Source organism: Gymnogyps californianus, chromosome 2 (assembly GCF_018139145.2).
Source record: "Gymnogyps californianus isolate 813 chromosome 2, ASM1813914v2, whole genome shotgun sequence".
In the NCBI taxonomy this organism is placed as follows: Eukaryota; Metazoa; Chordata; class Aves; order Accipitriformes; family Cathartidae; genus Gymnogyps; species Gymnogyps californianus.
In genome coordinates, this window is record NC_059472.1 from 49,729,822 (window position 1) to 49,874,000 (window position 144,179).

At 40.9% G+C, this 144,179-nt stretch overlaps 2 protein-coding genes across 3 annotated transcripts; both read left to right on the forward strand.

Moving 5' to 3' along the window:
• Positions 1-22,042: 22,042 nt before the first annotated feature.
• Positions 22,043-116,681, forward strand: CHST9 (carbohydrate sulfotransferase 9). Its single transcript, XM_050892229.1, has 5 exons — positions 22,043-22,102; positions 26,602-26,661; positions 28,732-28,940; positions 96,591-96,628; positions 115,183-116,681. Exons 3-5 carry the CDS (start codon positions 28,841-28,843, stop codon positions 116,278-116,280), a joined length of 1,236 nt encoding a protein of 411 aa, XP_050748186.1. The 5' UTR covers positions 22,043-22,102; positions 26,602-26,661; positions 28,732-28,840; the 3' UTR covers positions 116,281-116,681.
• Positions 116,682-138,432: 21,751 nt separating this feature from the next.
• AQP4 (aquaporin 4) lies at positions 138,433-143,449 on the forward strand. Of its 2 annotated transcripts, XM_050891683.1 has the most exons (4): positions 138,445-138,840; positions 139,746-139,910; positions 140,298-140,378; positions 142,973-143,449. In XM_050891683.1, the coding sequence occupies exons 1-4, from the start codon at positions 138,460-138,462 to the stop codon at positions 143,249-143,251; spliced, it is 906 nt and encodes a 301-aa protein (XP_050747640.1). In that variant the 5' UTR covers positions 138,445-138,459; the 3' UTR covers positions 143,252-143,449. The 2 variants fall into 2 exon arrangements, with proteins under 2 accessions (XP_050747641.1, XP_050747640.1); XM_050891684.1 differs by lacking the exon at positions 140,298-140,378 and having other exon boundaries at positions 138,433-138,840.
• Positions 143,450-144,179: the final 730 nt, after the last annotated feature.

The following is a 144,179-nucleotide window of genomic DNA, read 5'->3' on the forward strand; positions in this document are numbered from 1 at the left end:
AACGCAACTCCGTGCAAACTCATTTATTTTGTTCTTACTGTGGGATTATGCCCCTGCTTACAGACCACATTCTGTAATGCCGCAGCTGGACACCTAACAGTCCATGAGCAGGGATGGGTTACGCCGAACAGCTGCGTTGGTATTACCCTCAACCGTCCATCCTGGCCTCGGTGAAGAGATAGTTCAGCTGCTCACGAGACAGCTGCTGAATGAATGCAGTTTGCCACCCGGCCCGCTAAAGAAAACGGGCTCCATTAACACGGGCAGGTTGCATGAGCTGAAGTATCAATGGCCGGGCGGGCAGATGGGCAGGAAGGTCAACCAGTCCTGCTTGTGGGTCTGGGCACGCAGCGACCACGCTTGTAGCTAGCTGGAGCACGTCATGCTTCCTGGCAGGGCTTCAACTTGCGGAGTTAACTTTACTCAAGAGAAAACTATGCCAGATTCTGGCCTTTGAAGATTTCGGTAAACTTCTTTTTCAGGGAAAAAGGGTTGCCAACTGGGATTTTTCGTGAGTTGACTGCTTTTCAAAGATGTCTGTGAAAGGGGCTTGGTTAAGGGCATTGCTGGGGGAAACCAATTATAATTTTCAAATATGTTAGACTTAAATAAACATTTAATTAAAACACGACCAGCTCTTTCAGCCATTGCCTGTCTTCTCCTGTTTGTAGAGTTGGGGAGTTCTGGGGAATTCCTGATACTACACTTTTTTTGACAGCGTCAGCAAACTTTTCAAACTAACCTTCAGTACTTCCTTTCCTTTATCTTCCCTCCCTCCCAACTCCATTTCTCAGACATTTTAACCTACTTTTTAGTCTCTTAATTTTCTGTTTTCCCCTTTTTCTTGCAAACTCCAATTTTCTTCTAACCTTTCCCTCCTTGCCCATTACTCCCTGGTCCCTTTTCCATGCTTTTTTCCCCCACTCCCTCTTTCCCTAGCCCAACTGAACCTCACCACAAATCAGGTTGTCTGCACGATAGCCTCTGCCTAATGATGGAGAGGAATACCCTGAAACATCAGCTTTCAGCAGCTGGGAGTCAAGAGGGTATATGTGACATGGCTTTTCATCCCCTCCCTGATTTGCATCGTTCTTCTTCAAATGTCTGCCTGCCTTTGGTGGCACCAAAACGTGTAGCTGGGCTAGCAAGAGGCAGAATGAATCAAGGAGATGATTTTGTCACTTGTTGAGCAGCTCCAAACCACTGCCAGGCAGCCCAGGAAGACCCGCGGGGAGAGGGGGGTGACAGAGGGCCAGAGCCAGGGCTGTGGGAGGGGGGCAAGACCTGAGTGACATGCAGCATACAAAAATCTGTTTCCACTAAGGTATCATAACGCTGTATTTATGGCATTGTCAGCATTATAACCACAACAGAGCATGCAACATTAGATGCTGAGTGTGATTCTTTGCCGTTATTAAAACCTATAAATATCTTCAATAAAAGCAAAGGGAAAATATTGGCCATACGATGTTTTTCTTTCAAAAACATCCAACTGATACTAGTTTGCCCCAGGTTTAAAGTTCCCCCACCCTCCAATATAATTTGATTTCAAATTGTCCTGCTTTTTCTTTCCCTTTTTTTCCCCTCTTCCTCAAGGACTTCCAATGCTTAAGTGTGTTTGCTTGGTAGGACATGATAAGGAGCACGATACTGCATTGAGATAAAGTAAGTGTAAACAGTATTATTATCCCTATTTTGCAGAGGGACACAGAAGGTATTGTGCAGTAGCTGGTGACATTGGCTGCTATTAGACATGCATTAACGCAATAAATTGTGACTATTTTTTACATATCTTCAACAATACACAAAATACAGCTTAGCAAACATGGGCAGCAAATACACATGCTTACCAACTACAAACAAATAAACAAAGCATAGCTTTAGCCATTCCTATAGCTTTGCTAGAGTTATGGCATTATTTGCAAAATAAAAAATAATAATTAAAATAACGCAGTAAAAAATCCAATTCTATTTAAAAGAATGTGACCGAATTCTTATATACAACTCCCATGCAGGTTTCTCCTCAGACTTGTCTTTCACCTGCTCCATGCTAAACACAAAACATGATTTTTCTTTGCTATTTTAAAGTATGCAAAATGTACAACAAAATCCTGTAAACTTTGCCTGTCAACCTTAACTGCTAGGCTTTTCTAACTTTTAAATGTTTGATCACATAAATCTAGTTTACCACTAATCTCAGCATTCTCTGTCTTTTTACTGTAATTAAAGTTTTGGAGGTATTTTGCTTTACATCTGCAGGTATTCTGTGAAGAACTACCACTTTTTCACTTGTCAATTCATTCTCAAAAGCAGATCTTTTTAAATTTTCATAATGTTGAAAAGTTACTCCAGGAAGATTCAGCAGACTGAGGATTCAGTGACAGTCTAAATTAGTCTGGATCAGGTGAGGAGGTGTTTTCAGAGTCACACCATGATAGCCAGCCTGCTTACAAATTCTGTTTCAGCTGTGAGCAGACTTTTCAGACTACAGGCATTTCGAAAGTGAAGAAAATATTTAGAGCCTACTGAAGATAAACAATTTCTAGACATCAAGAAAAAATGTAAAAACACAGTCAAAGTAACAGGTTCCTCTGCCAGTTAAAGTTCTTGAACAGAACTGGAAAGGTAAGCCCAGGTGGAGATCACATTCAATGTCTTTTGTGTCATGGATTTGATAACGGTACTCTGAATTTTGGAAAACAAATAGTTGCTTGATTGGAGGTTTGGCTGCAAGCACCTTTCTCTTTGTTTTCATACAGACACAAAGATTCTGTAAAAACACAATCTGATGACAATCTTTCAGCAGAATATATATTTAGCTGTAATAAAGAAAAACAAAACACAATACTTTTCATTAATCTTGTCCACACCACGAGACAACTGCCAGTTTCTACATAACTCCTGTCCCTCTGATAAGGATTAAATTCTGCCATCTGTTAAAATACAAAATGCAATGTAGTTTAAAATCTCATAAAGAACAAGACATGGAGCGTAACTCCTGTTTTTCAGTTTCAAAGGTAAATTGATCTATAATCAATGTAGGGATTTTAGTCACATTCACAGCTTTTCAATTGAATGAAAGCAATCATTTCAATTTTCTCTGCTTTCTAGACACCATTAAAATACAGATTCAGTGTTCTGTAAATGGAATCAAATTATTTATTATACCTATTAATATACATATGCATTATCTTGAATTGCACATATCGGTTATTACACAGTACAGATGAATCACTAAATACTTAATATATTGTATGACTTTTTCACCTATGGAAAATAATCCAATGCATGACATTTACCGAACTACAGAAATTTGACACACTTAGCATGTCTGAAAGCGCCTGTCCTGTCTGATCAAATCACTAAATTAATGATGCAATCATGTAAAACGTCTTCTAGTTAAAATTTTCATCATATCTTAATAGACATTTTATATGTCATGTCCATCATTTAGAGGGGATAACTTCCATACAGGCCATGAAAAAAAAAAACATTTCTCCCATGTTTAGTGATACAGGTCTTCATCTCACATCATCTACTTCTTGCTACTAGGAATTCATGCACGTGAGTAAAGAATAGCAACCTTACAGTATTTTTAAAACTCTAAATGTCTTCTGCAATGTAAGGAATTAATAGCCGGTGGGATTTGCTATATCTTAAAATATGAATAAAGACACAGAGCTCTATCTGAGGAATTAGACCTTGTAAGCCATGTGTTTCTCTGATTTTTATCTTTCAGTTTTGTCATAAAAGTTCAGAGAATATTATATCCATCTCTGAGGACGTGTTTTGTTTAGCTCTTAAGTGTCTGCATTCATATTTCACTTACAGCACTTTTGAAAAATACTGCCTTCAGCAATCTGAGAGTTGAAGCTGCCTTGCAGCCACAGCAGAGGGGCAGCTCCAACAGCAGCAACGGGAGTTTACTTTAGCTACCCCACGACTGCATTTCAGTCCTCATCAGTCAGGAGATACCCACCCCCCCCCCAGGCCCCGCAACGTTTTTGATGTGTCTTGCAAAGTTGTAAATGACACTACTATTTGGGAGACGGGGCTTTTATATGATGAACACTGTGATAAGAACTACCAAACTGCCTTTATCTATTAACAGCTCCACTGGTTGCCAAACTGCACTAAATTTACATTAAATTCTGACTGCTGGCAGCAAAGCACCTCAGCCAATGCTCATGTGATTCTGGGATTTTGTCCTTAAAAGAAAAGGTGATGTTGGCTAAGGTGAAGTTTTGTCTTAGGCATGTGCGGTAGTGGCAGATGTTCTTGGCAATTGTTAAATGAGCTCCAGATGGTAGCTTAGAAGTTTGACCTTAAACATTTTCTAACCTTCAGCTGTAATTTTTAAATGAAGAGATGTGTAGATGCATGGCTTGTTCAGTTTTTCTCCTGGATTTAGACTAAAGATAAAATGATGAGGTTCATCAAGAAGATGGATGATGATATTATCTTGTCTTGAATTCATCGCAAGTGAAGTTTGACGGAATCATCTGTTCACCATTATCTATAAAAAGATTTTAAGGGGAAAGAAATAGCCCGGTAATTTTGTTCTTTTTAGTCCTCATAGAAACTAAAGAAAACCAATTTTCTGTTTGAATCTTTTATTCATTGTCTGATAAAATTTCATCTATTTATGCAGATTGTTTTCTGCTAGGCTGCTCAGAGCAAACCCTAACTTGATGTGTTTATCCTAACAGAGAACAAACCACTCAGCTCTCAGGTTTAAAGAAGTCTTTTAATTTGCTTTCTTCTTCAAAAGATGATGTACGTATTTTTAGATCATTTACTACTCTTAGCAGAGTAATCACCAGATAGTTTGCCAGAGACTGTAAGAAAGTTCATCTCCATGGGAAGCTTTACAATTTAGAAAATAACACCTAAAATCATCGAACTCTCCTGCCTACTGGAATTATTCTCTACGTGCAGAGTTAAAGGAGGATAACTCATTTTTCATTTCCTCATTAGAAAAGAAAAAAAACTATCATTGCAGTAAAACTTCTGTATGCCACTTCCAGAATGGGTACATGTAGTAAGTGGGTGACGTTGAATGCACGATAGGCATGTGCTGTATCAAATCATTGTCTGATTTTAAATTAATTAGTTTTGTCCATTAATTTCTTTTTGCTTTAACACACCCACAATTCTACAATTTACACTGAAGATTTTACTCTGAAGTCGCATTTCTTCCAGCAGAGAGCAGGTAAAAGTCCATCTCAGAAGGGCAGCAGGCGCAGGGCAGGAGCCGGGTACTTTCGGGGCGTGGGGCAAGGGCAGAGTGGTGGGGGCACACCGCAGCTGGGCTCTGCACACCATGCTTCCCTCCCATGGAAATGATGGTGATGGGAGCGGACGGGGCCATGACCACGTCTCAGCCCAACATGGGCTTGAAATCACAGGGGAGATGCATCCATGAACGGGACTGCAGGGTACTACTGCTTCCGGTAGTTTAGATATAGTCGTAATAATAAAAACATCAGATATGGTCTGGACCTGTAGATATCCTACTGCTTCAACCACATTTGGCACCAGAACTGCTGCACCCAAAATAATGAACTTCAGAAAGAAGAAAGCGAAGCCTAAAGAAAGCCTGCAAGTAGAATCTGGGCCTTCAGTTGTAAAACAGGTCTAGGACATTTTGAATGAAAACGTCTCTGGAAATATTGACTTGGAAATATTTAAAGACTGCCATTGATCATCTCTTTGATCTATAGATAATTCAAGAAAATAAGATCTAATAACATATCTTATTAAAGTTGATGAATGTAATCAGCAGCTTTCAGCCTGACTGAATATTGAATGCTCCTTTATATAGCAATAACTCAAAAGAGTAGGGAGCCATTGCCCAAGGTAAATGGAAATAAAACCGTGAGGCCGAAAAGGATTCCCTGAAGTTAATTATAAAACAGTCGGGCTGTGGTATTGATTTATGCAAATGCCTGTGCCTGTATGTGCATCAGGCAGGCAGGAGGACCGATTATTGAGGGAGTGACCCTGGGAGCAGGCAGAGAGGTTTGGGGACAGACCAAGGTGGCTGAAACAGGCATCTCGCTGCCCGTCACCCATGCCCCGTGGCTTCAGGGCATAAAGGTGGATCCACAATGCCCAAGCGGCACCTGGATGCGTAATCTGTGTCTCTCCCTGACAGACACACACACGCATGGGCTGCGGCCAAGTATTTCCAAAGTGCACAGATCAAAAAGCTATAATTAAACTTTTTGTTGTTAGTCTTTACTATGCTTCGCACATTGCCTGCTTTTTGGTGGGGGACTTTGCCCCATACATGAAGTAAGAGGTCCCTTACACAAGTATATAACCAGCACCAATATGATTTACCTATCTTTAACACGTATTTCTCGTATTTTGGAGAGTGCAGATAGAAGATTTTCTTGACTTTGATGAAATATATGGAAAGTGATTGAATTTTTGTTTAAAAATACTAACTTGTACAATGAATCTAATCACAGTTTGCTATAGACATACTCATCATTGGGTTCAGACAAACAAAACCAACTGTTCTTTTCTGCCTTTTCTCCCCGGAGACGTCATGAAGTGCAGCCTAAGGCCAGCTGACCGCTCCGGCTGAGCGCGGTACAAGCTGAGGGCAAGTTTGGCCTGTGCAGAAGGAAGGAAAAGCAGTTTCTTTTTTAAGTTGCTGTAGAATGGAAGTTTTTATATCGATAGTCATGACGAATTCATTAAGTGTAATTTGAAACCAGCCTGGTACAAAATTGTCCAGAAGTCTGTTAAAATCAATGTAACTATGGAGTGAGTAATTAGAATTCAATCAGCAGGGAAAGCTGCTGATTCTTAAGACAGAGAAATCAATATATAGTTTGACAGAAATCATAAATTGTAATGGCTACATTCAGAAGGCAACCTGTTTTATACTTTTAAGATTACCAATTAGATACATTTTTCACTTGCGTTCCCTCTGTGGGTATACACCCAGTGCACATGGAGCTCTCTCTAGCCATACTTACATTTTTTTCCTTAATCATGGAAATTTGATTCATGATAAGCAATTTTAATGTTCTGATCAACTTAGGAAAAATGTCAGTTTAAAACAAAGAAGCAGATAGAGATGGAGATAGCTTTCTTCATGCAAATGAAAAATTCATTCAGGTAGATAGCTTTAATATTTATGCTAATCATTAAGGTAAATACAAAGATTTAGTCTGAAGATGTCATCTACAAAAATTGTTCTGTTGGTATTTCAGGGATTTGGAGCCCGGTCCATAAGAAAGCTGCCTAAGGTTCTATAATGGGCCCAGAGGTGTGGAGACAGTAGCTAAAATGGTTACCACCTCACAGTAGAAACTTGGGTGCTTTAAGAAAGACATTAGAACTTAAGTACAAAGTGTGCAGCTTCCAAAGCTGTTAAAATAGCCTTCTGAGATTTCGGGGAGAATGTGTTGAGAAGTAGATGTTTGCATCAAAGCTTCACAGTGCAGCTTTGACACAAACTTTGACACAAGCTTCTGTGTTATATTTTTGTTTTTTAATACAAATCCCACTTACAGTAAAAGCACAGAAAAACAATGTGAAATTATATGCAAATATATTTTACTACCTGGCTTGAGCCACCTCATCAGAGATGAGCATTAACGATTATAATAAAGGCATAGGGAAAAAAGTGAAATCACATGCAAATATATTGTGCTAGCTGTCTTAAGCCGTCTCATCAAAGATGAGCATTATTAATTTTAGGAAGCATTCTGAGCAAGGCCCACCAATTTCAGTTGCCGAAGGTCAGCTCTGGAGCACAAGAGAAAAGCAAGCAAACAACTTTCTGGAATAAAATAAGCAGGAAAGAGATGACAGAAGAGAGTAACATGCAGTATGTTGACCTAAAAAAATGCTAAGTATTAGATTTCATTTCTGTGATCTGTAGGCGATCCTCAGTTCATCTGCACACAGTCTTGCTTATAAAACAAAAAATCCGTTTCTCAATCCTGCAAGCTAAGCTTAGCAGCTACTCCATCTGTTGAGCTATAGTAGCAGGCAGAGGTCGTACTCTATCGCTGGGTTATTTGTATCCAGGGTACAGTGTAAGGTTGTAATTGCAAGCGGTGACCTCCTTTTTGGCTGCCTGCATGGGTATTTGTACCGGGGACCTCCAGACCGAGAGAACATTTTGTAGCTGGACACTGCCATCATTCATTTGTTCTCTGGGGACAGGGAAAAAAAGATCAGTGGGTTGCAAGTGGGTCCTGCGTTTCTGTCCTGGCCTGGTCAAGTCTTGCTTTCCTTTAGGCCAGAGTATAAAGCCTCACTTCTTTGCAACTCATCAGTCTCCTATTGAGGTCAACTGCGTGACTAGAGGCTGGTCTGTGCAATCACAGGAGGTTATTGCTGATCCCGGGATGCCCTGGTTTGGCATTAAGAGTAAACCGTCTTAATAATCTAGTGTAAATCTCAGTTTTGTGCGTGTCTTCAGCTCCATCCTGCAGAGAAGCTCTTAAACTCTTTATGAGTCTCTGCCATTTAATATTATGCTAGATAGGCTCAGCTTGCAAAAAGGAAAGTACACTGGCACCAGGCTTTCTTTTTTTATCACTGCTAAATATCAGGCTGACAAGACTGATAATCTTCCCTGATTACTTCCTTCACGTTTTATTAGAACATGTTCCTGCATTCATTCAGATATTTAATTTCACTATTGATGGCTGCTTCCTAAAACATAAACAATTCTGTCTTGGTTTGAAAAAAGGTTTGTATGATATCCAATAATTGCCTTAAGTGACAGCAACCACCATTACTAGCTCAATGCATTCTCCAAGGTTACTGGACTCAAGAGCATTTTCAACTACTAATTGTTTTTCTTCATGCTTCTTTGTTTTTCCCTTGGTCTGATAATTAATTTCTTCATTCCTTCCTCAGGTTTTCATGTTCACACACTAATTTTCTTCCTTAAGCTCCTGAAATGTTTTTGTGTACCTTAACCTTCGGATAGAGCCACTGTCCTCCTGAGCATGCACCCGTTTCTTACGTGGGGCTCTGCTAAACAAGGTAACTCTAGAGCTGCCCCATCAGTCCCACAAGAGTCCCTGCAGATTTACAGAAGTATGGCTAAATGTGGGGTTAGTAATTTACAGAAAAAATACCTTTTCCCTTGCAGTTCCTCCAAGCACGTAGCATTTGATTGCTACGTGCAGTGGGAAGCTCTAGACTTTTTGCACCGGCTTCCTGGCTGGCCCGTCTCGTCGGAGAGAGCCTGAGGAGCTGCTCTTTCGCTGCTTGAGCAAGGGACTGACAACAGCTAAAGGGAATTCCTAAATAATCATAGCATCACCGGGACTTACACTGCCTCTGAGAAACAGTCCTGGAAGAAACAGATAAAGATCTAGATGTGCTCGAAGGGGAAGAAGCAAGGAATTGCAGTCGCTGTCAGACTCTCTGTGGAAATAATGACTCAGCCTCTATGAATACAGAGGAGGGTGCTGGCTTGGGTGATGAGAGTGAGCCACAGCCACCACTACCTTCAGCACTCTCAACCCAAAGTTTTTGGCAGCATTAACATGACAATTACTCATGCTCATGCACGACAGCACGGACATGCCAGAACAAAATGTGTTACCTGTGCCCATTAGAAGCTGTTACTTGGCAACAGGATCTCAATCTCCCAGCACCGTAAACTGCTACTTCTGCTGTGACATGCGTTTCCCCTAGGTTTTGCAATAGCTGTGTGTAAATACTTGCAAATATTTACACTGATTTACAAGATCGCTGTATGCAGTGGAAATCAGAAATGTGAAATTTGTTGACCTGCTCTGATCAGTGATTAATATAATCTCAAATGAAAAAGTGTGCATTCCTGGAATACAGGATATTCCATTATCTCATTTAGAGGAAATTTTTGTGTTATGAAGCATCAGTCTTTGTGGGCCTGTTCGCTAGAAGAAAGCCATTCTGTCTGGATATTCAACCTACCCATACACACAAAGCTACTATACATTAAAAGGATGGAGAACTCATTTTATCTGTACACTTCAAGATATTAAATTGCATGTAGTCAATATTGCAGCTTTTCCTGTCGAATTATCCCATCTTTTGGTGGTGGTGGTGATAGAGGTAATGGTGGCGGTTCTGCCTTTCTAACACTAGGATAGGGGAAAAAAAGACCTTACTGAAGCAGAAAGTGTGGTCATAACAATGAAAAAATGAAAAAGGATCATCAGGGGCAAGTGTAATACCTGAAAGGTGTTGTAACTCATTTATTGAAAATGACCAGGTTTCATGCTACCATCATCTTCTTAAAGGATTGCATTCAGTCCTCTTTGATGGCTTAGAAGTCTCTTTTTCTATTTAATGTAATCTTTACAGGCAGCTGCTAGAGAATGCAGCATAACGAAGGCAGGTTCTGAATACAAGATACATTTATGTCATAAGGTGAATTTCATACATTTTATTTGAAGTTGATCCATCATCAATTGCAAACCATGATCTGATGTAGCTAAATGAGAGGCCCCATTTTGCTGCTAGGGTGGCAGAACAGAAATCATATCTATAGCCTGCAGCCCCAGAATAGTATTATAGCACTATGCACACACTTGCTGGGGACAAGGAGACCTGAGCAAATGCTGCTAACTCATTTGCTCCAACCTTCTATAGAGGTTACCTTATCCTTATATTAAAAAACATACTCTAAAAGCATGTTTGCAAACACTTGGAAAGAAAAGATGATCTGAAGACAAACTGCACCCTATCTCATTTGCTAAATATCATTTAATTCCTTTACTAAAACACCTTTCCTCTCCCCCTCCCTCCCCGCCCCGCCTTGTAAATTGGTAGTTGGTGATAGTAAGACCGGTGATTCAGTGGGAGCCTGAATTTTTCCATCTTGTTAGTCCCTGCTGATGGTTTTGGGGCAGTCCTCTGTAAAATCTGTTATTTCACAGCTGGCAGCTAGCAGCTGGCTAGTTACTCCACCTGGAAGAAAGGATGTGGCAGTAATTTTCTGCAGGTCCTGGGGTGTGAGAAGAGCAATCACACGTGAAAACTCTGGAGTGGCCCAGGCTGCAGACACAATAGGAGTTGAGTTTCATGTTGTGGAGCTCTGGACTTCTAGGTTAAGAACTCCAAAGTGCAGTGAGAGAATGTGTTTGGCTCTGTATGCTGTATGGACCTCTGACAGCAGGGTGCCAATGGGATTCACTAATAATGGTTTCCCTGTGAGCTACCTAACATATGGGATTTTTTTACAGCAGATGATCCTGAAAATCCTGACTATTATTTGCTTTTGAAAACATAGCTTGGCAGTCGGTGTTATTACACTGACACAAGCAGCAACTGTGTACCTAACACCAATTTGATGTCTGTGTAAGAGATTAAGGAAAATAAACAAAAATTCCTGCTACTTTAATTCACTGCTGGAAGTTTTAATTGGTTTCATAAGCTCAACTCTTTTTAGATGACCTGCAAATTTGAAACAAAGGGACATACGGATACATATTTATAAATCAAAAACAACATCATGTATGTGTGTAGACTTAAACATGTGTTGACCTTAACATACATGATCAAAAAATAGTTCAAGACAGCTGTAGTTGGAAAATGTGGTCAATGACAACCCACAAATGTTAGGTTAAGGATGCTAAGTGTGTACAGTGCCCATGTTTCTTTCAGTTTCTTCTCCTGTCTAACATTCAAATAAAAAAACCTTCAATCTCTACCAACCAAGAACTTTGCAGTTTATGAACAACACAATAAATAGTTTTATCTGTGCTTTAGTTCTACAAGTACTGTCAAATATTTGCCATGATGACTGTAAAGCTTTCCTAAACAATATATTTTGTAACTAAGCATTTAGCTTTAAAGGGGTAATTATGAAGTAGAGCATTTATTTGTAAAGCAAACAAAAGAGTAACAGGCTGCTTTGTTTATTCTTTAGCTGTTTTCCCACAGTAATTAACATAATCCCAAAAATTACAGAACAAAAAAAACATTTAAGCTTTTCCATTTCCAAAATTTGATTAAATTCCCAAGCACACATTTTTTAAAAAACACTGAAAAATAAGTATAAACAATCATTCCATTTGTGAAGCCCAGATCAGGTGTGTACTAGGAAAGGCACTTGAGAATATGCTACAGTTCCACTGGTTGTTAGCAAGTGCTTGATTGCGCACATAGATGTTTTTCTACATAAAGATGAACCCTAAAATTACATTAGATTTTCTCATGGATGGGGTGATAGATCATATTCCCCTCTCCAGATGTGGAATAACACTCTCTAGCAATGAAAGCATTGCACAAGTGCATTTGTGGAAGTTCATAATCTGTCCCAAGTTACTTACCAAGTATTCTTAAATTTCTTTCCAAAGCCGGAGAGATGGAAAATTATGATACCATCTGGAAAAGGTGAGTTCAGTAGTCACAAATCTAAAGAAAGTCCTAGCCAGGAGAATGGGTCATTTAAAGCATCCTTGAGAAAACCACCTTTGTTCAGCAGGCTACAATGAGACAGAGACAGAAAGAAGGTGGCTTACACTGAATTCATGAGTGAGATAGATAAACTCATTGCAGAATTCAAACATAGGGTAAAGGATGATTGCTTCCTATTAAGGAAACAATCTGCTCTGGTCATGGTTTCGTTAGTAGGAAGCAATGATTTACCATGTAACATGTTACCACAAAGAAGGTAGTGAGCTATTCTGTGTCCTTTGGGAAAAGAACAAGAAGAAAAGGGCATGAAATCAACACAGGAAAACTAGATTGGTTATGAGGAGAAGTGTCCTAAAAATAAAGAAAAACCCTCCTGGGAAAACTAACTATGAGAGAGAAAGTAAGCCAAATCCTGGAGAGCACAGTTTATATTCAGTTGAGCTGAGCTGAGCCAAGGGAAATTAGCAGGAAACCTGTGAGATGTGTTAGGATTTTATGATCCTGGGGCTCCATCATGGCATTCACTTGCACTTTCTTCTACAGCATTTTGCAGCAGTGGAGCCTGAAGGCAGCAAAAATGGCTGTGGGTATGTGACAGGAGGGAAATCCCCTCGGCTAGAGAACTTTCTGCCGTCAACCTTGTTTCCAGAATAGCTCCAAGCCTAGTTCCCAGCCTGAGCTGAAACAGTTCTTCCAGATCTCCTCCTCTTTGAACAGTCCAACATTAGAGGCATATTTCGTTTTCCCAGGCTACTCTTCCTTTTAGTGTATAAAGTTATGCACTTTAGTGTTTGGAAAGCTTCATTATGCTATTACAAAGATACAGAGTTTAATTGCCCATGCATGCTGCTGACTCCCAAATCCATCTCGTCTCCCAGTCTTAACTAAGAGCTTTTACTATGTGAGGATGTTCCCAGAACCAGGAGCACACATAATTCCAAATGACGATCTGGCTAGGAGGAGGGATATGAGAATGAGATGTGCAGCTTTATTCACCCTGCTAGATCTCATGCAAAACAGCACCACACGATGGTCAACTCCATCAAATACTGTCAACAGATCTAGCTACGTTAGCATAGTAATTAGACTAAAATTTTATAGCTAAAAGAAGATGGCCCACCAGAGCAATCACCGTTGTCTTGGTGTAATATCTTCATCTAAAGCGTGAAAATTTTTGGCAGAAAACAGGCAATAATAGGCCCCTCTTGGTTATGCCCCCTCAAAAGCTATCTTTTGTTTTATATGTATCTCAACTTCTAGCTAAAGGGAAGTGTGTGATGAGCAGTGAAATTGCTTCCAAATCTTAGGCTAGCCAGCATGCATCCTACATCCAGTATAGAATATTTGACCTCATTTTCCTTAGACTGCCCCTGTAATAATACCTTGCAGAGGTGCAAAAGCATAGGACAGTACTGAGACTTGGCCATATGTGAATCATTACACAATGACCAAACATCTGGGACTAATGCCCACACTAGATTTAAAAAAAAAAAATCTGTAGTTCTCTTTCCTACTATATAGTGTCTGGTTGTCAGTCTGCCTAGTCTTTATTCTACTTTCCACCCTCATTTGCCCTAGAATTTCTCACTAACTTTTTTTTTCTGGCACATATGAATACCATAATGTCATAATTTGCTCAATGTTTGAATCCAGGCTGTCAGAATGGGTTCAAAATATATCCATTTGTCCTAATAAGCAATGCAAACATTCAACAGGTAGTACAATGCTGACGCTGGCTAAGAGAACTCTATACTGTTTTATTTCATTCAATCCTCCTTTATCTGTGCTTCAGGGCAGGTGCCAGACTGTCATGTCACAGTATTTCTGCTTTTTATTCCAGGTATTTTAGGATGGAAGAGGAACCAGAACACTGGAATTACATATTTAATGGTATGGTGTCTTGTTTCAACGGATTGTGAATTACTTTGGCGGCACACTCATTTTCATGTATCAGTTCGTTTCTCTGTCGATCTATATAGACAGCTTGTCAACAGATGTTGAATCAGTGCAGAACTTTCTACTATCAAGAGTGCTGTTGGGAGTAAGAGAATTTTGTTTGTCTCATATTTAGAGGATGTGTAGAGACCAAAGTGCAATATTCAGCTCTTACGTTTCTGACATTTAGTAGTCATGTAAAAGATAGTAAAATTGCTCTAAGAGGGGTTATGGTGGGTTTTTTTTCAGTCTGTGTAATGCCTAAGAGTAGTCAGTCATAGCTGAGAAATACAGACTCTACAGTAAGAATGGAGACGATCTGCTAATGTCCCTTCAGTCAAAACTGAAAGACAAGCATGAAGAACATACTCTTCAAGATCTTTATGAATGCCTTTAAAGCATTTAAATCAATCAGTTAAGAAATTCACAATTAATTTTGTGTGAACACCGTGATACCGGTAACTGAAACACCAAAGAAACTGTCTCCCGGCTAGGCACTCTAATACAATAGGCTGTTCTTTTCCAGGAGGTACCATAATCAGGCATTATTTGGCAGAACAAAGATAAATATTTCCCCTTCTCTAGAACTGGGCAAACTAGAAATTACAATGTTACACAGCTTTTACAAACACTGTTCAAAAGGCCTGGAAAAACAGACCTCTTTTGGAATTTTCTCATGAAAGTGATGAAGGCTTTCAGAGGAACTTTCTCCTTGCTTTACAAATCACATTTCAACAGAAAGCCTTCTGATGCTATTTAAGGACCTCGTTCATTCATTTGTGGTCTGTGACTCTGTGGCAGGGTAGTGGTCTTCAAATCTCATTTTTGGAGTAAGATGAGACATTTTTGGTGAAAGTGTGACCTCCTGATTTTTAGATGGGCTGTCCAGGAAGACAACATAGGACAACTCACATAGGATGATGTGGTGGGTTGACCCTGGCTGGATGCCAGGTGCCCACCAAAGCCGCTCTATCACTCCCCCTCCTCAACTGGACAGGGGAGAGAAAATAAAACGAAAGGCTCATGGGTCGAGATAAGGACAGGGAGATCACTCAGCAATTACCATCACGGGCAAAACAGACTCGACTTGGGGAAAAAAATAATTTAATTTATTACCAGTCAAGTCAGAGCAGGATAATGAGAAATAAAACCAAATCTTAAAACACCTTCCCCCCACCCCTCCCTTCTTCCCGGGCTTAACTTTACTCCCAAACTTTCTACCTCCTCCCCCCCGAGCGGTGCAGGGGGATGGGGATGGGGAATGGGGGCTTGGGTCAGTTCATCACACGTTGTTTCTGCTGCTCCTTCCTCCTCAGGGGGAGGACTCCTCACACTCTTCCCCTGCTCCAGCGTGGGGTCCCTCCCACAGGAGACAGTCCTTCACGAACTTCTCCAATGTGAGTCCTTCCCACAGGCTGCAGTTCTTCATGAACTGCTCCAGCGTGGGTCCTTTCCATGGGGTGTGTCGTGGTTTAACCCCAGCTGGCAACTAAGCACCACGCAGCCACTCGCTCACTGCCCCCCCACCCCTGGGATGGGGGAGAGAATCAGGAAAAAAACCTCGTGAGTTGAGATAAAGACAGTTTCATAGGACAGAAAGGAAGGAAAAACAATGATAATGATAATAATAATATGACAATAGTAATACTAAAAGAATTAAACTATACAAAGCAAGTGGTGCACAATGCAATTGCTCACCACTCGCCAACGATGCCCAGTTAGTTCCCGAGCCACGATCCCCCCTCCCAGCCAGCTCCCCCAGTTTATATACTGGGCATGATGTCATATGGTATGGAATAGCTCTTTGGCCAGTTTGGGTCAGCTGTCCTGGCGGTGTCCCCTCCCAGCTTCTTGTGCCCCTCCAGCCTTCTTGCTGGCTGGGCATGAGAAGCTGAAAAATCCTTGACTTAGTGTAAACACTACTTAGCAACAACTGAAAACATCAGTGTGTTATCAACATTATTTTCCTACTAAATCCAAAACACAGCACTATACCAGCTACTACGAAGAAAATTAACTCTGTCCTAGCTGAAACCAGGACAGGGTGCAGTCCTTCAGGAACAGACTGCTCCAGCATGGGTCCCCCGCAGGGTCACAAGTCCTGCCAGCAAACCTGCTCCAGCATGGGCTCCTCTCTCCACAGGTCCACGGGTCCACAGGTCCTGCCAGGAGCCCGCTCCAGCACAGGCTTCCCACAGGGTCACAGCCTCCTTTGGGCATCCACCTGCTCCGGCGTGGGGTCCTCCACGGGCTGCAGGTGGATATCTGCTCCACCATTAACTCCATGGGCTGCAGGGGGACAGCCTGCCTCACCATGGTCTTCACCACGGGCTGCAGGGGAATCTCTGCTCCGGCGCCTGGAGCACCTCCTCCCCCTCCTTCTTGACTGACCTTGGTGTCTGCGGAGTTGTTCCTCTCACATCTTCTCACTCCTCTCTCTGGCTGCAACTGCTACCCCTGTAACTTCTTTTCCCTTTCTTAAATATGTTATCACAGAGGCGCTACCACTGTTGCTGATGGGCTCAGCCTTGGCCAGCGGTGGGTCCGTCTTGGAACCTGCTGGCATTAACTTTATCAGACATAGGGGAAGCTTCTAGCAGCTTCTCACAGAAGCCACCCCTGTAGCCCCCCCGCTACCAAAACCTTGCCACGCAAACCTAATACAGATGGGATCACAGGAAGCCTGTAGTCCAACCTCCAGCACACGACTGGGTCAGCCATGGGGTCAGGCCAGGTTGCTCAGGGCTTTATCCAGTCTTGTCTTGAAAACCTCCATGCATGGAGCCTGCAAAACTGGATATATTTCGATCTAAGATGTAAATGTACCATATAATAGCATAAGAACATACACACCCCCTGCTCACCCAGTGCTAGGGCAGAGGGAGTAAGAGAAGGGGAGCTAATCTTAACCTTCCCATTTACACCTGTGACTGGAAGCCTTCACCAGCCTTTTAAATACAGAATGAATTCACTTTTTCAGAAAATCCATTTTCAGGACATCCTGAAGCATTTCCCAGCCCTGCAGCACTTGACAGACTAGGAGCTGCCATTTGAAGAACATTTTAGAATTGGAGCAAGATAATGCACAAACCTTCAGAAAAAGAGATTGCAGCTACTGTTTTCTTTTGGACATCTTTTGAGACAGGAGTCCATTAGAATAAAATAGCTTCACAGTTAACTCATTGAAGTGTTTAAGTCAAGCTGGGTTTATTTTTAGGGATTTCTTAAAAATGAAACTTTGTAATAGCTGAAGAACAACAGATACTTTGAATTGCCTAATATTTTTGAATGAGCACACAAATTGCTAAGAAAGGCTTTGATAATTACCCCAGCATGCCAGTTACTGAGCAAATGAATTTTATACCAAGTTGCTAGCAGTTTTTTTAAAGAAACAAGCAAATGCCCCATAGCAATCCCTAGTAGAGGCAAATTTTAGCCTCCTAACTGAGAAAAGGAGCATGTTGTAGGTGGTGTATTTCTAGCTAATTAGCTGAAAATTAAAAAAGCTGAAAGAAATAAAATGAAACTACTTGCTGAATGGTTTATGCCCTGGAGCAAAAGACACCTTCATAATGATATAATGCTTTTAATCACCAAAGGTTTGTCTAATCGGCTCTATATTGATATACAACACACAGCACTGAAACTGTGCCAATGTGGCTCATCCCAAAATTCACTGCAGTAAATGATAATGGCACTTGGAATGAATTTGCCTAATCTGAAAAACCCTCTACAGGTCTAATCCTTCCCCTTTGGAAAAGAATCAGGCCAAACCGGCACAGTTTTGTCACAGCTGCTACTCGAGTCATGGTTTTCATATTAAATTTTTCTTTAAACATAAGACTCCTGACTTCTGACTCCTTGAAATGTGTATATCTGTGTAGGTGGCTGAGCTAGCTTTGCCGTTAACTTTGAAAAATGTCAAATGGAAACCTGGGCTGCGTGGAAAGTTCAGCAAGAGCGAGGGGTTTCCTAACAGCTCACAGCAGTGGCGCACGTGGTTTCTGTCCCACCTCACGTGGGGGAACGGTCCGAGCGCCCACGCGGGATTTAGGGGGCTTACACAGTGTGCACTAGCAGTCCACAGAGAAGCAGTTGTGAGCGTGGGTAACTGTGGCCTACCCTCCACACCAAACTTTCCCCCGTGGCTGCCGCTGCTAAGCTGAGACGAAAATCTACACGGATAACGTGCTTAAAGAGCCTAAATTGGTCTTACTGTAGAGTAAAGGTGTTTTTATTTCAGTGAATTGACCTGTAATTTTTGGCAGGTTTAAATTTCAATTCATGACCTGTTATCTTTCTTCTGTAACTGCACTGACTACTCCTGTTACTGCTAGGAGGCATCACCACCCAGCCGCTGTCTCACTGCTTTCAGAAGATGACTCTGCTACTTTAACCATTGAGCTGCTTGTCTACCAGAAGTCATAGGAAACATGCAGAAACCTGCCAAGAATAGGGTTGCTGATGTAGGCGCTGGCTCCACACCAACCCTGCTGACACAGACAGACTGCCGCCTTTCGTAATTCGTTTCTTTTTTGCTACATGCCAGGCTTCAGAAGGTGATGATTACATTTACATAGTTGATGAGCTTCCTAATCCAGTGTCTAATTTCACCTGCATGTTGAATTTTTAATCTTGTGAAGATTCTTAAATCCATAGCTGGAATACGCCTTCTGCACTGGAAGAACCTGTGGTGGAAGAAGTATTATATAAGCTAAATGCATGGGGTTTTTTTTATTAAGTTGTAAAACAAGACTTGGCTTTATCCCAAAGCAATTAATTTATTCCTTTAACTGAAAAAAAAAATCAAGACATCTGATCTTTTCAGTGTTATATATAACTTTAATCAGTTGATGGATACAGCCTGAGTAGATCAATCTGAAGAAATATGTCTGCAGCATGTACTTATTGAGTGAAATTAAATCTACAGCACTCAGAAGGTTAATCTGTATATCCTTATTAGAAGCTTCAGTGACCTTCATTACAATCTTCTGAGTGTATTACCTCAGGAAACTAAAATTCAGTAGGCATGTTGTTTTTTTCTAAAATCTCACTAGCCATCAGGGACTAATAGATCTGTAATCTAAATATGAGGTTGCCTTTTTTTTGCTAGGGCATATGGTTATCATAGTATCACATGCCTGCCAAGTTGTCTAAAAGGGGAAACGTGCTCAACTCTTGTGAAATAGCAAACAACCGGCATATTCTGCTTTTAAACCTATTATTTCCCTCCCTCCTTCCTCCCTTTCTATTTCTACTAGGGAGCCAGACAAGCTACAGGTGTGAGGGATAGTCTTTACTCACGAGAACTTTAAAAGTGGATCCATGGTTGGCTTTAAAGGAAAAGACGGAAAAAAATCTTTGCTCCCTGGGTTTGCTCTGAGCTGCTAGCTTCTATAATGAACTGTGACTAGGGAGATCCTTAAGTGAGATAAAAGAGAGAAAATTTATAGCACCACGGTGAGGCTATATGTACTCACACAACCCAAACTAAGCAGGAGGAGGATGGCTTAGCACTTGGATTGGAAATCCATAGGGAACACCCCTGCACACAGGTCTTGGCTGCCTATGGCTGCTACAGATCCTGGAGCACTTTTCAATGAACATGTGTTATCCCCAATGTCTAAGCTCTGGTTGGGGTAATTACACTCTGCTTAGTTAAATCCCCCTGGAAATCAGAGCAGCACACAGCTCTCTACTATCTGCTCTGAAACACTGTCTTGAGCTGTTTGGCGATGTTCAGCTTCATGCCGAAGGTAGTTGTGCTTTGCTGGTTGGCGAAGTGATCCCTGTGTGCCGGCTGTAACAGTATGTGAGATGATTTGAGACCTGTTAGGGTAAAAGATGTTGTAAAAACGTGAAGCATTACATTACTGTTATTCCAAGAAAGGCCTTACGCCATAAGTGAGCGATGGGGCAGTGAATCAGGGAGTATTTCAGAAGTAAATGCTGGGGTAATTCTAGGGACACAGCACTGCAGCGAAATGCCTGAAGGCGAGAGCCGGACAGAAGTGGTTTGAGTGCAGCTCTGGAAAGTCAGAACTCCTCTGTGCTTACCTCATCTTAGCAAGAGCTAGAGCTATTTTTTCAGGGACTTCCTTGAAGAAACGTAAGCTAAGCAATGTGCCCGTTAAAGAGAGATAATGTCATTTATCTACATGGCAGGTCTATTGTCACAATAAGCTGATGATGTTTGCAAGGCACATATGAAGTGCTAATAAGCACTAATTAGATATTTTTCTCTGCCATCCCGTTTCCCACAGACGACAATAAAGTTTTTACGCTACCTGTTTCAGTAGCTAATTACAGCCATGATTTGCCTCTACCTGGCAGCTTAGATGATACATTTATTTGCCAGCGTAGGGAGAGCCTAGCTCTGGATATGCAACAGCAAACAAAACGTGTTAGCAAAGCGCTTAATCTCAGGGGCGCTCCCAGGCAGGAAGGGAGTGCAGCTCCCCGCGCAATGACGCGGGCTTTGCAGACAGAGCAGCGGCCGGGCAGGCGGGCGAGCAAGCGTTGTGTTTTCCCGCCCCCGCGGGGACCCACCCGCCCAGCACCGGGGTGGGGTGGGGTGGGGTAGGGTGCCCCGTTCAAGGCGGGGGCCCTTCCCCAGCCCGCCCGGCCCCAAAGTTTTGCGGTGAAAGTTTGCGTCTCGGCGCCGCGGCAGAGGCGCCTCCGGCGAGCGGCGGCGAGCGGCCGGCAGGTGAGGGGCTGCCGCGGGGGCTCCCACCCGGGCCGGTGGGTGGGTGGGTTTGCCGCGGGATTTCCTCCCCGGCCCCGCAAGCAGCTGCTCCCCGCCGGCACCGCCCAGCCCCGGGGCGCAGGGAGTTTTCACCGGCGGGAGCGGGAGGAGGCATCGGAGGCAGCGCGGTCGCCCCGGTACGTTTATCGCGGACCGGCCGTCGGAGACGGGGGTGGCCCGGGGTGAGCCCCTGCTTCGTCCGCCCCGGCTCTGCGGCGCGTCCGTGGCAAGGGGCTCCTAGCCCCGGAACCGGCCGCCGAGGGTCGCCTCCGCTCGGAGAGGGGGGGCTGCGGCTCGTCTCGGGCGCCCAGGGCTCCGGAGCGTCCCCAGAAGTTGAGGGGAATGCTGAGCCCCCCGGTGCGGCACCGTGCGAGGCAGCGCTCCGCAGACCGACCAACTTTTCTGCTGAGTCCTCACATCCCCCCCCCCCCCCCCGTCCCCCCATCGTCGCACAAGGGGAATCGGGAATTCAGGGCACGTCTCCAAAATAAAAAATTGGCTAATATTGCCTGTGCGTTTTCAGACAGTAGAGTGAATGATTGGGGCAGACTGTGAGTCTACTTGGCATGCTGGTAACACTTCGGTTCACTGCAGTCAATAAACAAGATCGTGTAATTTCACCAATTTAAAAAAGGGAAGATCTTTGTTTGACACAGTCCTTTTCCTAATCTCCCCTATCCTAAGAGGGGGAAGAAAGTCCACCTCCAATCCTGCTAGAAGATTGAGAGCCATCAAGTTGCTGTTTTGTGAGCCCTGTTTCTGTTTAACTTCCCCAAATCCAGGTGACTTCCATGGGACTGCTCGCTGACTTCAAGCAGTGCTTCAGGCAGGTAAGAGCTCAGCACGCCAAACCTGTCTTTGTCTGCTGAGGTGCAGTAGGGTCCCCCAGTCCTGACTGGGAGCTGTTATGAAGAATAATGCTGCTTTTTCCTTTTTGAAGGAAGATGTCCTGCAACTGTAGAATGAATCCCGTGGTAATGAATATTCTGGTAAACTGGTGAAGTTCCATACCCATCACTTTCAGTACTGGTGCGTCTTCTCTGTTCGCTTTCAGTAAGCAAAACTTTTCATCGTGCTGATGTGTTTACATACTCATGGGTAGGACAGCTCTGCATTTATCTGTTGTTAACACAAGCATAGCTTTTGTTTGTTTCTTTATAAAGAGTAATTATCAGAACTGCAGCGTTAAATTAACCTACAAGTGGCTGAGGGTTGCTGTGTGGATTAAACTGATATGGTCTGAAGTTCAATAGGATTTGTGGTGAAGGAGCAGGACCAGGTAAATGGTTGCATTTGTGCATGTTCTCAGAAGCAGTGCAGGTGCTATAGACTGCTTTCAGTCACCTAGTACCATTCCTATGGAAAGATTTAATGGCATCAGAAATGAATATATGCTTCTTTACTAAAATGAGTCTTGTTTACATCCATTGCTTCATTAAAAGGAGTTTTTTCTTTGGAACTATATTGAAAGGATAATGAGGAACTAGTGACTTTAAGAGATTAAAATGGCCAAATCAAATGCAGACCATATTTTCTTTGCCACGTTATTAATTTTGTATAACATGTTATATGCTATAAAGTGCATTAATAACAAAACATAATTGCTGTAACAACATTGTGGTCTGCTATGTAACAAGGGAGAGTAAAGTAGAAAATGTTAAATATGTGCAACTTGGCTGAGTGGGAAATTACTTGGGTGATGTTGATGTTTGGAATTTCCTGACTGCTCTTGAAATTTTTAAATTTTTAAGCTCTATTTTTTTAAAGGGGCTTTATTGTTTCAGGATTTTCAGTGGGTGAGTGAAAGATGCTCGCTTTGTTTAAACAGCTCTCTCCTTGGAAAAGAAATCCCTACATATTACATACAAAATATTTCATTATTTTTGTCTTATGGAACTCTAATAAAATTCTCTTAACTTGATTTGCAAGGTTGGTAGGTAGTAATCTTCTGTTATTGCCAGTGATAAAAGTTGCGCAGGCCAGATGGTGTCTTCAGTTACACTTCGACACAACCTTCTTACAAGCAGCTCTTCAGGTAAAGAAGTTGCTGAGGTGTCAGCAGGACAGATGTACCAGTGGGCCTGGATGCTGGGTATCTCCCTATTTGGCACCAGGTACTGAAATACTGTCTGTCATGGGGTGAGAGAGAAACTCATCACTGCACTGCCCTGTCTGTACTCAGCCGCTGTAGTGAGGCCTGCCGGATTCTTAACCATTCCTGCCCACCTGCCCCGATCCCCCCAGTAGATTCCTGTAGACAGGAAGGGCTACATTATGGGAATTTTGGTTTGGTTTTTTGTGGTTTGTGGGGTTTTTTTTATTTCTACAAACTTTCTCAGCAGCACTGAGTTTGGTTATATTGATCTGGTTACATATTTAACTCAAATTTCTGTAAGGACTTTGACTTCACCCAACCATAATACTCAGCGTAACTTGCTGGAGAGAGAAAATGGCAAATATTGTATGTTTATTCCTAGCAACCATTGGAATAAACCAGAATGAAGAGCAGCACTGCCTGATATGAGGAACTGTGCAAGCATTGTTAAGAGCTGGAGCTGTGCCTTGCGCTAGTTGTTGTGAAGCCTGAAAGTTGAGATGTGGACAGTGGAAAGGTGATCCTGGAGGATCACCTACGCGTGAAGTAGGACACAAGCTAACAGATGAGAAGTGAGGGAGGAGGGGGAGCGTTGAAGTGAGAAGATATCCTTCCCTCCTTCCCTCCTTCTGCTGACTGAGCTGCAAGTAGCCTGGGCCAGTGTCCAGCAGGACGTTCCTCAGTGCAAAATTTTCTTGCTGTGATACTCCAGTGGAGGCATCAGAAAATGTATTGCTTCTTGAGGGAAGGAAGGAAGGAGGGAAGAAAAAAAAAAAAACCATGTGTGGGGTTGCAGTAGCTTTCTGTGTCCTTTTTCTCATTTTGTTTTCATTAATTCAGTTGTGTCTAAGGAGATGCTGAGTGGGTGGGAATTCGTGGTAACCCACAGTAATATGAATGCTTTGACCATTATAAAGAGCATCTGTTTTTTTCATCAGTGTTCTGCTGGCTAACCACTCATCTTGATCATCTTTTTTTTCAGGTGAAGGAAAAAAGGTGGAGGGGAATTTAAAAGAAAGGTTTCTAAATAGTTCGAGGCAATCTAATGTTTTGCTTTTATATGTTTTTGATTGTGGAGCTCGGTGATGGTGAGGGTAATAGTGGCAAGGAAATCTTAAGTTAGCCAAACATACTGCAACCAGATGCCATTGGTTTTGTGTGGTCTGGAATAGGAAGAAGCCAGGAACGGTACCTGAGTGCTGGAGGTGCCTCTCCTCAGCTGCAGGTGTATTTGCTTGCCAGAAAGAGAAAGGTGGACGATGTACTGAAATGAGGAATCATGCCAAAAGCAGGAGATGCACTCTTCCCCATTTTTGGGTGGCTGTGCTATGTCAATTGCTTGTGTTGGCCCTGTACAGGAATGTGCGTCTTTGAACTGGACCCAAAACACAACAGGAAAAATGCAAGGCTTTTGCATTAGTGGAATGCGGATTCGTGAAACTCTTAAATTTAACAATGATATTAAACAATTTGGCCTCAGAAGTGAATGATTATAAACTTGTAAAGTTTCTAAATTTTTGCTGCAAAGAGGTTTGTGTTGTCATCTAAGGCATGTAGTGTTGTTGTCTGCCAGATTAACTGTTTCTCTATGATGGATAAGAACAATATGTAGTAGTCTCTCCCCAATACTCAAAAGGACTTGAAATTTTGGGGCGCATGGGTCACTATGATATTGTCTGTGAAGGCTTGAGTTGAAACGGATGGGACATTGGGTTCCCTACTTCCAAAAGAGATGGGGGGGAGGTTGGCCTAAAGAAAGAATAGAGTTCAGCATAGGTGAGAGGGACACAGCAGTTTCTTAGGCTACATTAGTTTCCCGATAGCAAGCATCCTATTCAGCCGGATGGTCAAGCTATCACCCAGTGCAGCCATGTTGCCTAGGACTGGGAGCAAAGAAAGATTTACAGCTTAAGTAGGGATGCTGAACCTCTGTCTGGATGCAGCTGATCTCTTTTGAAAATACTTAGGTTGAAAGTAATTGCTTGTTGGCTCTTCCTTCACAGCCACAAGAGAGCATTCATCTTGATTAAAGAATATTTGCAGGTATTTCCTCTTTGCCAGGACACTAGAGAGTGTTATCCATGACCGTTGCTTTTTAATACTAAAGGAGCAAATTTGTCAGTGTTGTGTGGCCATTTTTCAAGTTCTTCTAGAAGACTCATAGACACAGACTTTTTTTAATGTTGCTATCATTTTTTCATATGTGGGTTACAAATCACTATGTTAAATAAATTAAACTGCTTATTCACGCTGAAAAGCCTTTAAAAATCTTAAAAGGTAGCAGAATAGCTTCAGATTTTGGATGAGTTTGATGTATTTAGTCTAACCTGTGCTAAAATAGGTAGTCTTAATTAAAACTAATGTTACTCTTGTTTAAAACTAATCTTAAAACTTAGCCAACACATAAACAAAGAATACAGTTTCATATAAATTTAAATAAACTAATTGCAAGCAGCATGAAAACTTCATACAAAGATAATTGTAGTGACTGTGATGATGGAGTAAATTGGCTTTAGGGTGTGTTCGGTAGTTTAAAAAAAAAAAAAATGCACCTTGAACTTCTGTTTCCTTTTAGGAATTTCTATCCACTCAAAACTGAAACAACCCTAGTAGAAAAACATCTGTTTTCTTATTCGCAGACTAAATTGCTTGGAAGTGCTCCTGATTTTACTGTGCATCTGCAAGGTGATGATGCAGGGCTTGTAGATGGTGCTGCATGCAACCATGATGGTGTTTGGGCAAGGTCAGCTGTATATCCTATGCCATCACGCGTCATGGATGCATGCAATGGCTGGTATTGCTAAAGGAAAAACCATTGGCACTATTCCTTGGGTAAATCCTTTGTGGGCTGCAGTTTGATTAAACCAGTGTTTCCTGACTTCCTTTGGCAGTAAGGTCCCCGCTCCTTTCTGGAGCAGTTTTTAGCTAGATGAGCTTTCTGAATGTTACTGTGCAGGTGTGTAAGCCCTCATGGTGGTGGCAAGAGCTGGCCAGCCAGGGATGATGAGAGCAAGTGGCTGGAGAGAGCAGCAGTGCCAGCCTACACGTCGGAAATGTTCGTGGAGATGTGGTGTGAGATACTTTGCTTTCAGCATCATCCATGTGGCCTGAGAAAACTTTTCTTGCCCACTCAAGGACACTGGTTTTCAGAAAGGAGGGCTGAAAATGCGAGAGTTTTGTGTAGTCAGAGATGGAAACAAGTGACAAAACCACAAAAGCAGGCTTATTTGGAAGCACGCCACTGTTCATTGTGTGTGTCTGGATTGCTTGCTTTTTTGTTATAAGAGAGAAAGTTATGAATCCCCAACAACTTTTCCAAAAGAAACTGATAGCTGCTTTCTAGTACCTGCAATTTAATTTGTTTCTTTCAAAGATACTCATTCAGACCTTCATGTCTTATTTATTTGGCTTTTTTTTTTTTTTTTTAATCCAGATGCTGTCAATGTCCTGTTACATGAACAACACAGCTTTTGTCTGGGGGAAAACAGAAGAGGTTTGTATTCGTTGGTCCTTTGACTAATGGTTCTTGAAGTATTGCTTATGCTGGGAAGCTTCTGTCTCGTCAGCAGAGTGATTTCTGAAGACGTGCAAACAGTGCATTTGCTGCAGGACTCAAGTTAGGTGCAAAGACCTAAGTAAACCTTTTAGCGTAGATGAGGAAGACTGCAAGTCTGAGAATGCTGAGCACACTGTAGGAAAAGGTGCAAGCGATAACAGCTAACAAAGAGCTGGCTGGAAGGAGGCTCCACTACCCACACCCTTGCAAAAGGCATTTCACAGAGAATTCCCCAAGCATTTTCTTTGGTTTTGCCCAATCTTCACTGCTTCCTTCCAATCCTGTGCATCATCACAATAGCTGCAAACAGGTACACGTATGTAATGTGTAGAAAATTCCACCTCTGCAGAATCAAGGCAGAAAGAACTAGATGGAATAAAGCACCTACTCACCTTCCTTCCATGTTCCAGGTTCGAACCAGATACTTTGTGACCCATACAAAAAAGACTTCAGACAGAACATTTACGTTCTGTTAATGTCTAGCTATCTGTCTTCTACAGAACAATTACATATAAAATGATTAATATTTAAACTCTGGTTTACGTTTTCTGCAGGCAAGTTTATGCTTCAGAGAAGTGTATAGTTTTAATGGCACAAATTGGAAAAAAATTCTGTAAAGTTCTGAATACAGTTTTGTTGTTCTTGAAATCTTTTCTTTCTTTCTAACATAGTTATTTTGTTCATTCAACAGCTATTTTTAATGAGAGTTCCTGCTAAGCCTCATGTGTATGTGTATTTTTAGAAACTCAGCAGTTATATCTATAACAGTGCTGAGTTATTTAAAAATACAAACTTGTGGAACACACAGTATGTTTCAGAATAACTGTTAAATGCCTGCATTTTCTTGTTCTGTTTATTTGGATGCACGTGTACTTTAGCTCTGTTCTTTTAACGGATTTCTCTTTCAAATATTTTTCAGTAGGCTGTCTTCCTTTAAAAGCTTGAGTTTTTCCTTGCATTCTTTGCGGTAGTTTACCAGACACTTCCACCAGAAATGCACTCACAAGGGTGTCCATTGTGTTGAATTTTAATACTTTTTCTTTTGCTGTGCGGGCCGGTTTCAACAGCTGCTCTTCAGCTTCTAGTAACACGCTTTCAAAGCGAATACATTCTGATTCAGGTTAAGGAGTTGGCTTTTTTATGATCCACAGTGTCTGCTATGTTCTGTTGTTACAAACAGAATTTTATGGCCCCGTTGTGGCAGGTGCAGGGTATCGGGTAAATTACTTCCTTTTTCTGGGCCCTCTGCTATGCAAGAAAGTAATCTTTTTGGTAAGGTTTTACATTTGATCTCATTTCCATTGAACTTAGTGGCAAGAATTGGGTGGCAAGAATCTCGACAAGTCCTTCCCATGTTGCAAAACAGCTGAGTAAAAAGATGATCCGTTGCTTCCCTTCCTGCTGCGTTACTGACATGCTGACGTTCCCTAACCCTGCAAAATTCAACTTGGATTCATGTTTGAGGGTAAACATCAGAGTATGACTCCCCGAAGTGTAGGCTGAACTGATGCTGCGGCACTGCGAGCGGAGTCGTCGTGTTGTGGGGGTGACTGCAGGCACCCTTCCTCGGGCGCGCAGGGTCGCGCAATCCAGAAGCAGGGGTGCTGGGTTGCCCGTCACAGGGGGCTGGCAGCACTGGGGTGCAACCCGGCCACCTGGGGGGTCCTCCAGCTGCTGCTGTAGCTTCTCAGCTGTGATGGTTGATGGGCAGTGATGTACTGGTGTGACACCCAGCTGTCTCGTCTGGGGCGTCACCTCCCTCCGTTAAGGCAGCGGGCCATGTCCGGCGATGTGGAGGTGGAATGGTCTCTGCAGCTACTTTGAGAAACACTTCCGCTTGAAACTCATCCCAGGGTAGAAAGATTGTTGAGATCGTGAACAGAAATCTAAGCATTGAAAGTAATAGCTTGTAAGAGCTCCAGCTTGCATATAGTATGCTGTTTACACAGTCTCTGTTGAAGAATAAAAATGTAACATGAGAACTAGCTCTATCTCTTGTTATTCCAGGTCGGTGTCTCAGGGGAAGATACTGAAGAAGATGCAGGCACGCTGAAAACTTCAGAAAAGTGAGCCATGTGTCCTTCTGAAAGCTGAAAAGTAGCCCCCTGATAGGGTCATGAACCTAAGACAAGTCTTTGTGTCTGTACTGATGTTTGGAGTAGCTGGTCTACTCCTCTTCATGTATCTGCAAGCTTGGATTGAAGAACAACATACAGGTACAGTAGGTTTTCTCTCTTTTTTTTAACGTAATTGCATCCCTTATTTAAAAGATGACTGTAAAATCTGTTGAATACATGTGGACAGTTGGGGGAAGTCCCCCCATTTGGCAGTAGAATGGCATTGAAAACAGACTTGTTTTAATTGCTACACTTCATATAAGCATTAAGAAATTTCTTGAGTCACATGAAAAGATGTCCCCAGCTACCTAATCGTATTGATCAGCTTCAGTTGCAAAAGCAAGTGTTGCAAAAGCATATTGTGTATGTGTGAAGCCAAACAAGTCCAGTTTAGAAATAATTCTGTATGATGATTTTCTGTGGGTTTTGTACATTATATTTTGTGTGGCAAAGAATTTTTTGGAGAATTACTGCTATGTCTTGTAGACAAAAGTCGTCTTCTAAGCAACAATGCTCATGTGGAATTATCCTGTCCCATTTTTTTTGTTGTGTGTTTGAGACAGAGTTAGATACTGGACTTAGAAGACTTTTTTATATATAGCATCAGAGTCATATTGCAACTTCAGGTAAATCTGTGTTAGCATTGGCTCAGGATTAAACTGAGTTGAATTTCTGTTGTTCCCCATTTACCATATTTTGGTTTGCACCACAGGTTAATCTAGATTCCTTTATGGATGAAACTAAACCAGGCTATTTACCTCAACCTCTACTGGATGCTCAGTTCACAGGATCAGTCTAGAGTTAGTCTGAAGTAAACCCCCCCTGAAATGTGTATAGCGTGGATGTCAGTAAGGTCCTTAACGCGCAGTGTTTTGCTCTGCAGATCCACTTCTGTTGTGCCGTGTTACTTGATGGCATATCCTTGATTTTGGTTGTATACTTGTTTCGTTTTGGTGTTTTGGTTTTGTTTGGTTGGTTGGTTTTTAGGGTTTTTTCCCCATTAACAATACGGAATGTTCCCAACTTGTTAAGAAGTCCTGACTTTTATGTCCTCTTGTCTCTATTGCTCAGCTTCCATTTCCTCTGTAAAACTCTTACTTTATAGTATGCTGATACCATTGTGAAGAAATATATCTGTAAAACCACATTAGTCTTCTGGCGTTATTGATCTGTGCTTTTATTCTGTATGAGCTGCTAGGCTCCAGTATGTTTTAGAGAACAGTGGTGAGGGGAGAATCTAGTGCATCATTCCTGTAGTTGTTTGACAATGACCTTGAGGGTTCTTTTAACTAAGTGCAATGATCACAACATTAATTTTGGCTTGTTAATGTTTCTGGGCTGGTCCAAGGTATTTACAAGCTTGTATTAACAAAACTGTTAGAAGAAGTAGTATAGGCTCCCTTTGGAAAGGCTGCCTTGTAATCAGCTGTTGACACAAGGGTGCTGGCAGAAAGAGCGCGCTGCGGGGGGAGTCTTCCTTGAAAATCTCTACTGTTGTCAGGAATGTTAAGGGCAGATATCCTTGCTTTCAAGGTAGTTCAGGAATGTAGATGATGACTGTAGATTATTGATTTATTTACTTGCTGACATTCTTCACATTCCTTGCATCTTTTCTTGTGCTGTAATTAACCTTTCTTTCCTCACATTGCTCTTTGTTGCTATTTCTCACTGGGTTTTTTTTTTCCACTCCTTTCTTTTGTCTGTATCTATCTACCATTAAAAGAAACAGGAAAAATATAATAACGGGTGAATTAGAAGATACTGTGTTCTTTTGGGCAAGCAGATGCTTTCTTTGGGGTTTTCTTTGATGTATTGCCATAATCATCTTCAGGAGAGAGGCTTCTCCTTGTACACATAAGTCATTTCCATGTGAAAACATTTCCGTAATAAAATGGAAACTATTGGAGAATAACAGAATGGTTAGTGAGCTTAAAGTGTGACTGCAGTTTTGAGTGCCCTTTTATCTCACTGGACTGCTGTTGTGACAGCACTTCAGCAAGATCCAAAAAAATGAATTTTGGCATGCTCTACAGTCGCTAGGTCATGCACGTCAGAAAGAGCATGGAGAAAATAATTCTTTGGTGTCTGCTTTTGCCTCTTCTTCCAATTTAACATGTAGAGAGCCATTCTTTTTTATTTCAAACACCTGTATTTCCTCTAAACCTTCTTCAGTTCAGTTCTCTAATGTTCTCCCCCTGTATGCTGCTTAAGAGTCGATACGAAATAAAACATATTTGCATATTCACAATATGCTTTAGTTATGGGCATTTTGCACTTTTTTTTTTTTCTCTTCTGCTGTGTTTTTCATATTGCCATGTGTTGTGCACTGTGGCTTTTTTGGGGATGAGCTGTGTCTGGAGAATCCCAAACTGACAAGTATCTTTACAAGGATTTTATGTGCTGCTTTAATCGTATCACTAGTTGCACAGCTGTAAGACAGCTAGTTTTAATCTGCAAGTGGCTAAGCATGTGATTTGATGTTCTATTAAGACATGGAAAGTGCACCTCGTGCTTCTCAACTGCCGTGCTGTGAGCCTGTAGAGACAAGTGTTTGTTGTAGGCAGAACTATTTTTATCTTCCACGGTGCCCTGCTCAAGACCTACAACATTCATGTTTGCATTTGGTTGCTGAAGGATGGAAAGTTGGCTGTGTTTGAGTTTAGAAAAGTATGTTTTGCACCAGTGAGGTGCTGCTGCCACCACTCCATTCCTATGAATATCTGACTTGGAGCCTTTATAAATCACAATCACTGGAAGAGATACTATGTTTTACTAGACTGTTGTTTGTAATGTTCATACTTATTTCTCAGGCTCTCCTAGCTGTGGTATGAATGATTCCCAATCAGATGTAGATTTTGTGGGGAATTGGAAAATCGTATGGTAATACCCTGTTCCTTATTAGTATTTGTCTATACTACTATATTAAAGTCAGACTATTTACTTTCATACTCACCATTCTCATTGCCACCTTTTCTCTTTCTCACTGTTCATAACTTTTCACACTAGACCTAATGCCACTTTTCTTTCATAGTTTTACTTCTTTCTCTTTTTTCCTCTTCTTTCTACTTGCTCTTCACATCTCTGGGATCTCAGCTGTGATTTGATTCCCCTGTTTGTCTTATTTTCCTCTAGACCTGATCTTCTCTAAGCATGTTTTTTTCTGATTTACTTTTGCAAACTTACCTCATCACTCAAATTTATCCAGCACAGGAACACCTTCACTAATCTTTCATCCTGTCCGTCTACTTCAGATGCACCCACAGGCTCAGCAGCTGGATGCGCCTCTCAGCGCAGCCATGTCTTCTGCTCCCTCCCACTGTGCTTGGACTCTTCAGATTATTCCTAGTCACGTTCATCATCCCTATACCTTAAAAAAGAGAAAATCTTTAATTTAGAGATGTCTAAGAAACAGCTGCTAGCTGCATGGTGGTCCTCTCTGATGGCTTTTCAGAAACATTAGCAGACTGAGAGAACAGGCGAGTTTCTTGGTTTGGCTCTGTGCGTGGAGCGTATAAAGACAGGATGATATATCCTTACTTAGATGTCGCAGAGCCCTTCTGTTGGGTGTCTTCAGTTCACCTCAGTGGAGTAGCGGGGAACAGACTTGTCAAGAATAGTCCAACATGAGTGTCAACACATACAGACTTCATCTGGCTGAAAACTTCATTGACATCAACACTGATAATGTAATATATATGGAGCACTTCAAGTTCTCCATGTATAAATATATTGACTTATATATAATTCATATACATAAATGAAGCTTGATGTGAATTCAACTAAATCCTACAGCTTTACTTGACAGTTCTCCATACAGTCTTGCATTCTTCAGTGAAAACATCAAATATTGTGGCACTGATTAAAAAGCAATTACTACTTATTACATGGTTAGTAATTTCTAGCACTGTTAATCTTATAAAGGGGAACCAAACTGCTGGGTCTCCCAGAGTTGATGTTGAGTTTTATACCATGAAGCACCTGAATTACGGGGGTGTGGGATGCAAAGGACACTTGCGTTTTAATCCTGCTATGGTATAGGTGTGAATTGGAGTTTTAAGTTAGGAATTCTAATTTTTTACTTTAAAACTCTTCTTTTTTTGAGGGGCTGATATGATTTAGTGTGACTAATTACTACAAAATAATTTGAGAATATCTTTGTGAATAGATCTGTATACTGGGCTACTTGTGTGCAGTTTTGTTGTGTGGGGTTTTTTTTCTCCTTAAAGTTTATGTAATTCTTTTTAGTCAAGTATGCCTAGTAAATTCATGATTATGAAGGACAACTTTGGTGTTTCATGGGGTGCAGTATGACCGCTAATTAATGTTAAGAAAGCTGCACTGCCTCTGTCTTCCCATAGATTTCTGGTTCCTCAGGGTAAGAAAGTCTGCCTCTTCTCTTTCCCAGCAGCTTCTTATCTCACCTTAAGGATACTGGGTTTTTTTCTGCATGCTTTCTCCTTGCTTTGCAGGGTACCAGTTTTGTAGTAGCCTGTGGGTGCTCAGGCATCCTTCTGCAGTCTGTGTGCTTTCCTGCAGTTTTGTGCATCCAGCTCCTGAGTAGCTTCATCACACAGACCTCATCCCCATTCCTCAGGCCACAGCTCTTGTTTTTGTGAAGAATCAGAATAAAAATTCAGATAAAAATCCCATTTTAAGAGAAGTTTGAAATTCCATGAACTGGCATGAGCTTTCTCAATTTAGTCTGCTATTGCTGTAGCCGTCCAGGCTGTATCCATACTACTCGGCGTAAGCAGGTGGGCTTTTTTCCCACTTTGCCAGACTTGGTAATCCAAGGGGATCTTTTGGGTCCTTTGGTAATCTGGTGAGATATTTGGAGTCCATGGAGCGAATGAATGTGTCCATACACACGGTACTATTTAGTTTTTGCTATCTGTGTGGGTTGATTTTTATTTAAACCTTGCCTAAGTGGAGCAACATTGATGTGGCTTAAAGGACAGTTCATATGCAAAGGCAACTGTTTACACAGAAGTAATAGTTTTCCCAGACAGTCTTCAGTAAATACATTAAACTAATATATTTGTAGAAACCAGGTTTGTAAATAAAGGAGAAAAGGACACTGCTCAATAACACTTATTAATCATGAATAATTTAGTTGTTTTAGTAACCTTGAAATATTTCTGTTGTCGAAGTCTTGGGTAGTTTATGGTTATGCTAACTGCTAACTATGCCTCCATGCTAACTGCTGGAGAACACCACTGGTATGGCAAGAAAATCTTCCTGGTTTACAATGCCCGGCTACTAATGAGGCTGTTCTAATGAGGCTGGGTGTGTTTAGGTTTTACCCTTCTGGTCAGAATATGCTGTATTCTCTGTGTAAAGTGTTTTTGTTTCTTTGCTTTTTTTAAAATCTACCTCATTATTGGATTGAAGCACAAAAGAAAGAGGATTCAATAGGATCAGTAAATGCTGCTTGGTGAGCAGTTATAGAGTTGTTGAAGTCCCAGAAATACTCCAAGATTTTATTAGGTGAATTTCACCATATGACATAAAACGGGTTTCCTTCCCCCCTGCCTTTAACTGGATGCAAGCTGTAGGGAGAAAACAATTGTCTTTGCACAAAAAATTCTATTAAGAAACAGGTAGAGATTGATACTTTGTCAAACCATAATGATCTAAAAAAGCAAGTAAAAGCTAAATATAAGAAATTATTGTTTTCAGAGCTAGTGATTGTAGAGTCTCACCCTATCTTCAGCAGTTGCAAAACCCAGAAGATTTAAGAAAAAGAAGTTAAAATTTCATATTGCAGCATATAACATATAAGGCTGTGTTTATTTGTTTGTGAGGATGTTCTTCCTAGGTCTGGCTGTTTAGCAGCCTAGTAGACCTAGACCCCCAATCTTCCATCTCATTCATTTTACTTTTATCATTCATATAGCTAAATTGCATCTAATTTTAGAAATCTTTCTTTCTTAAAAGAAATTCCTACCATGCTGTTTTCTTGAGGGTATTGTGGAAGAGCGTTTCTGAGTTGGTGGTATGTTTTCATCCTTTGGTATTTAGCTTCTGTGTTCCAGTGGTATAAAAGAAACTAAATGGGATGAGTTTTTGGGGCTCCTCTCAGCTATATATTCAATAACATGTTTGAGCAGAAGCTGATGACATTTCAGTTGTTATTGTGTATAAGCTTTTGACAACCCGCCCAACCTTGTTCATACCTAGACCACAGAGGTCTACTTCTAGAAGGATTTAGCACATATTGTAATTGTACTGAGGACACCTGAACATACTCCTTCTTGCCTGTTTTCAAACAGGACTTTCAAAAGAGGCTACTGTAACTTTCTTATATCTATAGGTATGTAACTGAACTCACTTCAGAATTTGTTTTGTAACTACTGCTGGAGGGTTTTTTGGCTTGATATTGGAACGCTTACAAAGTGGGGTGTCCTCTTTCCTGGGAAGGCCGAGTGTCAGTCATGCTGTCTTCAAAATGCTCTTTTGAATTGGATACGAAACATGTATAGGTAGTCTTCACACTGTTTTCCAGTTATTCAGGTCCTTGGAGGAGAACATCTAGATGACATCTGTAAACGTGATTTTATATGGAGCCCTTAGCAATCATTCTTTCTGTTAAGTAGCTATGCCTTTTTTTTTTTTACATGATATATGAGTTATTCAACTTTTGTTTAATTTTCTAACAGATGTGCTGTCATTGAGCGAATTGGTCAGTTTTCAGTTATTGTCCACCATTGCTGTTGCTTTTAATAACTTTCAGTTCATTGCACCTCTTCAGTTCCAGAAAGTCCTTTCCTTAAAAGCTGATGATTCAGGCAATGAAGCCCTGCAGTCTCGTCTCTTCAGTGCACTGATTGTATGATGCAGTACCATTTAAGACATACATGTAGCCTTACAAAGCAAGAAGGCTGGAGAGGTAATTTTTACCTGGCAGGTCATCATTTAGAAGTAATAGTAGAAAAATTTTGAGATAAAAGTTTCTCTCTTCCTAACTTATTCCATTTTCCTTAAGCACGCTGCACGCTTTCAGAATAGCAAGTGGTTGCTGTTGGAGTACATTTCAGGCTGCTTACCTCTGTCTCTGATGTTGAACTGTTTTGATATGTCGCTTGATTACAAACAGTCCTGTTAGAGCATGTGTTGTGGTCTCTGCAAAATTCCAAGGGAAACCTTTGGTTTCTTACTAGAATTAAATTAGAAATTCTGGTATTTGTTTTCAGTGTGTGTATATACATATATGTATGCATGTATATTTACTTTTAGTATCCTCTTTATTTCCCTTCTTTGTATGGGAGTAGGGACTGCTGGCAGGAAAATATTTTAGACAGGAACCTATCTTCTCACCACAGTCAGCTATTTGGATTCATGGGGATCCACTTGTATGGAAGAATTGTTTCGGTGTTCAGTCTCAAGAGCCTTTGTTTCTTTTTGCTTCCATTTTACTCATTTGGTGTTACTGTAAACAGGTTATTGCTATAAATTAGGGATAATTCTTGATCAACTTGCAACATCTGTGAAATAAACATTTAAAGATCAGGAGGCTGACAGGTTACAAGTAATGGGAGCCATTTCAGTGTACAAGGGATTAATGTCCTACAGATGACATGTATGATTTAGCTGGAAAAAACATGATGTATGTCTCAGAACAAAAGGTTCAAGGAAGAAGAAAATTTCCTTTAACTTTTTTTTAAACATGGAAAAACTGGTTTTATTTTTGGTTCTTTTTTATTTTTAAAGGCAACCATCATGGCATGGCAGCATGGAAATTGGCTAGGCTTTCAAGTTTGGTTCCCTGCTGCCTCAGACAACTGTCTCACATGCCTTTTTGTATTTTTTGTTGTATTTATGTTAATGGCATATTCAAAGAAAAAGAATGTTTATACATTTTTACAGTATTTCTGTGGAAAGCATTTCATAACTGTCAGTTTGAAACTGGGAAGATTCATGTTATATCAGCGTATAGTGTCTTCCTTCTCAGCTCCTCCAACCTTGAGCCTTGTGGCTATATCTGTGGGAGTGAATGTTACTGTCTTCAGCCACAAAGGAGAGTTAGTTGGGTACTCTCAAATGCTATGTTTAAACAGACACAAAAAAACCCAAACCAAAAAACCCTCCAAAGTTTGTTCATTTCTATCCAAAGTCAGAGTCAGTGACCAAATCAGCTTAAAGGCTCTTCTTTTTTGTAAAACTGTAAATATTCATTATTCAAGGAAACTGCAAAATATGCTGTATTTTAAGCATTGGCCTGTATATAGATGAAACTGTTCCCAGGCGTGTATGAGCCTCACTTGATGTAAAGTGATGGGGAATAAAATATCACACACATCCATTTGGTTTGGATTTTGATTGGTTTGATCTTGTTGTAGCGAAGATGTGCAGCAGCATCTTGTACTGCAGGGAAAGCCGTAGTTGGCAGCAAGTGGCAACAGTATTTTGCAACCTAGAAAATATTATCCCCTATCGTAGTTCTTTAGGAACTCCCACTCCTTCCAGTCCTACTCATATCCACCAAAAACGATTGTTTCCTTACCACATTGAGAGCCTCCCCATGGTAACAACATCCAAGACTATCATTGACCTCTATTAAACCTGTGTGATAGCTGCTAGCAAATACAATTTGTCCCTCACAGCTTTGTTGTTTCAAATGATTTTGTTTATATTGACCATGCAGCTTTCTATCACACGATCCTGGCAGAAATTCACAGTGCATGGCTCTAGCAAAATCAGGCTGAATAGGCACAGTTTTTGTCTCTTAATCCTCTGGCTTCCTAGGAGCTCCACTTAGTGCCATTTACAAGGGACAAGACATGAGTTATCAAAATATCTGAGGAATAACAGAAATCTTCCTTTTTTTTTTTTTTTTGAGGTGACTAAGGATGTTAAGCAAAGAAGATTCAAGACTTCACCTATATAGTAATAATTTTCCTGTTTACAGTTCTGTAATATTCTAAGAAAAAAAGCAGGGCATGGCCAAAGCTAGCCCTTTCCAAACTAATAATACTTTTTTTTTTTTGGGGGGGGGGGGGGGGCGTGTTGGGGTTTTTTTGTTTTGGTTTTTGTTTGGTATTTTTTTTTTTTTGGCTCAGGGGTGCTGCAGTGCAGAAGCTCCTGGAATGGCAGGGGTGGGATACGGGGTACCTGGTATTGAGGCAGTGGTTGTAAGGAGTTCAGTTCACATGCACAAAACCTGCTGTGAGCCAAGCAGACAACACGGCGCGGGGAAACTCAAATAAAGTCGTTGGCTTTGGAAAATTGAGTTTCTTGTAGCAAGGCAATACTTGTCTCCTGGCAAAGAATTTCATTGCCCTAGAATGTAATGGATGATGGCCTAATAGCCACAAAATTTGACATGCACCTCGGGGGACAGCTTCTGCATGTCGTGGACACTGGGTAACGTCCAGAAAAGTAACTAAAGATCAGCAGCCTAAGGTTAAGAATAATCAGAATCAATATTAAATTTCACTGTGAGCAAATGCCAGGTGAAAGAAGAGGAGGTGTTAATTGATTTTATATTTAATGTGATTGGAATGGAGCAGGTCATTTCAGTACCAATTATAATCTAGCAGTAGAAGAACTTGCCCAGTGTATGTATGTGTGTAAGGGCATAGATGGAGGAAGAAGCTGTTAAACGTTTGTAATACTTTCTGCTACAGATATATTATAATCTAGGCTTAATACAAGCATGCACTTAGAAACAGCTCAAGTGAACTTGGGGTTATTTAGAGTCATGCAGTTGTGCCATAGGTATGTGCATATTGCCTCTTGGTAAATTATTTGTAAGAGAAAAGAGGGTTTGGGGATTTTTGGTTTTGATTATGATCAGCTAGGGAGATACGGTGCGTGAGTTCTGTTGGCTGCAGCTGGAAGCACTCAGTTGTCTTAAATTGAAACTGGAAAATATCAGTGCCTGATGCTTCACCATTCATCCACAAAATAGCTCTGTTAAGGAAAGAAAATATGTCTAATAGGAAATAATAAATGTAGTAAACATTGTGTACAAAGGCAGTTTTCTCTCTGACTTTTGATGATACTTTATATTCTTGCTTAAACTTTTTTTAAAAGAGCAGACAAACCCCAGGAAGAGAAATAAACACAGTTGTTCCTGAATTGTTGCCAAAACCTCATAGTTTTTCTATTGTTCAGAGATGTATGCCATGAGAGGTTACTTTGACTTTGCGTATCCATACTGTGTTTTAAGAGAATGGTAGAGATAGGAGATAACGTTATGTTTAAAAAGAAAAGTACATTCCTGCTCTCATGCAGCTGTTGATGGTTCCCAAACGCGTCTGTGCAAGCCTGAATGTGAACAAGGGTCTTGCTTTCTTGGGTTAGGATGGAGGCCATGGATCTCCAGTGAAGACACCCATTTGCTGTGATGTGCAAATGGTGTTTTCTCTGCATAGCTGTGGGTTGCGGCGTGATTCCCGCCATTCTTGTTTGCCCAGGAAGCTTTCCGCTGTGGCCGCTCTTGGTGGCATTTCAGTGGGAATGAAAATAGAGTGGTATGCACACTATGCAAACTTTGTGGGAGGGTCAGCTACGCCGCTGGAGGGGACACAACGTCAAGTCCATGCTCATGAGAGACACAAACAGTAGAGTGCCAAAAAGCTGTTATTGATGGGGATTGGCAGGGGAAAGGCCACCAGCTTTGTCCTTTGTAGAGGACTTTGGAGACAACAGCGGAGTAAGAAAAACTGTAGCTCTTTCGTTAAAGGATGGCTACTAGTCATGGAAGCTTTTGGTTTCTTCCACCAAATATCGTTGACCCCTGTTACTTTTCACATTTATTCTTCCTGACTTTGGCCTCACAACAGTGGCAGTTGAAGGAGAGGCTTTAGTTAGCAAAAGCTTAATAAAGCTGGGTCAATAGAATTTCACTTTTTGCTCCACTGATCTATGCAAAATTATTTCTTTATTCCTGAAAAAACATTTAGTGGCCAAATAATGCAGTGGAATCTATGTTGCCATAATGTTGTTGTATTAAAAAAAACCATACTACAGTATATTAAAGTATTACAGTACACTTTTCAAGTGAAGCATGGCAAGATAAATGAAGAAAACACATGTAGATGCATTAATTTTATTTTTGTTTTTCTTTGTTTCTGGCTCTTTCTTGCTATCATTAAAGATTCATTAATGCACAGTATGCCTTGTCCACTGCTGAGAACTAATGGGCTACAATCTGTTGACACAGGTCATGACACTTGAATTGTGTGTAAAATGCAGCCTGTTACTTTAAACATGTTATGCACATAATTCATTAAATGTCATTGCTTTAAGATGATTCTGTAATTGCGGTCAAGAATTATGCTACGCTTTCCAGAAAGATCTGCAGCTCTGTTCTTGATGTAGGGCCAAAGAATCAAGACTTTTCATGGACTTTGGCTTGATTTATAAGCTATTTAGAAACAGTCAAGCTGAGTAGCTCCACAGAACTGTTATTAATAAAGGCGACAGAAATTTGTTTTCCTTAGAAACTGAAATTTCCGTAGGTATATAAGATCCTCAAGATGTCTAACCTTTTCTGCCTACTAGCAGTCCTCTAAGAGGCCATTGAATATGTAAAATACTGACACTGGGGAAGAAACAAATCTGTGATGTTCTGTGATGGGAGGGAAAGAAACGGCAGGCAGATTGGTAGAGGGACTGGAATCTACTTGGATGTGTTTTTCTCTTTTTTTACTCTTTTGCTGTGGGAGTTACTGAATTATTAATGCAATAATAAAGTCCATTTGATATGAATAGACTCCTAATCACTAAAAAAATTACTTGTAGGAGCAAAATCATTAGAGTGAGAGTTGGCTGACTGGCCCCTGATTAAATGATATCCAATGAAGCAACAAAATGTAAAACAAATGTATTTTTACAAGAATTATTTGATGATTTTTCTTCTTCCTCTGCATGATCTTATGTCAAAGATTTGCGATTGCAGTCTTGGGACTGGTGGCAGAGAGAAGGAGATGATAAAAGTCTCTCAAAAGAAACTGGGTTTGCCCCTGACTTTCAAATTAGTTTCATTGGATTGGGGGGGCAACACAAAGTATATGTGAAATTGAAGAAATAATATGGACATTATTGTTGTACTTTTTGGATTTTTTTTAATTTGCTTTATCCTCTTACAGATGGCAAAATTAATTTCACCCTACTTCTTTTCTGTTACAATTTTTCACTTCAGTGTCTCTATTTTGAAGATGAACAGGCACATGAGACTGGGCTTATGTAGGCTGAGGTAGTTGCAGTGGGGTATAAATACTTCATGATTTATTTAACCTTTGAGCAGAAATTCCTTTCTGGTAGAATTAATCTGTAAACAGCTGAGGTGTGCTACCTCTTAAGTTATGATTGATCATGCAATATAATGAAACTCTATTGGCATCAGGTGTAGGACTGATGTACATATAAATATAACCCAGATAAAACTGCCAGATGCTGTGACTGACGGGTGGGTTCAAGGTATTCTAGGCAAGTAGAGTCAGCCTCGCCTCTCCAGCTACTAAAATATGCGTATTGTGCAGCTGGCATTAATACGCTGTAAATACAACATAGTTGAACGACAGTTGGGTGTCAATTTAAGCAAAGACTAGTCTGTGATGACCAATGCCACACTACAAATAATCGACTTTCTTGAAAGTTAGAGGTTAATCTTGGTATTTTAAATGGGCTAATCCACATGGACTAGTATCTGCTTAAAGCAATCATACTAATTACTTGGGGGAGTTCATCTGTTTATTTTGCAAATTTTTGCTATCCTTTCAGCATTCATTTGTGCCTGAATACCAGGTATTTCCTCTGGGTCAGAGGACTGCCAGAATACCTAACTCCAGAGATGGTAGCACAGCACCTTTTTGGTTTCATCCTCACTACAAGGGCCAAAGATCCAAGAAAGGATCAAAAAGGCTAGTTCAGTCTGTTCAATAACATGTTTCTTGAAGTTGACACATTCACTAACAAATATGTTTTGTTACTGTTTACCACTTGAGGTAAGCCATAGGAAAAAAAAAGAGAGATTCAAAAAATGGCAGAGAAAAGCGAATGGTTTCTTGATCCTTGGTGACAGGAAAGGAGCGTAAGCCAGATACTACAGTTGTTTAATTCTAACTTCTGTTATGACTTCTGTTATGAGAAATGTACTGAACTTACTTTATACTCTTACATATTTATTGTACATGTTAATGTTTTTCATGATTATTTATTACTTTGGTCCAACTATTTCTTGGCAGTTCCTATCACTAAAATATTTTTGTCCTTTGACTATGCTGTTTCTCACACATCAATCATTAGTTAAATCCTCTATCATTAAATCATATTTCAGTGACACCATTAAAAGAAGACTGTCATCACACAGTTAGCCATTCTGAAGGGTAGGAAATGTAGAATTAATATTGCACGTGCATTATGACTAACCTGGCCAAAACTGTGTTTTTGCCTTAAGAAAACTTCCGATATTTCAGGTTTTTCCAGAACTCCAGTTCCCACTGCTGTTTCTTTTCCTGCCTTCCAAATACCTGGAAGAAGCTAATGCGGCTGCAGTTTGTAAGGGCTTACAATGGGTGAATGTGTAGGCGATCATCTTTTTTTATGGTGAGAAGTAAAAATATCTTCCTCATGTTAAGATCACCCTGTGCCAAAAAGGTCTGTGCTTCAGAGAATGATGATGCTTCTACTGATCATACAAGTGATCAGTAGAATTAGCAAAGAATTTTTTTTGTGCGAGGAACGCTGAAGTTTGACCAATTGAAAGTACTTAAGTGTCTGTTCCTGCTTTCTTTCTAAATACTCTTTTTCTTTGGCTTTTGTTGTTTTCCTCTGGTGTGATAGTGCACTTGTACAACAAGTGTTTGTGGCGTGGAGGTAATGTTTCAGGTAGTTATATTGCTACACACAGTCACATTTTGTTCTTAAATAAATAGCAATAAAACTGAGCAAATAAATATGTTTGCATTTCATGTAATGCCAAATATTCTATTATCAAAAATATTCACTTGAAACTGCACCTATCTAGGAGTGTTTTCCAGCTACTAATAAAACAAAATATTTGTTGTGGGGGAAGGAGGCCTAATCTGATGTCTAAATATCTAATGGAAAGTAACAGTAAGCATTTGTATGTGGAGGCATTGCCTTGTAATGGTGCTGTGAGCTGGGGAGTGAGGAATGGTGGAAAGAAGGGAAGGCAGAGCCTGAAAGGGAGGTAAAATAGGTTTGGTGGTGTGACATTCAGCCCTTGGGGAAAAAAAATGCCTGGGACTGGCAAACTAGGTGGGTCCAAGAAAAGCACAAAGCCCAAATCAGACTCCTATGAGTTTTCTGAACAGGACAGTTTAATCAAGTGGATCATAAATAATCTTTTAAATGAGGAATGTTTATAGGACATAAAGGCTTAGTCTTAGACTGCCGTGAATACCAGTGAGGGGTGTGTCCTGGTTTCGGCTGGGATAGTTAATTTTCTTCTTAGTAGAAAGAAGTAGCTGGTACAGTGCTGTGTTTTGGATTTAGTGTGAGAATAATGTTGATAACACACTATTGTTTTAGTTGTTGCTAAGTAGCACTTATCCGAAGTTAAGGATTTTTCAGTTTCCCATGCTCTGCCAGCAAGCAGGTGCACAAGAAGCCGGGAGGGAGCAGAGCCGGGGCAGCTGACCTGAACTAGCCAAAGGGATATTCCATACCATGGAACGTCATGCTCAGTATATAAACAGGGCAGAATTGGCCGGGAGGGGCGGATCACTGCTTGGGCATCGATAGGTGGGTGGTGAGCAATTGCATTGTGCGTCGCTTGTCGTTTCTTGGGTTTTATTTCTCTTTTTGTTTTGTTATATTCCTTTTCATTACAATTACTATTATTATTATATTTTTATTATTATTATTGTTAGTATTTTATTTTACTTTAGTCATTAAACTGTTCTTATCTCAACCCATGAGTTTTACTTTTTTTTCCCTGATCCTCCTCCCCATCCCACTGGGAGGGGGGAGCAGCTGTCTGGTGCTTCTTTGCTGGCTGGGGTCAAACCACGGCAGGGAGGTATTCAGACTTCTACAAACCTGAAAGCTGTGAGTTTCAAAGAGAAATGCTACTTGAGCTAAGCACAGGATAGTATGGTAGTGAGGTGATCACCCTCTGCCACGTAAGACATAGCAGGTCACCTGTAGCTTCAAGTATCTCAGGCAGAGACTTATGAAGCCAATTTTCTTTGGCAGAGAAGAAGAAAAACTAAACTAGGTCAGGTCCAAAGGTCTCTCAAGCTTAGCATATTGTCTCTGCAACAGTGCCTAGAGTAGACTATGTAAAAATAAGGCAAGTTTGTAATAATAATTCAGAGAATTTTCTTTGCCCTTTGTGATTTAGAGGCTTCCTGGATTGGAGATGTGTTCAGTAGCCCTGGATTATTCCTTCTTCCATCAATTTGTACAGCGTCATCTTGACTGATGCCTTCCCTCTGGGATTCCTCTGTTGAGGAGTGCCCAGCCTGAGTGTACTGGAGAGTCCTAGCAGCATTTTTCCTGTGATGCTGTTTAATTCTATGGAAATATTCACCAGAGCGTGATATCATTGGATCACTAAAACAGATTTTCCACCTTCCGTCCCAGTGAGAATGTCATTTGCTGATCATAAAATAAAAAAGTGACTAATGGGTGATTGGCTCAGCAGAACGTCCTGGCTACTTTTTTACATTCTTGGTAATTTTCTGTGCTTTTCTCTAGCAAAAACTGTAAGTTGGGAATGATTGATTGTCTCACTTCAGCTTTGTACCTATCAAAGAATTGATAGTAACTTGGAGAATGTTGTTTTCCAATTATTTTTTTAAAAGGGGGAAAGATATCTATTTAACTGTACTCATGACTGTTCTGGGATTGACTTCCCACATGTGTAAATAAACTGTCTTTCAAGGAGAGAAATTTTGATAAGAGCAGGTCAGAGATCTGATAGACGTTTGAGGGGAAAGGGGGTTGGGTATAAAGCACTTTCTCCATAAGAGGAAGATTAGCATTTTTAAAAAATGAATAACAGGTAGAACTGCACTTCTCTGCCAATGAGGTCAGTAACATGACTGAAATAATGATTAGTTTTTGATTAGATGGATATTTTTTCCATGCTTTTGACAAAACATGCATCTCTTAGTGCCGAAGATTGAGAAGGAGAGAAATAAGTGAGGATTTCTGTGGTTTTTATGTAAAACATCAAGTGTTCTGAATGCCACATTTGCTTAATGTTGCTTGTACAGTGATTAGAAATGGAGCTGACAGTCTGAGTTGGGCAAAACATTTGCTGGGTATGGATAGCAAATAGAATAGTAGGACAGCTTGGTTTTTTTATCACCATCTAGAATGAAATTTTAGTGTATCAATCAGCTGCAACACCTTTGGGAACAGAATAATGATTAAACGGTGTTTGTGAAGCTATTGCTATCACCCTTTCGACTGCTTAGAGGAACTGACCTGCTGCCATTTCATCTCAGATGAGCTGTCTGTCATTAGTGGGTATAGGTATGCCAATTCACTTCTTCAGCTTAGAGAAACTGAGCATCTGACAGCAACTGAGGGTGTTCTAGCTATGAAACTGCTGCCTAAACTTTAACAGACAAAAGTTTGATTTTGTTATTTTAGCCGACAATTAATGAGGAAGGTGACAGTAGTGTCGAATGGTCACTGTTGAATGAAATTTTTCAGATGTGAGGGATGCATGAATGGAAAAAAGTAACTTTACTGATTTGAAGCAATTTAGCTAACTACCAATAACCACAATTTTTTTGAGGAAAAAAACCCACAAGGCTAGGTGGGTCAAAGAAAGGCTTTAAGAGAAATTATGCTTAACACTAAATAGATGCAAGTAACTACATTAACTTTCATAAAAATTTTTGCTTATTTTCCTGACAAGAGTTTACACTTGGGAAAAAAAAATTTTGGAAAATGAAATTGTAAAGACTTTTTTAGAATTTTGTAAGGATATGTTTTTCGTTGCATCCCAGAATAATAATGATTAAGTAAATTAAGGTTATCTGAAAATCTTTCAGAATGATTTTTACTGGAAAATATAATTTTATCAAAGTAGAAACTAAATACAAATAAAAAATAGAGGCTTTTTCTTGTTTATTTCAAATAAAAATAAAAATTATTTAATCTCTGGGTTTGCTTTCTAAGGAACTGTTTGATTCAAAGCAATATATGACATGTAGCTTAAATTCAGTGTCCTGTTAAAAATGGAAAAAAATTAGAATGTTAGACTTTCCTTTAGAAGAGTAATTGATGTTTTTACTAGCTGTAACAAAGGCCCCTTCAACTCATGCTGATATATTGGAGAAGCGTTATAGATTACTGTATTTGAATTTAAGAGTGAGAAGGCAAATGATAATGTATCGCTTAATTTATTTGACAAATGTACTTTGTTTAATTAGGTACAGTACTTCATAGACTATTAGCAAATATTTTGCGGTCTGTCCTCTAAAGAATGATTTCTCATAAAGAGACCTTGCAACAGCAATCGATTAAGTTTTGATTTGAGATGAAGAGACCTCAGAATTTTGTGAGCAAAGTCTGCCTGTGCAGTTTATTGAAGCGTGAGTTTGAGAGTCTGATAGAGAAATCAGTTTTGTCCATCCTTCATTGAACTTGTGGAGGTTTTATTTTAATTCTACTAAGTTATGTTTTCTGGTAGAAACTGTACTGTCTTTTGTTGGAACTGTTAGATAAAGGTTACATTCCTTTTTAATTCAATTCCTGAAAGTAAGAAAAAGGCAACATTCAGTCACAGATCAAATAATCTCTAAAATGTTTCATCAGATCTGCTTTGAAGCTTTCAGAAAGTAATATAAGCCCTCTCACTCATTATTCCTTTCTTTTATGTATTTGTTGTTTGGAGAAACCTTGTCTTTGTAACAACATATATCCTTCGTCAAGAGTAAATTTTCTTGGAGAAGTAGTCCTCAAGAAGTCTATTTTTAGTAACTCTCCAGTTAAGAGATGCAAGAATATATATTTCAGAGTGCTGAATCTCTGCTGAAGAAGTTCGAACACTTTGTTCAGTTAAAAAAAAAGTGTAGCTGCTGCCTAAGCACATGGCGACTGTTTTGAGGACGACTTCTAACTTGATAGTTTCTATCAAACAGTCTGTCCTAGTGGGTGCTATACTGAGACAGTGAAGGCTCACTGTTGAATATAAAACAGCATTTGAGAAGACACAGAGCATCATGCCTTCTATATGTGTAATGCAAATGAATAGGAGAAAGTGACATATGCACTTGCTTTTCATTGATACAGTGACAAGCGGTAGATGGGACTGCAAGTTTATGGATGCTTCATACTTTTTTGCCCGACAGTAGGAATGCCAGTATAAATTTGACTCCTCTCTTGCTTAAATTGCAAAATGTCAGTCAGTAGTTGCAGCGGTTTATGGAAATGAGGATAATGTCAGCTTGCTTCAGTGTTACGCTTTTCATGCTTTAAGCAAATAAGAACACTTTCATAGCTCACTTTTAGTCTGAAAAGTTTGAGGTATTTTGGATTTGAGCAATAACATATTGTAACACGTTTCCCATATGGTACTGAACATGACGTGGCTGTTGCCACCAAGACACCTGAATGCTTTCAGCCCTTGATTATAGAATCCCAAAATGAGCGTCTCTGGATGCCCTTGGGTGTAAATAGTCCTGTAGTGGATGGCACTGCTCTCCTGCCCCTGTTCGGGTACGTGCTATTGCTCTTACAGGTCCTAAGTTAAAAAAATAAAAATGGAGATTTGCTGTAGTATTTTAGCCTGGGACATTAGTAGATTATGGTTGTGGAGTTATTTGACCCCCAATTTAGTTGCAGGAGATCAAGATGTTCCGTGCTCTGTTAAACCATGGTGGTGACACAGGAATAAGGGAGAAGTTTTGTATTGGTCTAAGGGGACTTATGGAAGGCTTTGTAAATTGTGTATGGAGATTCATCAAGGAAGATGTAAAGAGATTTCAAATCATGATTTGCATCTTAAGCCTAGGCACGAGTCATGAAATATAGGAGAAAGAAGGAGACAAGATGTGTAGGAGGGAGTTTAGAAAAGAAACGTTAGGGTCAGTAGGCTAATCTTCCTGACCACTGCGGTCAGTGGAGAGGGGGACGCTTCCTTTTGCCCTCGAAGATAACCAGCTCTCAGTCTCTCCTGTGGTGTGCTGTCGGTGAGGTTGGTGTCACAGACTGGTCTGGACTAAGGTTGGGCCAGAGAGTTGGTAATATTTGTTGTTTGGAGCATGGGAAGACTGGAGGGAACAGGAACATTTGTCTGGGTGAAGCTGAAAATGCGTTGAGAGCAGGCAGGTCCAGATGCAGGTGAGTTACTGGTTTGAAGTTTCAGAATAACAATGGGGTTTTTTCTTGTTTTTTGCTGGTTGCAATTGCAAATCCAGTTTAATTATCATTTTCCGAACATCTCCTGTGGAGCCGCTGTCTTTCCAGGGGCTTAAGAGAGAGTCTAGAAACAGGCTGGTTTCCTCTGCCTAAAATTAGCCTTGTGAATACCCCTTAGAGGTACTACAGTTTGTATTCTCTCTATGTAAACATTTTAAAGAGGGTGTGCAAAGGAAATCTAGCCAAGAATAGAAAGGGGTTTCATGTTGCTAGGCTATATAAAACTGCAAAGGTTTGCCAGGTTCTTCCGTGGTTATTCAGCTTAGTTAACCCTTTGTGTGTTGTATAGTTCAAGTTAACGTTTTTAAGATCCTTTTGAAAGACCAGTTCAGGTGCTAATCAACGAAGCGCAGATGCTCCTCTGTGAATACAGGAGGGGAAAAATAATGCAAAATAGATCTGCAACATAAAGTGCTGCGAGGAGAAGGGTTATATAGTGTGCTGCACCCTCTTTCAGCCATTATACATTCAGGAAACTTCTTTCTGTTTTGTGAAGGTAGATGGCTTTTGCTTGACAGGTGATGTGCTTATCAGGTAAACAGCAAATTCGATTTATGGCATCAAACTCTTTTGCCTCCCTTTCCTGTGGGAGGAAGGGTGACCTCTTAATCGAGGTCCTAGATAAGGTGGAAGGTAACGCATTCTGTCTGAGCTTGCCATAGATTTCTTAAGAAACCTTCAACAATACAGAAAACTCTTATGTGCTTATTCCCTGTCTACAAAGCAGGGTTGATGCAAGGTCCTAATTCACAGGTTTCCTCTGGTATTTGGATCCCATACTAGCAGGGACATATCAACTTAGGTTCAACTGAGGTTTTTTTCATGTCTGGTGTGCTTTGAGACCCTTCCTTACAAAGGCAAGAGAACATTCCTCACAGAAAGATGAAATTCTGTTTATTCCATTTCTTCTTAGTAACTCTGAAAACCTGGGTCATTATGAATTTACTCCTGAGATAGAATTTTGCCATTCCTCAAGATTTATGCTCTGCTTTCATTGCATACAAAGTTCTTATAACCAATTCATTTATCTTATAAAAATGTATTGTTTAGTCAGATAAAATGATTTCTTGTAAATGATAATTGCCATTGTATACAGGCTCAGAAGCTGTGGTTGCAAAGTGGACAGGTGGTACATAAAATCAGAACTGTATAAATACTTCCTTATTTATCCTAGTTTAAGAACTCTCAGTAACTGGTATGTCAGTATGAATATTTAGTTTACTGCATTTAGAAGCCAGTTCTGTTCACTGTCTCAAATTTTCTAGTTTTGTATGTCCTTTTATATTTGGCCCAATAAAGCAAAATAAAAAACAAAACCCACCTTCAACAAATATGTTGTGTATTGCCTGGTTTAAAATATTAAATAATATTAAATATTTAATTAAAATAATAAATAAACCATTAAATTAAAAAACTTAAGTCTAATAAATTCACAGTTAGACTGTCAATAAATATCATGTCAGTAACTGTAGGGCAGTTGTGTGTAACTTGAGTATTCACATATTTAAGAGCCAAAAGAAGAGGAAATTTATAGTTCACTAACCATTTAAACTAGGAACACATATAAAGGTTACAGTCTTGTATTTCAGAATCCACTCCCTTCAAAGGAGTGGTGGTAGAAGATGTTTCAGTGCTGTTGATATTAAAGGTATTAATATTGATCACAGTGGTCTAACCAAGAGTTGTTTCATAAGCCTGACATAGTCTTGTTTACATATCATAGATCTGTATTGTATGTTTACTTTGAGGGAGGGGGTGGGTTAATGTTAATATTTAAACATGCATCAGGTAGATTAAGTCCAAATAGAGTCTGAATATTTCTATATATAATAAGTTTTTACCATGTTCTATTTCCCTTTTTGTTGCCCGTCATTATCAAAAGCAAAGTAGATGTATTTTTGATGGGGTTTTTTTGAGCCTAATGTAGAAAAATGTATGGATTTGTTCATGTTTTCTACATACTTGAGATGTAAACTGTTCACTTGAGTGAAGGATTGTTCCAAAGGGGCAAAGAGTGGAGCAAAGATGGTGGAAAATGTACCTTGCAGTGGTAGAGATGGTAATTTGTGGTGTTTAACACCTCAACTGGACATGGCTACAGATGCTTGTTATTATCAAGGATATACCTTCTCAAGACAAAGTTGTTAAATTTTCTGTAAAATATCCAAACTATCACCCATAATTCTCTGAGTATGCTTTTTATGTGAGCTTGACAGATTCACTGTTTCTTTTTGTTCTCCCATTTCTCTTGCAATCCTCCAGGCAGAATATTCTTTTCTTGTAACTTTAATTCCAACAGCTATATATAATAAGATATATTAAAGTAGGAGAAGAAAAATATTTAGAACCAATAAATAAAGAAGAGCAAGTTAGCTTAAGTGCATTAACTTCCTTTACTTTTTTTATCTGCACCTAAGAGCCTCAAACTACCTCCTCCTTTTACATAAATGTTGTAATGTTTTATTGCTAGCATGTTCTTTTGTACCAAAAATACTTAAAAGAAAATGTTTACAATATAAGCTAAAGTGAAAAAGGAGTCCGGTTATACCAATAATCAGAGTGGGGGAAAACTATGTTCTTACTACTGGTCAAAAATACGAAGCATGGCTATTTGTATGCATCCTCTTGTGCTGTCCAAAGTACTGTCATCATAAAGACCTTATTTGTTGCAACAGCAATTTTGTTTGAACAGGACAACTAATTCTGTCCTTAAATTGAAAATAAATGGTACTTGACCTCTGAGGCTGGTTTCCTATTATTTATTGCTTTGGATGCTGGTTAGCTTGGTGATACAAAGGTGGAAGTCCTTCAAGGCTTTTGGTTTCCTGCTAGCTGAAACTATGGATTTTAATGCCCACTATCCATGGGTACTGAAGTTCCAGAGAAATCTGTACCTAGAAACCATTACCAGGATAAATTTACTCATTAAGTTACGGAGCATGCAATGATACCAAGGATTTACATACACAGACCTTATTTAGAAGTAGAGCAGGCTTTTGCTTTTGAGTGTTGTTCTACCTTTTTCTAATACCAGCCATTTGATGCCTGGCTTGAGGTCTCTGAGATGTACAGCTGTTTTATAATTTTGAAGGTGTCTCTTGTCCTCACAAACGAGCAGCAGTACAGAAGGGCACTAGGAGCCTAGCAAATGGCTCCATCTGATGTGGACAAAGTGGAGATGTCATTCCTACAAAACCAGCTTTTTTGCTTGTTCAGGGAGACCTCAATAGCTCAGCATTTTCTGCAGGTAATCCCTGCACTTCTCATTTTGGAAAGAAACGTGGTGAGACACGGGCAGGGTCACTAAATGGAACAACACATCAAAAGTCTTGCACATGTTGAGCCCACAGTGGGAAATAGAAGGAAAACTAATTGTCCTAATTCAGAAAATGGGCAAAGAGCAAGAGCATTTAATTCTGGGTAAGAGAAGAATTCCATTCGCTGTTTGAAACATAAGAAAGTAAAAATCTCTGGGCTGTATTTTTCTTTTGCATTTGGTACCAGGATTTTTTAATATATATACACTGTTATTTTATACACTATTTCTTGTCCCTTTAACCTGTATGTGCAGTAGGATCTTGGGGTATTGGGAAGAGAGTATCTTTTTGTAAGTAGATGAGATATGGATAACTTTTTTTCCTTTTCCAGCTTTTTTGAACTTTTCTTTCCACATCAGCATGGGTTTAGCGCAAAATGTTTGTGGTTTATTTTCTCTGCTGTGGTGCATCCATAACTCAAAGCTGTTCAGTGATTTATTTTATTGTTACTATTTTGTATACAAGTGGATATAGTTCATTATCTTGTCATGCTTACTCAAGGAAAGTGTTTATTCCTTATCAAGAGTTAGATAGCTTCAGCCATGCTTTTAACTTTTTATAAGAAACAGAACTTATGAAGTATTGCAAGTGATATAAGAGTTAGAGTTTGGCAGACAGAAGTATGCTTTGTTCTTTCTGGCTAGTAATTGCAGGGTCTGTTCTCCCACACCCTTGCTTTATATATGGAGCAGCAGGAATGAATGTAAGAAGACACTTTGAATATTAAAAGACTAAACTTCTGGTAGTTTAGTGGTTGGTTGGCTGACATAAACAGAGTACACTTTGCTCATATAATGAAGTGTAAAGTATTTTTGTGACTCCTTATAAAACCAAACAGCAAAAAAAAAGGGGGACGGTGTTATTCACAGATGCTTTTTTATATTATATTGCATTCTTCATGGGTTACTGAGCTTCTCTGCAACTTCACAGGAGCGTGAGTGTGAGGGTATATAGGAACAAAGCAATTAAAGTGCTATTGTTACTCTCTTTGTGTCGCCAAACATAAATAGTTTATGCATTCAATATTTTGGCATCTTAAAAATATATAATTTGGGTAAAACATCTTAGTAGTGATTCAAGCTTTCCATGACATTTGAGATCTAAATCATTAAAATTATCCCTGTGTCTAAAAGAAACCTGAGAGGCAAAATACAGCAAAGTTCATGTTTTCCTATACATGGAACATGAAGTTGGTAGATTGCTAAATTCCTCGCTGGATGTTGAAACCTCAGAACACAAATGGGATTTTAAGGCTCCCCCTTTCTTTCCTTTAGAAGATGGTGGCACACCCCTTTCCCTTTCTGGGGAACAGCTAAGCTGTAGTATAAAAGGTGGCTTTCTTGATGTTCAGTTAGTTGCTTTTCTTGTTTTGTTCCCGCCTGCCCCGCGCCCCCCCCCCCCCACCCCCCCAAATGTTACTGATTGGCACAGCTTTGATAGTTTATAGGGGTCTACCTATATTGGAAAGTTTGCTTCTGATTTATATATACCATTTTTTATAGTTGTCTTTTTGGAATACTTTGTTTTTCGGAGTTGTTTTTTCTTCTAGTTTTTTGGTTTTTTTCTATAGCAGTAGTAAAAACTCTTGGTTTGGAAGAATCTGCAGGACACTATAGGAGTTTGATGGTAACGTCTACCTACAACTGACATAATTGATTTTCAGCAGAGTTTCAAACATTACCTTAAGGCAGGTATTAACCACATAGACATTGATTCTTGAAATTTGCTTTAAAAGGTACTTTTAATCAGACTGAGTCCTATTTTGATGTTTTTCACTTAATAGGTGCACTAATGGTTGGATGTTATTATAGCCCAGTACTTCCTAGAAAAATTGAAACCCTTTGCTCTTTCTGCTTTGTCTTTTCTCTTAATGAATTATAGAATTGCTACAGAGGAATACTGAAAAAAATGTGCTGTGAATCTGAAAAGCTATGGAGAGAAGGAAGGTAGCGGGAGAAAAACAGCACTGCAGATATGACTAATTAAGTTAGTGATCAGTGCTACTTTAATGAACATTTTGAAGATGTGTAGTCTATACCATGACCTTCATGTTTTGCAATTAACAATAATTGAATCGAAAGCGTGTTTCAAAGCATGCCCTAAAACTTGAATGCTTGTAGAGTACTCAGGAGATAAAAATCTTTTTGCATTTATTTTACTATGTGGAAGAGATCTGTTACAATCCTCTGCCTCTTAATAACAAATATTTGTGGCTTAAATTATAATTGTCAGTTCAGACTGCAATTATTCTGGTAAGAACAGTAGTACATGGCCCTCAGAGCTCAAATGCAGTATCTCGAGGGCAGATCTCTGGAGCCAGTGGAACAGGGGTTTTTGGACAGAAAGTACAGAGGGATGCTGCCAGGTGGAACCAGAGTGGAGTTCAAGTGGAATGAGTTTTCCAGATGAGGAGACATATTTGATGAGGGATGAAGAAAACAAAGGTTGAGAAGGACAAACTGTGTTTGAGAGATCTCCTTTTCAATTAAGGTAGAAGAAAAGAACCACTTCTCAAACTTGGAGCATGCCAAGACATCTGGATGTTGCTGTAAGATGAGCATAGACACTGGAAAATACACTTGTGGTATTAGCTGAAATTTTACTCCTGTTGCAGGAACCTGGAACTTTTTGAGATGTTGAGCTGCATGCACAGAGCTAGCAAGACAGGAGACGTTGAGACTCTTTTGTGTATCTGAGGAAACAGTGAAGGGAATAGACCTGAAGTGTACTATAGGAGAAAGGAGAATCTTTTAGACAAAGCCTACACACAAAGAAAGGACTTCACTGAATGCATTGTGACAGGAAGCAGATTTTGTTTGATTGGTTAAATGAGGAGTATAAAAAGCAATGAAGTCGGAAAGATGTCTTGGTGACGTCTGTGAAACAAAAGCTGTTCTTGGCCCTTAGAAAAGGGCAGGTCAGCATTTTTAGCTGAACAGCAAAAATTTGAATCTAAGTTGTAAGATGGGAAGTGTATCATGAAAATAATGCATCATTACTTACATACACCTCAATGCACTAGGTGTTACCACAACATTGAGTACTTGCAGGTAGGACATTAAATTGTAGAAGTGAGCAGTAAACCTGCATGATGAGCATGGTAGCATAAGAAGGTTCATACCACGTAGCTGAGTCTCAAGTCTGGTCATTCAAAATACCAGCAGTAGGGGGATTACTCATTAGTCACATTAGTGAGTCATCTCGTTAGGTGAAATAGTAGGTGTGGTGTGTTTAGGTTCTTGAAGGACTAGCTGCTCATTAGGAGAGGAAGTCATTTCAGTTAGCTTTAAATCACTCTCACAGACACCTGATTGAGGGATATTTTTTTGAGGAGCCGCTGGCCAGAAATTGAGCAGTTCTGGAGGGCTGTACAAGTTACTGTAATGTTCCCTGGCTACAGAATACTCCCTGCGACACTGCCTACGGCAGCGCTTCACTGGTGTGGTCCCCATGTTGGCGGCTGCGGGATGAGAGGAAGTTATCTTCTGGCTGGGGAGGAAACTATCCACTGCTTTCTCTCTGTTGTAGTTGTGGATGCTGAGGCTGCAGCAAATGTATCCTTTACTGAATTTGCCCTGCATGCTTTAGTTAGGGTTCCTTACAACAGGATGCTGCCTGTTTAAAATACTGCCCCAGTTCCAAATACTGTCATACAAATAATAGAAGGGACAGGTGACAATTGGATTTTATTTTTTCCAAGCACTTAAAGCAGAGCAGCTATTAAACAGAACAGGATCGAGGTCTCTTGTCCACTCTGATCCCTTGCCCCTTTACAGTGCTGCCTCTTGACAAACTGATGCTTCTTGGGAAAACATCTTGGGTGTCACTGCACCTACTCTTTGAAGTGCTCATGTCATCCCTGTCTCTGCCATCCTAGTGTCTTATTGCTGAGACGGCTACTAACAGCTATAGGAGTATGGTAGCAGGAAACCTAAATTTAGTGAACGAGAGAAAAATCTGCGTGCAAAATCTTAGGGTTCCTTTCTCCAAACCAGTAAATCCTTTCCAATAAAAGCCATGTTTAGCTCTTCCCACCCATTAAGCACAGTGCTACTGAAATGTGGGAGAGCAGCCACTAACTTAGCATTGTAAAACTTTACAAAGTTTTAGCCTGGATCCAGGCTAGTTGCCCATTGTACTGGCAAGAAGACCAAACTGTTCTTTGGCTTTTTAAAGCTCAGCTGACCTATCCAGTACAGTCTGGTGGGAAAAATGGACAAGGCAGTTCAGGAAAGGAAGGACAGGCCAAAAAAGAGGGGTAAGCTATCAAGTAGTTTTCTCTAAAGACAAAGTGAGAGTGGAAACGCAGGAAGAGAGTGTGAAATTAAACAGTATATTTGTTATCTGTACTGTAAGGGTTTGCCTGTGCTGTACAGAGGCATGCAGTACTTGTTCCTGTTACATGCTACCAGACCAGATGTGGGATAATATCTTAGTTCTCATATTTCTTAGGGGTAGTCTCATGAAACCTTCTTTTTTTCTTTTTCCTGCATAATGTCAGACAATGTTAGTACATTACTCTATCATTACTTTCTTGCCCTGGAACCTTAATGCTGCTTTTGCCATGCTGTAGCATAATGTTTATTTATGCTCTTGATTGAGGCATCAGGACATGTGGAGAGGTATGTTTCACATGATGAGTGTGGCAGCTGTGGTTATCAGACCACCAGGCACAGCAAGATTTTTAAAATTTTTTTAATTTTTTTTTTCCTTCTGGTAAGATGTAATTACCAGAATGTATTTGTTGCCAGCTTCAAAACTAAAACTAGATTATACATACACAGCTATCCTTTTTAACTCTTACAAGTGGGATGTTTTGGTATACTTTTCCTGTATTAAAACTGACTGTGATAAGTTAAAAATGAAGGCTTTTACCTAATTGTATCTCATATCAAGAAAGGATGTTTTGTTGGGTTTGTTTTTTTTTTTTTTCTCCCCCACTCACCTGAAAACTGAAGTACAAGGGAAAAATAACTTGGGTAGCACTGTGGAGTTAGTACTGCTACAAAGCATTATTAAAGCAGAACTACCAAACCAGAAAGCATAGTCCTGTAACCTTAAAGCAGTGCCACATTTGTTCTAGGTGTTTTTCTCTCTGAAGAAATGCTTGATCTTCTAAGTGAAACGGAACCTCTTCTTCCTTGAATGAATTTAAAAAAAATGCTGAGGTGTCAGAACAATTTATTTGCAAGATTTTAAACCGAATAGATCTTCATTGATGAAATAGCTATCTGGTACACTTACGATAAAAACCAATGCCAGAGGTACAGGTCTTCATCAATACGACTTTTAGTACAATGTCAGCAATGATGTATATAAAAGTGTTTGATCAATAAAGCATTTTGAGGTTGGCATGTTCCACTTTTAAAACCAAATCTACCTTATTTTTTTTAAAATCTAACTAGTGATACCTTTATATATTTGTATGTAAAATAGTTTTTATATGGGGCAAGTTACTTACATGATTTGTATACATTTGTTACTTCAGGCTGCAAAACTTATTTAAATACATATGAAGGTGCAAAGCAACAACCACGTTGTTTGGAACTAGATACTTGGCAACTACTCTGTGCTCTAAATTGCATCCACAAATAGTGACTTCACTGAGTTGGCGACACCTTGGGCTAGCTTCAAGCTAGGTAGTTTGTGTGTAAGTAGCAGTCTTGCTGCAGCATGAAATAATTTAGGGCTCATGACTTACCCTACTTCCCTAAGTATGTGGTAGGCATAATTCAACTTTAGTGTTATCTTTCAGTCTTGTGAAATTGCTGCTCCATCTCTGTGTATACCAAACAGAAGGATTTTTGAGCTGCCAGAACTTTTTCTCCTGTTCAAGACAACCAACGTGTAAGTTATCGAGCCTGTATTGCATTCTCTTCATCTTTTCCTAAAAAACTTAACAGGACATCATTTGGTCTCCTTCCTTAAACTGACATGGCTTCTGTCCTTCTGGCCACTTCTGCAGTGTGGAAGAGAAGCAGTTCCTCAGTATTTGTGTCAGGCAGCCAGGCTTAGCTTTATGCAAAAGTTGCATGTTTTCACTCAACATTTTTGAATGTCAGTATCCAAAGTAAAACGTATTACCTCTTTCTATGTTTTTCATGCTATTTGCATCTGAGAACTTGACCATGGAATTATATGAATACCGCTCTAACGTTAGGCACTAAACATAGCCTAAGACAACAGATGAGGTCCTGTGAACAAGACACCAGCCTCATGCTTTTGATGCTCAATTTGCGTGTCTGTAAACTGGCCAAGGTTTCTAAAGCTCTCTTCCCCTTTGACTAGCGAACTTACACTGTCACGTCCAGGACATTCTCTTCCTAGCTTTGTTCACTATGGTTCTGCTTATTCTGCAAGAACAGCTGCAGTCGTGTTTTGGACCTCTCCAAACACAAGTGGGAGAAGGCTTCTATTGTGACAAGTTCTCAGCTGACTTTTGTCCTCATATTTGCTGCTCTTAAAGGCATGAAGTAATTTGTCCTTGATCAAACAATCAGAATTCTTATGATGACATCACCAGCACTAGCTTAGTCCCCAGCATTGCCTGTTTGGCTACATCTCAGCCTTCTCAAAGGCAAACATGACTGCAATTAGGAATCTTAGACCAGAACTGGTGCCAGAAACATGCCTGCACGCTTTTAGGTTTGTTTTCTTGTCTTTTTCCATGAAGAATAAATAGAATTGAATATTGATTGAAACAAATTCTTTTTAAACTAACCAGTAGACACTTCAAAACCCAAATGACATAAACCCAACTTTAAAAAACAATCTCTACTTAGGCACTTAAGAATCCAGTGCTTAGTACTTCTGAAAATGCTGAATGCAAACTTCTCTACACCTATAATGTTAGGGCAGAAATGAAAGTTAATTGGAAATAATTTAATTAAAAAGGAAGCTCTGAAAAATCACTTACTCTTCCATACTACAGACATTTTTGTACTGTTTTTTGGCAAGACATGAATACACTGCAGTAATGTCTTCCAGAAGTACTTTGCATCCATTTTTCACATGAAGAATCAGGAAGAGAACTGTTTGCAGTTGTTATTTGGAAGGCACCACAACATTAGGTAGTAGGAGTTAAAAAAAAGAGTCCAGTGTCACTGCTGGTGTCTAAAGGTCGTTTCTGGTTTCTTAATTCTGTAAAGAGTGAAGACTACTTTCATTATGGTGTTGATGGTACTGATTGCACCCATGTGTGTTTCCTGTGATAACCCGTATCCAAGCTAGGAATCTGTATTGAAAACTCTGTAGCACTGCTTAGAGTCACTTTGTCAAAAGTTGTGTTCGCTTTCAGGGCAAAACTTCAGAAAAAGGTTTACTTTCCCCAGAAACAGAGAAGATTTGCCAGTCTACGCTGACATTCAGAATTTTTGCATTTCAGCAGAATGGAATGTCAGTCTACACTGACGTTCAGAATTTTTACATTTCAGCAGAATGGATGAGTTAGGATGAGTGCCCACTGTGTTGAGTGGGTGCTGCTGCTTATATGTTTTTAAGGGCTACAACCCAAATTTCCAGATGAGCGTATATACCAGATATTGATATTCTCAAAGCTGATGCTTTCTGTCTTCAGTGATGGAAAGGGATCCCACAGAGATGGAATTTATTCTCATCCACTTGAATTACAATGCATATCAGTGCTCCAGAATTCTTGGAAAGTCATTCAAGTAGGTCCTTTTTTTTTTTTTTTTTTTAGCCAGTCCTCTGAGTAAGAGTGATGTGTTTCAGCTATGTACACCAGCTTCATGGTGTAAGTTAATTTGCCTTTAATTCTGCGTAGACAAGCTCAGGCATAGTGGAAGGGAAACAATTTGGTCTGTCTTGCTTCAGTTCACTAATGTGATTTAATCTGTAACATAGAAAAGGCCTTTTGCAGATTTTTAAATGAGGGAGCAGGTTGTATTAAAGACCTTGAGAGAGTCGGAGAACTTCATCCTGCTATCTTGGAGTAAAATTATGCATGGCCTTGTCTGTGCTAGGATTTTGCGTCATGTTTTCCAATTCAGCTGAACGACTACTCACTAGGTGAAAAGAGCCATTTAAGTCACATCCCACTCTTGAGCTCCTTAACCTCTTGTTACACAGAACTTTGTAACATGTAACTTAAACCCGTGTCAAGTCATGGGTAACTCTTCATAGATGTGGCAGATATGTGGGTAGGATGTCTGCAGGAATGAGTGGCTATGTTTACATGGTACCCCTCAGTGGTCAATGTGGATGGTGGTATGGCTGGTGGGATTTCAAGTTGTTTTACTTGACGAAATGTGTTTGTGAAACGAGTATCTTGTGTTACAATGTAGTAAAGGCATAGAATGAATACGAATTTATATGCAGAGGTATAAGTCTTCACAGAAGCTTATACCAATAAACTTATAAACAGTATGCTAATTTACTTAGGCATATATGGTATTTTTCTTCAAATTATATGTAGTAAATATATTTCTGTTCATTTTACTGAATATTAGATAATGCTCTCATTGCTGAATTATTTCTAATAAAGACATTGTAGTGTCTTTAAAGCTCTTGCAGCAGCTATGAGGCTGAACATTGAACCTCGATTTTAATTCTTATTGTGCATCTCAGTTATCCAAAAGGTCCATGTTCCAAATGAAGCTGTACTAGGCAAACTGTAGACTATGCTGGGTTTTTTAAAATTATTTTTCTTGTTAATGCATATTCTGTTATGAGAGTCTTGATTTTTTTTTTTTTTTTTGAAGGCAGCTTCTGCAAGGTAGTTTTCTTGTCTCAAATCTGTGTGTTCCTCATGGCACTTTTTAACAAAGAGAAACATTAAGCTTAAATGAACATCTCCAAGTAGCCTAGCAACAGGATATGATTAATAATACCTTTCACTTAACTGTATGCAGATAAATGTCTGAAAGTGAAAGCAAATTCAGAATTGGTTGGCCAGAGCCTGGCAGTGCAGTGAGAGAGAAAAGGTAATATGATAATATCTTGTGATCTTTGTTAAAAAAAGGAGAGAAAATAAAAGATATATTTAATGGGTTGGATCTGCCTTACGGAATAAAATACAGAGCATAATGGATTTTTTAATAACAATTAAATGGTGTACTAAGAGAAAGTATAAATGCGCTTGCTTCTCATTATTGGTTATCATTACTAATTTACCAGCCATGCTTTTTCATATGTGAGAGATCAGAAACAATCAGTAGTAATTACTGTGCCATCACAGCTAAAATGAAATGTAGTATAAATGAAATGTAGTATAATTTAATATACAGTTAATGGCTTTATAGTACCATACCAGTGTTTTTAGGCCTGAAATGGACTTTTCTACTGAGTGCTGTACTTAAAAAGTATACAAAACATTGGGTATGGCATTAACTGCAATTATAGAGTTTTCTAGCAGAGAAGAGGAAGAGGAAGTTGCTATGGACATTCTTTCTTAAATGACACTGCATTATTTAGCTTTTCCTTAAAACTTTGTGTCTATATATTGTCGTGGTTTAACCCCAGCTGGCAACTAAGCACCACGCAGCCACTCGCTCACTTCCCCACCCACCCCTGGGATGGGGGAGAGAATCAGGAAAAAAACCTCGTGAGTTGAGACAGACAGTTTAATAGGACAGAAAGGAAGGAAAAACAATGATAATGATAATAATAATATGACAATAGTAATACTAAAAGAATTAAACTATACAAAGCAAGTGGTGCACAATGCAATTGCTCACCACTCGCTGACCGAATGCCCAGTTAGTTCCCGAGCTGCGATTCGCGCCTCCCAGCCAACTCCCCCAGTTTATATACTGGGCATGATGTCATATGGTATGGAATATCCCTTTGGCCAGTTTGGGTCAGCTGTCCTGGCGGTGTCCCCTCCCACCTTCTTGTGCCCCTCCAGCCTTCTTGCTGGCTGGGCATGAGAAGCTGAAAAATCCTTGACTTAGTGTAAACACTACTTAGCAACAACTAAAACCATCAGTGTGTTATCAACATTATTTTCCTACTAAATCCAAAACACAGCACTATACCAGCTACTAGGAAGAAAATTAACTCTGTCCTAGCTGAATCCAGGACGTACATACATATATATAAAAAAATAAAAATAATCTGAATTTTATCTGGATATATTTTAATTTTATATATTTATGAAAGATTGGAGATATTTACTTTTCAAGCACTCAAAAGGTGTTAGAATAGGAGTTGGCCACAAGCTTAATTCTTTCCTATTTTGTATTCATTCTGTATAAAGAAGAGGCACTGTGGGAGTAGGGTGAATATGAGTTTCATTGTATGCTCATTTTGTAATAGTGGGAAATTGCTGTTTGTATAGGAATAAAATGGAGTAATGTATTTGTGTGCTGAATGTAGAAGATCTAGTTATCTTGAGACAATCCCATGGACTGGCATAAAATCATAAACATTTGCCTTTAGAGAAGAAATAACCTATTACAATGCAGAAGCACAGATTTCTGTCCTGTGCTTCAAAACCTGCAGAACCTGCTTTTTTCTATTTTCAAATTACTTAATTATACTGATCGTGCACTATCTTTTGTGTGAAATCAGTAGAGATGTTTTTTCCAGTTCATCGGATGGTATATATTTGTATTTGCTGCTCAATGACAAAGTGAACCTTTCAGTGTATTACAGAAGTTGTAGGGGAAATACTGTGAAAGGTTAACTGTTGATTGTGCTCCTTGTAACTGTCTTGATGCATTTTCATGGGCTGACATCCACTAGCAATCATTTCAGTCTTCACTTATTTTTCCTTTACACAGTTTAATTCTGTAGTGCCTGGTGGTATTCCAGGTTTTGTTGCTGAAACAAAGATTTCCTGCATTTAATAGGCAGTTTCCTTTTTTGTTCATATTTGGTAGCCTACTGTCAAAGTATGGTGGTTGTTCTGAATTAGCAAGTAGGTCTATTTGTGTCCTGACTCTTTTCAAAGGGAAATTGCTGCTTTTTTCCGCAATAGCTGCCACCCCCAGTTACTGTGCAAAGATGTTGGCATAGGTGTGTTATGGTGTTTTAGGGGTGTAGCGGGGGATCTCTGCCTCATACCTCAGAGGGTTGCCCCTCATTAGCTGAAATGCCCTCCTGCAACATGTTGGGCCCCAGTGTTTGGCCGCTGTTAGAGCTGATAGTGTTCTCTGCTGGAAAACTTTCCTTCTGCAAGATTTCCCTCCAAAAATTGGCTATGGTCTTGTCTTGTACTCCTTCCTTGGTTAACTGATGTTCCCTCTTTCGCCTTTTAGTCTTCACCTGAATCCATTTGGGACTTGGCTGAGACCAACAGCAGTACCCTCCCTGTGCCGCCTGCTACATCTCCTCTTACCCCCTTGTGAACATGTCACTTAGTGGCTCTGCAGCTCCTCAGCCATCATGGCTGGAGTGGGCAGCAGGAGGCGTGACAGGACCATCGTGGAAGAGTAGGTCTCTCTGCCTTTGGTTTGTCAGGCTTGCAGCTGATAAATGTCAATTTACATCACAGGACTAAATGATGGGGCAAAACACTATTAAATGCTGCCTAGTGTTAGGCTGCTCCTTGTGCCTTCTTCAATATGGAACTGGAAACCATTGATCCTTTTAATGAGTCACCTACAGCTACATGTTGCATGGAAGGCATTAATTTTGTTGCCCGGTATTCAGCGTATTGTACGTAAGGATGTGGGCTGACTGCATGGTGATGATACAGGCATAAAGGCATGTCTTCAGTTTTTCTTTCTTTGTTTAAACAAACACCAAACCCATCATTTTTGAGGGGTTTCTGTAACATGTCTCTCTAGTATTCATAGAGAGAAGAATTCCTGGTTAGGAAACAAATACCATCCTTACTCTTGAGGTCTGAGACTCCTCTTTTTTGAAATTACCGTAAGTTGTGCCACTAATTTACCTGAGACAAGATGGTGCCCTTATTTCTCTAGTTCTGTTGAATGAAATCTCTTTAGATCTCTGCTTGTAACCTATCCTAACTAACTCGTTATGCAAACAACTTTTGATGCTTTTACTTCTTTAAAACATCATTCAGCAAAGATTGTTCACAGAACTAGTTTGACTTGTTTCTCAGGTAATTATTTATTTTCCAAGAATTACAGCTTCTAGTCAGTGCAAGATATTCATTCAGCTGTTTCCCAGCTTTACTGACCTTCTAGTTGGAGTCAGCTGTGTTTGCTTGGGTCTTCTGCCCTTAAATACATTTGTAGGTTTTTGGTTGAAAACCACCAAACAAGAAAAAAATGAAACTGAAATCCCCCTTTCTTTCTGGATTGCAGTTTCAGGGTAGCATTTATTTTGCTGGTGAATCATATTTTCAGCTCAAAGAAGACAGACTTTCATAGGGGGTTCTGTAAACTTAAATGAGATCAGAAGTGATTGTTTTCAGACAAACTTCATTTTCCAACCAGTCAATTTTAAGATGGAGTATAAGTAACAAAACAGCTGTGTACTGCAATTTTGCAAATGCGTAGGATTTTGTTGTATAATGCAGTTCTGAAATATAGTATGTCTAAACAAGCAAAACAGTTCTGAAATTAAAAATGACTAATGTTTAAAAAAAGATGTATAGCTTCACATTGACTAAAGCCAGATATGAAAATGTTTCTGTGCAGTTCTTCTCCACAACCCATTGTATTTGAATAGGTGGATGCAATAATCGTCAATGAAATACACTGTAATTAAGTTCTATGCCCCCTGAGTAATTACTGATGAAAGAGTAATTACATGTTTATTACACCTTACCTAGTCTAAATTTTCAGAAGTCATGTGTAACCTGGAATGTCTCTGTCTTTTTTGTAACTCAACTGAGACACTTCATAGGAACCTCTTTTTGAAAGTGCTGTAAATCTTACCTGAATTTTGAGGCAAAGTGGTAAGTGTGTGAAGCTGCATCCTTTCTGCCTTTTTGTGTGAATCATAGTTGTGGGTCTTTTTTCTTACAGAACTGAAAAGGGTGAGGAGACTCGTTTGGCTGAGAAATGCAGAGGGAATGATGAGTGGGATTTTTTGCATTCTCAGAGTGCGTGCATGTATGTGTTTTGCCCCTCTCTGCCCTCTGCCTCAGCTGCCAAAACACGTTAGCATGTGTTTCTCTGACTAGCACTGAAGTGCTCTGTACTTCCATCAGTGAAACAGGTGGCCCTGTGCTTCGATTGGCAACTGCTGTGTTGCAAAATGCCCTCAAGATCCCTATGCTGTTGAGAAGGTATTGCACCAGCCAGGAGATCCACTTCCTAAATTGCTTGTTACCGGTTAGCATGACCCCACACTCCATATGTCTTAAGTAGCAGGAGACAGCATTAGAGCTGCTCATCTCTTTAATACCTGTTCAAGGGTCCACTGGATCTATTTGATGGTGTAACACTTACGATGCAATCATTAATCTTAATATTTTCATTCTCGTGGAGGTCAATGACATTCACAGAAGTCTGAGCAAATCCATTTTGTTCACTGAGTCCTGTTCAACATGTCCACAGTGTTCCTGGATGGCCTTGCAGAGTTTTCAGTTTCACAGATGTCTGAAAGGTTGAATGTTTGTTTCTTTTTCCTTGGAGTAAGCAGAAGTGGTTTATTTAATAAGAGAAAAAGAAAAAAAACAAAAAAGAGAGAGAAAGTAAATACAGTGGTTCGCATTGCTTCTGCATCCAATTCAGGCTGAACACTGCTGTTCCTCTTTTGTCACTGCTTGTTCATCAGCATTTGCTTTAGTAGACCTTGATTTCAGCTGTTCCTGCACTGTATTCCCTTTTATTTGGGTGTATTTTCTTCTAGATCAGTCTCTATCATGATGATTTTTAATATCATGATATTTTTAATGTCTTAATATTGAGAGTCACGTCTCTTTTGACTTCATCTCTTCAGTCTTCTTTCTCCTCTTCCCTCCCCAACTGTGTTCACACATTTCTTTTGCTGAACACTTCCAATCATTTGCTCTTGTTGCTGAAAATCCAGCTCTTGGTCAGAGATTCTCTAACTGGCTTATGATGACATCATCCTTCCACTGCCAAGAGGAGAAGCTATTTTTTCATGTGAAACTGAATTGGCAGATGTTGTTACCCTTTCAGCTTATAACGATTTATTTTATTTATTTTTCCTTGGCCATTTGAGAAGCGGCATCGTATTACTATAGCGTGGTAGTGGTAGGTTGGTGTTGTCTTGGACTATTGGGCTGGGTTTGAGGGTTTTAGCAGGGGTTTTTTTTGGAGGTGGCTTTGTTTTTTGCTGGGAAGACTTATTTTGGCTCAGGGAAAATATACTTAAGGAAAATGTTATAGGTGTACCCAGTAAATCTCAATGTCTAACGAGACTTGCAAAATTACATATAAAAAATGCAGTTCTTAACTATCAGCCCCATTTGATTGAGTAAAGGTTCTGTGGACAAAGTTGACATGCCTGTTTAAAAGAGGCCCCCAATTCCTTTACTTTTGATCTTTTTTTGGTGACTGAAGAACCTCTACTTGTTCTGCAGTGTACAGGATAACATCGCAAACCACTTCTGCCATTTGCAGGTGCAGAGTGGGATTTTGTGCGTGTCAGCTTAGTAGCAAGGGAGAGTATAACAGGGAGGTCATACAACAAGTCCTCCCAGGGAATGGCAAAAACAAAGCTCAAGAACCCAACAGCAAATTATAAAGAAAATGAGGAATATGAATGAACGCTGGTCAAGAGGCGTAACAGAAAAAGGCACGAGAAGAACTGGCTTGTGCAGCGCCAGGTGTGGACCTCAGAGCTCCTCAGCGGCACTAACATCCATGCTTGGTATGCTTGCTTCCTCCATCCGCTGGAGGTAGGCCCTCACAGCTAATAAATGAGGGTTGTGATTTACTGTAGTTGATTTTTTCCTTCTGTGAAGCTTGTGCTTAGCTTGTGACACTTGAGTAGACCCTGAAGTCAAGAGGGACTTTTCATGTGGTTAAAGCTAAGGGAGTGCTGAAATGCTCTGGCTGGTTGATTTGTGCTCCTTGCTGCAGAACTGAGTTTTAGCACACACAGTTTATTAAGGTCAGAGGAGGCAGATTTAGGAACAAAATTTGCTATACCTTGTGTTCTATTTCTGGGCTTCTTTCCACAAACCTTATCCCCATTGTGCAGATGCTTCTTTTCCCATGGCAGGGTCCATTTTTGAGAAAGTTTTGTGACTATAACTGGAAGAGCTAGTGAAATTAGAACCATAAAAAGCAGGCAAATGATAAATGCATTGAGAGGTGGAGTAAAGAAGATTATTTTCCTCAGCTTTAATAATGGAACCATAAGCAATAAGACAAATAGGCTTAGAAAGGATAAATCTAGCCAGATTGCTTTTTTACCTTTCTGATAAGATTACAAAATAAGCAGATGAAAGGCAAGTGATATAATATGTGCGTTTTAGTAAACCTTTTGATACCATCTCACCAAAGTGTACACGAATGACTAATACATGTTGGCTTTGATAGAAACATGGTCATACAGACTGTAGATGAGTTGGAGGACTGTAAATAATGAGCAGTGATGAATGGTGATGAATTGAGACAGGGTAAATTGTACTAACAAGGCTTTGCAGGGGTCAGGATTTAAGCTCAAGTTTTTATTCTTTAACGTCTTCATTACAGCATCTTTTCAGCATGCTATTGATTTCCCCCCTTGTCAAAAATGCCGGTGAGGCAGGTAAGTAAAATATTGGCACCTACTGGGATTAGCCCTGGACAGAAGACAAAATCAAGTATTTATTAGAAATGCTCAGACCTTGGAAGTAACGAAGCTAAAGAACACCTTTTTTTAAAAAAATATTTATTTATTTATTTATTTCAAGAGGAGGGACTGAACTTGCTACTAATGCTGATAGCTATAGAACGGTGTAGTGAATAGTGGATTAAACAATTGGGTGACTGAGGAGTAGCAGCAGTGTTCAGCTGGGTTCCAGGAATCCTTAAATTAAAGGGAGTTTAGTTGTCTGTCAGGGATGTGTTGCAAGTTATTGATCAGCTTCCTAAAGAAAGTTACTTAAAGCTTTGCTGCTTGAGACATCCCATTCTGGACTGGAAAAAAGCAATAAAATGTGCTGAGTGAAGGAAGGTGGTGTTAATAACTTCTGTCTCTATGGTCTTTGTCTATAGGTCTAACCCCCAGGTAGCTGGCCAACAGTGTCCTGTATAGCAAGTGCTGCTCCCACCCCAAAACTATCCTGTCCTCCATATCCACTCTAATGCCACTGGGTGTGACACCCTATAGCCGAGTCAGGTATTTGGTGGTCTTCCCCTGGTGTTTACACCTTCTTTCTTGAAGACATGGAATGAAACTGAAAATGTCAGCATGTAGTTAGCATTTCATGCACGCTCTCTGAAGCACAGCAAAAGCGTTCAGCTGTGTTAGGAAGAATGACCAGGAAATAGCTTAGGCTGAATAACCAGTTTTGGAGTGCTGTTGCTCAAAGATGTTAACAACAATAATACAGCAGAATGTCTAAAAAATGATCCCGTACTAAATACCATCAAAGCAGGCAGGAATGAATTAGGCCTGCTGTGAATTCTTCTGTCAGGTTATTTTCAGTGAAAAGTGCTGTTCTTGTTAAAATAAGCACTGCTGGAAAAACTTTTTTTTTTTTTTTTTTGACAGATTGCCACCGAGTGTTGAAATAATGATTTCAATTTTTCTGGTACTTGTTTGTATCTTCAAAATATTATTAGGCAATAGGTAATAATTCCCTTATAAATCACATAATGCGTAACATAAGGTGAACACATAATGGTGTGTTACAAGTGGTCTAGATAAAAGCCTGTGTGAATCTGTCAATGATACAATAATCAACACAGTAGTGGCTTTTTTCACCTAAATCTGCCCTTCTGGGTTGTAATGAAAGGTTATCACTTGCACCTAAATAAATGTGTACAACTGAAATTGATGTGTCATGAAATAATGGAAAATTGAAATTGGCAGTAAAAATTTTCTTTAAATTGTTGTATGGAATACTGTGGAATTTTTTTTTTTTTTTTTTTTTTTTTTTTTTTTTTAATTTCTCCTCAGTTTCCGTGCCCAGAAACCAGCTTGTTTAAAGTTTCCTCTGTGGATGAAATTGTGTATTTCAACTAGTTCTGAAATGACTGTTTTACTTAAGTTGTCATATAGAATATCTTGTCTATGCATTGGGAATTAAACAAGTATATCAAAGGATGTAACGATAGCAATATTTCATCCTGAGTTTAAGAAGAAAAAAGGGCAAACCAGTTGCTGCAGAAATCTGAACTTGTAAATGCAGGCTTTCAATTCCCTAAGCAGCTTGAGGAAATTCTAGGTTTATTGTTACAAAATTCATCAAACTATTTTTGCTATCCATTTCTTGTGGCAGTTGTGATATGTATATCAGCCTGAATAGCAAATATGAATCCTATATGCATGCAGTAAGCAATTAATAGCACTTCCATACTAAAAGTTTGGGAAACATGGTTGATAACTTTTCTCTAGCGATGAAATGTTGCAGGTTCTTTCTGCCACTTCTTGTAATTAAGCCTGTATGAGATGTAATTAAGCCCTATTATATGTGTCTCATGCTGCTGCTGCTTGTCTTCTTAAATCTAAATCTAAGCTAAAAGAAAAACAAAACTGTTTTCCTCCACATCTTTTAGGTTGAGTTGGAGCAGACTTAACACAAATGATTATGAAATTAATCAGATGTGAAAATATAGCTTTAGTTGTGTGTATAGCTTGAATTTAGAAAAAGGAAGAAAATACAATTAGAATAGTAAAAGATGTGAATTGCATCTAGATTATGCATCACTATAATGCCACAAGGAAACTAAATAATTAGTTTGAAAGACTGGCAGACAGTGACAACTGTTTTGTATTCAAAGTATATCTGGTAGTACCGTACACTTCTGCAATTTCAGTTGTGAAACAAATGATTTGTTTTGTGATAATTTACGTTGGCACCATTAGAAGCAGTTGTTCAATGACTTTGTAATGCAAACAACTTGGTGTCTAATCCAATAAATTAGCATGAACGTTTTGCTTTATTTTTCATGGATATTAAGCCAATTATCGTCCACTGTCATACCAACGGCAGAGTGTAACTGATGTGGTCCTGTTGTATGTCTAACCCTTGCATCCTTTTGAACTCAGGAAAATGACTACTGTCTCTTACAAATTTGGTACTGCAGTGTGTTTTCTAGGATGCTGTTCAGCAAATGAAGTCCTGTATTTTTAGTTTCTGAAGACACTGAAGTATACATTAATGCATAGGCTAGTTCTTTATCTCTTTAAGGCTAGAGAGGCTTGTGAATGAGATGCTATTTGAGATCAGCTGGACTTGTGGCATACAACGGCTAGTGGTCAATGTGAACTGCCTGTTTTCTTGAAAGAGCTTTGGAAAAAGTCCTCCCAGTTCAGAGTTAAGTAAAAGGAACTGGCTGTGTTCATTTTGGTCTTGGCTATTAAATGAGGGGTCAGAACATCCAACAGAAGAACAATCCTATTTCTTGAACTAAAGCTATGAGTGCAAATGGAATAATTTTTTATGTTAGTGCAGAGCCAAGCCCAGCGTGGGGCCACAGCCCTGATGACTGTCATGGCTCCGGTATACACCTTTCACCTGATCTGCTTTTGGTCATCTGGAAGGTACCTTATTCCCTGGACATCCTTGAAGTATCTCCTTCCTTGCAGAACATGCTGCAGAGCACTGGCCAGAAACAGTATCTCCCATTCAGCCCCACAAACTGTGCTCTCCCAGCTAAATCTAGATGTCTCGTGACCTGGATCGTGTGGTGGTAATCGACCTATTTGCCTGTCCTGCCCCATCTTCCCTTATATTAAACCAGGCTTGGAAATGACAGGTTTACATGGTGACCAGTAGGCTTTCCTAAAGCAAAAAAGACTTTATTCAGAGAAGAGAAAACCTGTTATAAATAAGCTACGTGTATACTTAGTCAAGAGCAGGTAACCTGTCTTCTACAGTGGGAGACTTAATTAATACATATTAAATAACGCATGTCCTTGTTGCAGACTACTCTGGGTATGGTGTAGAACCTGCCTTTTCTGGTATCAGTATCTTCAACCTCCACTGATCACTTCTTCCTGTGGTAACTTGTCTCCTAACCACTTAGGCAGTAATACAATCACTAACAAGCCCATGTGGATACGTATGACACTTCTTATAAAATTAATGCAGTAATCTTCAAATGTTTGGTGATTCCATAGCATCTGTCACGTAGTGCCCCTAGCCACACTGTATTGTAAGTGCTTAAAAATAATATTGGAAAATGTGTTTTATCAGGAAGCCGCTAGATGTACAGATTTACCATAATTCATTCCAAGCTATGAAATGAGGATATAGGATAAATAATGCAGTAAAATGGGAGTAATCAGGTAAGATTAGACCCTTGATACATAGAAGCATGAAGCTAAAAAATTAAGTACGATACCGAAAGATTATTTGAGGGTAATACTAAATACTGTTTTATACATTCATACCTAGTGAATATCTGCTTTAGCAATAGGAAATGAGTTAAAATTATACAGATGAGCTAATACTTTAAATTATAATTGAGCTTTCACTACAGTCAGTTTAGTTGTCTATTTTGTGCATTTTCTTTTTAAATACTCATTAGTTCAGGAAATTAGAGAACAGAAAGAAGCAGGTAAGATGCTGTGTTTTTCTTCCACTCCCCTAAGTACTTTATACCTTTTCATGTCAGTGTTTTCCTCTTGAATCCCGTAGCAGCATCCATCCTCAGCTCAGTAACCGTACCTCTGTCTGCAGTTTTGCCATTCTTACCTCGCACGGCTCTAGCCCGCGTGCTTTCTCACATCCCTGCCTCGCAACTTCGCGGTTTTCTCAGAAATCTGAGCCAAGGTAGCAAGAGCTGTGCCGTACCGGCCTTGGGCCTGGGATCACAGGCAGCTGGACCCCAAGGAGGAGGGTTACAGTACTTACTGTAGAAAAACATCTTTTCAGGCCTTGATTCTCCTGTTGCTAAAATACAAGTAAGCACAGAGCCCTAGAGCAAGTCAGGGATCTTTCTGACAGAATATTCTCCTTCAGAAAGAAATGCTGATCCAGTGCAACTGTGAAACAGTGTGTGGGAAAGAAAGTTTCAAATGAATTTTCTATTTAAATTCGTTTCTTTGGAGAACTGTGTTGACATTATTGTTTTGACATCTTCTGAATAAAAGGATCCTTTCTTAGTTATTCTGAATTTGTCAGAGTCTGCAGCCTAAGAAAAAGGACAAAATGAAAATGTTTTGAAATTATTTGGAAGTTTCAGCTAGTCAAAAGTGCCTTTTTTTTGTTATAAAATCATTGTAATCTTAGACCCTTCTTCCTGATTTGGAGCAGAAAAGTTTTTGAAAAAACCCAAATATTTTCCCAGGATAGGAAAAGTGTTTCTTAGCTGTCAAGGTAACTGATAATTAGGAACTTTCTTGATAATAATACATTTTTTTTTTTTTTAAATAAATGAAGACGTTGAATCTGGATTTTTGTCTAGCAGATGAGAAGATTAGAGATAAAATTTTCTGCTACCTTAAAGAGGAATGAGGAAGATAAGGCACGTATATGCAAACTCCAGAGGTAGGAGGCTCAGAAAGAGAGGGGTCTGTTGGCTTATGATGATGGAAAGACAAAAAGCCAGCCATGGCTGTGCTCATTTTCATATTATAGCTTCATCCCAGAGCATTTCTGTCCAGCATCCTGTCTTTTTTATGGGTTTGAGTATTTGTTCTCTTTTTGCAAATTAAATTATGCTTTCAGGCTTACTGACATAAGGAAGAAGAAGAATAACATAGGGAAAACTGGGATACTATGAGTTTGTTTGTGATAGAGACTGAAAATCGGAAAGATAGAAATGGGCACAAAGAAGGATTAGCAGATTTCGATCTAGAGTCATGCCTGGCATTTCCCATCCGAGGGTGTGGGATTGCCTGGGCTTGTCTGCGCTGGGTTGACCCAGCAAAGCCCATGGCCAGAGGGGTCCAAATTGGTATTTGCAGAAGGAAGTTGATTGTCTATGATGGTGCTGTTGATGTGCAGGTAAAAACACTTAGTGCAATGTCTAAAGCCACCATCCTTTCAGGGAAAAAGCAAACCTTTTGTGGTTACATGAATGTTATGGGATCTATTTTAGATTATGAATGAAGTCTATAGAGACTGCAGGTGAGATCTTAGGCAGGCCTGTGGTGTATATTATGCCTGCATAGAGAACTTTGCATTTACATGTACTTGTTTCTTGAAAAGATATCCTGTTACTACCTTTTCCAAATAAACCAAAATGGATTATTTTTCCAGAGGTCTTCAAAATCAATGAATTAAATTTTTAGTTTTCAAAAGCTGAAAAGATGTACCCATTCAGTGGAAAAATACACCCATTTTACTACTTTTAGAAGAGTTACTAACCCAGCTGCAATCTAGGCAAGTTTGGAAACTGGTCTTTAAAGCCATCCTCGTATTTTTGCAATCTATGTGCATTGAAAGCTACCTGTCAAGGAGTCTGCCTCTTAAGATGGAGATGCGTTTATGCTAATGCAATTTACTTGTCTTATTTAAAATAAATCTAAAGGAATTTTGATTGTGATTTAATCAGAGTATTTTCTTGGAAAAGTATGCGTTAAAGGTCAAGTGTTAGAGTTTGTTTGGAAGAAACCAGGACCATTTGCATTAGCATCAAGACAGTTTCTTACAATAGCTTCTGTGCTCTCTGCACCCTTTTTGAGCTTGGTTACTTGGAAAAGGCACTTATTCCTGATATTAGGACATCAATTTTCTCATATTTCTACTTGTGGCCCAAAAATTACGCCCCAAGGAGCGATATCCTCAGGATAGTGTCAGAGAACATCAGTTAGGCTGCTTGGACCCATGCAGTGGGGCAAGCTCTTCTCGGTGGAGGGCACTTCATGCTGAAGAAGGTTCATTGATGAAGGTTTCCTTCCCATCTCTGTCACGCAAGTCCTGAGGTTGGACACCAGCTCGTTTTTCTCTGCTGGCTTTCTGCCAGGTAAAGGGATTAGATGTAATTGTGTTTTGGGTTGGTGCTAAGGAAGGGAAGGGTGCAAAAGGAGGGCAAAGTCTACATTTGAGTGCTGCGGGAGGAGGCCCATGACTCTTGTTCATGGCTGGTGCTCTGTTAACAGAGTTCAGGAGGACACAGGCTGACCTGACAGGGGTGGGCAGACCTTCAGACTCCTCTGCCCCCACGTCCCTTCGTCTGGTCTTGGTAATTCATACACAGTCTTGCTTAGTAAACAGCCGCTTGGCTAGAAGACACTCTGTGTCTGAGTAGCTGAAAAGCCGTGCTGGGAGGCTCTGGGTAGGTCATGTAGCCTCTCCCGCCTCAGTTGCAGTGTATCAAGGACAGATGCCACCCTGTCCCCCACATCTTTTCCCGCAGAGGAGAACAAGAAACTGTCCAAGCCAGGCCTGGAGTTGACCCCATCAACATCCACTTACAAACTCAAAATTAGGAAATTTGCTGAGACCGTTGTTCAGAAACGTTAGGAACTCATTAGGAAATTGCTGAGACCATCTGGGGATTTTTATTTAATACTTCCATTCCTTCTTATCAGAAGGAAGGAAAACTTTATATTGCTTTATTATAACAGCTGTGCTCTGGGATTATAACATACAGGTCTCTGTCTGCCTCTAATGGTTGAAACAGCAGTTTATAAGTACTTTAAGGTTAACAGCGGTGGATTTCTTTTGTTAAAAACGTGGCTCTGGAACACCAGTTCTTCTATCAGATGCCCCCTTGTTGATGGCTTGTCCGCCTGTCATCACATTGGAGAAGAAACATCCTAAAATTCTTACACTGGGTGAAGAATTTATTAGACTAGTAAAAATGACAGCATTTTTTCCCCCTCATCAAATTGACCTCTTTCTTCTGTATCCAAATATAACTTCTCTTGCTTTTCTGAGTTAAATTATGCACAGTTACAGCAAAACACTATTCTGAGTTTTGTCATGCATAGTAATTTCATGATTAGTACTTAGGATGTCTTCACACTTGGGTATTTACAAGTTGATTAAATGCCTTGGTTACCTACTTGGATAGCAGTTGTTACAAAGTTCCAGCATTTTGGAGGGAGAGGGGTTCCTGTTTCTTTCTAAAAATCTCACAGTGCCATAGAAAGGTATGAATGTGGGAACCTCAGCTGCAGTGATGAACCATGTGCAGGCAGCAGCTTTTCTTGTCAGCTTTGCTTCTCTAGTACAGCATTTCCCTGCCTGGGACCTGAGATTCTCTGCTCCGCAGTGGCTGGGCTGTAGCTGTGTTGGGCAATGCCACTGCTCAGAGCTAGCTATCTATAGCTTATGGTAGTACAGGAGTGAAAGGGAGGAGTGGGCATAATGCAGCGAAGAGGCAGTGTCAGTGCTCCCTCTCCTTCTCCCGCTGTGGTGGGAGCTCAGGGATGTCCAGCTTTTCCTTTCGTACCACCGCATGGGCAGGTCTGTGTCAGTGCTGCGGGCACAAGCATTTAAAAGATCAGTCTGCCAGCGGTTATGAAATGTACTCTTCTATGAAAGTGCCAGTTCAGTTATCTGTCCCTAATAAAGCCAGAAGTGAAAGCCTGCTTTAAGAAATTTCACCTGCTTTCCTTAGCAGGGGTTGCAATTCAGGCTGGAGAATACCTCAGCCCTCCTACCTACCAGCACCAGCTTATTTTCTTAGGAAGCCAGAAAGTGTCTCTCCTTCCCAGAGAAATACGTAGTCATTGCTGTTTAAAAGGAGATAATATATTAGAAATAACAGTCTCAGATTTGAGAGGATTTTATCTAGCTGCCCTGGATTTTACGTTGGGTGGCATATTGGGCTGATCTGAGACTGTTTATGTGTGCTTCCACCTTCTTTTCAAAAACAAATAGCCCTGCAAGACTCTGGTTTATTCTGTTGTTTTTTTTTTTTAATTTCTCAGTCTTTCAGTAGAATAAATGTCCCTTCCACTGTCTGTACAGGCCGGCATCAATATTCTATACATTATTACATTTATGTATAGTTTACTATTGCTGCAGACAGTAGTTCTCAAAGTGTTACTACTCCCCTTGCTGGTGTGTTGTAGTCATGGCACTTAGATACTTACCCGGCTTTCCAGTGGTAAACTGCTTGCTATTTGAATTCATGAGGACGATTTTATGGAGAGACAGAGCAAAATTTAAGAGTATAGGGTTTGTCTCCTTTCTTATATCGTGTGACTATTAAATGAATAGAATGACTTTCACCTTTTTGATTTACACAGGCATGGACCTTGGACATGTGCAGACTTGCCAGCATATTTTTATTTGTGGTGGGAGCTATTTAAACAATGGCATGATAACTATTTTAGCTGTTTCATTTTTCAGAACGATTTATTGTCCCGAATGAAAAATCAAAAAAGCTTGTAGACATTTTGGTAAAGACTTACTCATATTGCTGTATTAAGGGATAATAATAATAATTAATTTTCCAAAACTTAAAAGCTGGAATTGTTTAACATGGTAACTGTGGGTTTTTTCCTGGCCCCATGTGACTGATGAGATCAAGTGTTACTACAACCCCACTTTCAGGTAAAATCAATTCTTCATCATGCAAATAGAAAAGTGTGTACAGCTCTTTTGCCTCACTGTACAAATCATGAAAATATTAATTTACAGAGAAGAGATGATAAAGAAGCTCAACCAGGTTTTTAGGGAAATTGGGATCTTCACAAGGAACTTGCTGGATTTTTTTCCTTTTTTTTATACCTTGACAAAAGGTAACAGAGCTACGTTTCAGGATTTCATCAGCTGCAGCCCAGAATAATGGTCTCCTCCTGCGTCTGGTGTTGCGCTGGAGTAGCTTTCACATGATTTTATATAAGCAGGACATAATTTGGTTGCTTGTTTGCCCAACGATAACGGGCCGCATGGGGCCAGACAGAAAATCTGTTGAGTACATTTATCTGGTCTCCAGCAGGTAACCAAAAGCGGATTGCGAGGGAAGAATGCAGAAAGAAAGCAAAAAAATTGTGGTCCCTTCCCCCAGGGCTCTCCCAGTTCCACTTAGGTAATACTCTAATGAGATTTCACAGTAACTTTTAAAAAATAAGATTTTTGTCCTTGTTTTTTGCAGGGCCCAGCATAGAGGAAAGTTGGTGTTGTTTCTGGGAATGGCACTGAAATGTAGCAGGGCTTTAGGAAAGGTGCAGGCAGCTCTGACTACGAAGTGCTGGTGCCCTGGGCAGTGGTAGAACATATACAGTGAGACGAGACTTAGGGGCATTATAGAGTCTAGTCTCGCAGGGTGTGCCTGTGTTTCACATGGGGTCTTCTATATCTTGGTGTGATTTTTTTTTTTTCATTTCAGAGGGTGGGTCTGTGTCTGAGGACAGCAGCGTGAAGCCCCGGTAAGCCACTAAAACACACCAAGAACAGAGAAATGTGCTTTGTCCACGCTCATCTCTCTGAACAAAATCAAATCAAATCAAATGTCGAGTAACAGTAGACCCCGGTCAGAGCTTGTGACGTGCGCGCCTCTGGCTTGTGAATATTGAGTCTGAGATGTAAAATCTAAATGTCAGCCATTAATTTCTGTTGTAATAAACCAATCCATTTCATTCAGGGTGCTTTGTCTCGTACCTTTTGTATAGGCTGCCCAGATGAGATGTCCTGGCCACGTAGGGGCTGTGGAGGTGCTTGGCAGGGAGCTTTTGTGGTTAAAGCAGGTGAACAAATGGGGGGACACTGTCACCCCCATCCTGTCATCTGTCACCTCAGTACTATATCCTGCAGGATACACTGCTCTTACTCTGCTTTTTGCTACAAGCAGTGGATTTTCCTGTGTGAGGACCTGACCCGAAGCCCATCTGTGGGAGAGTCTGTTCCTTATCCCTATTTAAGAGCATTCCTATTTAACGAATGACATTTTCAAGGTATATAGTTAAAATGTAAGTTGAGCCTTTTTTTTTGTTTGTTTTTCTGCCTGGCTTTGTATGGCATACTGGAAAAAATATTTAAGAGATCTGTGTCTGCAGAGGCTTCTGTTTGAGTGGGCTACACTGCCTCTTTTTAAAAAAAAAAAAAAAAAACACAAAACCAACTTTTTTTAATTAAACCCCCTGAGGCTCAATGTGGCTAGTTGAAGGCACTATGGGATTGTAATCCAGAAACACAGAACTAATTTCCTTGTTTTACTTTTAAATTAGGGGTTTTTTTCTGTTAACTAAAATTGAAATGTTTCAATTATGAATAATGCCAGGAAGAACTAGCACACTTGAGTGGGTTTAATGAATTGCATGTGTTCTTGCTGCTTTGTGAACGTGTGCGTGGTGGTGGAGTTTCTGAGACCTGTCACTTAATATGTACTGAAATGCATGTTTTATTTATGATGTATTAATTTTAACTATCCTAGCTTTTTGGTTTTATGAGCAGGGTTTCTGTAGAGCCCCAAGATCATTTTAATATGTTCAGAAGAAATTTCCACAGACACTGAACTGCAGAGCTTTATGTCTAATGAAAGTGTAAGAGTAGCATGTTTCTTGTCTACATGTATTAGCCTTAAGAAGGCACTGGATTTTTCTGTTATGATTGAGAAAATACTAAAGGGTGGTTTATTCCTTCCCCTGGGAGATGGTTAGTCTGCGTTTACAGTCCTTGGTATTACATGTCGATTCTAACCAATATTAGCCAATGTTGAATATGAACAAAGAGACAGGAATGTAAATACTCTGCTAAAACTTGAGAACGTGTACTAACAATAAAACTGTACCTTTTTTTGACAGTAATTTGAAAGGTCAAATTGCAATTTAAAGCATCTTAGTATTGTTGTTTGTTGTTTTTAAGGAAGCAAAATTTCCTTAGGAGATTTGAACTTCAGTGCATTTTTATGTTGTCTGCATTTGAACAATTTGTCTCTTTTGCCATGTCTTTTTTGTTTTATGAGCTGTTCTTTATCTTCTGTAAAAAATTGCTTACTGAAAAGCTGTATTTTAAGCCTTCAATTTAATGTTCCAGAGGAATATAGGAGTACTTCTGACTAAAACCCCAGTTTTACAGTAACTTGCAAGCACACAGACAAACTGCTTTTCTAGCTAACATCATTGATTATAATAGTGCAAAGACAGTGAGTTCAGCAAAGAAAATTAATGTGGTAAGGCTATTACTTCATTAGAAAAACTGGAAAATATAATTCATGCTCATTAAGTGTGGAGACAAAAAAATATGTTTTCACTGAAGTGACATCCTCTTTAAAAAAAAAAAAAGCGCATAGCAGACAACAGTATTACTTAAATTAGTCGTTGTTGGTCTTTTAAAAAATGACCCAGAGTTGTTTTACAAACTGAAGTGTAATTGTCAGTGTGAGATTCTCCACATTAAAAAGGCAAAGACAACATTTGAAAAAAATGTGAGAACTCCTGTTTACAGAAGAGCAATGAATAGTTTTGAAGTGGCATCCACAGATCTGATCACGGATCTGCAGTGTGTGTGTGTGTGTACACACACACACACACAGAGAATTTTCTTCTGTATTAAGAATAGTTTGTGAATCTTCAGCTTTCGCCTTAATGAGTAGCAGTACAAAGTAAAGATGTTGGTATCTTTTCTGGGATTTCTCTAATTTCAGAAATTTAAAATGTTTGAGGGGAAAAAAAAAATAGGATTTTTGCTTTTGGAGGTGTTTTTGTTTTCTAAGAGCTCATTTGTAAGCCAAGCTTCCCTAAGTACCTATTTTCCGCTTACATCTTTGGAGAAGATAACTGAGCAGATGAAGCTACATGCGCGCCCCTTAGACATGTTTGCTCCACCACATGGGTGGGCTGTTCTGGGGCAGGAATGACTGATTTGAGGTGGGTTTCAGTGTGGGGTGAGGGATTTGTAGCAAGAGGCAAGGGTTGCAGGACTGGCCCAGAGTTAACTCTCTCTTCTACTTCTGCAGCATCACCACTCAGTGGCCGACAGCTCTTAGAAGCAACAGAAGTGTATCAGTTCATTGGATGTTGTGTAATGTAACCAACCCACCACGAAGCTGACTATGCATCTCTCTTAAGTTATGGGAATATTAACATTGACTTTGATGCTACCTATGCAGGAAAAGACTGAAGCATTTGGAGTCATGTTTCAATAAATAAGGCTGGTTTTAGGCTAACGCAGTGAGGGTTTGGTTTTTTGGGGTTTTTTTGATGGTAGAGTTTGGTTGGCTGTTTTGCTTCGTTTTCTTTAAACAAACAAACAAAAAAAAGATGTCTGAGATACTGAGAACCAAAACTGAGTAAGGCTTGGAAGTGACTACGAAAGTTATTTGGAGTTGGACTTTGTCACTAGAGGGCACTTAGTCACACAAAATTAGCCGTGTTTGGGTTGGTGTTTTTTTGTAAAAGCTTCTTTCTTTAAAATATCTTCTAAAAATATCTATTGATTTTTTTTATTATTATTATTATTGATTCAAGAGTATGCATGTATAGCCATAAATATCTGCAAACACAGAAGAGTTTCAGGGCAATGATCTGCAGTGAAACATTTCCTCTGGGACAGGGGATAAAGGGAGAAGGCTAAGGGGAGGCTACAGTGTACGGGATTTAGCGCAAAAACCACTCAGGCTAAAAATATACCAAAAGGCTGCTCAATTAGTATTAATTTAATTAATAAAACCTGAAGTGGAACAAATGATCATATTTAGCAACGGGGGGGAATAATCACAAACACAGATACATTTCTTGAGTATCAAAATCTCTCTGCTATAATTTTACAAATGCAGAAACTCCTGTTATTAAAAACAAACAAAAACAGAGCCCTCTTTACACATACCAATCATGAAGCACCTAAGATACCAAGTGGAGTGCACTTATATAAAAGGGCTTAAAATACTTGACTCTTCATTGCATACCATCTAGATTCATTACGCTCTGGTGGTTTGTTTTGCCGGACCCCACTGTACCCCAGTGATCTTCTGATGGGATGCTTAAGGTTCTGTGGCAGCCTGGCCACACACAGGCACACTGGCAGCTCCAGGTACACCTGTAAAGCTGTCTTTGTGTTGAGAAATAATGCGTTTTACCTACCGGCTGCATGGCTGTGAGAATTTGCCAGGGGACCTCTTTTCTCCGTATCCCTCTGATGGATAAACAGTCACAGTAGGCTGGAGAGTGAACCAAGGGGTGTCCCAAGCAGGTGGGGGTCGCTGTATTTTTTTTTCTGGCTGTTACTGCCAATCACAGAGACTAAAGAAGGCACTTGGGGACCACGTCTGCCAGGCCAGTTTAATGCTGAGGCATGCAGAATGCAAGTATTAGTTTACACACACTTTCAGCAAGCATAGCATGCAGTTGTAGTGTGTCTGTTTGTCAGCATCGTCCTTAGCTTCTGACCAAAGCTTGCCATAGAAGGCCTCAGCCCAGTGTTACTTGGGGTTTTTTTAGCTGTCTGGGCAGTCTGACAGGTTAGTTATCAAATCAATCAGCTGTAATGAGAGGGTGGAGCCAGGGGTGAATATTCCAGATGTGAACCTGAATGAGCCTGGGAATGGGAAGGGATGGTAACTACCAGACCACTGGTGACAGAGCTTGAGAAGAAGAAGCAGTGACAAGGACCTAACATGCTGGAAGCATATGTTTGCGGGGTTTTTTAAACTGAATTGCCTCAGATTAAGTCTTTGTTGGAAGCATATTGAAGCTTGGAAATTGAAACAGTTTCAAAAACAGAGGTTCAAGTAGGTACATATCTAAGTGGGCATTTATGTTTCCCTGTATCTCCTGCCTCACATGGAGGGAATGCTACTGTGGTGCATTTTCGAAGACCTGCAGGTGGGATAATAAAATTGTAACAGCTTGCCATGATTTCCTGTATCTATTCTGTTTTAGAACCGTTGCTCGTGATTAATGGACATGTATACCCACAGCTACTGCATTGCCTTTGCATTCATGGACTTGAGGCCAGGTCTGGCTCTCTGAGTGCCCCCTGCATGGCTTTTGTCCCTCCACAAATGGGCGCAGCAGTATTTTCTATTCTGTAGGTCAGAGGGAAGCAGCATTAAAGTCCAGCGGTTACTGCATATGTGTACCCTCTAACAAAAACCAAGAGAATAGATTTCCTGTCGATTGTCTATAGCTAAGGAATTTCAACCAATTCTCTTGGGCAGAACTGAGAATTTAAAATGGAAGTCAGACATGGTAACTGTGGTTTACAGTGGCATCGCTTAGGCTGGATGGCAGGTCAAGACTATCGAGACAAACTTTTTATGGGTCCCCATTCACGGTGCTGGCTATCTGCTATGGCTTATAGGAACTTTGTCCTTTATGGTGCACTCTCATCTGTGCAGGCATCAAGGTCTGCCCTTCTGTAGTATGTGCCAGGTGCTCAGATAGCCTGTATCAGTGTTTCACTGCACGGATTGTATTGCAGGACAAAGATTTATGAGCTGAAATTCTTTTTTCTCTGTCTGTCATGATTAACTTCACTGCAGTGCGGCTCCCACCACATTTCCTGGAAAGATAAGGTGGACATGTGAATTCACAGTCCCACTGAATGTTGTTAAGGGAAATTTAAAATTAGGTTTTATGAAAACAGGATAAAATTATGCAAGAAATAAATATCTGCACATTTCGTAATGGCATTCCCTCATGTAGCTTGCAACCTAGAGGGGAGTAACACTTCTTACTCTTGTAATCGAAAGAAATAGATTAGAAATCAGTTGTAATCAGAGTGGTTTTGACCAGCTTAATTATAAGACTGAGAATTTAAAGAAATTGGAAAGTGAAGTTTTCTCTGGTTTTGCTGCTTAGACGTTTTAAGTGAAGCAGGTAGAGGGCAGTAGGTGCTAACATTCAGGATATCTTCTCCATTGTACTGGTGCTGGGCAAATCACTTGACTGGTCTTCAGCCGTGATTGTAGGTAACCTGATTTTACATCGAAATAGACTGGGAGCACTCACACAATCTGTTAAAACAGCTCGGCAGTTGGAGTTGTAACATCTGAGACTGCTAAAAGTGGGCCTTCTGGTAGGACTTAAGAATCAGCAATGAAAATAGTGCAGGCATTGACTTGGGGGTTCTCCATGCAGGTGAACTTCAAAGCTGACAGCTGATTTTGCCTAACACAACTGAGATATTTAGTGTCTTGTGCAGATTTTGGTTTTCACTTTTAAAATAAATGAAGCGATAAGCATTATTTGCCATGAAAGTAATCTCTAGAAGAAGAGATTCATTTCCTCCTCTAGAAGGAGAAAAACCATAGGAGGACTACTATATGAACAAAGCTTAATTAAAATATAATTGTATTTAATCAGTACAGTATAATTAGAAATCATGCTTAAGAGTTCATTTTAATGGCTGTTGGGCTATTTGTATTCTTTAAATGAATATCTGCTTTATGAACAAAAATCCAACACAGCTCAGTTCTCAAAAAGGCTCATTTGTTTATCTCTAGTGATTTTTGTGCAGTTCCAAGGAGCAAAAACAGTAACCCACCAAATTGACAGGTGGTAAAAAATTCCTGAAATACCTCCTAAACACTTGGCGTTTCCAGCCTGTGGCATGGAAGAATGGTCTGGTGTTAGCGTGTGGCTTAGGATACTGCAGGTCAATCCCTTGCTCTCAGTACACTTTCTAGGTAACTTTGGAAGTCACTGAGGTCATTGTGTTTATTTATTTTTAGTTGCACACAGAGCCTAATACTTTTAATATTCAGTAAGTCTGTTCTTCCTTTTCCTTGGAAATTTATCTGAGCACTGGTCAGTCTCCTGTGGTTGGAGGTGTGTGTATCAGCTCAACAGAAAAGGTCAACAGCATCCTGTATGACATCTGGTAGGTAGGGCATCCCCCCAGAGCAAGAGGACATCACTGTGCCCCTTCGGCAAAGGAGGGAAACGTGCCCTCCCATGTTTAAGGTCTCCCACATGCGCGCGAACAACGAAACCGTAGGATCAAAAAAGAGCATTGCTCTGAGACCTCCCTTAGCGTGGTCCCTGAAAGCACAACAAGCAAAGGGGAAACATTTCATTTGTGACACCTGGAGGAGCTTAGGTATGAACAGGCTGCTTCACTGCTCAGCACTGCCAGGGTTTAGGGGTCCTTGGCATGACCAGAAGACAGCTTTTATGTGTGCAAAGAATCTGAGTGGTGGAAAACAGCATAGTAAACACTTTGTGTGCCCGGGGGTCAAGGACTGAGAATGATTTCAATGGTTGTCTGATGCACCCCCGCTGTTCAGAGCAGCGCAAGATAAAGAACACAGCTTTATTCTTCCCTTGCCTGCCTGCCACCAGCGGGCCATGGCAGTAAGCTGTGGTGAATGTACTTATTGAGGGTGTCCAGACTCTGAAGTATTTTAAACTGGGGCCTTTTTTTTTAGCGTCTTGTGTTGTTGCACATAACAGCAGCAATAGTGGATGGGGCCAGAGCTCTGTCTTGCTCAATATCCTAGCAGCAAAGTGAAACCTCCTCACGTGACTTTCCCAAACTCCAGCAGTTTGTGTGTCAGGGACTTCCTCCGCCAGAGGTGGTTTCTGTGGGCCTATCAACCCCCCAAAAGGATCTCCCGTTTCTCAGCCTGTTTCGTTGTCCCCTGAATCCATGTAAAGTTTTAGCAGCCATAACATCCCCTGTTGAAGCGTTCCCAAGTTTCCTTTCCCAGTTGCATGGAGAGCTGCTTCCTCATGTTTGTTTTGAACCTGCCATCTGCCTGCTTCATCTGATGCCCCCAGCCTTGTGTTAGAAGAGGCAGCAAACAGTCAGTTCTGATTCACGCCTTCCATGTCACATATGATTTTACAGATCTCTATCATATCTCCTCTGGATCATTGCTTTGCCAGGTTTCGTAGCTGTTGCTCCTTGTAAGCCAGTCTATGCTTTCAGTCCACCACCTTACCCTCTTTTGTTCTTCTCCAGTTCTGTACGTGAGTGGAGGGATCAGAATTGCGTATAATATTTAAGATGCAAGTGTGTGTATATACAGAAACACAATGGTTTCTTTTTGTTTTTCCTCTAGTCTTCAGTTTGCTCTCTCTAACTTGTAAGCATGATGGTGTTTACACAGAAGTTTTACCACCCCAAGATCTCATTTCCGAGTAGCAATGTGCTCCGAACTCAGTTCTGAGTCCACCACTTTTGAGTTTAAATTAAAAGTTTTCCCCTAAAAGTTTCCTAGCATCACTTTGCATAAATTGCACTTCGTATGTCATTTTATTACCAACATACTCTTGTAAAAAGTTCTTTAGCCTCCATCATTTCTACCCCAAATAACTTAATAACATCAGCAAACATTCTCATCTCCCTGTTTGGTCGCTTTCTCGGGTGATTTTAAGAACATGTTGAAGATCATGCGTGTTCTCAACATGAGGCAGCAGGACTCCACCGGTGACTTTCTTCCATGGTGAGAATTGACTGTTCTCTTTCATATTCTTATGCTCTGTTTCCTATCTTTTAAACATTTGCTTTTCTAAATCCGTGCAAAGATATTCCCCCTCTGATTCTGTTCCTGTTAAGTTTCCTTAAGAAATCTTGTGAGAGAGATGTTATCAAATACCTTTTGGAAAGCCAAACAGACAATGTATCTGAGTATTAAAAAAATGGAGTCCCATACAATGCAAGCCCTGAAAGAAGATAGCAGGCAGTCAAGAGACTTGGTGCTCATCTGAACTATTCAGTCACTTGTGACAAATCTTGGTATTCTGGTGCTGATGGTTCAGTAGTGGCTGGGCAGATGAGGGCTCCGAGGATGTGGATTTACAGCAGGTTTACGCTGATCCACATGTGAGCTTCCCCAGAAGGGGACTTCTCCTTGCCCCCTCTGTTGTTCCCAGCCACGCGTCTCCACCTGCCCAGCTAATGTGGCTGATCTGAGCTGATATGGTTGAAAATCAGCCTGTTAAGCAAGATGAGAATTTTAGCTGAATCAGGACTGTGATGTGTCTTGACCCCGCGATGCAGCTGCACGAGTGCTGGCGCAAGGGAGGAGGAAGAGCATGTCACTACAGCTGCAGCAAGAGCTGGGCTGCCTGTTTTTGCCAGGCGTTGGGCAGCTTAAGCCAATCATGAAACCAAACCCTAAGAAAAGTTGTGTCTTTGTAGCTTGTCTAAATTGGTATGTTTAGCCAAGATTATTTGGCTGTTGAGTGTGAGTAGGTGGTTGCATGATGCCATTTGTTTTCCAGCAAAGAAACAGGAGCCCACGTTGTGTTAATAGAATTGGTCTATTTTCTTCTCAGAAAGGAAAATTAAAAATTGAGGGATTTCTTCATGACTTACTTTCTTTGTGTCTGCGTGGCTTTCTCCTGTGATCAATAAGCCTAGCTGCCATTATTCCAGTGGGTTTGTTACTATGTTTAACTTAAATTTGGTGCTATATGGTAGCAACCAGCGGTGTCTCCATTTTTTTCTGTGATCCTGGGAGCTAGTTTTCTGTAATCCAAGGGACAAAAAGTATTGTTGAAAGTAAGGACATTACTGATATGTTTGTATGAACAGAAGAAATCTGAAACTCTAAGCTGTTTGCAGCTCTGCTATTCCAGAGTCTCTGGCTGTGCATCTAATTAACCATCCATTTAAAAATGCTGGCCACTTCTTTCACTCCCTGCCAGCAACATCAAGATGTAAAATTAGTTTTTCTGAAGATTTGCTTCTCATATACTTGCAATAATTGGACCTAGCCTTTATATTGTAAACAATCCAAAGTACACAAATCACTTTAATTAGAGCAATAGGTCAATATGTTAGTGATGCCCAGAAGTTGGGGGGGTGAATGCTCAGTTGTCACATTTTCTTTTTTAGATCCCTCAGAAGGCAGGAAATTCAATCCTGTCAAATTGGACTTTTTACTCTTCACTAGTTATTTAAGTAATAGCAATTGGTGTGGCTTTAGTCCAAAATACTTTCTAATCTGAAGAGAATTTTTCCACATTTCCTTTGAGTTTCTTTTCACATTCTTTAATTAGATTTCATATAAAGAATTGTGTCCATTATAAATAAATACTAATATTAAGCTAAATAAAAGTAAGCCTTTTCCCCTTAATCTGTGGAAATATGTGAAGACCTTGCCCCTGCAGTTAGCAAGAAGCCAATAACAAGTTTTGTTGATAATCAGATACAATATTGACTGTGTTCTCCTGTCAGAAGAAAAGAGAAATGTCTCATCCGGAGTGCTCAATTCAGTAGAAATTACTAATTTACATGTGAATAAAGGCACCATGTTATGGCTATGTCACTTAGTACTTGCTGAAACTAACTTGGTCAGTAATTCACATGCTGATTCGTCAGGCACGCAGGATTATTTTTTTAATGCCTGAAAAAGAATACAGTTCACTGGGGAAGAATAAACAAGGTGGTTTTTTTCAGTCATAAAAAAATATTTTGAATAGCTTGGTGCTAAGGACTCTCTCTGAATTCCTTTTTCACCTTTGCAGAAGACACATTAATCTTACCCTCGGTTTGGGGTATCGTCATCGCTACCAGCATTAGTACACACCCGTGGTTTGCAAACCGGGACTGGGAAGGCTTGTCTCTTAAATCAGTCTGCCAGTCATGAACGTGGCTGTAATTTTAGTTGTAAATTACCTCCCCTTGCTGTGCCTGGCATGGCACATCCTACAGAAAGATTTCTTAGCTTGTTGTCTGAAGGCTGCTATGTAAATAGTAGTTGTGTGCTATATGGTCATGTTCTTCTTGTAGGTCTCCATAAAACTGCACCTGCACATTTTATGGATGCAAATTTTACCTAGGTACCAGCTTTTGGTACATACATATGGTCCTTTGCAGACAGCAGCAGTATATTTTGTGGGCAGAAAATGCTTGTGTGTACAAAACCTGCAGGTGTGGTTTTAAAGCCCATTTGACAATTTACCCTCTGTGCATGAAAAAGGTGTGCTCTACCTAAGAACATCTACTTAGACTCTATCCAAGTGATCAAATTGATACAGTACATCATTTATGCTTTTGGCATTGGGGTACTTTGCAGTTTCTGGGTACTGGATACCGCCTTACTGCTGTTATTTTCAGTCTCTGTTTAATTAAAAGGAAACATTTAACCATGTTTTCAGTGACATATGTGAGTTTGGTTCTCATAATGATTTCTCCAGCTGAACTTGCTTCATCACCCCTGCCGCTTTCCACTTTTGAGCGCTGCCAATATCCAAGTTGGCGTAGCAAGGATGGCACGCAGAGGGAGGCACAACGGGCATTTCTAAAGTAAGCAAAAGGCTCCTGTGAAAGCAGAGTATGGTGCTGTTTGTGAGGCTTGGAGCATCAGACTGTTTCACCTGTGGCAAAGGAGGCGGTTGCAATTACCCACAATATGTGCAATATACACTCAGTTGCTACTCGGCTAGCCAAAGTTAGTGGTAGGGCAGATTACAAGCTTGAGCTGCAGGTTTGGCTTTAAAGACATTAAGCATACAAGATTTCTTTTTTTTTTTTTTTTTTTTCCAAAAGCTTAAATGTGCTGTTATATAGTGGTGGTGAATCCTTTACAGACTGGCCTTCAGAATTGGTCTTGGGTTTTTGGGGAGGTGGTCTTGTCAGATCTTAAGATTAACTACTGTCAGTTCCCTCTTATATGAATTTTCTTTTACTTCAACCCATAAATTATTGTATCCTTTTTTTTTCGTAGTCAACTACCTTGTCAGTATGGAGGATACAGCTTGAATTTTCCGATGTTCAAAGAACACTTTCAGAGAACATGACTAAGATGTTTTTATATGTCTATTGAACTTTTCTTGTTGAGGATTGCTTGTGCATCATTATAGGCTGTTCTTGTAAGGAGCTCCTTAAAATATCACCCATTTAGTGCTGTTCTGAAAAAAAAAAAAAAAAGGCAAAAAAACCAAACAGTACTGAAGTTGTGTATGCAGAAAGTCAGGTATAGATGTTTAATAGGGCTATAAACTATCTTTACCTGAGAACCTTATTGCTTTATAACAATAAAAACTGAGCATCCACAACCTTTTCTTAGAATGGAGAAACAGGGGGAAGAAGAGGTTTTATGGTGCTCTAGACATCAAAAGTTGACTCAAATTACAGTAAGCAAATAAGTAGCTTTATTTGGTAATATAACCTCCTTTGGTAACATTTCAGTAACGTAGTCATCAATGACAAACGTAAAAACTGTGTATTCTCTAATAATTCACATTCACATATCAGAAAGTGACTACTTAGATTAAATACTCTTGTCAAACTATCCAAATCCATTTGAGAACTGAATCTGTAGCAGTGGTTGAGCTTCCCACTCCCCTTCTCTCTCCCCAGTTTGTTTTGAGTAGCACAAACCTGAATCCTTGTGCATCTTGGATTCATATTATATTCTCAGTCATGGATGACCTTTTACAAATGACTTCCAATAACTACAGCTGAATTCAAGCACAAGAGTTAGTCGCGAAAGGTCATACTCTAGTTATACAAAATGTAGATAAATTTGTACTCCCTGCAGCAACTGATTGCTGTAGGTTTTTGTTTTGTATCTGACCAATCTTAATTCAGAGCCATGCATTAGGAAAGGTTATGTTCTAGCTTTGTTTCTCTTTGCCTCTCTCCTAGTTTTCTTTCACTATAAAATTATCCTGTTCAGAGAATTTTTTGAGTTTTCCAGGTGCTAAGGTTCTATTTCAAAGGGCTCCTATTTCACCTTTTCCTTTTCCCCTCTGTTCTTTACTAGTGGATTAATTCCAGATTCTCCTGCATGTAACCTTCCTTGTAAACATGAGTAGTGTCTTTCTGTAAGTGTCACATTCTCATTGGGGAATATTTTACTTCCAAATGGAATCATTTCAGAGAAGTTATTTGAGGCCAGTGTGCTAAGAGCATGCCTTAGAGTGGCACATTTAGACCTTAAACAAAGAAACATGGCAGATTCAAACAAGTACAGTTTATTTATGTAGGCATAACTCAGAATGAGTAGTAAATTGAAAGAATATTTGCTCTCATCACCACTGGTCACTTCCTGACCTTATGTTGTATAGACAATTCATCTCCTTTTTATTTCTGAAATAGAGAAACTGTAGACTAAGGCTTCCCATGGAGACTTTGCTGTGAGACTCTACTTTGTAATTAGTGCCAAGAAGCTGGATTTTTCCACCCCTGTTTGGGCTTGCTGCGTGCTCATCTTGCACACATCGCTGCTTCTGATTCACACCAGAGAAGCTGTGTAGCTCAGCTGTTTGTGGTGCAGTTGTCCTAGCAGGTGAATCAAAATAAGCTTCTGTGGGCATAACCCTGTCGGAGCTTGTGTGTGCTTCCCGTTGGTATTGGTGCCTTCATCTTCATATGCCATTTCCAGGGTATTCTAATTAGGATTATATGGGGATAGTGTGCTTCAGAGCTGGATATCATCCCATCTTCACTACAAGTGAAAAACCAACAGCTGACCTTCTTTAGGATATGCCAGATTGGATGGTCAGGGCTCCATGTGGCTTTGCCTCAACATGGTTAATCTGACTGCAAATTTCAACTGCAGTCACATTCCTCGTCTGGGTGGTGGCAACCATATGTTCTTAATATGGACAGAAACCAAGCAGGAACCAAAACCAAAGCCAAACTACTACAATGTTTCAGCCCTACTGTGAGTGCAATGCAAAGCTTCAGCTGCCTAAGACCATAACAGGGTATATTAAAGAGATAGCTGTATGTCCACGGCTTTATTTCTGTGTGGGGTCTGAGTATGTAGATTCAAGCTCTAGTTGCTCTCCGTGGTCTTTTCCATCATGACAGCTCTTACTGTGCTGTTCTTAGAGTAAATGCCAGATAGTTTTCCTTCAGCAGAAAAAAATCAGGGTCAACCATCCCTCATTTAACACATACTAAGAACCTTGATAGAGGAAACTGCAATGGACCAGCTGACAGGTGGAAACAGCTTCTTTTGTGTCAAAGCCCAGAAACCTATTTTGTGGAAGATAACTGCATAAGCAATTGAGCTCGACACTGGAGCGTAGTCAAAAAGGCTTTTTAACAGATTATGTGACCTATCGTCTAGACGATCATAATATAAAGCACCATAAAGCACCATACAAAACTAGCAACATGAAAGTGGAGGCTGGTGGTCCATGTGATTTCAAATGAAAAAGCAATGGCCCTTGCAGTGTGAGAACTGAGGCAGTTTCTACCTTAGGATTTGGATCACATTGTGATAGAGTTTGAGAAAATGCATCTGCTAAGCTATAATTAACTGATCTTTGCCTGCCTAATTGCAGATGAGTAGGAATCCCTGATTTGCTCCATTCAGGTCCTTAAGAGAGCAGGAATCTGAAAAAGTCGTGAAGTAGTTGGATAAAAGGAAAAAGCATTTCAAAGCAGTTGCATAGTGAGCTGTAAAACAAAATTGAAACAAACTATTCTCGTTGTTAGATACAGGATGAATGCCAAATAGGCATTGAAAATATACGCAACGTTTGGCTGGAAACCATCCAAACCATGATATCAATATTGTGTTGATGTTAAAACCAAATACGCTGTCTGGCATGTTTCCATTGTCTCAAATGTTCCATCCGTAAAGGGAAAAAGGTGACAAATTTTTGCTTTCCCTTTTCCCAGATATATAAAGCACAACCTTCTAGAAGAAAGCTGGCAAACAAGCCTGCCTACTAATTCTGTTAGTGGGCATCCTGGCAATTCTGTCTCATTTGAAAATATTTATCAATGCTGATGAGGCAAAGGGCAGGTAAAACTTCAAATTTTTAATTAACTTATATTCTAACATCTCCTTGCCATAAGTACAGTTACATAATGTTAGTCAATGCAATAGTCCAGGAATGGATTTGAGTTACATCCCCACCTCCTTTTTACACACAACAGAATTAATGAATGAGGGCCCTCAGTCCTATTAAGACTAATGTTTCTTTGTCAGTCCAATTTTTTTTCCTTGGGGTTTCTTCTTGTTATGACTTTGTTAGGTGGAAACTGAATGGTATATGTTAATCAACACAAGACATTTGGCTACTTTGAGCTTTCATAAATGTTTAGTTTCCCAGGGTCCTTTGAACCTCCCAGGGAACAGTTCTGCATCCTTATTAGAGACTGACAATTAAAGGTCTGTTTTCATATCAAAAGTAATCACAAAAAATTAGCTAGGGAGCCTTGGAATGCTGTGAGAATTTCCGTGTTTTGAGATGGCCAACTTTCCTTCATTTGCTTCAATCAGTATCAATTTGAGTTTCTTTTTATGTTTCCTACTGCCAGGGCAACTTACGAGTTGGCATTGTGACAACTGAGAAGGATTATGCAATACCATGAAGATGTGATTAATACATTTTAGGCCACTGTAATCATATGCAGTTGCATAATTACGACAGAGGTGCAAAAGTAAGCTAAACTAGGTTTTGAAGGCAATGCTATAAATGAGCAGTTTCAGTTTTCTGAATTCATTGTTAGAAGAAGGAGGAAATGCTGTGCACATCTTCAGGAGCTGTGTTGCTTACAGATTTTGGAGATTCTACAGATAATTTATAGGAAATGTATGGTTCTGTCCTAAATATTTTAATCTTTGTGTGCCAAGTTACAGGCTTTCACAGAAGATAATCTGTTAGTGTCACACCTTCTCTGTTATAAGTCTGAAAAACAAATCTGAGTGTTTTTTCCTCAGGCTCTGGTGCCATGGGAGATTGCTGCAGAAGTTTGTCACGAAGTCTGTGTGTGGTGTGCCTTTGGTTTCCTTTCACTTCTCAGAATCTGCTCTGGTAGATTAGGAAACCAGTAATGAAAGTGGGGTGGATCATAACCGAATAGGTTGCATATGTGTTTATTTAGGTCTATAAAAATAAAGTAAAATCCAAAGCTGTTAGTGTTTCTGTCACGAACTGAAAAAACAAAATTAAACTGATATTAGAATACTGAATTCCCTCTTCAAAACTGATTTCTTAGTAGTGCCGTTCCCACTTGCAGTTAAATGAATACGGCTGTTTCAGACTATGCATATGGCTGTTTCAGAGCAAGGCTGAGGGTCCCCTTTGCCCCCTGGGATTCTCCCCACTTCTCAGTCTGCTTGGAAATCCTCAGACGCTTGGGAACAGGGAGACAGACCCAGAATTTCTGTTCGTCCCCTGCCTTGCTGCCATGCCACAAATATTAGTAGGATTATCTGAAGACTTAAGGAAGCAAACTTTTTATTCCAAAGCCTTCATTTTATTGATGTTGATGATGGTTGCTTAAAGTATAAATAGGGATTTGATTTTTCGGAGAAAAAAAATAAAAAAAACCCTTTGTTGCTAGGACTTGTAGCAGTCACGTCACATAAATTGGCAGATCTGTGTATTTAAGGGATTTTACACTCTAATTGAATGCAGTAGTAGTGTTTTGCCTTTTGAATTGAAACCTTTTTTTTCTTCTGCTACATACTTAGGGAACAAACATGCTGTCAAAATCCTTAGTGTATCCAACTATTTGAACATAAGAAACAGCATCAAGCTGTTATTTGTTCTGTTGGAGTGTACTCGTATTTCCAATCTGAATCTTTTGTACCTGGTGATCTTAATTATATTTGTGCTGGAAGTAGTTTAACATTAAAAGGAATTACAGCAGATTAATCTGTAAACCTGCACAAATATCACATTCCTTTGTATGGAGGTAAGCAGGGCATAGTGTGCGTAATTAGGTGTTGTTCTCTGTGTAGGTTGTGTATGTGAGGCTGAGGAGTTAGTGTTGCAGTTCCTCGTGACAGCATCAATTACCGCACGCTCTGGTGTCTCGCAGTGGTCAGTTACATTCGAAAAGATACATTATTCCTCTCAGTAAGATAATCTTCCTTATAATAAGAACAAGCAGGCAAAAAAAAATGAAAAACTCAACTTGCCCTGGAAACAGGAATTAGTATACTAATTAGTGTATGAAAATACAGAGAAATCTTTTAAAGAATGTTTGCTGTAATTTTTTTTTCTCAAGTGATATACCTTGAGGTCAACCCAAGAAGGCCATTTATCTCAACCATCCAATCATCCACTACACTTTTTGCAACTGGAGAGACAAAAGAAAATCACTAAAAATGAATTGGGGGAGGTCTGTTTCTCCAGTCCTGATGCAAAAACATCATTGGAATCCAGTTGCACCAGCTTAGCCTCAGTTAGAGTGGGAGGAGAGCAGAGCCTCAGCAAATAGGAATCGTAGTTTGTACTGGTAAATACATCTTTTGACTCAAAGTATCAGTGAAGTGTAGTTGTCTATGATTAAGGCCTTTTGATTTGCTTGTGTTTTCAAGGCTGGTCAGATGGCACTATTGAGCCCATTTAGGAACAGTTTGCCAGATGACGGGTAGAAAAAAGAAGTTTCAGGAGAAATATAGAAGAGCAAGCCATTCACATGCAGTCTGAGTTGCAGATGTGTCTCTTGGACTACACTGGCTACCTGCTGGGCAGCTTCCATATAAATTTCCAGATGGCAGTAAATTTCCCAGTTAGTTTGATGTTCATGCATCCATTCATCTTGCATAAGCTGCTGTCTCATTGCAGTGGCTCTGGAAAAACTGTCGTAAATTTTGAATTTAGCATGTGTAGGTCTACTGGTGATGAAACTTCTGGCAAGTCGCAAGAATTACCTGCATTTCATGAGACTAACGCAGGTGTTGCCTGTGGGACTGGCTGACATGTTCTCACAGTTCTGGTTTTATCAGTGTCCTGTTGCCTCATGTCCTTTGAATTTGGAGCACTCTCTCTAGTGGAGCTTCTTGAATCCCTCTAGTGAATGCTGATGGTCACCACAGGTGATCACAAGGCACCTAAACAGAAACATCCTTCTCGAAATTGAGGGTGCCATAAATAAAACACAGATTAGTGACCAGTCATTGTAAGAGAATTCTGGGGATTTAAAAAAAAAAAAAAAAAAAAGGCAGGACAAACAAAATTCTGGCTACTTTCAATGACAAAGCCTTCTACTGCCCTACTGTTAGCCATCAGCTGGAAACTGAACCACCTTTCAGCGCTATAGGTGGTGTTCATGTTTTTTCACTGCTTTTTGTAGCTTTTCTCCTAAAACAAAAGTACAGTACGCACCAGGACTTTGCAGGCTTCCCCATATAATGGTGCCAATGTATTTCCATCCTTATTTGCAACATTTCTGTTATTACAGACCTTGGTCTCTTCTGAGCACAACTGCTGACTATGCCAAATTCACATAGTTGTGTGATGAGGACAAGGATCATCTAGCGAATAAATGGAGAGTACAGTATTCAATTTGCTGGTGACCTTGAATTTGATCTCTCTTCTATCCTTAACAGCCTAGTCAATCTCTGTCCTGTTTAACCCATGTCATCATTACTGGTATATCATACAGACACTTCTGCAACTGCCTTTTCCTTGATACTGTAGTATTTAAATCGCCAAAAGAAAGACCTAAGAGTGAACAAGGGAAGAACTACCATAAATTCTTCTTCATCTTTTCCTTAGCCGTGTCAGGAATGGCCACAAAGGTCTTTCCCAGTCTTTCTGTTCATTTTTTATATTTGTCTGAGGTAGAAACCACAAGTTTGATTGATAATGCAATTTGCATCTCGAGGCATCACTGGAAATACAATGGCATGAAAGGCTACTCTGGCAGAGCGCACTTTTCCCCCAGGGCTGACTTTAGAAACTCATTGATGTCACTTCCTTCCTCAGTCAGCAAGTGAATTTTCACTAATTCTCAAGACCAGCTGTCCATGCTGTCAACAGAAAGTTATTAAAATTCCTTTAAAGTGAATCAAAATAGCCTAAAAACAAATGTAGTGGGAAACAGGAAAGCATCAGTATTCAAAGTCCACAAACCTTTGAGCAAAATAGTGTTGATCTAACCAGAGATTTCAAACATTCTGCTTTCCTGGCAACTTGTGTATCATTAGAGAATGCTAAAAACACATACTCCTTTAATCTTCTATTACCAACAATCTATTTGGTTAAAATACTAGTTACAAGGATAAATTCTATTTCTCCCAAAGATGAACTCAGTGAACAAGGGACTATGTTTTGAGAAGTCGCCCCTAAATGATAGTTGGGGTGGGTTTTTTAGCCAAAAAAGCATAATTTTTATATTTAGCAAATAAAAACACAACACAAACATGCAGGAAATAATTGTCATAAGAGACAATCTTATAATATAGCCTAAAGTGATTATCTTTATCTGAATTATCTATAAAGCTTTCATTGAGAAGAGGAGTATTCTCAGGGACAAGTAGGGAAGATTTTCTTTAGTTTCCTTTAGTTAATAGAATCTTTATACTGTATTTTAGCACTTAAAGTATTTTCACCTTATTTTAAAAATTCTGTCTTGTGTCACACATATCAGTACGAAAAACTTCTGTTGAAATGGAGTATCATTTTCAGTGCTGGAGGTGGCAGCCACCCATGCTAGGCAGGCTCCCCTGACAGTTAATAGTGATACTGACAGGTTGCAAACAGTGTCCTATCATTATTAGTTAAAAAAAACCTCTGGGCACATGTAGCCTAGCTGGATAGGTAAGTGTGAAATTCCTGACTTTCCCCAATACATGTGGATGGTCTCCAGTAGCAAAGGGAGGGTAATTGATACCAGCTGCCCTTTTGACAACTAGTGCATGGGAACAGTCAATGAGGCAAAATCACTGTCCCTTTTGATCTAAAAGGAAAGAATAGGTTTGAGGTGTCATTGCTGCTGGGGTCCCAGACGGCTGTAGAAAAGCAATGTTCTGTGTAGACTTTGATCATGTCTTCAGGAGCACACTGAAGGACACTGCAGAAGGTGGCCAAAATAAGGAAGCAAGACCATAATTCAGCTTGCCACTTTGTGGATATTATCAGGATAGAATTTCTCCCTTGAGCCAGCTGTTGCCTAACCTCAGTCTTGACACAGGCACGTAATTTTATTTTAGGGTAATGGCAGAAGCTGCTTTTCTCCTCCAATGGTCAGATCCTGAGCTGGATGCTACCAGTCTCTCAGGGATGTTATACATGCAGCAGTACATCTCACAACATTAAGATGCTTCATAGCACATACTTGAAATTTGTTGTCTTCACTTTGAATGTTGTAATTTCTTCTGGGGTTCCAGGTTAGCAAGATTGGCTACCTATCTCAATCTTCTTTTTATCACATCTTGATTAAGAGGGGCATGTGTTTCTTTTACTTTAGGTGGATTTCCATTGTGAAGTTTCAAGTAATTTGTACGTGTTAAATTCTGTTTCTTAATTATAAGGTGTGATTATTATTTTTTTGCTGAATTTACTGGGTTTTGTTCTTTATGTACATGATCACATTCGTTAAAATATCTACAAACTAATTATTTGCTTTCTCTTTCAGAGTCTGGAGAAAAACTGCAACAACAGATAATTAATCAGGTATTTTGACACTTTCATACATTTTGTTACTTAATTTTTTCATGTAGAAGAATTGTAGGAATTAGAGGGGAGAACTTCACAGGACAGGCTAATATTAACTATACAGGTGTGCTAAGGATCGCATAGCAGACAACTGCCTGGCTCTGCAGATGTGTCGAATTCACAACCATCATTTTGATTTAAAAATCAGTCGAGCCATCATTTTGATTTAAAACTAAGATTTGCCATTTAAGCAATTTAATTCATCTACTTCTCAATGTGTTGATGGTGAGGACAGAGCCTAGAGGTAATTTGTTCATTGGTATCAAATCTTGTAGCACAGAATTATGCTTTTTTTAAAAAAAAATAGTAATATATCTCCTTTTTGCTAGTATTCCTTTTAAAAAAACAGAAAGCTATTGATATGAAATATGTGCACAGCACATGTAAGTGGTGTCTTTCAATGTTGTTTAGGTTTTCATTTCTGCCATGAATTTTCATTGAGGCTTCACTAAACTGTGACATTGCTTGTGGAGGCGTTTTCTGTCTTGTCTTTATTACTGTATCAGGAGTAATTATTTAGAAAAAAACCCTTTATATATTGCAATTTAGCATTTCAGCATCAGGAAAAGGATATAGGAACTATACTGAAAAAAAATTTCCCCTAACCAGAAAGAGAGGAGGAAGCCCAGAGTTTGCTTTCCTAAATTACATGCTCTTCACAATTGAAAGGACCTGACTTGTACAGAAGCATTGTGCCGCTTCTCATTCTTGGCTTCTTGTCCTCTTACTGAATGCTGTTACCCAGATGGCGCATAAATGGGTATCTGGATTGTTTGTGAGATTTATTTTGAAAAGTCACTTAAATATTTGTATTCCAGCAATTACCCTCCCTTAAGTAGTCTTCCTTCCAAGCTATAAATTGAGGTATTGGCATCATTACATGACTGTTATCTGTGAATTGATCATCTAGATGGAGGACTAACGCGTCAGGTGACTGACCAGGCAGCCTGGTTTGGGTCTAACAGCATTTCCCCTGCCGTGGCAGAGCACGGCACGGATGTCATTGTGTCACTTTCAGTGGCCTGAGCTGGCACCGCTCCTGACCGAGTAAGCCCTTGCGCATCTGGAAGCTTATGGGAAGCCCAGTCCTGTGACACCAAATAATATCCAGAGTTGTTACAACCTTCCCATTATCTTTAGAAATTGGTGGGTGAACATATTTAGCCCAGAACGTGACATTACATAAGTGAAGGAAAATCTTCACTTTTTCTAAATAAGTGTAGAAATGTTTTGAAACTTACTGGAAGTTCTGTGCTTTGACTCAGAGTTTATATCCTAAAACAAGTCTAATTAACTTTTATAAACTAAATTGTATTTTAAAATTAGCCTGAAATGTCTTGCAAAACCACTTTTGGGAGTCCTTACGGGCCAGAAGGGGGGGCAGTTGTATTTTTAAAACACAGCTTGAGGCTACATTGACAGGGCTGTGAATGGCTGATTGGAGACCTAATTCTGCACATTTTCTGTGTGACAAAATGAGCTCTGCAGATGACATTGCCATTTTCTGAGGAAGAGTGTATTGTGATAAAAAGGACATTTGTCACAGTTGCAAAAGGTGGATTAGGTGCTGTACTTTGTGTGTCCAGTCTCGGTCTTTTCCTGCATGCCACTGCCTTGCCCTCCTCGAATTGCTCACCTGTTCTGTCTCTCCACAGTTAACTTAAGAACATCTGATTTTGCAGGAAAATTGCATTGTCTTGATATGTGGAGGGTGTATCTAAATAAAGCTGTAAAAAGTTGATTTTGGGACAAATGGTAGACATTCACTTTTAAATGGATACTAGTGAAGCTGGTGATGCCCCATTCCGTATAAACTTCCTTTGGACTTCCAAGAAATGGAAGAATGTTTCAAATTAGAAATCAATTTCATTTTCAAGTCTATAATTTAGGGCGCAATTGCAGCGGCACTGCATATTTGATTTGTAGTAACATTACTTCAATAAAAAGATTTGAACTGGGGTTGATCCTAATGGAATATCTCCCATAGAAGGATTCTGTTTATTTTCAATACTGAACTTGAAATTTTATACACGGGATAAGATACTTATCTGGCTTAAGATCCTGTAGTCCCGTTTAAGTCAGTGCAACAACACTGAGTTAAACTGGCTGCCAGAAATTTAAGCGAGGGAGGAGTGACTTTGCAGGATGAATGATACTACAGCTTGACAGGAGCAGGAGTGCAAAGGGGCAAATAGCAGGAAATGTCTTGTTGAGAGGTGAGTGAAACAGAGAGGGGATGGGGAAATGATAAAGCTGCTGTCCTAGTGATCTTCTGCTAGGTAAACCCCTCACTATCTGTGGGTATCTGGGACCTCTCACATCTTGAAGACCACTGTTGTTTCTGTGTGGTTCTTAGCTCTTTCTAAAGCCTAAGCAAAGTTTGGTGAAATATGACATAGATAAAACACTACAGTAGTATCTACTTCCAGAAACCTTTGACTACAGTTATCGTCTTCACTGGGTCTTGTTCCCTTTGATCATAAGGCATTTGCTGGTTTTCCTTGAGCACCTTTTTTGTCATTTATGTATATAGGTATGTATGTGTATTTAACAGCAGTGGTCATCTACCATTCTGCCTAAGCAGAGACATCCAGAAATGGTATGCACTCTGCTTTTCAATACCTATTTTTAACTACTTTTGCAACTTCAGGGTAAATCCTGGCACCGATGTACAGCCTGATTAGCTGTAGCATGTTAACTACTGCTAAGGGAAATGCAAGGAAACAAGAACAAACCTTGTGCTTCTAACTGTGTAACAGTCTTGGCTGAAAAACACATTACAGACCGCCAATCAAAATGTGTCTGAAGGCAATCCTTTATGTTTCATCCTTACCACTCAGATTTGTCTGTGTTGTGGTCTTAATGTATACTCCTACATGTGGTTTTGCCCAGTGCCTCTCGGAAGCTCTGAAGGACCAACAAGAATATCCGTACTTGCATTTAGAAGCTTAAGTTGTTTGCACCGTCAGACTTTTGGGTTAAAATCCCAGCTGTGTTTGAGCTCAGACTTGAGCCTACCCCTTCTGCAGTGAAGCTGCAGGTTGGGCCAGGAGGCTGGTGAGACTGCTCCACAATATCTGTCCCACTGTTCTGTCCCTGAGGAGCACTTTCCTCAAGGCAGACTCTCTTGCAGTGACATATCCATCTCTTAGTCTTTTAACATCTCTGTCAGGGAGCATTTCCCTTTCTGCACGTGGGGTTGGGGAAACAGTAACACAGAAAGGACCGTGATGAAGCAGTGTGCTTGCTTAGAGCTAGGCTTGGACCAGGGATAACTGCAGCTCTGATGTACTGTCAGTATGTATACACCTTCTACCTCTTTCAGAGGTGAGAGAAAACTCAAACCTCTATTAAATGACAGTGTAAGTTTGTTGCACAGACCATGTTGGGGAATGACTTATGACCTGAAGGATGCTTCAGGTATGCACATGGTGTAATAAACCTATGTTAGTATGAGCAAAAACTTCACAGTTCAGTCCAAACTCCTTGGTTTTCCTTGTGCACTGCTGTAGTTTACTTCAGTACTCTCCTCTATCCCCTTCATCCTCTCACATGACCTAGCTAGGAAAAGTTCGGTCCAGGTATGCCAGCTGCCAAGTGCTGCTGCTTTGAGGTTATTTAATAGGTATGTCCCTTGGTCCTGTTTTCCCAGTTTGGGGTCATATTCCTCAGTGTTACTTACTTTGTTCCCCCAAAATTAGGATTTTGAAAATCTTCAAGAGAGCTAATGCACTTAGTCCACTAAACAAACTGAACTATTGTTTCACTTTCATGTGCTTCATAGAATCACATAGTGGTTGAGGTTGGAAGGCACCTCTGGAGATCATCTAGTCTAACCCCCTTACTCAAAGCAGGGTCAGCTAGAGCAGGCTGCCCAGGGTCACGTCCAGCTGGATTTTGAGTACCTCCAAAAATGGAGACTTTACAATCTCTGGGCAACCTGTGCCAGTGCTCAATACTTACACAGTAGAAAAGTATTTTCTTATATTTAGATGGAATTCCTTGTGTTTCAGTTAATGCCCACAGCCTCTTGTCATGTCACTGGACACCACTGAGAGGAGTCTGGCACCATCTTCTTTACTTCCCCCACCTCCCCCCATCAGGTATTTATATACATTGATGAGATCCCCCTGAGCCTTCTCTTCTCCAGGCTGAACAGTAACAGCTCTCTCGGCCATTGATTGTATGTCAGATGCTCCTATCCCTTAAATATCTTTGTGGCCCTTCACTGAACTCACTCCAGTATGTCTATGTCCATGTCCATTTATACATTGGACTCATTCCAGTATGTCCATGTCTCCTGTACTGGGAAGCCCAGAACTGGACACAGCACTCGCGGTGTGTCTCACCAGGGCTGAGCAAAGGTGACGGGTCACCTCTCCTGATCTGTTGGAAATGCTCTGCCTAATGCAGCCCAGGAGGCTGTTGGCCTTTTTTGCCATGAGGGCACATTGCTGGCTCACAGTCAGCTTGTTCGCCAGGACCTGCAGGTCCTTTCCTACGAAGCTGCTTTCCAGTTGTCCAGCCCCCAGCCTGTACTGGTGCCTGGGGTTGTTCTTCCCCAGGTGCATGAGTTTGCATTCCCCTTTGACAAATTTCATGAAGTTCCAGTTTACCCATTTCTCAAGTCTGTTGAGGTCCCTCTGAATGGCAGCATAACCCTCTGGTGTATCAGCCACTCCTCCCAGTTTTGTCTCGTCTGCAAACTTGGTGAGGGTACACTCTGTCCCATCATCCAGGTCAGTAATGAAGATGTGAAACAGTTTTGGACCCACCATTGACTCTGGGGCACTAGTGATTGGCCTCCAGCTGGATTTTGTGCACAACCATTTGAGCCTAAGCAGTTCAGCCAGTTTTCAATCCAACGCACTGAACACTTATCTAGCCTGTACTTCATGAGGACGTTATGTGAGACAGTGCCAAAAGCCTTATTAAATTTGAGATAAACAACATCAGTACTCTCCTCTCACCCACTGAGCCAGTCATCTCATCGTACAGGACTATCAGAGTGGTCAGGCATGATTTCCCCTTCATAAATCTATGCAGCACGAAGTCCAGCTGGAGGCCAGTCACCAGTGGAGTACCCCGGGGGTCACAGCCAAATAAAATACTGTTTAACTTCTTCATTATGTACCAGGATGATGGGACGGAGTGTACCCTCAGCAAGTTGTCAGAGAATACAAAACTGGGAGGAGTAGTTGAGACACCAGATGGGTGTGCCACCATTCAGAGGGACCTCAACAGGGTGGAGAAATGGACAAACAGGAACCTCGTGAAGTTCAGCAAAGTGAAATGCACCTGGGGAGGAATAGTCCCCTGCTCCATCATGCTCCCAGGAACTGAGGTGAAGTTGACCAGCCTGTAGTTTCCTCGATGCTCCTACTGGCCCTCCCTGAAGATAGGAGTGACATTTGCTTTCTTCCAGTCCTCAGGAACCTTCCCGCATCACCACGACCTTTCAAAGATAAGAATAGGCTCACAGTGACATCCTCCAGCTCCCTCAGCACTCATGGGTGCATCCCATCAGGCCCTAGGGACTTGTTTATGTCCAGTTTGTTTAAATATTCCCTAACCTGATCCTCCTCCACCAGGGGAAGTCTTCCTTGCTCCAGACTTCCCCATAGGTCTCAGGGGCATGGGATTGCTGAAGGCCAGTCTTACTAGTAAAGACCAAGGCAATGAAGGCATCAAGGATCTCAGCCTTTTCCATGTCATCTGTCACCAGGTCCCTACCTCATTCGGCAGTGGGCCCACATTTTCCCTAGTCTTCCTTTTGCTGTGGATAGACCTGTGGAAGCCTTTTTTTGTTGCCTTTCACATCCCTCCCAGGTGGGTTTTGGCTTTCCTAATGTCATTCCTGCATGATCAGACAGTGTCTCTATATTCCCCCAGGTCACCTGTCCCAGCTTCCACCTCTGGTATGCTTCCTTTTTATGTTTAATTTTTTTCAGAACCTCCTTTTTCACACATGCAGACCCCTGCTACCTTTGCTTGATTTCCTCCTCATGGAGATACACCATTCTTGAGTTTGGAGGAGGTGATCCTTGAACATCACCCAAATGTCCTGGACCCCTCTCCTCTCTAGGGCTGTGTGCCACCAGTTTCTGCTAAGTAGGTCCCTGAACACCCTCAAGTCTGCTCTCCTGAAGCCCAGGGTTGTGATCCTGCTTTTTGCCTTTTTCCCTCTTTTCAGGATCCTGAACTCCACCTTCTCATGGCAACTGCCGTCACCCTGACCTTCACATCTCTGACCAGTTCTTCCATGTTTGTAAGCGTGAGGTCCAGCAGCCAACCTCTCATTGTTGGCTCTTTGATCGCTTTCATTAGGAATTTGTCATCAATGCACTCCCCAAACCTGGATTGCTTGTGCCCTGCTGTGCTGCTCCTCCAGCAGATATTGGGGAGGTTAAATTCCCCTGTGAAGACCAGAGTCTGCGAACGTGAGGCTTCTTCCAGTTGTCTGCAGAAGACCTCATCTACTACTTCTTCCTGATCAGGGGCTCTGTCACAGACACCCACCACAGTGTTAGTCATGTTGGTCTGCCCTCTAGTCGTGACCCACAAGCCCTCCACTGACTCTCATCTGTCTAAAGGCAGAGCTCCATGTGTCCCCACTGCTCTCTGACTGAAAGGGTGACTCCCCGCCTTGCTGTCCCAGCCTGCCCTTCCTGACCAGCCCGTATCCATCCATGGCAGCTCTCCAGTCCTGTGAGCTGTCCCACCGTGTATCTCTGATCCCAGTGAGACTGCACACAGACCTCTAATTCCTCCTGTTTGCTCCCTGTCCAGCATGCAATAGTGTACAGGCACCGTGGAGAGGCACCCAGCCATGCTGGTTTCCCAGAGAAGGTATGAGAGCTTCCCCCATCATGCTGTCCTGTAGGTATTCACTTGTTTACATGCATAGGCTTGAGGTGGGCACCTCTGAGCGCTGTCTGATTGACTATGAGATCCCTCCTGCTCCCCCTGCACATTTTGTTTACCAGTAAGCAGAAGTTGCATTTTTCAAAAATTAGTTTTCCATTAATTATGTGATGTCTGATCAGATAGGAAAATTGGACAGGAAAAATTGTTCAGGTTTGCCCTACACATAACATTTTCTTCCAGGCTGATCAGGGCTGCTGATACCATACTCTGCCCTCTTCAAGTTCAGATAACATAACAGTCCTTTGCTGATTAAATAATATATAGTATCGAGATTGTGAATCTCAGAAAAATGCAGGAGGAAGTATTATTCAAATAAGAACAGCAGACCCTTTTATTTGAGAACCTTTTCAGTATCCTTTTGGAGGAAACCATTTCTCAGGCTATATAGACAGGAACATACACGCAGTGTGTGAAGATAAAAATATCTTCAATTTTAAGACTGATTCTTCTTGTGAAAAAAACCAGCATTAGAGTATGCAACAGACTAAGAAGACTGGATGTTCAACAGAAGTATTGAAACAAATGGTGTGAGGTTTGAGCAACGAAAGGCAGTACGGGCTGGGAAGTTGGGTTGCAATCCTGATTCTCAGATTTCTGAGTGTCCCTTCTCGCTCTGTAAAATTGCAAGGGTTTTCTACCAGTGTTAATCAGAAATTAGGAATCACAATATTCGCATGGGGTAGGCAATTATTATCTTTCCTTGTTTTGCAGACATGGAAAAATGAAGTGTGAAGGTCAAGGGACTTGCTCAAAGTTACAAAACCAAACACTGTGATTCTGGCCGGTGCGCCTACCCTTAACCACAGCGCCGTTCTTTCTCATTATTCCTCTGCTTCGAGGAGGGATGGAGCTTGAACTAGTTAGTGTTTCTATGGCACACTGATCATCTGTGGCACTGCTTGCAGATTAGTGCATACTGAGTGGACAGCTATACAAAAAAACTGCTACAGAATAAACTAGGGTATTTTATTTTACCTATGATAAACATGAGTTAGCCCCCTTCAGTGAAAATAGGGTATGCTACATTTCAGTCAGCGTGAGGAGGGAGTGTGCAGTGGATAATCCCTTTTGTAAATTCACAGCCTATTTTGTCCCACAGTAATTTATGAATGCAATCAATTCTCAAGTATTAATATTTGTTTGTAAAAGTGAACACATGAATTTTTTTAAAAGTGTATGAATGTAGGCAAACACAGATTTGAGATATTTGCCAACCTAGAGTGCATTACACATTTCTATTTATTTTTTATTTACCAATAAAGTAATCTAATTTGAATTAAATGCTAATTGTGATTGAGAGGAAAATGCTTTGAGACCTCTAGAGATCTTACTGTCTCTTCCAAAGCAATTTGGGGGAAATTGAATTCTTCATGCCTGAATATACATTAATATTCTTCAGCTGAACCTAGTCTCATTTGAAACTTTTCTTACTATTTCTAAAAGAGCAAGATGTCTCGTTTATGCTGGAAGATAAGTGTGTTTACCTGCAGACAAGATAGAAATGGATTCTGTTTACCAGCAAAAAATCCCTGTGGATCTTACCACAGCCACTAATGTGAGAAATACTGCCATGTATGCAGAAGCACAGCATTACATTACAGGCCTCTCTTCGCAAAGGGGATGGTGGGTTTTGTGGGGAAGGAGTACAGTTGTTTATCATCTTCATTTTTACATTTCGCTGGTTGTAAATGCCCTGGGTACCCTCGGGAGACCTGTCCAGTCACACTGCCAGGCCATCTCCCTCTCAGTCCTCCTGCAGTAACGTCTGAAGCCGGGGACAATTTTAGCCAACTTTGACACAGTTGTAAGTGCTCAGCGATGGGAAGGGCAGTGGCTGGTCGGAGGGGAAACTTCGTCCTCGCTGGGGAAAAGGTAGTTTTTGGTATCCCAGCTCCGTGTCCATTTCAGGAGAGGGCAGAGGGCTGGCAGGCGAGCACGAATGCAGGTGGTGAGCCACTGCATTGCCCACCGCTGCCAGTTGGGTACGGGCAGGAACTGGAAGTGCTGGCCAGGGAGAGATGGGATGGGGAAACATGATTGAAATTCCTCCAAAACTAGGCTACCACCTGTGTTGCCACTTGTAAGAACATCTTATTGAACAGCTTGTTCGTAGCTTGACGTTTGCAGCTGAAGTGATTCCTTTGAAGTAATTGAGGAAAGGATTTGATACCCGACTCAAAACCTTTTGGGCTTAGAAACACGTTGTTTCCCTGTATAACACGTGCTCTTTGCCTCATTTTTATTCCAAATATCTTAATGGGCATCCAAGCTCCACATTTGGCTACTCAGAACAAACATCTAAGCAACTATTTAAGTAGCTATGTCTTCCTTGTAGTTCAGGGGGGGCAGGTTTGGAAGGAAACCAAAGTGCCTAAATTCAACTCAAGTCTAGATCTGCCACAACCTCTGCTCGTTCATCACCTCCCAGAGGAGGCAGCTGAGCCTCGTAGGCTTGTTCCTCTGCGGGTACAGGTGTGCCCCAGCGTTGGCAGGACTGATCCAACCCAGGCACTTTTTATCTCCGTGTGGTGGAAACCCAGAAACGGCCATCTCGCCAGGAAGGCTCGCACCTGCCAGATTGGACCACATGAGGTACAGGTATGCCCGGCGGTCTTCTTAACATGGTGTTGGGTTATCTGTGAAAACTAAGTTAGTGATTCCCTGAAATAGGGAAGTTCAGGTTCATTTTCTTCCTCTGCCCAAGCAGATTCAAGCCTACAACTTCTGCTACCTGTAAGACCTGTGTTATATCCCCCCTGTATATAAAAGTGAACTAGAGAGAGAGGCTCATCCGATGTCTGGTGGTTACAGCACTCCCTGGAAGAGGGGAGCCAGGGTTTCAGTCCCAGCATGCAGGGTTAGTTGACTTCCAGGGTTAACGCCCCGCAGTTAGATCACCCTGCCAGGAAATATGTCTGCTCATGCAGACAGGGCGATGGGGACCGGGTCTCCGCTGTGCAGGGTGGGTGTTGATCAGCAAGTGCCAAGACATGGTCCCTAATACCTCTGGATAAAAAGATGTTGGCATCTAGCCTCAGGCATCAGCCCTTGTCTTTAGAGAGGAAAACAGTTGTTGATTAAAATATGAAATGTGCTCAAAAATGCCTGCCTGGCTTGAATTGTGAACATGCAAGAGGCATTATTTATTTTCTTCTTCATAAATAGACTGTGTATATGAATTACCATGCACTTGGAAGTAACGATTTTGAGAACTGCATTTGTCAACAGAGGGAACTGTTTAGGTTATTTGACTTGCTTCTGCGCTTTAAGTTATGAAAAAGTAGGCATGTTAACATTATTTAATGAACACAAATAAGAGACCAATATGTAATATACAGAGATTACCTGAAAGTGTCATCTTCAGATTTAAACTCCCTGTATACATATAGTAAACCTACCAGTCAGTGGAACCCGAGAGTCTTTTTCTAATATTATCCTTCATAAATTGAGTATTGTGTGCTTAGTTTGAGTCCATTTTGAATTTCAGGTTGTTTAAGCTGCTTTGCTATGACATTGTTCTGTACAGAAATAAGAGCGAGTGCTGATGAAGATTTCTGGCCACTGACTGCAGTGGCTGACTTAGGTTTTATTAACAGAGTGTGCACAGAGGAGGAGGACTGAGCTCAGAATTAAATGCTGTTTGAACATACTGGTTTACCTGTACCCAAAATGAGTGTGACTGCATAGGAAGAAGGTTGGGCTAAATATGGGCAAGCGTTAAGTGGTCCATGATCTGAAACCTGCCTTTTATTAACAGTGCATCTTAGCTACACATCTAGAGACAAGCACTCTGTGCAAACTGGATGCAGGCTCTGTCCAAACACAAGCTGTCTGGGCTGCAGCGGCTCTGTGTTTATTTACAAGCCTGTAAGTTATACTGCAAAGAATAACCCCATGAAACTGTTGTCAGAAAGCTAGAGAAGCAGCGTCAGCGTTGCACTATCCAGAAGCCAATTTATCATTACCATTAATCGACCTTGACAATGATTTCTTTACTAATAATAAGGGGTGGGGTGCTTGTTTTTATTTTCAATATTTGGTTGCAGTTGTCTTGGTGAATCTTTAATCTGTCACGCAAACGTACATGTTACTTAGTTTCTGATAATAATAGCATCTTTATTGGTACTTTTTCTATTAACTGTGCCTTGATCTTTCTTATCCTTCCCATTCTGAGCATGTTTTGAAGAAACCAAATGTTTTGACTGTGAGGGCGGAAACAGGAGGGAGTTAATTCCAGATTTGAACAAGAGTTGGCAAGTAAAATTAGAGATTAATTTCCTTCATCCAAGTTGCTGACCATATGAATCAGCTTGTGGAAGTGGCTCGTGCAGACTGTCTTGCCTCATTAGCATGGGAGACTTCGTGCTTTCTGTAGATGAAGGCAGGGGGCAGGGAGAGGAAGGGAGCCCTGTGCAAAGCCAGGAGTTGTGTATCTGTCAGGGTCTCAGGCAAAGACAAATGAGTTCCTCCTGTCCCCTTATTAAATGGGGACGGGACTACTACTATAGTCCTGATAATGTTACTGTTTATCTTACCTCATTGGGCCTCTCCACTTTCCCCATTGCCTGTGGGCCTGGCTTGTTCTCTTCCAAAACCAGCTCTGGATTGGTACTCTCCTTCCAAATTTTTCCACACCAGCTCATTCACTGACACTTGGCCACACCACATAAAAAAAAACCCCACAACTCTTTCGCTCTGCCCTTTCCTTCTTCACTCACTTTGTCTGTGCCCTTGCCATAACTCCAAGTCAACCTGCAGTGAGATGCCGAACTTTCTGCTAACAGATTCAAGGGGCAATAGTCACTGATTCACAAAGCTGTGTTTTTTAAAAGCAGTATTTAAAATGGACTGGTATCTGTTAATTAAAATTTACCTGCAGTATTTTTTTTTTTTTCTTACTATGATCAGTTATTCTCATTTGTGTCTGGCTCAGTGTTCACAAATACCTCCCTTAAACCTAATTGTATTTTAGCTACAAACTATAAAGTTTGCCTCTTAGTCTCTGCGGGAAGCTCTGAGCACCTCGTATACTCATTTCTTTTTTCTCCCCCCTCCCCCCCAACTCGTTTAGTAATCTTTGAGATGCTTGGTACAAGTGCATGTGTTTTAGGGATACATATCTCACAGGAAAATGTGGTGTCTGTTATAGTAAAGTTTTGCCTGACAGGACTGATGGCTCCACATACAAAATATTCCTAGATCTTAATCCAGACGAAAGATAAGCTTGCTGCTATTTTGTGTTTTTTTGAGAACTTTAGGGGCAGAAAGAACTATGAAAGTTCAAAGCACAGTTGTTTCATTCTTCCTCTTCCATAATGGAATTGTGTATGAGCCACAAGATATCTCTGACAGGAGTACCTCTGCTAAACTCGCAGTATTCACAAGGAATCCATATGTCAACGCTGGCTTGTGAGGAATGTAGCAGTGGTGATTTGCCCTGAATAAATTAGATAAGCCAAAAATTCATGACTCCACTGGGAGGTGAGGGATTAGTGGTGCCTATCTCTGGAGCAGCTGTTTTAAGCACAAGTGATGAATCAAGAGGTTTATCTCCACTGCACAGAAGGTGAAGCACCTCATCAGCAAATATTTCCTGTCACTTGCGGCCAGCCTGGGTAGCCTCTCCACTGGAAGCTCCTGTAGGGATTTGTTTAGCTCACCAACATTACGCTACACAGCTGCTATGATATCAGAAAGTTGTGAGCATATTTACATGTTAGCTCAGGTAGCATAGTAGTAGAGGAGTCTGGCCATTCTGAATTCTGCTTTGCAAATAGACTTCTAGCGCAAAAAAGTTAGGGATAATCCCTCCTTTTGGCAGGCTTAAGAAAACTTGCACGTACATGTGTAAGTATAGTTCTATATGTTTTTACAGCTAAAGTGAAGTAGTAATAGCTCCAGGCTTCACTGGCTTGCTGAAGATAGGAGTCATGCAAACTTTTCCTCATATTTCAACTACATATCAATTCTGAGCCATCTGCCACAATCATGGACCTCAGCTGAAGAAATCCTTCTAACTGTGCCCAGTTATGTGAAAAACTTGATATTTTAAGCAGATGAGGTTTAGGCTGAAACTATGTGTTACCTTTTCAAAGACTCACACATACCTACAATCCAAGTAAGAGGATGTTTGTTTTATAGCCCTCCAGTATTCAAGCTGCCTTCATCTAAATATCTAAATTAAGAGGCTGATGTCCATGTGCTCCCTGATCAATATAGAATCAGAAAGTGAATCAGAAAATGAACCTTGTCTCAGAAAAGCCTTTCTCTGTCTGTTTTCTATAGAGAGATCCTAGGTAAACAAGTAAGGTCTTGAAATTATATGGTCATTATAATACAATCCTCACATAAGAAGCAATGTAAAGAAATATATTTATACAGTGAAATAAAGCATCTAGTGTTCTCAGTCCATGCTGAACTTTGGCACTGATGAACACATCTAGTACCAAAGGACTGGGATGTAAGCGAAGATGCAATATACTCCAAGCATATATTTCAAACGCCTGTCATTTCATCATTGGGGGGCCTTTGCTTCTTCTAGTGGGCAAGTTTCTGTGAGTATGTACTGCAGAACCCCTGTCTAGCTTGATCAGAAAACACAAATGCTCTGTCCTTCTAAATAATTGTTTTTCATAAGTTTCATCTGCAAAAAAATATTTCAACCTGTTCTTGTCTTAAAGAATGACGTTTTTATCATCTTTGAATATCCATGTGTTTGCAGAGGACCCATATTAGCTATTTAGTATAATAGTGCTGAGAGGGTCCTCAGGGCACTCAAACCTGCAACAGTCAAGTGCAAGCCACAGTAAAAAGCAGAGGAGAGTAGGCTGCCAGGTGATTCATGCAGTTGCTCCTAAGAAGCATCTTAGAGGACTATTTCAGGAAGCGTGTTTTAGGACAGAAGACATATTAGCTAGATGTTGAGAACCAAACCATACATTACTAATACTTACAATGTATTTATTTGGCAGCACAGAAAATCACGATAGAATATTTCTTTCCTCCACTATTCTTTGTCCTACATTTTCTGTTGGGCTCACTTCATTTTATTAATCTTGTTAGTAAAAATGAAGATCCAGCACTAAAGCATTTAGGAAACACAGCACTGTCTGCACTGCAGGCCATTAAATCTTTGTAAATCAGCCCTGGAATATCATCCGTTCCAATACATCATTATCTTTTTGCATGGCGGGTTGCTCTAATTGCAAACTGTCTAGATGAGATCCCACCCGTGCATTGTAAAACCACCACAAAGCGTAATTGGATGAGTCTTAACCATTCTTGGCAGTAGTCAATCTCTTCTACACCAGTGGCTTGTGAAGGTATTAAAGGAAAGGACAGCTTCAATGTGTGTTAAAGAAGGTATTGGCTACTTACTTTTACAGTGAGGAGAAATCCTTTTGTGGATGGGGAGGAGCAAGCAATCTCCAGCAATAAAAATGTCAAAAAAAAATCCATGAACCCATTAATGACTCAAAATGCCTTTTGTTTCAGCAGCTTCACTGAGTTGCCTGCCAGTAACCAAACACCACACTAACAGTCTGTGAAATTCCTTTTTTCCTTGTATTTAAACTAATTTTTAAATCTGTCTTCAGTTCCTGCCTAGCTAAAGGGAGACAGAGGTGATGTGCATACTCTTCTAAATTGGACTCATGGCCATTTCTTAAACTTCCTTTCAAATGTGGTAATGCAAACGGAGAACAAGGCACTCTGCATAATTACCGGCAAGGGTGCAACACTTCACTGGATTTTAATTCTCAGATGAAATGTACACAACCTGCTGCATAGGTTGTCAGCATGTCTCAAGGACAGCTTTGCGTCTGTCCAACGTGACCATGGAGTTCATCTCACATGCCAGGCAGCTGGTTCCCAAACTTAGCAGCTCTTTGGAAAGCCATGAATGGCCATCCCAGCACTTGGATGCTTGGCTCAAAGAGTTTGGTAAAGACTGTTTGCATGGGAAGATCTGGATCCAGAGTTTGTGACTGATACGGGATTACCTGCGTGCTGCCTGTTGTTGGTGTATGTTCAGGCATTTTCCAAAATAATGGTGCTCAGCAGCTTGTGGGGTGGACTGTTAGGAACGTAGATATAAATGTTTATTGCTTTTGCAAGTTTCTTCTTTTCCTGTTCCCGCTGTGAAAAAAATCAACATAACGTGGAGATGTTCAGATCTTTAAAGTGTCATAAAATGGGCATTGAAAAGTCACTGGCACCAAGAGGAAGCCAAAGAGGGCACCTCACTTTGTGTAAGCCTGGTATCATAAAACATTAAAATCCTTTCAGAGTGTGTAGCTTTCAACTCTCTCATGCACATAAGAGTGGTAGCAGCTAAATATGCCAGACTGACAGGTAGTTTTGCTTAAGATATATGGCACTATCTATTCAACAATTTCTGTTAGTTTCCCAAGAAAACTTTCTAGTTCAACATTTCTCATCAAAAGTAAAGCTTGATTCATCCCTTCGTTCATCTCACCTTGACTAGCTACTAACCTAGTTACTCAGGCAAGTGTATAGGAAGGTTTGATCTCTTCTTTTTTTTGAGTTGGAAAACTTCCATGGCAATGTAACAGCCATTTATGCCTTTGAAAATTATCACTATCCACTCCCATTCTTAGAGGAAGTTACAGCCAGCATTTACTGCAAGCACACTATCCCTCGTGGAGCTTATAATAACATTTATTAGTCAATACTGTTGTATTCACTATGGGATATGTGTCTCAATGAGAAGGGGAAGTGGAGAGGGGAAGCAACTAATAGTATTTTACATATTTAGATAATTTTTTTGTCCTCAGAACTTCCCATGTCATTGTTTTTCCCCTAGGTATTTTTTTTTTTTTTCCCCTTCTGTTTGGGGCTTTTTTTTCCCCGATAGATTCTTTCTTCTTTTGCCTCATCTTGCTTGGAGGGAGCCCCTTTCAAGTGACTCCCACTGTGCATGTGTTGTTCCTTTAGGGTGTTACCTGAGATTTCTCTGAATAGTTCTGCCCACCCTTCTCTGAAGTCTTTAATCCCATGAAAAATCCTTCAGTAGTGGTTCCTACAGCTGCATTCACAGTTTCTGAGACTGAAATGCAATCCTCTTCTGGTATCTCCTTGGGTTATCCCCTGAGGTTGGTCCTGGATCCCAGGCGGACTGTTTGAAATGGAACAAAATCAAGACCACACACCTTTCAGTCTGTCCTTTTCCCTCCTGGCCTGGTGGAACTGAGGCATCTTCCACTAGTTCAGGATGGCAGGCTGAATTCAGAAGGCTGAACTTTCCTCTGAAGTGTAGGGCTCGTTTTAGTGGCTTTAGTTTGAAATTCAGATGGTTTAAGTGTCTTTGCACTGAAATATCTCCTGAAATAGACAGCTAAATTCAGATGACATACCATGGAAGTCACGAGGTACTGCTGCCCTCTCTTGAATTTTCTCTGTATTGGGGAACACCAGTACAGTCACATACCACTGGAGACTGTCTTCTAAATTATAAAATTCCCCAGAGCCGCACCGATGAGTTTACAATCTTTGGTTACTTCAGCACTGTACTATAACTCTATTCCTACTTCTGTTGAGCCTGGTATTGTGTGGTTGATTTCTGAGTATCCCATATTTTTCATTGTCACCTTTTTAAGTTCCAGGTTTTCCATTTAAGGTCAAAGCATTTAATTTATTTGTAAGTCTGTGGTTCTGCAGTAGCACTTGTAAGTCGCCATTCACTGGGATGCTGAAATTCCCATTAGGCTAATAGTCATCCCCTGTTTTACTATTAGTACTACCTTCTGTTATTACACACTGACTATGCTCCTGAATTCTTTCTGTCCTAGGGCAGAAGGGATAAATCTCTAGGCACATGCATTTCGTTTGTTTTAAAGAATGAAATATTAGACAACAGAATTAAAAAACCAAATAACATTAGAAAAACTGACATCGAACTGAAAGAATTCAAGTATCCTTTTGCATCTCTAAAAACACCAACATGCCCTCTCTCACAGATGTACAAGTCCTGCATGCCTCTGTTCTTTTATTTGCTTTCACCAATACAAAAATCATTTTGCTCAGTTCAGTGAAAACAAAGACCTAATCGTCAGTGGTTTGCAGCAATACAGAATAGCCTGATCCCCTAGTTTTGTTTTTGTCATTGGAAATTATTACACAATTATAGGCTAACTTTTCTTGGAACTGCTTGTTTTTCTGTAGGCTTTGTTTCAAACTGCAATCCAAATCGTGTTCCATGCATTACCATTTCTTACATTATTCCTCTGAATTTTTAACAGCCTTATTTGAGTCGGCCTATGAACTTTCCCATCCCCCCAAATCCACACTTATGGTCTGCCAGTCCACAAATCAACTTTCCAGTAAATGTTTAATCAGTTTATGGCAGAAGACTCTTTTTATGTAGGTTTCCAAAAAAGTTAGACTTATGAAAGCAGTCAGGCAGTCTGTGCATGTATGTCCATCTAACCGTTTGGCTATCTGATATTTGCAACAGTATGTTTAAAAACCTATTGACCAGCATCCCCCCTCTCCAGAAGTGTAATGAAAATAGGCAGCTGTATAGATGTCCCAATGCAGCAGGCTTGCCTACTGACAGGCAAAAAAATCTACAAGCCTTAGTAGACACACAAGAATCCACTCTGGAATGAGAGAGCGAAGTACCCATACTGCAAGAAACTCTTCGGTCAGCTTGCATGATACAAGACCCTGAAGAATTTGACGGCACAGATCTGAGCTTTGCCATTTCTGCAGCTTGTGGATTGCACAGTGGCTGGGGACATTAAAAGAGATGTTTGGGAGGAAAGTCTCATCTTTTCACATTCTTTGCAGGGTCACTAGTTGATGTTTAGTTAGTTGATGTCATTAATGTTGATGTTTAAGTAAGTCAGATGGAATAGGCTCTAAAGGCACCTTTTTTGCCTTATCAGCTGTGAAAGCAGCTAGCTCAGGTGCAGGCATCTGTGTTGCAAACACCTGTATGTGCATGCAGTCCAATGCATCCCACTTCCATGATCTATCTGTAGGGGGACAGGAATAGGACCTTTTTGGAGGGAGGATTTCGTCTGTCACTACACCCCGCTCAAACCCACTGATGTCAGCTATTTAGGAGCCCTAGGTTCATCCCCTACCACCACTGAGGGACAAGGCCTGCTCCAAATCACAGCAGTGGAAGCAGATCCAGCAGCTCTTAGTGTGACTGTGCCAGTGCGCTCCAGAGAGCTGTTAGTGGCCATGCAACTCAACCAGTGCTGTGGCGGCGGAAAATGTGTTCGGTAGAGAAAAGCACCTGGGCACCCCTACCAGGACTGTCAGCCTCCCTGTGTGAACCTCTTCTGATTTCTTAAAAAGGTGTGGCTTAAACTGTTTATTTTTGTAGGAAGACCTACTGTGTGCTAACAGGTAAGCTTCAGAAGCATGTATTTCAGTAATTAGCCCAGCTTGTTACTAAATTAGATGTATCGATCAAGTGGTTCAAAAGAGACTTTGTAGTACTAAGTGTGGCTTGGTTGCAAGTGTGCACCACCATCCTTGCTGCTGTTGCAATGTGAATGGGCTGGGCTGGGCTGTCGCTGCGTTGTAAGCTCTGCTCCTTTCCATGTCTGCAGGATTTCACGCTCCCACCTCCGGGGATGCCGAGGAGAGCAGCGTGGAGCAGGAGCGTTCCTCCTGGCCTCAGTAAGCATGAGATGGCCGTCTCGGGCAGCAGGCGCTGGCGGGGCAAGGCTGACCTTTTCGGTGTGGTGGCTGCCTCCTTGGTGAGCCAACTGTCTGACCAGCGGAAGATGAGCAAGTCACCTCTCAGCCGGTTCGGAGGGGTGTATTTACCTCCTGCACTGCACCCTTTAAACAAGACGTTAGTCAAGGGTGGCAAGTGGAAGGATGTGGATAGTGCCCAGGAAAAGCGCAGGTCCTTCCTGCATGACTTCTGTAAGAAATACAACAGCAGAAAGAAGCTGCGAACCCACCTCGTGCACTTGGTGTCAAGAATTTATGTGGAGGACAGGCACAAGGTCCTGTACTGCGAAGTGCCGAAAGCAGGCTGCTCCAACTGGAAAAGGGTCCTCATGGTGCTCAATGGACTCGCCACTTCAGCACACAACATTTCCCATGACGATGTGCACTATGGAAAGCATCTAAGGAAACTGGACAGTTATGACCTAAAAGGGATATACACACGCTTGAACACGTACACCAAGACTATATTTGTACGTGATCCTATGGAAAGACTGGTATCTGCCTTCAGGGATAAGTTTGAACATCCAAACAGCTATTACCATCCAGTATTTGGGAAGGCAATAATTAAGAAGTATAGACATAACGCAAATGAAGAGGCATTGAAAACAGGATCAGGAGTTAAGTTCAAGGAGTTTATCCAATATTTGTTAGATTCCCATCGCCCCGTAGGAATGGACATTCATTGGGAGCAAGTCAGTAAGCTCTGCTTTCCCTGCCTCATCAACTATGATTTTATAGGAAAGTTTGAAACGCTGGAAGAAGACGCCAATTACTTTTTGCAGCTGGTAGGCGCTCCAGCCGAGCTGAAGTTTCCTAAATTCAAAGACAGGCATTCCTCTGATGAGAGAACGAGTGCAGAAGTAGTGAGGCAATACTTAAAGGAATTGTCTAAGGAGGAGAGACAGCTGACCTACGACTTCTATTACTTGGATTACTTAATGTTCAATTATACATCACCAATTGTATAGCACCAGAATATCTTCAGGCTTCTATTAGATATTTATCATTTTGGGATTCAAAACAACTACTTTGATATTAGCCCTGAAAGGAAACAAAGTTACTGTTAAGTGGCGTTTTCTTGACTTAGTGGGGATTTTATAAGCTAGAGTGACATCAGTTGACATTAAATTATAGGAGAATGCACAAAAAAAGACCTGTAAACAGCATAAATTGCACTAAAATGCCTGAAAAAGCTGCTTTTACCATTATGGATTATACTGTGGAAGCGGTAGCGCAGCCAGCTGTTGCATTAGCTTACCTAATGTTCTTTTAATGGTTTAAGAAAAAAGCATTCAGAGTAGCATGATTCTTTTTTGGTGTGTCTGCTTTAGAAATTGTTTTTGAAACTGTTTTTGAATGTATTTTTTACTTTCTGTCACTTATTAATAAAGAAGCATTGGTTAATTTTCTAAAATGTTTGCAGCGTTCTCAGTTGCAAGGCTTGGTTGTTTGATTACCGTTAAACTATAGCTGTTTTTAGACCTGATGATTGTTTTTTATTGAAGGATGCTCTTGAATACAAATGCATAAAACTACAAATAACACAGCAGCTCAACTGTTGAGCAGAGTAAATTTGGGTAGGCCTGTAATCTGCAGTCCCGGTCCACTACCCCATTTTGATTGATGCACTAGATTTGACAAACATGACCCTTCTTTCCGAGAACTGCCACATACATTAAAATTAACATTTTAATTTACAGTGGAGTCAACCACATGATGCATACTGTCATCCCAATATTCAAGATAGTCTTCATCTTTGGTAATAGGGCAAAGTCTTAGGGTAGTAGCTGTGGGACATTATAATGTCTGTACTGAGAAGCAACTTCATTGCAACTGCTGTGACCACTCTTGGTCTGCCAATGTCCGATCATCAGCCCAGCTCCCAGCAATTTGTTACACAGAAGGTGTGTATGCCCGTTGCCACCCAAACTCATGGACTGGTTTTGTCCCCAGTTTTGCTGTCCTTCCTGCCTTGTCAGCAGCCAGCAAACCCCAGGGGTGGGGTGGATGCTGCAGTGTTACGTGGTGGGATGGGTATTGGTGATTCGTCCTAGAGGCAGTTGTGTCCTGAGTCCCACAGTCCTAGTTATAAAAGGAAAAGGTACCTTCTATCCTCCTCTTCCCTCTCCTCCCTCAAGTGCTGTCTGACCAATGCAATGTGGTCGTTCCCGCAAGCCACAGCTGCACATGGCGTTGTAGGATGGGTGGCCAGGGTGTCCCAGGAGGAGGAGAATTCTCTGCAAAACGGATAGGGAGAAATCCCTATGCCCTTCCAAAATAAAGATGACACCTTTTCTTCGCTTCCTGGAGTGGTTTGGGGCATCTTGATCCAACGTCTTGATATAGCAAGTTGTTGAATAAGGAAACAGCCTGGCAGGAAACTGATGCAAGTAAAATGTCCTTTTCCTCTGTTCCCAGCCACTGCTCAGGACTAGCGCTATTGCTGTCCTTTCCCTCATCTCAGGCAAATGTACAGCTTCAGTCCTTCCACAGGAGTAATTGTGGGTCCCTGCTGAAAGGAGAGACCATTTCCTACGCACCCTTGCTGCCTGTTTCTCCCTCAGTTTTCTCCTCAGAAGAGGAAAAAAGCCACCTCCAGCCTCTGCAGTGCCAGTGTGTAACTGAGCAGGCTCTGCATGTCTCTCGTTGCAGCAGGACGAGCCACTCCGAGGGGGAAAGGTAAAAGCATACTGGGCAGCCCAAGTCGGAGGTGGTGCTGTATGTGACTAGCAGCACCCGTAGCCGAAGCCAGCCTGTTCCCTGGGGCCACAGAGCGAAGAGGAGGAGAAGGAAAAAGCCCACAAGCCATCATCACCATGAGGTGTGGAGAGGTGCAGGTGTTCAGCACCAACGAGGAGGTGCAGGGATGCCTTGGACAGGTAAACGCACACACTGTTACTTGTGTGAGCTGTTGCTGTGCCTAGACAGACCCATAGGTGTTAAGAACAGAAGTGTTTGGGACGGGATATCCAACTGTTGAACTGCCCTGATGCATGCCTTTCCTCAGGTGAGCAACGTGTCCCTAAATCTCCCCTTTTAGACTCAAGATGGTGTCTGACTCCCACCTTCCCTGGCAGAAATCCCTCCTGATTTTCCTGCGGGCTCCGTCCCAGAGCAGGAAGCACCGGAGCTGCAACGCTCTGCCCAGGGCACCATGGGGAGCGCAGCCGCCCCGCGATAAAGGGCTCGGCCCCAGAGGCCCCATGCTGGAGAGGTGGTGCCTTGCAGCCGCTGTCATGCTGGACACCAGCACACTGCCACTCCAGTGTTGTGCGCCATGCCAGTTAATGGCTGTTATTGAGTTCCCATGTGTCTTTACCCAGCATGATTTTATTTTTTTTAATTTGGCCATGCACTTTCATGACTGTTGCTCTCAAGGGGGACTGTGCATGAGGACATTAAAGAGCAGCTCCTGCCAAGAGTTTTGATTTTGTGTCACCCAACCTCCTAACTCATGTGAAAACTGCCTTAGATTTCACTTGGATTTGACCTTGGTGTAAAAAGCATCTTTTCCACGGACGCAGCGGAGTTCCCTAGATCCTCTGCTCTTGTAAGTATTGATTCCCACGTCAAATCGTGAATTAATCTCTCTTGCCTTATAGGGAGGCCACTGAAGATGTTAAATAAAAAGTAAATGTACACCAACCTTTGGATGTCTATGTATTTGCTTTGTCTTGTCTGTTGTGGATGTGTGTTAATTAATTGTTAATTTACAGACAAAAAAATGGCTCATGTACTAATATTTTCCAAAAAACATACGAGGAAGAAAAGTTTAACATGTTAATAAAGAATGGAGGCCAATTTATATATGAGTTTTGTATGAATTTTTAATTCAGAGAAATAAATAGTAGTAAGTGACAAAGTCTCTGAAGAACTTAAGCTTCACCTTGAGCTTGCTTTAGTGACAAACTTTCAGCCTATCTGATCAGGGAATGACAGAGATTCAAGGGTGGGGAGGGTATAATTGTATTGAAAAAGCTGCACAGTCTCGTAAGATTTCATCTTCTAACTGGTCTCTAATAAAGCTATTGTTTGAGTCAAGGGGGGGTGAAAGAAGTTATTAGCAAATGTTTGGCTTCTGCAAATGAGAGGGAAAATGACATGGATTTGCATGCATCTGTGGACATAGACATCAGGTCCCTGGATTGTCATCTTGAAAATCGGGTACAGTTTGCATTTGTGATTTAAAAGGGGAGGACACTACTTAAGGCCTTTACAGCATGTATGTGCACAGAAGCATAATTGTTTTAGCCGCACTGTTGTTCTATGGCTCTAGTGAAAGTAATTTAACTTCTTTGTATGCTCAACTTCAAATTTCATAGCCCCTAACTGCACTTAAAAATTCATTTTTTGAAAATCTAACCCAAGAAGAGCCTCTCCATAGTCATCTTCAGCGACCTAAGGGATTCAGATGATCTCAGTAGCAGAATCTAGATTGTACTTTGCCTCATTAACCACATTTTGAAAATCACCAGCCTGCTTTGCCAGGAATTAAGTTACATGATTTAAAATTAACATAAGAGTTTAGCATAATTGAAGTGGGACTGTGATATCTGACTTATGGGATTATAAGAGATAAAGGCATAATTTGCAGCATAAAAGATAACCTCTATTTTTAAAAGTAAATTTTAAAAGGTCAAAGTGTGAGGTTGGGTTGTAACTTGGCTTATATTTTGTAAGACTGCTAGGCAAAAACAAAAACTGAAGGTCATCCACTATAACTAGTATAAAATCCCACCTCCACAACTGTGCACAGATGTTTGTTTTACTCAGAAAATTATATTGAACGTATGCAGAAGAGGAATGAAAATACACTCCACAACATTCGGTGCAATTACACTTATACTAGAGATCAGCTGCGGCATGCAGAGCCTCTTTTAAGGGGCTTCATTACAGTAAATGCTTTTTAGTTATGAACATTTCCTCATTTGAAGATCTCTAAGCACTTCTCTAATGCAGGTCGGTTGTCAGGGCAAGTCAAATGTGCTGTAAAGGCGTTACAGTGAGTCCGTGGGAGGGCTGGAGTGGGAAGAGAGTGCTCCCTTGGCTCATTTGTCTCTTCCAAACACCAGATAGTCGTGCCTCCCTCCTGAAACAAAAACTTGGTTTTTGGAAACTAATGTTCCATATTTGCTTTCTTCTAAAATGAATCAGTATTAAAATAAAAGTATTTTCTTTAATAATAAAGTAAAAATAATTTTAATTAATAAAAATAAAATAAGAAGTAAATTAAACTGCATAGGTGTGCATTCTCAAATTCTGATATATTTGTCAACATAAGGCAGCTTCGTTTTTCCAGGTAGGATTTGGCTTGCAAAGCTCAGACACAGCTTTTACGCCCATCTCTTCTAAAACTGCTGTTAAACTGTTGCTTGCTGGAAGTCAGAGGTGTGTAGCCATGGTGCAATCAAACATGGCACAATCTCTTGAAATGTCCTCTGGTGTAACTCCCCCAAAAGGCCAAATTTATTGGAGCTACTCCTGCCTCAGGCTGTTCTAGTTTGGTGATGTGTCATTGGAGATCACCACTTTAATTTTAAATGTAGTTTAAATTTAAATGAAAATTACAGTATGACACTTTGCAAAAGTCTGAGAGGAAAATATTTTACTAGAGCTCTGTATTGTATATGTAGGTTATATATAAAAGTCTTTGTTGTATGTGCCTTCAGGCTAACAATACATCAGATAAGTCTTTTTAACTGTAATGTTAATATCAGTTTATTAGCTGTATAACCTGCTGTGATGCTTTCAAAAGTAAATGAATTTGGCCTCGGAACCTAATGTCCGAAATCAGACCATAAATTATTACACTTCATAACAAATACAGATGCGCCTGTCCTGTATCAGCCAATTCATTTACAGTTCAGAGGGCAGGGCAGGAACACAGAGTACTGAGGGGCGTAACTAACTGACTTAGCAAAGGGAAGCTGTCCATAACCCCAGATACCTGGGACTGATTTGCCTTCTGAAGTGTGTATATGTGGGTGGGTCAGTCATACTATTTAGTTTAATGAGAATGTCTCAGATTTAATTTGGTATTCATAAAAATACCTATTTTGGGGGAGAATTGAGCTCTTGGCGCTGTAGCTCATTGCAGTGAGTCCCACAGGTTTCTTGTCTGTTAGATGTAGCTCTGCTTGTGGCTGGAGTAACAGACTTGGACTTCAGAGACCTGGATCTTCCTCCAAGTTCTGTAACTTCATGGACTTGTTGGACAAACATGAACTGCTCTCTGCCTCAGTTTCCCCACTGGTAAAGTGGTCCTGTAAATGGAAGGTAATTGTACCATATGCCTTTTCCTAAAATCATTGAACTGTGGATAAATAGCTGCGGTTAGAAATTAGCTATTAGTATGGAATTTAACTCATAGGATGTTCATGGCCTTTCTTTATGTTTTACTTCCAATGGCTTGGAGGAAGCCGGGGACTTCCCAGCTTTGCTCCAGCTGAGAAGTGCATCATTCAGCTCTGTTCTGGGCAGTTGGCAGCCTTAAGAATGCAAGCTCTGTTTCAAAACACTGTGCATCTGTCAAGCCTGCCCGGGCACTGCCTCAGCATAAAACCAGTGCCAGGTTGTCTGACCAGGGAGAAGTGCCCCTCCGGTTCCTTTTGTACAGAGGAGAGCAGACAGAGACAGGGTGAGAATCTTGCTGTCTCATTTTATTCTGAGCCCAAATAAACAGAAGCTATTTTATTTTGGTGCAGTTGCCCTAAATAAAGTGATGCTCAACTAGAGAGTTCTGCAGAAGCAGTGGATCCCATGTATGCAAACTCCTGCCTTCTCCAAAACATCAGGGCTGCATAACCCAGTACCCAGGGCTGTGTTCCCCCAGCCCTTCCTGAGGTCCTGCCAACCTTTGTGACAGTCACCAGTTTACCTGGCTGCTAGAGACTCTCAGGATTTATCTCCTACTAACATAGCCACTTTTTCTATGGCTCTCTGGAGGCCACTAGTAACATGGAGACTGTATTGATACAGACTATGTTGCTTTCTTCTGTTTGTCTTCAGAAAGGGATGTGATTAACAACCCTAAGAGAGGGGAAAGAGTCCTTACAAAAGGAAAGGGAAAAATCTGAAGGCCACGACCATAACTCTTTTTTTTAGTATATGTAATTGTTGCTTCCTTTCCTCTGTCTTCTCACATGCAATTTCCCGCCCTCTTTAAGTATGTCAGCACAAATGGGTGAGACCAATTGCTGGTTCGCTCTCAGCTGTCAAGTGCAAGCCAGCTCCAGTCCAGCACATCTATGTTATCATGGCACTGAGGCTGCACTAATAAGCCTGCCTGAGTGTATGGTACTGTCGGTCACCATCTGTGCACACATATCTGTCTTGTCATGTAGAAATTCCTCCTATCTCAGGGGTTTTTTTCTCAAATTCCTTCCAGAAACCACAGTTTCCACAGAACTTCCCAATACTGCTCATTTCCCAAGATTTCCAAATTTGAAGTGTCCCATATAATTTGCATTCAAGAAACAGCATTCTGAGACATAAGGTGTAGGAGCAGAGCAGGTTTATCTGGGCATTTCAGCATGCAGAGATGTAAATCAACACTCAGTGGATTGTAAATACATGTCAGTAGGATATTAAATGCTAAAGGTTTAATTTTCCCAAGCTAGTTACTTGGGTGTAAAAACTGGATGTAGGCAGACTAGCACCTGCCTATTAAATTATCTCATACTTTCTAAAAGCAGACACACACACAGACAGACTTTTAAGTTTTAGGAATTATAATGAGTTACAATTCATCTGAGAAACAATGTGTGTTCAGAGAGCTGAGTTCAACTACATAGCAGTTCCCTCCCTACAAACTTGCACAAATGCATGTATAAATGCATACACGTTTTATAAATGCACGTGCACACACACAATATATATACGTGAGTCTCATAACAGTCAGCCAAATGTTTCTCAACAATGGCAGTGGGAGCTACTTAGCTTAAGTAGGTCCTGCATTTGACTTTAAAGATCTTAAATGTGTATTAAGATATATACTCTCTAAAGAAACAGTTCCCATCGCTCAGGATGTACAGACAGAATTAGATTAACTCTGTTTTCATCTCTGGCTATAGCAGAGAATGAATGTGGTAGCATTGTATATGCAAAGGTATCATATGCTGTATAGGCACGTAAACATTTTATTAGCAAGTTGCAGAGCCATGACGTTATTCCAAATGAACCTAAGCTACTTGCAGGGACTGCAAGTTTACTTCTTGCACAGGTTTTCTTTTTGCTTCTTTAGCTTGCCTAGACAGGATGCTGCCAGGTCTATGGGTCTGCAGTTTGGGCATCTGTGCCTGCTTCTGATCATGGGTATGGCTACAGGTTTGGGGGGAAGGTTCCCGGGAGGAGAACTTGGTAGGGCAGGAAGTGGGCAAGGGTTTGCAGCATCTCTATGCTTTCAAGGAAGTTACGGTGTTACCACCTATAATGCACTCCAGCTGTCACCTTTGCTGTGACTTCTCCTATTCTCTTAAAAAGAAAAAAAGAAACAAAACAGCAAAACAGAAAAGGGACAGAGGGAAAACCTCTAATGAGAAGGGGAAATGTTAATTGTGGCTGCAGGTGACAGTGCACAATAAGAAATTGCTTTGCTATTGTACCTGATGTCTGATGAAAGTACCCTAAGACTGCAGCACAGCAAAAGCTCAGCTCCAAGGGAGGATGATGTTTCTCGAAATCCTCGTGATCCCTGCAGGTCCTCCTGAATAGCAGGGAAAACACAAACACAGAACCAAAGTTAGCCGAAATTGTTCTGTGTCTCAGCCACGCTGCCAACAAGTTCCCTTCTCCCATTTCTCCCTGAATCTTTTCAGCTCTCTCCAGCCGAGTGGCTGTAGTGGGTCCAGGACACTGCGCTGCCTCTGCACACAGAAACTCCCCTGATGGAAGGGCTGTTACCAGGCAGAATCTGGCTCCCCATTTATTTTCTGCCTTGCTTTACTTAAAAGTGATGCTAAGGTGGAAATTTCCAGCTTAACTGATCTACATTAGGCTACTTAATCTGCAAGTCGGCAGTTGGAGGAAGCAGGCAAAACTTTTCAGGTGGGCTGAGCAACCGCTGCTGCCAGGCATATCAATAGGAGCTGCAAGGGCCACCTCTGAAAAGCAGGTGACCCTAAGGGAGACTCCTAAGTGTGGCTGAAGAACCTGATTCTTAGGAAACCACACCTAACAGCTTTTTAGTATAAAAAGATATCCCTAAACATACTTTAACTGGAAGCAGCAGAGGCTACTTTGCCGAACCCATACCTTTCTGAGCAAGCCATGGAGAAGGAGAGGGAATATTTTGGGACATTTTGAGAGATTCTTTTTAGCATTTTCAGTTTTGCTTTCCGCTCCCCCATCTCCTGCAAGCACCAAGGCATTTCTTTAATTTATTGCAATTTACCAAAGGAAAACTAGCTCTCCCACTGACATCTTTATAGCTGAAATCTGCTCTCTCTGCTGTCTTGTTGCAGAACCAGGCACAGGCTGAATGAGAGAAGCTGGGAACTCGTTATGTAAAATCTACAGCAAGTGAGCTTTTCTAGTGCTATTATGCCCTGACCTCTTATTTTGGCGCAGTAACAAAACAACTGAGACTGGACAGTTATAGCGTTTCCCAGGCTCTTTTTTTTTTTTTCTTTTTCTTTTTGGCCTCATCACAAAACCCAAGTGAATCAATGGTGTGCGCAAACTTCTGAAATGGTCTAGGACTTTCAGTATCTTCTACACATACAAAAACAGTGGGGAAAGATGTGTATTTTATTTATCCATTATTTAATCAGGACAGACTCCTGTCTAAAAATTCCTTGCTCTGGATCACGATAGAAATCTCCGACACATTTTTCTAATTGTTTGATATTTGGGCTACACTATGACCCCTATTGCTTTACATTCAGTTTGTTTTCTGTATGTGGCTTAAATTCTCTCTTTTTCCAATAATTTACACTTGCCTGTAACTCAGGTGATTATCTATCTTCCCCTCCAAGACTTGATCTTTGTTCCACTTCAGCATCCTCACTTGAGTAAAAAATAAAAGTAAATAAATAAAATTAAAATAGGGTAAAATAAAATAGAGGGAAGGGAAGGGAAGGAAGGGAAGGGAAGGGAAGGGAAGGGAAAGGGAAGGGAAGGGAAGGGAAGGGAAGGGAAGGAAAAGGAAGGGAAGAGGAAGGGAAGGGAAAGGAAAAGGAAAAAAAAAAAAAAAGAGAAAAGGAAGGAAAAAAAAAAAAGGAAAGGAAAGGAAAGGAAAGGAAAGGAAAGGAAAGGAAAGGAAAGGAAAGGAAAGGAAAGGAAAGGAAAGGAAAGGAAAGGAAAGGAAAGGAAAGGAAAGGAAAGGAAAGGAAAAGGAAAGGAAAGGAAAAGGAAAGGAAAGGAAAGGAAAGGAAAGAAAAAAAGGAAAAAAAGAGAAAAGAGAAAAGAGAAAAAAGAAAAGACAAGAGAAGAGAGAAGAGAGAAGAGAGAAGAGAAGAGAAGAGAAGAGAAGAGAAGAGAAGAGAAGAGAAGAGAAGAGAGAAGAGAAGAGAAGAGAAGAGAAGAGAAGAGAAGAGAAGAGAAGAGAAGAGAAGAGAAGAGAAGAGAAGAGAAGAGAAGAAGAGAGAAGAGAAGAGAAGAGAAGAGAAGAGAAGAGAAGAGAAGAGAAGAGAAGAGAGAAAAGCACTTTCTTGGCTGGAGGCTACTAGGACTTTATATGCATTTTATACCTCTTAATGGTTTTGGAAACTTGGAAATATCTACATTTTCTCAGGTACAGTGTCAGCTCTTTGAGGCAATGCAGTTGGGATCAGGGTGACCTTTTAAGGATGAATTACAAGTTTCTGACATTGGACAGCAAAAATTGCATTGTGAGACTGCGTGGAAGTGCCCTTCTGTGCCTTTCGTACCAAATAGGTTCAGTTTAGAAGTCAAAAATCATTTTCAAAGAGCCCATTCTGCAGACTCCACCCTGCAACACTGAGGACCAGGCTGGGTGTGGTTTTCTGCCCCCTCTCACACCCCGAGGACCCGCCATGCCACAGCAGGAGCCTCACTGATAACGGTGCTGGTGAGGCATTTAGCTGAAAAGAATCCCTTTCGCTGGCATGTTGGTTCTGCCGCACTGCTGGTAAGAAAAATGTGCTCATGTCAGTCAAGTATGCAGGGTGAAACTGAAAATCAGATGGGTATTGTAGATGTTTAGCATACACAAAAGGGGACATGTGAAACCATAAACCCCTCAGAAATTTCCCTTTCTTTGCGTGCATTCTTATAAAGGTAGCTCTATTTTTAACAGGGATCAGACTTTTTTTGTTTGTATCCTTGAAGAGGTATGATTAGCCATATCTGTCTCCTTTTTAAACACTAATTTAATACAATATCTGTCTTCACAAAAATAGTTCTCTCCACGAAACTCATGAAATCCACTGTAAACAGCAACTTATAGCAGGACTATCTACAGTATCCAAAGCATGGATGCAGGAAAAGAGAAGACTGATGAGTCTAAAGAGGTAAGCCATGAAGAATGGTCTCAGACTAGTTGCTCTGTATTAATAAGATAAGTCTGCAAACAAGCCAAAAAAATATTTATTATCCCCAAAGTCTTCTGGAATAAATGTCTTCTGGTATTGTTTTCAATTATTCATACAGCTCGCAGCTTTTTTTCCCTCAGCTGGCTTTGCAAAAGAGCAGCTTGCCAATCTATAAGTGCCCATAGAAGGCAGTCGTGGAGGTTAGATTAGAAAACGTTGCTTAGAAAGAAACACGAGATGTGAAAGTAGCATAAAGTAGGAGAGCCCTCTGGCCCTGTGCTTGATTTCATCCAGTCCTTACGGATTGCATCCGCCACTCACCCTCCATCCCTGTGGGGTGCCAATGCGTGCGAATACTGGACTAGAGCTATGGGCCTCAAAAGACTGCACGTGGCTGCATGTGCTCCCAGAGCACGTTCGCTGGAGCTCAGTAGCTGAAGACAAAACATTGTTAACTGATCAGTTCTCGTATGTTCACCAACCAACTCCCCATCCATCCATGCAGTGGCTATAAGCTGGTATCAGTAAAACTGAAGATGGCAGCAAGAAGTGTTTGTTTCTTTGTATTAATCTCTATTATCTTTGTTGACAATTGAGCCAACAGAAGAATCTCCAAAGCAGTACAGCTTCTGCCGTAAAAGAGACTGAATAACTCCAATTGCCATTTCTGAGTTTAAAACCGTTCTCCTAGTCCAGTAAAAATATAGCAGCTTTATCACAAGTTATTAGGCTTCATCTAATTTTTTTTCAAGCTGTAAACATGGAAACCTGTCAGAAATGAACTAATGTTCTACAAAGGATTTAAAAAAAACCCATGCTGTCAGATTTTCTTTAGAAGCTTATGGACAAAAGAGCTTGAACTTGTAAATATTCATAGTCAGACCCTGCTTTTCAGTTAGTTCAATGAAAGATGAACCTTTGCATAGAAAGAAAGATCAACATCTTCACTTCTGTGGCCTGAGGTTTTAGCTTTTAGAAGGCATTAATGTTGAGAGGGAAGAAAAACCCTGCAAAATACATAGTGTTAAGACAGTTACTATTGTAATCTATAAAGGTAGCCTGAATGATCTGAAGCAAAACTGTCTTTCTCAGAACATGCTGCATAAGCCCATTCATGGCATACATTTCCACTCGGTGTATAAATCCTATGGCTATGAAGCTATATATGTATTATATATATTATCATTATATTACATACAGCAGATGGCTTGGACAAAGAACAAATTCCTAGCATTGGGCCACACATCAAATACACTATGCCACTGAGCCTCAGCCCTGCCAAAAAAACCCAAAATCAACAACAACACAGGACAGATTTAATTTTTAAAATTACACATTGGCTGACAGAGGTAGCAGCACAGAGCAATGCGTTTAAGTGTTTCTAGAAGCTCTACCACAATACCAAGTGACATTTGTTTAAAGCATTACCACCGTACGTTGGCCATGGAGCGGTAAAGGGATTCAGACCTGGCTGACAGATCTCTGAAAGTAGTTAATGGAGTAGTAATGGCAGCAGTTGGCAGGCATCTGAAGGGATCGCTGTGAGGCCTCATGTGCTTCAGTGTTTTCCTCAGTAAGTAAATCTGGAAGTAAATATAGAATCACTGCCAGTATAGTTTGAACATGACTTAAATTAGTAGCTCTAGAAAAGGATGGCCAAACACAGAAGACTGGATTGTTCTCTAGCGTGATCCCTGTCAGACAGAATGTCTGCAAAATTTCATGTCTCGGCGTGAAACAAGACTTACCTACAGAATGAGGTCTGTATCCCGAGAAGGACTGAGGGGTTGTTGTGGAAAAGCGAGGAGGAATGCTTCCTCAATGCGATGCCGTGGTAAGAAGGCCTAATTCAATTCCTAGGTGTACTACAAGAAATGCTTTTACTTCAGAATACGCCTGCTGGGAGTCCAACATTAAAAATGCATTTTAAAAAGCATGTTGAAAAAGTGGTGAAGGCACAAACAAGAGCTGAAAAAAAACATTAGAGAAATTTCTTTAGAGTGAGAGACTTCGAGAGCTCAGTCTGCTTAGCTTATCAAAAGGATGATGAAGAGATGACTTGCTCACATTATGTAAGTATCCTCATGGGAAGACAGTAGAAGTACAAGAGGCTTTTTTATCTGGGAAAGAACAGCATAATAAGAACCACTATATGGCAGATGAATTCATACAAACTCAGTTTAGAGACAAAGACCATTTTTGGTGATAAAAATTAGTTTTGGGAATAAGCTACCAAGGGAATGAATGGATTTTCTATCCCAAGAGTTTTCAAATCAAGCAAAGATGCTTTTTGTAAAATACATTCAATCAAATATAAGTTATTGAACTCATGAAATGTGTCATGAGGTAAAGTGTAATGGTCTATGATACATAAAGTTAACTACAAAATGTTTTGTTGCCAGCTAGTCTTAAACTCCACGATTCTTTGACTAAGCTTCATTTCTGTAGGAAACTGAAGGCCTGAAGCGGTGCTGTGGGAAGAGGCTCAGCATTTGGAGATGAGGAGCTTAGGAACAGCAGCAGGACTGTAAGGGAGAGCGACTCAGATCAGTCAGGAAAGCATGGCTGGATGTTAAAGAGCATACAACAGTGGTATATACGAGGTGCTGTACTACATTTTCTGTGGCTGACAAAATCTGTGAGCGCTTAGCCGCATTTCAGTGTCTCACCTAGCAAAGTTAAACAAATCTCTTTGGCCCCACTGGCTAAGACTACACAACCCTCAGCGCACAGGCCACCAGCGTGTCGGGCTGTTTTTTCCTCCTGGCACATGCAGACCCTCCTGCACCCTGCCCTGTGCTGCGGTATGTCATTGCCCCCCTCCACAAGACAGCTACTTCTCTCCCCACTTTCCAGTTGACCTGGGATTCTTCCCCTGACTCTCCTGTACCCCCCATGAGCATCCAGGGCTGCTTTCCGGCTCCCCCCCTCCAGTTCATCAAATCCTGGCTGCCTCTGCCACTGAGGCAGCTTTTTGCAATAGGAATTGCGGCAGTTAGTGGCAGGAGGGGAGAAAAAGGACTTTTTTTTCCCCATATTCCCAGCAAAGGGCCTGTCCATGCCATGTTGAGATTAAACTGTTTCTAAAGATGAAAAGCCTCCGGGTGGTTCCTATACCACCTAGATCTTAATTTTGCTTTTCCAACTGTAATTGCTGCCTATTGAGGTGGGGGGAGAGAGCAAAGAAAAAGCAGTCAATCCAAATTGTCTCGTGAGGGAGGCAACAGAGCAGGGCTAAGGAAGCTCAGTAGTCATCTAAGTGCACAGCTTCTTGTAAAACCTTTCTGAAAAGCCTGAATGAATCCCCCAAATGAATGGCCATTTTGTCCCTTTCAGTTCTCCTTCTCTAGCACGGAACTGAATGTGCAGCTTGTGGACAGACAGATTCCACAATAAATAGAGAAGGAGAGTAAAACTAAACCCACTGGAGCTTGGCCAGCGGCAATGTCAAATCTCTTGACTGATTTCCCAGGGAATTCTTGCTCTAAATGTCAGGAGAACATAGCCCTGCAGCCAAACCTGGACCAGACTGATACCAGGGCGTGACAAAATGGAATGACCTAAGTAACAAGATTACACCGCAGGAAAATTAAAACTTCAGAAATGTGCAAAGATCACATTTCAATAAGCGGTGTTTTATGTAAGATCCTTTTAGTAGACAAAGGTTAACCCAAACTTATAAAACATAAATTGGTGAGGGGAGAGGGATTTATTAGTGGCAACAGAATTGAAACTTTCAGTCAGTCAGAAAAGAAAGTCTGAGAGTTTCTGCAAGCGGCAATGGTTTCTGAAAGGCTTACAGCCTGCTCTCAAACGCTCTTGCCAACAGCAGCAAAGGAAGGTCAAAGGAATTTAGTTTCCTAGGAGTCTCCACCACTTTGAAAACAGGAGCTAAATCCCTCCATCACTCAGGCACTTCTGAAAATCCTCCTGGAGCCTCTCCTGCCAGCAGCAGCAAGCATCCCTTTTGCTGTGGTTACCTGCAGCCACTCACGCTCATGGGGCTGGCAGGAGCCTAAACAGTTTTGGGATTTCTGATCCTCCACCAGCTGCAACTGAAACTGGCTGGTGGGTTCAAGATCTGTTGGAAAGGGCAGGAACACGCAGAGAAAGAGAAGGGAAGAGAGAGAGCACATGCATGTAAGCCTCATTGCTTTTGGAAACTGAAAGCCTGAAGCGGTGCTGAGAGAGGAGCCAAGCGAGCTGAGGAGCTTAACAACAGCAACATAAGGGAGAACAGTCCAGATCTGCTGGGTACAAGTGGAAAAGGACTAAGGCACTGAGAAAACACACAGTGCTTCTAAATTATGTCCTTTTTTTGGATTTTGGTCTTTCTTTTCTCTGCTTCAGTCTTGTCTGACGAACCCCACGGTCTGACAGAGTTGCCCAGGATGGATATCCATGAGACTCGCCATAGGAGCGAAGGGACTCTTCCCACACTGCTATTCAGTGAGGTGACAGAATCTAGGGCTGGGAGTTTTTCTGCCTCTCTCCCTCATATTGTTTTAGCTGGAATTAGCTGTTTGCACATTCCTCTCCAACTTTGGCAGTGTGCCCTCTCCTCCATAACAGACCAAAACGAAATCCCAGATCCAGCACGCTTCAGCTGTCTGGGAAGTCCTTGTTCAGAATGGGGATGTGTCTTACGTGTTGCAGCACCTTCTCACCATGGCTTACGTTCCTATGGAGATCTTTAATTCATGATGCCCTGAAAATGACTGTAGAAACTCAGATTTAATGTTCAGTGAAGGAGAAGCAGAGGCACAGCGAGATTCCACTGCACATTTCCCCCCCTCAGACATGGATTGAGCTTTAACACCATTTTTAAATTTTTCATGTATATTCTTTTGTAAGTTATTTCCTTAACTGTGTGGAGCACAGCAGCAGGAGGGACATTTCATCCTTGGGCAGAAGTCCAAAATGAGTTAACCCAGGTTTTATAAAGATGAAAATATATAAGCAAAAAAAAAAAAAAAGAACCTACGTGGTCCCAACTCCCAACACTGATAAATTTATCGCTGGACAAACTGGGGCAGCTTTCCTCTGGTTTTCAGTGCCATCTCAAGGGATGTCTTCCTTGCCTTCTGTGCTTTCAACAGAACATAGTCTGTTTGTTTGATCAGAGCCGGCACAGTGCAGTTTGCTCCAGGTTTGTGCCCGAAGCATTGCCTTTCTCTGTTTATGTGGCCACAACCTTTGTCTAATCCTCCAGAAGATCTATCACAATAAGAATGGTAGCAGTGACAGAAGCTATTAATGTTCTGGCTTCTCCATGTGGCAGTGATCTGCTCTGCAGATCAAAAAGAGCAGATATATGCTATCTGCAAGAAAAGGAAAAGCAATTATTGGTTTTGCTAAGTGAATTTTGTTTGTGAACAAACAAACGGGCCGCAGGAGCAGAGTCCGCAAGGTGCCAAAGAACAAGTGTGTTGTCAGGGCAAAGCTATGAAAGCAAACTCAGCCCTGATTTGAAACAGCCAGCTCCAAAACTGGAAAGAAATTTGAGGTTTGTATGGGTGCATTTTGTAGTTTTTGGAACAACAGAGGAAAGGATTTGTATGACAGAAGTAGCCGTGGCATAAAAGGCTGAAATAATCAGATAGTGACTTTGCCAAATGCAGGTGGGAAAAGATGTGGCACATTCAAGCCACATCAAGGGAAGCCACAGGTGTTGGAAACAGGAGCTTTTTGTACAGTAGTTCCTGGCAGAGGGGGGAAAGTGAATAGGGGTAAAAAAGCCTTATGCAGAGGAACAGCCTAACTGAAATCCCTTCACTGTGAGGAACTCCTCCTGCAGCCTTGACAGAAAAAGTTGGTCTGTGAGTATATGAAGTATACGATGGGCTTTTGTGTCAGTAATGCAATGTTAGGACTTGAAGCTTCTGGAATCGCTGTAGCAGGTTGTGAAGGGCATAGATTGAAAAACCAAATGCACCAAATGAAAGAGCAGAGCTGTGTACTGATGGCTGTACACCCTCTTGACTAAGATCAAGACATAAGCAAATGAAGCGAAGCTTGAAAACAAGAAAGGCAAACATCCAGCCAGCTGTTTTTCTTTTGCCATAAAATTGTGAATGTCTCTTGGTATCCTTTATGACATGGCTTTAGGGGAAGAGCAGGCAAACGTGAGAGAAACACCTACATTTGTACTTTATGATCACCTGCATTTATCATAAACTGTGATTGGTAAGTATTTAACTCATGCGCATGACTTTTTTTATTGCTGTGTCTACAAATTTGTCCAGGGCATCCTGAATTGATAGTGTTATACATTATACTTGCTTTCACTGGTGTAAATTATTACCTACAACCTCCTAGCAGAAGCTAAGAGAGGACTTTCTGTCCATGGTTTCCATGCCCGAAGTAGTTCTTCAGATCTTGCACTGTTTTCTAATGGTCAGGAGGATTATCTGGTACAGTGTGTCCTGTACAGGCTGGCTGATCATCATGCCAAACTTTGATTCTTACTCTGTTGCTGCATGGCAGTAGATGTAGTTTCTCTGTGCATGCTATTTTAACCTCGTTTAACACTTGAACATGTCCCTTAAAATGTTTTCTATATAACTTATGCACAGATTCTTTTACTGCATGCAAAGGTCTAAGCCACTGGAAAAAAAGGATTTTCTAGATACTTTGTTCCATTTTCAGCCCTGTCTTCTTCAAGCGACAGTTTCTATGCATTCTCTAATGAAATAATTGTGCCTGGAAACTTAGGCAACTTTGGTTTTCTCCTGTTAGGTGAAGGGCTGTTTTTTCATCGGATTGTTTTCATGCTCTAGAGTCCTTGGGTTCTTCTCAAAGCGGGGACCATCTGAATTGCCTCAACAGCATCATGGTCTAATTTCAACACTTCTTTTCAGTGGCCTCCATTTGCCACTAGGCAAAACCTTGTCGAATTTAGCAACTTCCAACAAATAAAACCACTTTGCCTCTTTTGTAACCAGCAGAGCTCTGCTGAGGCACCAACAGGCCTTTTAGCTGGACAAAGCTCCCTGGCTGCAGAGTTGCTCAGACTTTTTTCCCCCTTCGATACCGCGCGTGGCAGAGAAGAAACCGAGAAACCTTCGAGTCCTTCCCCATGCCGGGCAGCCGGCGCTGCAGAAGCACAGCGGGCTCGCCTCGGCCCCGGCTGCCTCTTTTAACGAGCGGCCGCGACCCCCCCCCCGAATTGATCTGCATGTTCACATGATCGCAAACGGCCCGCGGCCGCTGCCCCGGCGGCAGCTCCTCGACTCCCCGTCGCCCGCACGGAGCAGCCAGGTAGGGGGAGCGCGGCTGGCGGGGCGGCGCCGGGCGGCCGCCTGCCTGCGGGCCGTGCCGCCCCCCCGCCCCGCGCCCCGCGCCCACCCCGGCCAGCGCCGCTCACCCGCCCCCGCGCTGCCGCGGCTCCGCGCCCGCCGGGGAGGCATGAGCGACGGAGCGGCCGCGCCGCGCCGCGGGTGAGTGCGCGGCCCTCCGCGGGGCGCGGAGGGAGGGAAGGGAGGGAGGCGGCGGGGGGGGGGGGGGGGGGGCGGCCCACCCAAACAGAAGATGACTTTATGGGAAAGCTTCGGGAAGGGGGGGGGGGGTGCGGGAGGGGCGCCCCTTCTCCGCGCCCGCGGGGATCCCCCTAGTTGTCCGGCCCCGGGAGGAGTGCGCAGCCGGGTCGCACTCGCTGCGCCGGAGGTGGGGCTCGGGGTGCTGTGAGCTGCCTTTCCCCGGCTTTTTGCACCGAGGGATAGCTTCCAGGGCACCGGGCAGCCCCAGCGTTCTCCCTCCCCGAAGGCATTAACGGAGCCTTTCGGTCGTCCTTGGGTTTTAACACTGAAGGTGCGAAAGGGGGCAGAGGGTTGCAAACCCCCCCCTCCTTTTCCGCACCCTAAACCCTTGTTTTGTTTGCCACTTGTGGTCCTGCGACGGAGAGATGTGTGTGCAGAAAGCCCAGCTCCCGCACAGCCAAAAAGCTGCGGTACTGGGCTCCCAAGCCTCTCGTTCCCGCTTCCTGTAGATATCCGTGTCAGCCGCTCATTCAACATCATATTGGAAAATGAGGCGAAATGGTTATAAGCAAGCCCTGCGATAGTGCGTTTGTTTTGCAACAGTAGCCTGTCCCCCTCCTCCCCCAAGTTGGCAAGCGGGTGCCTAATGTCCATTTGAGCTACAGCCGGCTGTGCCAGCACAGGTCGGGGAGTATGCGAGTTTGTTGCAGAGATGCCACTGTAAATAGCTGCCGCACGCACAAAACTTCTGTGCGACAGTGGTGTCGTGTGGAGCGGCTGGCTGCTAGCCCACGTCCAGGCTGTTTGCTCTGCTCCTTGAAATCGTGTTAGTTAGAAAAGGAAGAATTTTAAAAATACCATTTGACTTTTGTACTGAAGCATTTGTTATTATTTATATTGTTGCGGCTTTGAAGCCATAATCATGCCTGCAGCCCTGATGGCAACGTGACCTGTAAAAACGCACCTTGCATCCTATCAATCGGACACAGTCCACTGTGTAATCTTGTAGTCCAGACCAGAGAATTTCAGTGTGGCCACACACAAAATTAATGTGACCATAACATCAAAATGTCTTTCCGTTTTTCTGTTGTATTTTGTATTTATCTAAGGCAACCATGAACAACAACTACTCCAAAAAATTGTTTTGCAACTTTGATGGCAAATCTTAGCTGCTGGAAAGTCCCATTTTGGTTTCAGACCTGGCACAGCCACCACTGTCTCATCTCAAGCCTTTAAATTAACTGCATGCTGAAAAAATAGTGGATGTTGGAGATGGTGTTGATTTCTAAGTTGCTGATAGCCTTTGGATTTAAGTGAAAACCTGGACTCAGGGCTCAAACACAGTATTTAGCTTTTATTAACATTTGTAGGGGTTTTCGCTATGGGGAAGAAAGGTGTGCGATTTGAAATAAAAATTTGGCCATGACAGCTGGGCATTTTGCTGGGTGTTGAAATCATAGAAAAACAGACTGCTTCAGAAAAATGTGTGCATTAAAATAGATGTTTAGATCATTGACTATCGAAGTAAGGCTGACAGTGTAGTTCTACCATTTTGATTTTTTTCCATGTAGCATGCTGTTTTAGAAGAACAGAAACTTTATGTTGATGAGCAAGCTTCTGTGTTTGAGTTATGCTTTTGGCTTGCATGCAGCATTCTTGCGTTTTCGGGGCTGTAAATAATACTGACTGAATTGATTGGACGTGGTCTCAGGTGGAGAAGCAGTATGAGATCTGCCCTTCCTAAGTGGTAGCCTCCTTCTAGACAGGCCCATCAGCAGTTCAGTAGAAGGTGTGATCTTCCGGATCATCCCTGTCTCTCTCTTGCACACATGCGTGCACGTGCACACACACTCACTCTTAATGTGTTCTTCCAAGATGTTCCGCAACTAGAAGGAAGCTAACTGCATGGTTTTAATACCCAATACAAACACCCTTTTTTGTCCACTTCTACAGGATGAAGGGATGTAGTTAATTGGTAGATCTCATTATTCTCGGCGTACAGAAAGAAATGGTCAGGCACGCTCGGACAAAGAAGTCAGGAGTCACTGTACCCCTCTCTCCCATGCTCCAGAAACCTGCATTCCCCCATAGTGTTCTTGGTGGTTGGAAATTTTGCAGAAGTCTGGAATATAACACCAGGGCTTGAGTTTTGCTTAGCAAAAAGAAGTGCAAGCAAAAGCGCAGGGAAACCCAGGTTGCATCCCAACTGAGTTGGGGGTGAAAGGGTAGATGAGTGCCACTTCCCTTGTCTGTGTGTCCAGGTTTCTTTGCCATGGACTTCAGGATATGCATCATCCCTATATGAAATGTTCACCTGGGACATGCCCTGGGAAAATGAGCTCTTCTCAGTATGGATATAGCACCTATGTCTTACTCAGGCCATGAAATTAAATTGTTAGTGAGCCTTTAGGTTTCAGTGAGAATCTGGACATAGGGTTCAAAGGTAAGGACGACCAAATACCTGTGAGCTTTTGCACTGGGGGAGGCGATGATTTTGGAGCCATTTTGAACAAAAAGTCTAGTCTAGATAGTTGGTCATTAACTGGCTGTTAATGTGAGATCTTACAAAAACAGCTTTCAGCTTGTCTCGGGTTTGACCCAAAATCAGAAGATTTTGGGAGTGACTTTTTTTCTCTTTTGAGGTTCTGGCTTCCGTTCTTCTCTAGCAGAGCAGGTCCCGCTCAAGTCCCTCAGCTCACTTCTCAAGCACTTTACAACAGCCATTTGCAGGAGATAAGATGAGATTCATGTTCTCATCTGAGAGTCTAGACAACTGAGATAGAGTTCAAATGACCTATCCAAAATACACAGTAAATTAGCATAAGAAATGAGACAGGGAAACAAATTATTTGCTCCAGTCGCAGGATTAAATTGCCTTTCCCTAACTCTCTGCAACTGTTAAGAAATTCATGGGCCATTCCTCTTGCAAGAACTTGAAAAGGCCAGACATGCCTTTTTATGCTTCTTTCTGATGTAAGTGGTATTAAATATGCATTGTAGCTCAGTTACTTTAGATAACTGAGCATAAATTTATCCATCTTCCACTTGAAATTCTGTTCCCAAAAGTAGCAGCTGAATATTCCTTCCTTTGTTTTCTGCTTTTTGGAGGGGTTGGAGGTTTTGTGCTTTTGTTTTTAGAGAAGAATCTTGTTAGCATTCCTTAGAAACTCATTAAAATGCTTCCCTTTTGGCTTATTCTCCTAATTTATTAATACCACAAATAACTTTTTCTTTGGTGACCCACTTTCATAGGTATCTGAACATCTAGCAAAATTGTAGCTCATCAGGAAGGCAATGTAGACTAATAAATAGTGTCTCCAGACAGAGCGGAAAAATCAAGACACTTCTTTCTTTGCCACACAGAGTTCTACACACCACACATACAGAAAATGCTGCTCTATTCCACAGCTTACTTGGCACCCTTAGCCCAAAAGGAAGCACTTTATTGATTGCATGATTGATGTAAAGGTCAGAATTTAGGATTGCATCTATTCTCCTGGCTGAATTCAATTTTTACCCTATGTCCACAGTGAAGAAACTGCTCTTTGCATAAATATAAATTGAAATATTGGTTTGTGTGAGTGTTCAAACAAATAGACTTTCTCTTACAGTTCCCAGGGCAACTTCCCAACACTACACTGTTGTCAAAACCATTAGGGTTTGACTAAGATACTGCTTTTTACTGAATTATCATACCTGCTTTGTGAAAAGTACAGATTTGCTTAGAAAAAGAGGATACCCACTGATTTAATGAGGATGATGGTCAACAGGCCACTGGAAGAGGTAGGGCTTTACAGACTCTAAGTCAGGCAGAGGTCAGCTAGTGTAGAAGAATACACTTATTTTCATACTCACTTACTTAAAAAAATACAGAGGTTGCTTTTTGTGAACTGAAGCTATACAGACAGACTTATCGGAAGGGGTGATTAATGACCTTGTGTCCTGCAGACACTCAAACACTGGTCATGTTTTAAGGGCAGTCTGCTCTGACAGTGTGTGTCTGTGGTTGTCCCGGCCCAAGGATACTCAGCGTTGCCACCTTCTCTTCAAAGTCTGCTGGATAGCAACCCCCTATGCTATCCACCCCTAAGCCCAATAAGGCTTATTTGGCGACTTCTGATGAAGCTTTGTTTTCCTTTTCAGTAAGTGTGGACGTCTGTGTAAGTGTGAGAGCATCATGGTGGCGTTTAAAGGAGTCTGGACTCAGCCCTTCTGGAAAGCTGTTTCGGCAGAATTTTTGGCCATGCTCATTTTTGTCCTCCTCAGTCTCGGCTCCACGATCAACTGGGGTGGAGCAGAGAGGCCCCTGCCTGTAGACATGGTCCTTATCTCCCTCTGCTTTGGACTCAGCATTGCAACCATGGTGCAGTGCTTTGGACACATCAGCGGAGGCCACATTAACCCTGCTGTCACCGTGGCAATGGTCTGCACGAGGAAGATCAGCCTCGCCAAGTCCGTCTTCTACATTCTTGCCCAGTGCCTGGGAGCCATCGTGGGCGCAGGCATCCTCTACCTCGTCACACCGCCAAGCGTGGTAGGAGGCCTGGGAGTCACTGCGGTAATCACTTCTCCTCTGGTTCTTGAACTAGACTAGCTTAGAGCCGAAGAAAATGTAATCAGCGTCACGCAGAATAAAGAGAGCTCAAGTAGAGATTTTAAGAGCTTGCTGGTTTATTTACAACACCTAGACAGGGCTTAAAGCTCTCCTTAGGATGGGTTTATGCAGCGTAATATCTATAGCTGTTCTTTTTATAGAACTTCTCTTTCCTAGAACTTCCCCAAATCTGATGACAGCAGGTAATGTTAATTTACATACAAAATTTAAATAATATATGCGTGAAATGCCATTTTTATGTGGGCTGGGGATGGGGAAATTAATTCTATGCCATTATAATGGGGATTGAAAAAACATCAATTTAAAATGACATACTTTTGAAATAGATTGTGGCTTAGATTTCAGCTTTGTTCTAAACTAATAAGGAATGCCATCAGTTAGCCCTGTTGCAGGACTTATTAAAAATGCACTTGAGCCGCACACTGCTTAATTTTTAATTGAAATTTAAATTAATTAAGTCAGGGCTAATTAATGAATTTATAATTGAATAGTAAATTACAGTGCTCCCAAGAAAAAAATGGTGAAGGGGAAGTGCAGCATTTGCAAATCCCTGTGTAAAAATAAACTATACTTCTGCAGTCTAACTTTGAAGTTCTTGTTGGATGTTACTGTTAAGCCTTCTGTTCTCAGTCCAGCAGTAACTTTCCATGGCTCTCAAAATAAAAAAAATTTTAAAAAGGGAGAAAAGGTAGGAGGGGAGCGTGTACCTCTAAATTTCATTGTCGTCTTTCACTGTGTACCATTTAGAAATAGCTTTCATTGAAATACAATTAGTGTATGATGTGGTGGCTTTCTGATTTACAAAATCACCTGTGTTTCATCTCCGGTGTTTCTTTCCCTTGTTCCAGGTACACGGGGATCTTTCTGCTGGCCACGGACTCCTGGTGGAGCTGATAATTACATTCCAGCTGGTTTTTACTATTTTTGCCAGCTGTGATTCAAAACGAAGTGATGTCACTGGTTCAGTAGCTTTAGCAATTGGATTTTCTGTTGCAATTGGACATTTATTTGCTGTAAGTTAATGGCTTCTCTTTAAAATATAAACCCCTTGTCCCTTTATGACTACTTCAGAAGTAAATGGAAACTTCTGTGGCCTTTATAGCTGCTATAGCTATATAGCTGCTATAGCTATATAGCTGCTATATTCTTTATGGATCCACGCCAAAACCCTTTGGAGTAGCAGGAGGGTCCCCTTGGGTAGAGTGTTGCATCAGAGGTTTTCTGCCTGTTTATGCGATGACTTTGTTACTTTTGTGATAAGACTCTGGAGAGTGACAATACTTGCTGTCAAGATTAGAAGCCATGCAAAACCAAGGTGTCCCGGTAGTACAAGGACTAGCAGAAACTGAATAACTATCTTCAAGACTTTAATAACAGGTAACATTTTGTCTCTGCTTTAGATCAATTACACTGGTGCCAGTATGAACCCTGCTCGATCATTTGGACCTGCTGTCATCATGGGGAGATGGGAAAACCAATGGGTAACTCTGCTTTCATGCTTCCTTCACCATAGCGACAGCTATCAGAATTTTTCATACATCATTTGCTTTTAGTTATCTATCCCAGTACATCCCATAGAGACCATCACTGAGGAAGAGAGGCACTGACCTGCCACAAGCTTCGGTATAATTATGCTCCTCGCCCAGGACTGCGGTGCAGTATGCAGCGCACTGGAATAGCGTCTTGCTATTCAGGGGCCGTTTTGTGGAGGTAGGAGGTAGTGTAGAAAGGAAATCATACAACAAGTTCAAAACAAAAAGAGCAATCCAGCGAGACTGAAAGAATTGAGCTGCTAGAAAGAAAAATCCTCCGAGGCAGATTGCAAAGCCCCCGGTCACGCTGGTGAGAAGTTATGGAAGTAATTCTGTCGGCTTCACGTTTCACCTGGTTCTGCAGCAAACTGGGGCAGACATATAAAATGAGAGCAGGGACCTTCTGTGATCTGGTTCCCGGGGGAGAACCTGCTTCGGCAAATGCCCGCAGTGAGAGATGAAGGGATTGCAGTCTGGTCTTTGCAGACCAGACCAGATGTTACCTGCTTCAATTTGAAAGCGTCAGCTTAACTAGGAGTGTTTGCGCCAAAAACAACTTGATAAACAGATTGCGAATGATGCGGTCATTTTCTATAGCATCCCACTATTAAACTTATTAAAAACCAATTCACATTTTGTAAGGGAGAGATGGATTGCAGCTCAGCCTCACCTAATTATAGACAGTGAAAGCACTTCTAGGGACACTTTCAATACTAACTGTAAGAGCTGCATATTACAGTGCATATAAGGATTTTCTTGATTTTTAAAGTATGAAGCCCACATTGCTCCCACTGCAGCTAATAACAGAAATAGCATTGTCTTCAGGCCCTAAGGCTCCAATTCTGCAAACACGATACCATGTGTAACTTTGTTCCCAAGAGTTATCCTATTGAGGCAGATTTACCCAGTTATCAGTGAATGGCTTGTTCATATGAAAAACTGCTGTAGTTTTTCACAAGATTAATTATCCATACTCTGAGGGAGCCTGTAATTTATAACTAAAGCTATAAACAATAAAGAAATATACCATGGAGAAACTTGTAGGAGAAGCTTAGCTACTGCCCTGGTCACTTGGAAAGACGACCTTTTCTCCTCCTCCAGAGCAGTGACATTGGCATGCCATTGACAGAAGCCTGTGGGCATCTGCACCTACTTATGTTACAGAACTGCTGCATGTCATGCTCAAATAGATAGGTACCCTACAAAGTTGTGTGTTTGCTTATTCAAATTAGATAATCAGGTAGCTGACTGCCTGTTGGATTCTGTGGAATCAGAAGCCAAATTTGAATTATTTTGGAAATGTGAGTCTGAAATACTGTATTAGAACTGTTTGTGTATACACTAGGAAAGGTTTTGTTTCCTTAAAAGTTCATTGTCACCTTGGGTGAAAATGAAGAAAGAAAATCAGTTTTCTACATTGGTGTTTATTTTGTGTGTCATCCTGCAAACAGTCCATATATGTTGTCTACAGCTGGCAATGAGCGATGAAAATTTAGAGGAGGCCTCTTGGAAAGAGATGGATCAATAAAACTCGACAAAACTATTTCTCTTTGAAGATATGGGGCTTCTCAATCATCTTACCCCTGCAAAGCAAAGCTATGTCAGAGCAACTATATGTTGTATGTGACTACAGAGCTGTATTTGACAAGTCATACATGACTCCACCAGGATCTGTGGCCTTTTGTGTCTCAAGAAATGTTATAGCTATGGTTGATCCAAATAAGGATGATGAAGAACCAGTACTTTCGTCTTATTGGACAAAGTTTAAAAAAAATAAGTTAAATCTCCCATAAAGAGGGGAAAAAAGCTGCTTTCTATTAACAGGAGTAGGTAGGGCAGCCAGAGAGGATGCCTGCATGTCTGTCCATGGGAGGTGTCCATAGCTTCACTGCCACTCAGCTGGTCTGCCCCAGAACATTGGTAACCAGACGTGTAGACTGAAATATTTTTCAGGCATCGGGGAAGTACTTCACTGACATGGCAGCATAGGTCCCTATTCTCCTTTGCTCCGTGGAGTCCACTGCCAAGTGATTCCCTAAACGCTGGCACGAGAGGAGTTTTTAGGGAAGAGCCACACTCACAGATGCAAGGTGGTTTAGATGACTGGATTCAAGGTGACTAGGGAGTATTTCTGAAGGGAGTGAAATATATGTGAGAGAGAGACTGGGAGGAGGCAGAAAGAAAAAAAAAAATTTACCTAGGTCTAATGCCATTAACTGCCTAAGAGACTGCCTTTTGACCAACTTCATATGTGATTTTAGAGCAGTCAGTTGCTGAGCTCCAGGTCACCATCTGTGAAACCTGTGGTAGTTACACTTCTCTGCCTCATAAGCTGGTATGATGGCAGATTTCATCCCGGTTCATGAAAGCCGGGGAACTATGTGACCATGCGTTTCTGGAGAGTTGGTTTTAACGGTTGGGCCAGGGCGTTTTGCAGAAACTTGTCTGGGTGAAGTCTGTAGTGACACACTTTTCTCTGAGACTCTGGCTTCTTTATTTGCTCTAGAGCTTAATGCCTGTCTTTTTTCTGCCTCTTTTTGCAGGTATATTGGGTGGGACCAATAATAGGAGCAGTCCTTGCTGGTGCTCTTTATGAGTACGTCTATTGCCCAGATGTTGAACTCAAGCGCCGTTTTAAAGATGTCTTCAGTAAGGCTACCCAGCCGTCCAAAGGGAAGTACATTGAGGTGGACGATAACAGAAGCCACGTAGAGACCGATGACCTGATCCTGAAGCCTGGCATAGTTCATGTGATCGATATCGACAGGGGTGAGGACAAGAAGGGAAGAGATCCATCCAGTGAGGTGTTGTCTTCTGTATGACTAGCAAGAAGCACTGAAAGCAGAGAGCAGCCTGCTAGCACGTCCACAGATATCCTTCCACCTATTAAAGAAACAGATCTCCTCTAGACTGAGCATCTACCATTTCTTAAAAGATATGGTGTGGGCAGCTGCATGGTAGTGGTGTCACCAAACCGTACGCCTGCTCAGTTGGAAGATTAGGACTTTGCTATAATTAGGATTCCCCATCTATTATTCCAAATTAAGAGTTTTTCCTAGTATTTTCCTTTTCTTCTTTCTGGAGCAACCCCAAAATCAAAAAAAGAGATGAAAGCATTCTCTTCTAATAAATCAGTCAATAGTGAGATAAAGATAGAGATGTTTAACATTCAGATTGACAGTTAAGACATATCAGGAAATGCCTATAGACATGAAGACCTACTTACCAGATTGTTCTTCTGACACTTAATTGGCCGTTGTCAGCTCCGATTAGAACATCTTATCCATTAAGTGTTCTCTGTGAGGTTCAGGGACAGCACCAACAGTATTTAAGAGTTTTATCCACAGTCAAGCAAAGGAGTATTGTTTCCACTCATGTACATCACTATTGCCTTGCAAACTACCTCTGAAAAAATGATACTTTAATAGGTTTAAAAAATAAATAAAATTCTATCAACCCATCAAATTTCACTTGTGATTTGCAGTATAAATATATTACCTTCATCCCTTCCCAAGAGTAAATACGGTGAAATTGAACGTTGAAGTCTACTGTAATAAGACTGCAAAGCATTTGACTGTACTTCATGCTCCCTCTTGTCATTGTCTATCTGGTGAAACATTCTCCTGGGGTTTGACTGTTGACCACTCAGTGCTAGCAGACTCTCAAGGTCATGGAAAGAATATAAAGGCTTTCCTGTTACTTAATAACTCAAATAAGAGATATCAGAAGAAAAGAAGGCATATCTGTTTT

Coding starts and splice junctions, on each gene's coding strand:
- CHST9 (XM_050892229.1), top strand. CDS start 28,841: ATGAACCTAAGACAAGTCTTTGTGTCTGTACTGATGTTTGGAGTAGCT. Junction 28,941..96,590: donor GATTGAAGAACAACATACAG/GTACAGTAGGTT, acceptor TTTCTCTTTCAG/AGTCTGGAGAAAAACTGCAA. Junction 96,629..115,182: donor AACAACAGATAATTAATCAG/GTATTTTGACAC, acceptor CCATGTCTGCAG/GATTTCACGCTCCCACCTCC.
- AQP4 (XM_050891683.1), top strand. CDS start 138,460: ATGGTGGCGTTTAAAGGAGTCTGGACTCAGCCCTTCTGGAAAGCTGTT. Junction 138,841..139,745: donor GAGGCCTGGGAGTCACTGCG/GTAATCACTTCT, acceptor CCCTTGTTCCAG/GTACACGGGGATCTTTCTGC. Junction 140,379..142,972: donor GGAGATGGGAAAACCAATGG/GTAACTCTGCTT, acceptor CTCTTTTTGCAG/GTATATTGGGTGGGACCAAT.